Raw genomic sequence first — 144,179 nt, 5'->3', positions numbered from 1 at the left:
GAGTAAATAGATTAGCGAGTGTGCTAGGCAGCTCAGTATTAAACACGGTGGTTCGTGTGCAATCTATTTTTCGCGGGTTTTAGGGACATCATGTCCTAACAAGCTACGTAGCTTATGCCCCTTTGTGTTTACAGAACATTTTATTCCTTCACTACCAAAACAGAATATTAGACAGAACTTGGTGCTGCCCTTTTTGTTTTTATCACCAAGAGCGTATGAGCGGCTAGAATCCAAGCTAACACTAGTCTTGTTTTGTTTTTGAGTAGATGTGGTGTTTTGTTTTAGGCTACATCTACACTCAGATGATGAATCCAGGATTTTTGTCGTAATCTTTTTCAAGTGTGCAAACAGCATAAGCTCAAACAGCATAACCTCAAGAGAGCATGGTTAGGCCTCTTTTAAGTACGCCTGAGCTAACTAGCTGCCGCTAGGGGCGTCTAGATGTCTTTGTGAGCTAATATGAGCTAACTGAAAAGGCTTGACTAAACTTCTTTTGTTCTTTTAAGCAGGAAATTCTTCCTGCAGCCCGTTTAAAGTTGTCCTCCAGCTCCATGGAGCTGTGTGTGTCTGTGTGTCCAGTATGAATGAATGCGCGTGTGGGCCGGCCCTGTGTGTGTGAAATTTGTTTATTTCGTTATATGTGTTTGTTTCCATTTTTTGTTTCAAGTCCTTCTTTGTTTTCTTGGGTCAAAAGTTTTCACACCTTTTGCTATCTTATCTCACTGCCTTTGTTCTAGCAGCACTGTATTCTATAACCAACCCCCCAGCTTCTCCCCCATGGACACAAAAGGAACTTCACTGGGGAGATATGAACCTAAGAGGAGTGATAATGGGAAACCATTGTTGATTTCAACCATTTTCTTTCTTTCATTTGAGGGACATCTTTTGGGTTTAACATGTTAAGACATATTTTTTTTTTTTATTATTTTTGCTTGTATGCCAATGGGAAATGTTTGCTACATGTTTACGCCTTGTTTGATGTGGGCAAATGTTCAATTGAATGGATTCATACCCACAACTTGAGTTTCTTTCTGTTTGAAATTACCTTTTATTTGTTTTTAGTTTGTATTTTTTTGTTATAGTTAAGAAACTATAAAAAGGGGGAGATAGATGGTATTGACTTGAAATACCATCTAAGTTTACTGGTTTTATTGTTCAAATGGTCATTTTTACATGCCTACTGTTTTGTTTTACTGACCCTCACTTCTAATGCAAAATCTCTTTAAAAGACATGCAGGGGTACCCTACCCACGTGAGTCTGTGGATTATTTTTCTTTTAAACATCTAAACTTAACCAAAGTTTATTTATTTTCTTTATATTGGCCTTTTGCCAATATATGCAAATGTGTAGTCTCTGTTTGGAGATAAATAGCCCTGCTATGTTAGAAGACCCATACTGTAGGTGTGACTGTCTCCAATTGAGAAACTGAATACATTAGCATACTGTTGTTGACTTGTGAATCTGCATTCACGAGACACTGTTTGACTCTGTTTACACTCATGCTAATGTCTCTCCCAAGTTGTTGTGAAACCACTCTCCAGAATCTCTTTCATGCCAGAAGGGACAAAGGGAGGTGTGACATGCCTTTGTCTTCGACTACCACTACGCAAACATCTCAAGAAGATCCTTTCAAGATGGCGAATGGCTCCACCAACCAGGCTCAGCTACCACGCCAGAGCAGCAGCCGTGGAGACCAGGCCATGCCACTGGACGAGATTGATGGACCAGACAACTCTGCCCTGGGCTCAGGTACAGCCAGCAGCAGCGGTCGGGGCTAGGCCATGTCATGAGACGAAACTGGACGAGGCTCAGGAACCACAGGTCCAACGGAACCAGTGGCAGAAGCAACTGCCATGACTCTGGAAGCAACAAAACTGGACTGACTGAAAGCAACGAAAGGGGGTGCCGAAAGCAGCCTCGCACTCCGCATCATCAAAGACACTCATGGCCCATTGTTCATGGACTGTTTGGACTGACACAAGGGTGCACGCCGAACGCGGCCTGCCATGCACACCCTTTGCACTCGCATACACTTACACTGAAACAATGCAGACACATTCAAGTTTCATAAGAGGACCCTTCTTCAACGGAAGAGTAACGCAAGAAGGGATGTATGCTGAACGCTGCTTTCCTTGCTCACGCACACACTTACATTGATTATGGACTGATTATGGACTTTATAAAAAAAAAAAAAAAAAAATTTGTAAAATTGTTCAAGAAGGCTCATGTTATGGAATCTTATTTTAAACTTCAAGTCATTCAGACTTGAAAAGGGGGAATTGATAGCAATAAAATGTATGGTTAAAATGGATAATAATTTAACCTCAAGACTACTTTTAGTTAGCCATGTAACCCATCTTGGTTTTAAACAAAGACCCCATCCCCTCCCCCAATGGAATGCTAATGTGCTGGTTTAAGGCCTATCACTTACACAAGACAAAGGATGCTACCTTGATATAATGTATCCATGTATCATGAAATGTAAATGTATTCATGTCTGGTATCATTTTGATAGTCTCATTACAAGGATTGTAATGATGTGATTGTGAGAATGTTTGGAACATTCTATAAGTGATATTTCTGATATATAAGATATCTCTCCTCATGCTATTCTGACAAGAATGCATAGGTGTGAAGTGGGTGTGAGTAGGTGTGTCTGATACCAACTGTAGAACCAATCAAGTGGGCTTGTTCTTGGCGCCACTTTGTTCTTTGTTTAAACCATTTAAAAGTAACTAAACTGCAATGTTTGTGAGATCAGATTTTCTAGACTTGGACTAAGGATGTAGAGCGGAAGAGAGTAGTTGGCTTCAGGCCAACCTAGGCCTGGCCTGGGCTAGGCCTACATAGACCTTTTTTGTACTCTCTCTGCTTGTAACAGAATAAACCTGATTCCTGAGTTTTTCCTGAAGTTCGCCAGTCTAAGATTAATATTAAGTAATTAGTCACCTACAATTACTTTCACACTCAAGACTGGACATTCCTTTTTCCAATGACCCAATTCAAAACAATAATTGCACTGACTGTCAGCTTCACTTTCCTGTGTTCGGTTACGTGGCGCAGGATAGGATTTCCCTGGAGAACCTGTATTAAAACGGACAGGGCGATGTTCTCTGCGATTATCGTAACGTGGAGAGAAGTCCACGCATCAACACATAGCCATCAGCGAGGACAGCAGCCTCGGCAGCAGTCTTCACTTGATGTTCGTTTAGATACGTAGCAATCCGTTCGGGCAAAATGTACTTAAACTGTTCCAAAATAACTAAATCGCACAAGTCATTAAAGGAATCAATCCCCTCCGCTGTGCGCCAGCGAAGAAAAAAGCTACTAAGCTCTCTGGCCACTTCAGCATGGGTTTGCTTTTCAGACTTTCTCCAATTGCGAAAGCGTTGTCTATATGCCTCAGGAATTAGTTCATAGCATTTTAACACAGCCTCTTTTACTGATTTGTAACTCTTTCTTTCTACAAAAGGCAGTGCCACAAATGCCTCTTGTGCGCGACCAACTAAAACCGTTTGTAACAGCAAAGTTTTGTCCTCATCGCTCCAATTCTGGTCGGCAGCAACATTTTCAAACAAAGAGAAAAATATGTCCGGATCACGTTCGTTGAATTTTGGAAGAAACTTTATCATATTTGCTAAACCAGATTGTGGGGTGGAATTTCCACCGGTTTTACCTTCGGCCACCAGCTTAAGCCTGGTGCGCTCAAGTTCACGAGCCTGCTCCTGTTCATACTCCAAACGCTTCAGTTTTTCCATTTCAAACAAACGATCTTTTTCTCTTTCGCTAGACTCCATTCTCATGCGTTCTAACTCTTGGTCTAACTCCCATTTCTTTTGCTCCCTCTCTTGTTCCATTTCCAGTTTCTTTTGCTCAAATTCAAATTTTTTTTGATCCAATTGCATCTGCAAAAGTATTTTTTGTTGCTCATAGGTCAATTCATTACTTTTGGCCGAGGAACTTGGAACAGACGGGTCTGTTGGAAATGTCGTTGGTGGGGTAAGCTCTGCCGGAGTACCCCCAGGCAACACCTGATTTTCTTTCAAACGATCACAAATAAAATCTATTAATTGATCTTTCTTTGCTGCTTTTGGCAGTGTCAGTTCAATCCCATAATGATCTGCAACATTCACTAATTGCTCTTTTGTTAGCGCCACTAACAAACTCTCTGAAGGAGCAGCCAAAAAGTCCTCCAACGCGCTCATTATACAGTCTATTCAATAAACGATCAACAATATGTACACTATCAAAATCAAACTAAATATAGGCATTCCAGTTACTCTTACCCAACCACATACAAACAATTTTGCAAAGTGAAAAAACAGTTCAAGCAGTAGAGCAAACAAATCACGGAGCTCTCCCCCTAAACATTTTCCCCCCAACTATACAAACCTATCTTCACACTGAGTCCAAGAATCAGGATAATTTACTCACCGATACCGACAGAGACGTACTGCCCCGACCAAAGCCAATTCAGCCGGTTCTCTACGGCGGTGCCCTGGTCCAGACTCCAGTGACAACACAACCTAAATCCCAGCGCGGAAGCGCTCTAGCACGGGGATAACGATAGCTCCACAAGATTAGTCGCCCCACTACATAAACAGCAATCGCACCTTACAAACAAAGTGGCTGCACTAAATGCTCCAATCTACAAAGTAATGCTACCCAATTAACCTCAAATCCAAAGTTAAACCAAAAAGATCAGCGCAGATCTCCCCAAAACAAAGCATTCGGCGAAAAGCCGGTAGGCCTCAAACTACACTGGTTTCATTCACAAAATCACGCCGATGACGTAGCTACACACCGCACTACGCTGCCATAGCCGACAGTGGGAATCAAAGTAGACTATACGCACCACTATTCGGGATCAAAATGTATCGGATCGAGCCCCCATATGTCAGGACCACTTGGCTCAAAGTAGAGCTGACATAGGGGAGACCACACTGAACTTAATGTTTAAATATGATGTTGGTTTATTAACGAATAATTTGTCCGAAGTCAGTAAGTGGTAAGCAAACCAAAAGTGTCGTGCATATCAGTATGATGTAAGTGTAAAGCAAAAAGGTGAACGGGCAAGGAGCGACGACCACAGCCAGCCTCTCGTCGTCAGGCCAAGGTAGCAGAAAGAGAGAGCGAGCCGACTGCAAGGCGGTGATTTTAAAGACCCGCTCATCGGCCCACCAATTAGCGCGGCACGGCCCACAGCAACAGCTCCACCTAAAGGCGACAGAACAGCAGCAGTAGGAAATGCAGGCCAGATTACCCACACAGGGCCAAGTCAGGGAGAGGCACACCCAGCACGGCATAGCCGGGCGTGACACGGCGCTTCTGTGACGTCACATTGTCTCGCTACAGGTCGGGTGCGTCGAGTATGTGGCACACTTAAGGCAGATGCAGCAGTCATGCTGTGTACTGACTCCAGGTTCTGGGAATGGGCCATTGGTGGTGATAACAAAGGTGATGATGACGGTGATGGTTTTGAGGCTGATGACATGGGCCATTAGGGGTCGTGGGCATGATGGCGTGGGCAGTGCCCAGATGGCAAAGCTGGGTAGAGCTCTCCACCGGGCGTCACGGCGCAGTCTCCCAGCAGATGTGTAATTAGTCCCAGAGCCAGACATTTGGTCAAGTTGCTCTGGAGAGAGACCTGTTGCAGATGGTCCGTGTGTGTGGAGAGAGAAGTTAATTAGCCTCCACGCTTTGAAGCTGAAAATGCCACCAACAGCCCACTAGTTTCTCTCTCGCTGTGGGCTGTGGCCACACTGTGTGTGTGTGTGTGTGTGTGTGTGTGCCTGTATAGAAAGATGCTCCACCACTCTTATCACAGAACGTGAGAGTGTGTGTGTGTGTGTGTGTGTGTGTGTGTGTGTGTGTGTGTGTGTTGGCGAGAGAGTGTGAGTATGTGTGTGTGTGTAAGTATCCACGAGAGACTGTGTGAATGAGAGAGGGGCTTCTCAGACAGCGCCTTTCTCAAAGTGCTAGAGCGTTTTTTCCAAAAAAAACAAAAAAAACGTATTGATTTCCTTTGGCTCCTGCCAAGGCCGCTGCTGTGGTGGGCTTGTTTTGGGCTGGTGTGCTGAGAGTGCTACAGACAGTGATGTATGTGGAAGAGCCCCGCCGCGCTCGCTAGAGACCAATACGCCACATTTATTAAAAACTTGTAAAAGAAAGTGGCAGTGGAGTTGCAGAAGCAATTTCTTTTTTTTTTTTTTTCTGTTACTCTGCCCTGCCTCTCTCAACACTGCCTCCATTTTACCTCTAATGCACTTAGAAAAATCTGGCAGGAGCCGCTGCGTTCCTTAATTGCCACACATACACACACATACACACACACACACACACAGAGAGAGAGAGCGAGGGAGGGAAAGAGAGAGAGATAACCTCACATTTTGTAGCTTGCAGCTCCTCATGCTGTTTTTACTATGTAACAAATTTATCTCTTTTTCTCTTTATCTCTCTGCCTCTCTCTTTCATCCACCCTCTGTCTCTCTCTCTCTCTCCTCTCCCATGGCCAGCTGGTGTTGTGGCGGGGCAGTCTGTTGGTTGTAACTCAGGACCAAGGACATGTTCTATTAACTGCACTGGGGCATGAAATGCCGTGAAGCAGACATCATCCAAATCTTTGGCCAGAACAGCTCAGTGTCCTGCTGATGTTCTGGAATATGTTCAAGAATGTTCCAGAAGGCTCTAATGACATTAGCCAGACCCCTGAATCTAGCCAGTCCTGTGTTCGCTGCAGGTATTGTCTGAGTGGTCCAATGCGAAATACAGTATGTTACCGACCAATCGGCATGCTTAGAGGAGTAAGGTAAGGTAAGGTATATATTTATATAGTGCATTTTTATTGCACAGAGTGCAACCCAAAGCGCCCAATGTGCAATGACATAGAGGATACCCTGGTGAAATCGGAGAGTGGTTTAGGGCATTGAGTGTGGAGAAGGTCAATTAGCACATTAAGAGAGATGACAGTGGTGTCAAGTCAGATAGAGGGGAATAAACAGATAAGAGGAAATACAGAAAGGTGGAGAGAGGTATAAAGGGGATGGGGAAAGAGGCAATAACAGGAAGTATATCACACCAAGTAGTTCCTTTTAGCAGACACAGTATCAGAGCCCTAGGGGTTATATTGGTAGGTGTTTATTTCTATATATCATATGGTTATGGTTATTGGATTTGACAGATGCTTTTGTCCAAAGCGACATACAAATCCAAAACAATATAATATTTAAATTTAACAGGGAACAGATTAAAATGTTGGTCAGACTATAATAAGGAGAATAGCAATAATACACATAATAAATATATTATTAATAATAAATGTCAATTCCAGCAATAGCCTAATGAAATAAACTATGAAAATTAGGGAAAAAAGCAATAATAAACAATAATGTTCATTCAATCAATAATATAAAAACAATAACATGGTAAGACTACATTAAGGAGAATATCAATAATAAACAATAATGTCAAATTAATCAACAGCCTAATAGAAATAAAACATTATACAAACCATAACGCATAAGAAGTGCTTAAAGAACTAAGTGCATGTTGAACAGATATGCCTTTAGACCCCTCTTAAACAACCCACAACTATCATAGGAATGAAGAGCACTAGGCAACTCATTCCACCAACATGGAACCACTGAAGAAAAGAGTCTTGAATTAGACCTAGTCTAGTCTAAGCCTAGCCTGACTGGTCGACACAACAGACGCTCATCAGAAGACCACAGTGGGCGGTTGGAGATGTACGTCTTGATTATTGAATTAAAATAACAAGGAGCAGATCCAGTCAGTGTCCTATAGGCCAAAGTGAGAGATTTAAATTTAATTCCTGCTACTAGGGAGGCAATGGAGAGTAACTAGGAGAATACATGTGTCCTCTTTGGCTGATTGAAGACCAGGCGTGCTCCAGCATTCTGAATCAGCTGTAATGATCTTATTACACAAGCAGGTAAGCCAGCTAATAGTGAATTACAATAGTCCATGGTCTGAACAAGAAGTTGTGTGGAATCTTGTGTCAGAAGGTCTGATCTTCCTAATGTTGTAAAGCATAAACCGACATGATTTTGCAATAGAAGCTACATGCTCAGAGAAGTTAAGTCGGTCATCAATTACAACGCCAAAGTTACGTGCCGATCTAGTTGGTCAGTGAAGTTGAGTCAAGCTGGATATTAATCTGTTGGGGAATAGCTGTTTTACACTGTACTGTAGCTGGAAACACCAAAAGCTCAGTTTTTGAGAGATTAAGCTGAAGGTGCCGATCTTTCATCCAGGCTGAAATATCCTTAAGGCATGCAGAAATCCGGTGGGAAACGCTAGAGTCATCATATCCACCTTCTTATAGCTTCATGGTAACATCAATGGCCTTCACATTTCTAGTTCAGTGCTGGCTGTTTGGCTTGATAATAAGTAGAATTATAATGGTTATCCCCTCTCCCAAAAACAGATAGGACCCATGAGTAAACCCACTTTGGCATTAATTTGAATAGGGGAAGGGATTAGCCTTAGGATAGAAACGACATTAAACATTTTCACCATAAAAACACTGGCTTTTTCCACATAATTGATTGGAGAGGAACATGCTTAATGTAAGATAATATCCATACTCCTATTTAGGTTTTTATTTTTTGGTGTAGTTTATGACAAGAAAGTTCCTGAGAGACTTCACGATCATTGATCAATGTTTTCAATACAATATGTCACGTTATAGCCTACTCTTTTACGTTAAGCATTGAAAGCTGACTCCAAGCAGACTGTACATCTATATTCACAGTTTTCATCATTTCTTACTAATAAGCTGTGTTTTCTGTTACGTGAAGCACAGGACAAAAAGGCAAAAAAATGCCACAAAATGAGGGCACTCTACCTATGTCTAGACAGAAGGTTTGAAAATCGGACTGTCCAGCCAAAATTCTGATGAATGGTCACCCTGGGCAGCATCTAACGTGAGCAGAATCAGTTTTATAAAAAGGAAGTTTTACAATTTCCTTTTGTCTGAGGGAATGATTTGAAGTGTGTTGCCAAGACTTTTTGCCAAGAAGGTTTCTCTGAAGAAAGAGAAACGACAGCTCCGATCTGGCTTTGACCAGGCTCTGATCTGGCCCAGATCCCAAGCCAGGAGCTCTACATGCCAACAGCAAGGAGTTTGAGAGAACCTGGACTGGATCCAGAACATGCGGTATGTCCACCCCCATTCTCTCGGCTGTCACTCTTCTCCAAAGATGAGGAAAGCAGTGAGTCAGAGTGACAGGGGGCCTTTTATCAGATGTTCTGCAGAGCCAACATATGGACCAGCTTGTTCAGTGAAAAGTGAAGTCAGAGATCTGTGGGTATGGATGTGCTTTTATCTCTCTCTGTGTGTGTGTGTGTGTGAAGGAGTGCATGCAGTATTTATGAATGGGTGTGTGGTTATGTGTGTATGTCTGGGTGTGTATGTTTGTGTGTGTCCACATATCTCTTTGTGTGTGTGTGTGTTCTGTGTATAACTCTGTAAGTGTGCACATGTGTGTGAGAATTTGGAAATGTGTGTATTAAAGGCAGTATCATATCCAAGTGTGTTTGGGGAGCTTGTTTATGTTTGTGTGCGTATGTGAGTGTGTTTATGAGTGAGAGTGTGCACGCAAATTTGTCTGTGTGTGTATCATGGGCTTGTGTGTGTGTCTGTGTGTATCTGTATTTGGAGTTATGTGTGAGTGTGTGTGCGTCTCTTGTGGTTCTGTCAGATGGTGGGGGTGCCTCCTCTCCTTCCCCTCGGAATCCGCCTGGCAGCACGCTAATCTGAGTATATATGGTTGCCATGGGCAACAGAGGGGAGGCAGACCGCTAATATGCATAGAGTGTACTGGCAGCCACCCAGTCAACCTGCGTTTGAGAGAGGGCAGAGAAGGAGTCAGAACCAGGAGAGCCATGACAAAAACAACAACAACAACAATGTTACAGTTAATCGGTGCTTTTGATGGTGTGACTGCTAAATAATGAACATTTTGCTATATTAGTGTTCAATGGTGCGGTGTTTAAGGTTTGTTTTAATACTCCTGATGAGATAGTCAAGGTATATTGTCTTGCATTGTGGAAACCTGTGAGCTGAAAAAAGGAAATTTATTTTAATAGAACCAGAGACTGTTCTATACTGTTACAACCATTCATCTGTGGTAAAAAAAAAAAAGCATGCACTGTGTAGAATCTGAAAGACTGTGTTGTCCCGGAGATTCAGATGCAATAAATTACCAAAATAATTTCATGTTTCAGGATGTGATGTGTGGTGGTGGTGGGTTATCATGACAGTGACTCACAACCCCCCCTCCCCAATCCCCCAAGCCCTGTCCCCCTTACTTCATGGTGTCTGTGTGGGAGAGTGATAACGATGCCCACGGTCAAGCTGACGGGTGGCTGAGCACGCCCTCCAAAACACTCTCACTGGTCCCTGGCCACCAACATACACAAACAAACAGACACACACACACACACACACATACACAGTGGAAATAAACTTGCTTTGATACCAGAGAGAAGCTTTTTTGACAGAAGACTAATTTCTCTTCATCTGGGTGTATTTCCTTTGAGGAAATAATGAGTGTAGAGAGGTTGGTCAGGGTCAGAGTGAAGGAGAGAGATGGAGAGAGAGAGGGAGAGACAGAAAGAGAGACTGACAGAAAAAAAGTCCACAGAAAGCACACATCTTGAGGAGCTTTATGCAGAAGATGACACATGAGTATCCTCATGGTTGTGTGTGTGTGTGGGGGGGGGGGGGTATGTGGATTGTGTGTGGGTGTGTGTGTATGTGAGGTGGACGGTGAGGGGTATATGGGGTGTGTGTGTGTGTGGTGGTGGTGCTGGTGTGTGGGTTGTGTGTGTACACATGAACAGTACGTGTATGCTCCTGTTTGCTTGTGTGTGTGCGTGGTTGCATGTGCGTGTTTCTGAAATTTAGCAGAAGTCTGGCATTGTCCCTTCATATGACAAACTCTCTCTCTCTCTCTTTCTCCCTCCCTCTCTCTCATACTTCATGCTCTTGCTATCATAGCTTGACTTTTCACATCCAAACAACCAAATACATATTGAATGTTCATCTATTTCTCATGAACAGGACTTATTACCGCCTGGAACATGAAAAATTATAATACAAATATTAAATAGATACATGCATGCATACGTTGGCGTTTCTGTGTTATTGGGTGTGTAATTGTGTGAGTGTGTGTGTGGATTCACCCCCAACCACCTACAATGCCCCAGGACAATCCAGACTCATAAGTCTCCTCAAAGTAAGAGATGATATGATATTTATCCTTATGAAATAAATCTGAGATGAACAATTTAGGTGTGAACACACCACAAATTCATAACGGTTCTCTCCCAATGCATTTACAGATTTCTGTGGTATAACATTCTTTCAGATAGATAGATAGATAGATACTTCCCAAGGGGAAATTCAGGGAATTCAACTTATTATGCATGGCTCTGAAGAGACTCCAGAGAACTCGTCTAATTCAAGGTTTCCTGGCAGAGCCTGTCATGCGTGTAGAGCGTAATTCACCTGTAGCACCTTTGCCATGAGCACAATATCTGCAGATGGATGAGTGGCTAAGCAGAATCCTCATTGTCATGCAGCGCCCCCTACTGATTTCAGGCTACAGTACATCACCGTTACCGGAGTGTAGAAGCGCTACAATAAAACCCTATAGGGGTGACTCTTATATCAGTATTTATGACAAATGTGAATTTTTGTCATTACAGTTAACGACAGAAATGTGTATGCCAGTTACATGGCTGCTAAGATTAATGTGAGAATATGTCTCATTTGCAAACGTTTCACTTGACAGCCTAGATCATCTATGTTGTTCTTTGTCAGTCATAGAAAGAGTAGTGTTCTTCACTTGTGTTATAGTTCCACCTGCTGGTTGGCCGATTTACTGCTGACCATGACCTAGTTTGTCAAAAAATGGTCTTGACTTTGTTTCAGTTTAGAGGTCTTGATTACAACTTTGGTTTTGTACATGGCTATACAATGGCAGATAGCCCTACTATAGGCCTATAGTGGCTCCCTCTCATATGCAGTAATATAAATCAATGAAAAAATCTATGCAAATGAATTGTTCCAGTCTTTTCAACAGCATGTAATAACAAACCAATGTTATAGCCTAGCTCAAACCTAGCTCAAAGTAATATTTGAAGCTACACGCACATTTAATGAAATGAATCTATCCCTAAAAACACTAGAAGTGTACATATATGTGTATTTATAAGTGGTCTCTTGTGTGTATAATTTTATATTTAAATTGTTGTTCTTCTTATTTTTAATATTAGTGAGTCAATGGAGGACCAACAAAGTAAAAAAAAACATATCTTATGGTGCAACACTGTGTTTTCACTGTAATTATAAAAATAAATTACCCATGACGCTGGACATAAGCCTACAACTGCATTAAAGTGCAGAAGTTCTAGTTCTCTAGTAATTTATGCAGTTGCATCATCCTTTACTCACTTTCCCACATGTATACTCCACCATAACTACAGCATACAATTTCAAGAAAATTGTTCATGATTACATACATTATAAAATGTTTTTTTTTCCTGTGGCGCACAGACTGGCTTAGAACAACTGATGACAATGGATTTATTTGATGTTAAAGGTTAGACACAAAAAATGACCGCAGTGTAGATTAAGCTATCGCTCATGAATGCGGAAGTAATTGTTTTTAAATAGAGGCGGTCTTGTGCGTCTCCACGTTACACGATTGGCCAAAGTCATCCCAACACCGAGAACGCGCACAGATCTGAGCTGAAAGCCTAGTTTGACAAATATATCACATAACTGCTATCGTAGTATCACTTAACGTATACCCCTGAGTCAAGGCTTTGTCAAGCCTCGATATGTCTACATAGCCTAGATATGTCTAACGTGCTTCGTAGTATACCCCACTGGTTATGTTCTTGGTTAACCCGAGGTTTCCGTTAACCACACCCTTTATAAGTACCACCCCTCCACTAACAATTTCTCCCGAGACATGTCGGCGTACCTGGATGATCCATACGACATTGGAGCGCAAATCGTGAGGGTCTCTCTTCGCAGGGCAAGGGGTTTTAGAGACCGCCAGAAAATATATATAGCCTACCCGGACGATATTCTCTATGAAGATGTAGATTGTCAGCCGAGGGAATTCGTTATCTTTGTCAGATGATCTAGGAAGACGTCTCATAGCAGTGTTCAACTTTGTCCTAGCCCTCCTAAAGTCCACTACCATCTCTTTGGTCTTGGCCACATTTAAGAGTAGGTGGTTATTTCCACACCAGGCCACAAAGCTGTTCACCAGTTCTCTATACTTAGTATCCTCCCCATCCTTCACACACCCTACAACTGCAGTCATCAGAGTATTTCTGCAGATGACAGGCTGCAGAGTTGTACTGAAAGTCTGAGGTGTATAATGTGAAGAGGAAAGGAGAGAGTACAGTCCCCTGCGGTGCTCCTGTGCTGCTAACCACCTTCTCTGACACACATCCTCCCATCCGTACAAACTGTGGTCTTTCCGTCAGATAATCAACAATCCATGATGATATGGATGTCTCCACCACCTGCATCCTTTGTAGCTTCTCTCTTAGCAAAACAGGTCGTATGGTGTTGAAGGCACTGACTTAGGGCTGTCCCAATGTGAAATTGTGAAGTGCACGAGGGCTCACTCTCATCCTTCCATAAGTCAGCATCTATGCACTTTAGCCAAGAGAATTATTAACAAATCATAATGTTGTGATGTGAAACACACAGTTATCCAAAGGGTGGCTACACATGTTTGGTGTTGTCAATTTAACAATATGTCACAGGTGATGTCCCATTCCTATTATTAGCATGTTGAACCCTTACAGCCTCTCAAACCCAATCATTTTTCAATGGATATCAGTTAAGTCTTTGAGGGTTCAGGGCTTAGACCTGAGGGGGGACATAGAAATTCAGCCATTAACCCTTCTATTATGTTTTTTGGCCATATCACATACTGTATATTAACATAGGCTAAGTAAAACAGCGATGTTTCAAAGCTGAGGTTCATCAGAATCCTGATTTGCCCGCTTGACAATGGGAGAGATGGAACTAACGACTGGCCTTTGGCCATAGCAACCGTCATTTTAGCGCTAGTAATGGCAGTTTGCCCTGCAAGGTGAGAAATGAGTTGTGGTGGAAAGAAGACAGTCGAGCAACGAGTACGAATGAACAGGTATGATAAGGGATCAGATTCCAAAAATAATTCCGTGGAAATGCATGGATTCCAGTTGCTTCCAGTAGCAGCTCGACTTATTGTGAATAAATTCAAGATGGCGGTGAATGGTAAACTTCCTAAAGGTACTGTCTGTACTTAAACAGGCAACGTGCACCAGGAGATACATACTTTTTAACATCCTGTGGGGGGCATTTCTAAAAAAAAAATCCAAATCAAGTTATGATTGATCAAAAGTCCTGTCTGTTATCAGTCTCTAGGTCACATGACTTGGTTCAGAATACTCTTCAGGCATAGGCACTAGTGATGAAGATGTGGATAATCAGGTAGAATTGAGAGATAGAACTAGAGACTGTAAATAGTTCTGCTGAGGAGGAGGAGGAAGAAGAGGCGATGGAACAAATGTCTAAAAAAGCTAAGGAATTTAGGTGACTGCTTAAATTGAGGGACATTTGGCCATATTTACTGAAGTGATCAGGCCAACCAGCTTAACAATGAGCAGTCCCTTATAGAACTCAACAGTCACCACTACCTCCCGTCAGGTAGGCTACTGGATGCAAGTTCCCCATTAATTTCTCCATTTGATGTCTAAAAAAATCTGTGGTGCTATGGTGTGAATCGTGATCGTGCAACATTTACTTTTTTGTGCAAAACAAAAACTAAACAAAAAAAAAACATTATATTATACATACGTATACATTTAATTTCCAATCGAAGGATCTACATGATCAGCTATTGCGAGTAATGCATTTTCCAATGTTTACCAACCTAATGATAGTTTAACTTACACTTATTTTTGAATGTAAGACAAGATGACTTACTCCACAGTTTACATTAAGCCACTTCTGCGAAAAAGTTTAAGCACCTGTCAACAGCAAAAGCCCGTAAATTCAGAACATCCGATGAGATGTCACCTCCATACTATATAGTAGAATTTGATAAAAAATAATATGAAATCCATTTTAAAAATAGTATTTATGACATAAATGATCAAGGAAAGCAAGAGTTTATCAGTTATATGTATCAAATGAGAAATGGAAAAGTTCACCATTTTGATTATTTTTATACCTTAATAGGGCAATGTATCCCAGGAGATACAACTCATAAAATCCAAAATATTTCAAAAATGAGTGTGGAAATGTTTTACTTACTGTAGGTGCAAATAAGACAGAATGTAACATAAAATGATTTTTTACTACTATTTTTTCACTCTTGCCTGTTTAAGGGATAAATCGTCTTGTAAATAAACTACCAGTGCTTTTTCAAAGTTCTCAATGTCTCGTTTTAAATGTCAGGGCCCTCGGAAGTCTACCAATGAAGTGTGGAGCTACTTTGAACCTCGTAAATGTTGTAAAACAGTGATTTATTTGCATGGCTAGGCCGATGCCTGAGGCACCTACTTTGAAAACCTGTTGGGCTGGGTGGAACTGTGGCCATTAATGGGTTCCCAGGTTGTCAATCAGTCAGGCAATCAGTTATTCTTATTATTACACTCATCTTTAACAGAATAATTACAACTCCTCTCCTCTGAAACCCTCCCTCTCTGTGTTCCAGCTTCTCTCCTCCTGGCCCAACAGCAAGCCAACCTTACACATATGCACACACACACACACACACACACTCACACACATACATCCTCACACACTCACTACCCCTTACCCCCCCACCCACACCCCCATCCCAACACCACCTCATTCACACTCTCAGAGCTACCATCCGCACCCCCCCCAGCCCCCCTTCTTGTCATTCCGGTCATCAATTTCATCCCTGATAATCATATCTGTAATCATCCTGGACGCAAATCATCCTTAGCCTTTCTGTTATTAATGTTATGTGTGTTAATAAGCCATGTCAATGTGATGTCTTGTTAAGTTACAGTATGTGTTTGTGTAATGTACATCTGTTTGTCCGATGTAGTTTTCTTGTGCATGTCGTTGTAGTGTTGCATTTTCTGTAATGTCAATGGTGTTTGCAATAAAAAAAAAAAAAGAAAACCTGTTGGTAGTATCGGCTAACTAGCGCCAGATTTCGGAGTGCAGAGGACAAGCCGAGATGAGCTATGAGACAAAAGTTCACTCGGTATCATGTTTCAACACACTTTAGGTCAATATCACACCGAACTTCTCCTTTAACGTGGATGATTGATTCGCGAAACCATCTGAAACAAATGATGTACAAGTCCATGTTCCCATCCCTGATTTGTTGTGCTCGTATCACAATGGCCATGTAGCCTGGCGGGCCATCATTGACATGTATAGTCTGGAATCGAATCATTCACCTGCTTAATCCAAGGGGCGGGCAGAGAATTGTCTTTCAAACTGCCTAGGCATGCAATAGGCCAGCGCTACGACCATATCCGTATCCGGTCGGCAAAACGGCAAATACATCCTTCTTCGAAAGGAATGACTTAAGTGCATTGTGTTGCTCAACTTTCAAAGAAAAGCACAAGTCCAACTCTTCCAAAGTTGACGGCAACGCCGATTCAAACAACCGCTCTTCATTCGCCATAGCCACCTTCCTTGTTGTTCACTGTCGCAGGACTGTCGTTATCCTGTTAAGCCCGCCTTAAGACTCTCTAACAAAATACAGCGCTGTGATTGGATGACGTCCACGGCGTCAGCCAATAGAAATCCCTATGGTTTGGTACTAGACGTACAGGCTGAGCAAATTAATTTGCCGCCGCTAGGGTGCGTCTAGATTTCTAGGCTAAGTAATTGGTGCTTTTACGATACCTTCTTATATGTGATTTCTGCAACAATGGTAGGCTGGCTGGTTGGTTAAATAAATAGACACATACGGAAAACACAATTTATGTGCTACAATGCAGGCCTGTTAACTGTATGACAATAGTGGTTTATTTAAACTACATCATAACAATTTATTTCGTCAGTCATCATGCTCATTTTAATGAGTAAGAATTAAAGGTACTAGTGCAGTGCCCATTCAAACTATTCCTGTAGCCCAATTACATGCCTGCAGGTAGGCCTGCTTTAAAAAATAGGATGATAGGGAAAAACATAACTCCAGGTAAGCATTCAGTAATGAATACAGATAATATAATAATTGAATAAATGTGAAGTGAGCAGAATTTAAGCATGGCTATATGTGATTTCTGCAACAATGGTAGGCTGGCTGGTTGGTTAAATAAATAGACACATACGGAAAACACAATTTATGTGCTACAATGCAGGCCTGTTAACTGTATGACAATAGTGGTTTATTTAAACTACATCATAACAATTTATTTCGTCAGTCATCATGCTCATTTTAATGAGTAAGAATTAAAGGTACTAGTGCCATTATTATGTACTATTCCTGTAGCCCAATTACATGCCTGCAGGTAGGCCTGCTTTAAAAAATAGGATGATAGGGAAAAACATAATTCCAGGTAAGCATTCAGTAATGAATACAGATAATATAATAATTGAATAAAAGTGAGCAGAACTTAAGCATGGCTACATGTGACATTTTTTACAAATCAAAATGACATAATCCTAACCCCTGTTTTGAGTCAAGGCTATATGCTTAGCCTATTGAATAACTTGATAGAGAAAACAAACCATTTTGTGGAATGATGCATCATCATATGAAATTTGCAACAGTGTGACTCAAAAACAGTCTCTGGTGGCCTATAAGTGACATCACACTCTGTCTGCCACTCGTTGCTTGTCGCTGGTTATGCTTTGTATGTGTGGCATAGACCTCTCCAGAATAAGTCCCGCCTCCGTAACTTCCGTATCCATCCAACTTCCGGTCGTCAAATGTCTATGGGAAATAACATGGCGTTTTGAAAGATCGTACCTGTCAAACTCTGTAGGTGACAAAGTAGAAAAAGCTGGTGGGCCGATTGGCCTACACACTTTTGCCATCTAGTTTCCACTGGATTTTTTGATTGTCGGTGCCGTTTAAGTAGTAAACGATTATTAATGCTAGTTCTGATGTACGCAGGCGGAGGAAGGCGTTAGATTTTGCTCACAGCCAACCAGTCACAACCTAACGTGATGGTAATTTTCACGTGTGATTCATGCGTGGTTTCAGTGGTCTATCAACATGACTTAACTTTGGTTTGACTGTGCGAGTTTGTTGGCTGTTATTGAGATATTTGAAAAAGAAAGAAATTGCCGACAAAGACACTAAAGACATGACGAGATGAGATTTTTTTTCATGAATAAAAGATAATGATAAGCAGACTAGGAATCAGAGGCTGAATCGTATTGAGTCGATAGCTTTATTTTGCATGACATTGATCAGAACAGTAACGTTTTCAGAATGTATTAACAACCTATCAAACATGATGATTTCACGCAGGGTTAGTGCCACCTCCGTAGACAGGCTCTGGTGTCACGAACTCCATTTCGGTGAAGACAAACTATGAAACATTGCCGTTGCTATGCAACCTTGACTGGGGGAGTCGCGGCGTCTGAAGTGTGTGCGTTAGCTTAGTGCTTCTTACTGATATATTTTTACTTTAACAGCACCGACAATCAAAAAACCCAGTGGAAACTAGATGGCAGAAGGCCAATCGGCCCACCATTTTTTTCTACTTTCTACAGATGTTTTACCGGTATGATATATTGAAACGCCATGTTATTTCCCATAGACAATCGACGCCCGGAAGTTGGATGGATACGGAAGTTACGGAGGCGGGACTTATTCTGGAGAGGTCTATTCTGAGACGCTCTTTAATTCTGGACCATTATCGCTCGTTTCAATTTAGGACCTTGCAGTTTGCAGGAATTGTCGTTTGCTTATTCAAAGTCTAAAGACAGTCCAAAGTAGCCTGGGCTATTCGAAGTGTCAGTTTATTGCACATCATTGTTTACGTTATTTTGAAGAGCCACTGCATACCTGTGTGTGTTGGTGTGTTGTTGCAAAATCCGCGAAGTCATTTCATGCAAGCAAACCGCATACAGGGGGTCTTGCACTCGCTTAACTTTTTACCCGTGTAACCTACACTGATCCACTTCTGCTAAAGCCCTAGCCTGACGAGAAAACCCACATCAAAATGTAGGGTCTGGGCACTCACCGTTTGCAGTGCTCAGTCCGAGGGGCGGGATAATCGGTTGTCTTTCAAATTCCATCTGCACGCAATAGCACAGCGAGTCCCATGCGTTTTCCTACCAGCAGAGCTAGTTGGCTAGCTATTCAAACTTTTGCCAACTTAAAACAAGCTTAACTCGTGTCACACTGTTGGCCAACAGCAACATCCATCTTCTTTGTTTTCAAGTAGCAGGGAATTCAAGCCAAACCGTTGCAACTCTGCCATCAATCATTATGTTAATCCCGCCTAACGACTCTATACACGATTTGATTGGCCTGATAGAAGTTTAATTTTTCGAGCTCACAAGCCAATGGAGAGTTGCTAGACTAGCCCTGGAAGCAAATGTAATTTGCTGCCGCTAGGGTGCGTCTAGATTTCTAGGATACCAAAGCCCTGCTTCTATCCTCACTGGTAGCTTACAGTACAGTGCTGTGTGGGAGGGGGAGTGGCTAGCGGCGAAAGCCAATGTGTGCTTCTTTTATCGATATATTTAACAATATCTTTTGCATTTCTTATTCAAACAACGTCAAATTTGGCACTGCACTTACTCATGCCCGTAGAAATCAGTCTGACAAACTGTCAGCGAGATATGCGTGCCACAGACATTAGGACAGACACACAGACGCTTCTTGCTTTATAGATAGATGCTGTATTTATTGCAAACAAAATTCCACGATATCTCCCGCGATGTCTCCCACGAGTCACGTCAGGCAGACTGCAGCCGGTCTGTCCGGGATAAACTGCCATCTGTTGTAGCTCCTCCCAGCTAGCCTCTGAAGTTCACGTTGACGTAGAAAGTCAGACGCAGTTCATCTCGAACGAGCCTATAGTCTCCCGCGATATCTAAAGGTCATGTGACATAGTGACCATAGTAAGTTCCTGTCTGGCTGGATGAAGTCGAACAGTATTTCTAACCAGTATGCATTTCGTTTAACCCAGAATGCATCATATCAAGTCAGATCTACACAGTGCTACATGAAGTCGAATGTGCCAACGCCAAATGAACACCGATGGTCACTTGTCGAAGGTGTGTGTGTCAAATACAGTTTTTTACAACTGTTCAAAGTTGTAAAAACTTTGAAAAAGTTGTAGAAACACATTTCAAAACTCTACCCACAAAACCCACAATTGGTCACACAAAATTCAAAATGCCTCAAATCTCCAGCAAAATGACACAACATTCAAAATGTCATAAACACATCTCTAAAGCAAACATTCGCCTCACATTATAAACACTTTTGTCATAATATGACATTTTGGATACATCATGTACACACTGTTGCTCAAAACCTAAAGCTCTTCTGTCTTTTTATAACCTTCTATGTATATTTCTATACAAGAGTGAAGGTCATCTAGAGAGAAGTTGAAATACACAGTAAACATGTAAGCAACATTGAAACCAAAAATAGTGATTTTCCCCAAATAATTTGCTGTTGTGAATACAGTATTTTATAGCAAACAAAAAAAAAGGAATCAAAAGACAAAGACCACCAGTTTTGAAAAAGCTTTTTCCAAAGACAGAAATGACTGACTACTATCAAATTACTTAGCTTTTTCCTAAGAAAATATATTACTGTACATGTGTGTGTTTTGGGGGGGGGGGGGCAGTTGGGCAAGTAGGCCTATAGACTCTATCAACTGCAGAAACAAACATGTGTGTTCCTAAGGCATTTCCGGAGGCACAGAAAACAACATTACCTAATGGTAAATTGGGGACAAAGAAAGACAAGTTTTACGTAAAGTCGACCTTTTATAGAACATTGCGTAAAGTCCAATTCATTTTCATTTCAAAGTATCTGCATTGTTATGAACATTTCAACCGTAAATCCTCTAGGAACAGATTGAGAGGGTCTATCCTATATATAGAGTATATCTATTCATAGGCCTATACTAAGGTATGGGTATTCAGTAAAGTAATGAATGTTTGTACATTGAGGACTGAGTGTGAATAAGTGGCGGATAAGTGTGGCATTTTGATAGGTTGTGTTTGAAAACCAAAATCAAGTTACTTCCTGTTAGATTTTTGTGTGTTAGGTAGAAACGTGTGTGTTGTGTTTTGCAAAATGTGTTTTACGAAATTGAAAACTGAGTCAAACGGTGAGAATTAGTAAATGGTTTTGCAGATTTGGTGTGGGGTTATTGTGTTGGGAAGACCTGTTTAGAAAATTGTTTGACAAGCAGAAATTTAGTTTGTAAGCAATTGAAAAAAACTGTAATGTGGCACATCATGGAAGACGTTTCAAAATGTTAGTTCCACGTGAGTTGGCCACGCTTGTAAACAAAACCATGGTTCCGTGATAACCAGCTTCCGCGAGGGAGAGTAAAGCTCATCCCAAAGCTGAGTGCGGTATTATAATCCTAAGCACTAATCAAGGGAACTTAATTTAGCTGCAAGGGTGCTTCCCACCCGAGTTCACTTGGTAATCGAGGGGGAGTGGGTAGGGATTAGTTTCAGAAAGGGTAAAATGGAAATATTTTGTTTGTGTAACATGGTAACAAAATACCATTTTGAGAAGAAATAACATTTTTTTGAATGTAAAGTTTCATTTTGCAGGAGAATTGAGGGGTTTTGCCCATTGTGTGTGTGTGTTTTGATTTGTGTGTAGAGTTCTGAGAGAATGAGGCATGCTTTCAGACAATGTGTGTAAACAATCGAGAAAAACGAACTCAAAGACTGGTTGCAGTTCACTATCTGGCCAGAGTTTAACATTGTTTTAGATGGGGCTTCTGTCAGCGCAGATCCATAGTCATGATGATGACAAGAGTGTGGAGGAGCAGGGGCATAGCACAAGATCCTGGGCCCATGCATAAGCAGTCCTGATGGGCCCCCATGTTCCTCAGGTAAAATAAAATATATTCCAGACTTTTCAAGGGCCCCTCTTGGGCCCCTATCAGTAGTGGTTTTACCCCCAGTCCAACACCCCTGAGGAGGACTGAGGAGAGGCTATAGCTAACCTGAATTGTCCAATTATCATTGCTCAACCCAATCTATTTGTATTAATATTTTGTTTTTTTACCTATATGTATTACTATAGCATGGATATTTATTTTATTATTCCTTAAGGTGTTCAATTTCAACTTTTTGCAAATACATTGTGTTGCACAAAATGTTTTTAAAAATATGTTTTCCATTTTTTATTTTCCATATGTTTTTTTATTAATTGTTTACACACAAAACATTTGTGTGTAGAGTTCTGAGAGTATGAGGCATGCTTTCAGACAATGTGTGTAAACAATCGAGAAAAACGAACTCAAAGACTGGTTGCAGTTCACTATCTGGCCAGAGTTTAACATTGTTTTAGATGGGGCTTCTGTCAGCGCAGATCCATAGTCATGATGATGACAAAAGTGTGGAGGAGCAGGGGCATAGCACAAGATCCTGGGCCCATGCATAAGCAGCCCTGATGGGCCCCCATGTTCCTCAGGTAAAATAAAATATATTCCAGACTTTTCAAGGGCCCCTCTTGGGCCCCTATCAGTAGTGGTTTTACCCCCAGTCCAACACCCCTGAGGAGGACTGAGGAGAGGCTATAGCTAACCTGAATTGTCCAATTATCATTGCTCAACCCAATCTATTTGTATTAATATTTTGTTTTTTTACCTATATGTATTACTATTGCATGGATATTTATTTTATTATTCCTTAAGGTGTTCAATTTCAACTTTTTGGAAATACATTGTGTTGCACAAAATGTTTTTAAAAATATGTTTTCCATTTTTTATTTTCCATATGTTTTTTTATTAATTGTTTACACACAAAGTTTGGTACTTGAGACACAATGACCACAACATGTAACTGCACCAAGCCCCTGAACCAATTCTGCTAAACTACAAGCACAATTCCTGCTTTACACTCAAATTGCTGTTCTAAAACACACTTTTTTCACAACACTACAAACAATTCTTTGCATTTGGCACAATTTTCATGAAGAATTTTTTTTGTTTTCACAAGGAACACACTGCCATTCAAATTCTAAAGTTAATTGCCCTACTATGCACACGGACTCATCACATGGGCAAACACCTGTCACTCAGTTTTACAATTAGTAATCAGGGGCCGTATTCAACGGGCAACCTGTAGAGAGAGTCACGAGTTTTAAATACCTTGGTGTCCACATTACTGAAGACTTAACATGGACTGTTAACACTCAATATGTTCTGAAGAAGTCCAGACAACGACTCTACTTCCTTCGTCAGCTAAGGAAATTCAAAGTTTCTACATCCATCATGAAGGCCTTCTACACTTCAGCAGTTGAGAGTGTTCTAACTGGTAGCATCATCACCTGGTATGGGAACTCCACAGTTAGAGATTGTAGTACTCTGCAGAGAGTAGTGCGCTCAGCTGAACTCAACTCCCTGCTCTACAAGATATCTATTCCAGAAGAGTACTCCTAAGAGCCCAAAAGATTCTGAAGGACTCTTCTCATCCTAACAATGGATTATTCCTACCGCTGAAATCAAGAAGACGCCTATGTAGTCACAAAGCCAGAACTAAGAGACTCAGGAGAAGTTTTTATCCCCAGGCCATCCGAACTCTGAACTCACACTATACTGACTTTGCACACATTCACTCCTCAGCACTCTCAAAACATTTCCCAACTCTGAACTCACACTATACTGACTTTGCACTCATTCACTCCTCAGCACTCATGACCCCCCCCTCCCCACACACACACACACCTACAAGACTTTTAGCACTTTTACATCCCTCTCCCTATGCTACAGACCTTTTATTAGAGTGCATGAAAATGCAATCTACTGTTATCCGATTTCTTCTTATTAGAGTGCATGAAAATGCACTCTACTGTTATCCGAATTCTTCTTATTAGAGTGCATGAAAATGCACTCTATTGTTATCCGAATTATTCTTATTAGAGTGCATGAAAATGCACTCTACTGTTCTTCCTAGGCTTCTTCTTCTTATTACAGTGCATGAAAATGCACTGTACTGTTCTTCCTAGGCTTCTTCTTATTATTATTATTATTACAGTGCATGAAAATGCACTGTACTGTTCTTCCTAGGCTTTTTATTATAGTGCATGAAAATGCACTATACTGTTCTTCCTAGGATTCTTATTACAGTGCATGAAAATGCACTGTACTGTTCTTCCTAGGCTTCTTCTTCTTATTACAGTGCATGAAAATGCACTGTACTGTTATTCCAAGGCATTTTATTACAGTGCATGAAAATGCACTGTACTGTTCTTCCTAGGCTTCTTCTTATTATAGTGCATGTTAGCATGCTAGTTAGCATTTTTAGCAAAACTGCTAAAAATTATTAGCTAAGTTAGCTAAGTCACATAGTTAGCTTTGTTAGCATGCTAGCATGTTAGCATGCTAATTAGCATTTTTAACAAAACTGCTAAAAATGATTAGCTAAGTTAGCTAAGTCACATGGTTAGCATAGTTACCATGCTAGCATGTTAACATGCTAGTTAGCATAGTTAGCATAACTGTTAAAAATGATTAGCGAAGTTAGCTAAGTCACATGGTTAACATAATTAGCATGTTAGCATGCTAATTAACATAGTTATCATAAATAATAAAAATTATTAGCTAGGTTAGCTAAGTCATATGGTTAGCATAGTTAACATTTTAACATTGTTAGCATGCTAGTTAGCATAGTTACTTGGTTAATATTATTATCTTTGTTAACATAGTTAGCATAACTGCTAGCAAACATTGGAGCCATTCCAACTGTTAGTTATCGTCAACTATCTGCCTGAATAATTTAACCATTTCAATTATCAACCTATTTAACTGTTCAGTCATTCCAACTATAGTAAACCTTATCTACCAAGCAAATAATTTAACCATATGAACTCATCATATTTTTGCATTTTCATGCACTGTATTTCCTTCAGGAAATGCTTTTCTAGTTCTTATTCTTCTTCTAACGCACTTAATGCAGCTTCAACCATTTAACGTAGAAACTTCATTCAAACTATGTTACGTAGGTCTTACTTAGGACATGGGTGCTATGTATTTTTCAGCTTTGTAAGTTTTATACTTTTTAAACTATTAATTAAAAACTAATCAAAATTTCCCCATTGACTTAACATTATGATTATGACATCACAATACGGCCGTTAAGCAATTAGAATCCTATGGCAGGTGTTCGGGCCACCTGCATCAACTGCCAGTCTCAGGCTTTAAGCATACAAACTGGCCCTATTAAGACTACCAGTGTTGGGTGTAACGCGTTACAAAAGTAATGTAATTACTGTAATATATTGCTGTTTGCGGTAACGTGGTAATGTAAGGCATTACAAAAAAAAATTGGGTAATAGTTTACTCGGTACAAACTTCAGTAACGCGCGTTACAATGCATTTAACCCGAAATTAAGTGGTGTTTTGTTTTGATACATATTCGCAAACACCATGGAGAACAACAGAGGAGAAAAAATCAGCGCAAAATAGTAGAACGTTATCTCCTGATATTGGTTGAATATGACTGCTGCAGCAGACTCGCAGGCGGACTCTATTTGCGGGATGGACATAAGCCTACGCTCATTATTTTCAGCTTGTCAGAGACAAGGCTATGAAGAACATAATAGTTAGTGCACTTTGTGTGCGAAACCAAAAGATCTCTCTATGCCTCGCGAAATAGCACAAGTAAATTAATGAAACATCTAAAGTAGTGCCACGCTAATCTTTTTGATTCTTGATAAAACACAAACTATGCTGTTGTGCATGTCAGCTTTGTGCTGTGATCTTGAATTGAAGAGAATAACGGGATAGAAATGCAGAAAAAGATTGTGTAGCCTGGCAGTGCCACCGCTCCCACCACGCGCATCACGCACTTTGCATTGGGCACCAAAGGACAGAGGGGGCACCCAAATGTAACCAATGAATAGTAGCTTTATTGCAAACTGCGTTTCACTCTTCATCAATAACGTTTACAATGTCAAAATGCACTAACACGATGTTACATGCAAGTTTGATACCTTTTGGGTTCTCTCAATCACCACCTAGTACTAGAATTGGTGGGTCTTCAATCATTCGTTTTCCAAGCATTTAGGCTACATGAAGCACATGATATGCTGAGTCGACTGAAACACATTCCATTCAGATAGCTAGGTGGATACCAGGCTCATAATTCACTTGTATTCGCAAAACGAAATGTGAAGCAACATGTCATTGCATACTTCCATTTCCAAAGCAATGAAGGTTGCTTCAAACAACTTAACATTGTGCATATTATTGTTAATATTGTGCTATCAATGTAACTCAAACAAATAAGGCTTGTAAACAAGAGCTGGCAAAAGGGCATTATGACAACGTAAAGATCAATGCTCTTAAAGTGACAGTGCACCATTTATAGGTAAAACATAATTTCTTCAGAGATTAATGTTTAAAAACACACAGGTGTTTGAGTGTTTGAGTGATCATTTAAATGTCACTCACTCAAAGCCACTCACTTAGGGCACCGAAATGGCCAGCAGGCCACCATCTTGACATGTCTTTATTAAAGGAACCGTATGTAAAAAATGTATTTCAATTAATCATAAAATTGCCCTGATATGTCACTAGACATTAAGATATCATGTTCATTTCAAATACTTATATCACTGACAACAGTAGTCTGGCCAGGATATTGTCATTTAAAAAGTGAAGTTGCAGCCCTCAACTGATGTTGATGTTGTCATGTTGTGTTTTGGCCTAATGCGCCACCCTCCACCTTTCTACTAATCACAAAGTCAGTAGTGTTTCGTCATCCGGTTGCCAACTCTGCCAGTCAGAGGGGAGGGGAAGGGGATACACCGCTCTACAGTAATTTGAAAGTGATTGTAGTACCAGTTTTGGCCACAATCTTACATACGGTTCCTTTAAGCTTTGATTTACAATATAGTAGGCTCTCTATTGATTTTAATGAGTAGGCCTAGGCCTTAAAGTTACAGTATTTCTATCACAACTTAGCAGACTTTGACCTTTTGTCGGTTTTTAACAAAATTCTGACTATGATTGTTCCTTGTATTGCATCATGAGCACTGCGCCTATTGCATTCTACTGTTGTTAGCCTTAAGCCTAGCTCACTCATTATGCTAAACCACATCTCCCTCCATTGGAAGAGCAAGCTGCATTGAGCGTAATAAACTGCATTTAGAATGGCAAATCCATATTTCTAGATATTTTGGTGAAAGTAACTTAAAAGTAATGCAATAGTAGTGTAATGCCTTACAATTATATTATAATGTAACAAATTACTTTTAAAAGACAGTAATAAGTAATACATAATACATTATGACTTTGAAGTAACTTGCCCAACACTGAAGACTACACATCCTGTTCAACTGCTTCCTCTGCCAAAAACTGTTTCAAAATAAAAGTCCTCACTACAATATTTCACTGTTAAACAATTTAACCCTTAAAACTACTGAACTTTTTAACTGTTTAGCCATTGTAACTGTTACTTGTCATCAACTATGACTCCTACCCACTGTAGCTAGTTAGCATGGTTAGCATAGTTAGCATGCTAGCATGTTAGCATGCTAGTTAGCATTTTTAGCAAAATTGCTAAAAATGATTAGCTAAGTTAGCTAAGTCACATGGTTAGCATAGTTAGCATGTTAGCATGATAGTTAGCATTTTTAGCAAAACTGCTAATAATGATTAGCTAAGTTAACTAAGAAACGTGGTTAGCATAGTTAGCATGCTAGTTAACATAGTTAGCATAACTGTTAAAAATGATTAGCTAAGTTAGCTAAGTCACGTGGTTAGCATAATTAGCATGTTAACATGCTAGTTAGCATAACTAATATAAAAATGATTAGCTAGGTTAGCTAAGTCATATGGTTAGCATAGTTAACATTTTAACATTGTTAGCATGCTAGTTAGCATAGTTACTTGGTTAGCATTATTATCTTTGTTAACATAGTTAGCATAACTACTAGCAAACATTGGAGCCATTCCAACTGTTAGTTATCGTCAACTATCTGCCTAAAAATTTAACCATTTCAATTATCAACCTATTTAACTGTTCAGTCATTCCAACTATAGTAAACCTTATCTACCAAGCAAATAATTTAACCATATGAACTCATCATATTTTTGCATTTTCATGCACTGTATTTCCTTCAGGAAATGCTTTTTACAGTGCATGAAAATGCACTGTACTGTTCTTCCTAGGCATTTTATTACAGTGCATGAAAATGCACTGTACTGTTATTCCAAGGCATTTTATTATTACAGTGCATGAAAATGCACTGTACTGTTCTTCCTAGGCTTCTTCTTCTTATTCTTATTAGTCCATGTCTTCTAACGCAGTTAATGCAGCTTCAACCGTTTAACGTAGAAACTTCATTCAAAGATTGACGCGTAGGTCTTAATTAGGACATGTGGGCTTTGTATTTTTCAACTTTGTAACTTTTATACTTTTTAAACTATTAATTAAAAACTATCAAAATGTTCCCATTGACTTAACATTGCCCTTTATGACATCACAGCAATTAGAATCTTATGGCAGGTGTTCAGGCCAGCTGGCCCAACTGCCATTCTCAGGCTTTAAGCATACAAACTGGCCCTATTAAGACTACACATCCTGTTCAACTGCTTCCTCTGCCAAAAACTGTTTCAAAATAAAAGTCCTCACTACAATATTTCACTGCTAAACAATTTAACCCTTTAAACTACTGAACTTTTTAACTGTTCAGCCATTGTAACTGTTACTTGTCATCAACTATGACTCCTACTCACTGTAGCTAGTTAGCTAAGTTAGCTAAGTAACTTGTTTAGCATAGTTAGCATGCTAGCATGTTAGCATGCTAGTTAGCATGCTAGTTAGCATTTTTAGCAAAACTGCTAAAAACGATTAGCTAAGTTAGCTAAGTCACATGGTTAGAATAGTTAGTATGTTAGCATGCTAGCATGTTAGCATGCTAGTTAGCATTTTTTAGCAAAACTGCTAAAAATGATTAGCTAAGTTAGCTAAGTAACATGGTTAACATAGTTAGCATGCTAGCATGTTAACATGCTAGTTAGCATTTTTAACAAAACTGCTAAAAATGATTAGCTAAGTTAGCTAAGTAACATGGTTGGCATAGTTAGCATGCTAACATGCTAGTTAGCATTTTTAACAAAACTGCTAAAAATGATTAGCTAAGTCACATGGTTAGCATAGTTAGCATGTTAGTTAGCATAGTTAGCATAACTACTAAACATTTTAACATTAGCTAAGTTAAGTAACTTGGTTAACATTATTATCTTTGATAACATAGTTGGCATAACTGCTAGCAAACATTAGAGCCATTCCAACTGTCAGTTATCGTCAATTATCTACCTAAATAATTTAACCATTTAAATGATCCACCTATGTAACCGTTCAATCATTCCAACTATATTAAACCTTATCTACCAAGTAAATCATTTAACTATATAAACTATCCACTTATTTAACTGTTCAGTCATTCCAACTATATTAAACCTCATCTACCTAGCAACCAATATAGTTTGTTTTTACTCTGTATGATATTTTACATAATATTTTTTGCATATTCATGTACTGTATTTCCTTCAGGAAATGCTTTTCTAGTTATTATTCTTCTTCTAACGCACTTAATGCAGCTTCAACCGTTTAACGTAGAAACTTCATTCAAACTATGTTACGTAGGTCTTACTTAGGACATGTGAGCTTTGTATTTTTCAACTTTGTAACTTTTATACTTTTTAAACTATTAATTAAAAACTAATCAAAATTTCCCCATTGACTTAACATTATGATCATGACATCACAATACGGCCGTTAAGCAATTAGAATCCTATGGCAGGTGTTCGGGCCACCTGTTTCAACTGCCAGTCTCAGGCTTTAAGCATACAAACTGGCACTATTAAGACTACACATCCTGTTCAACTGCTTCCTCTGCCAAAAACTGTTTTAAAAATAAAAGTCCTCACTACAATATTTCACTGTTAAACAATTTAACCCTTTAAACTACTGAACTTTTTAACTGTTCAGCCATTGTAACTGTTACTTGTCATCAACTATGACTCCTACCCACTGTAGCTAGTTAGCTAAGTTAGCTAAGTAACTTGGTTAGCATAGTTAGCATGTTAGCATGCTAGTTAGCATGTTAGTTAGCATTTTTAGCAAAACTGCTAAAAACGATTAGCTAAGTTAGCTAAGTCACATGGTTAGCATAGTTAACATGCTAGCATGTTAGCATGCTAATTAGCATTTTTAGCAAAACTGCTAAAAATGATTAGCTAAGTTAACTAAGTCACATGGTTAGCATAGTTAGCATGCTAGCATGTTAACATGCTAGTTAGCATTTTTAGCAAAACTGCTAAAAATGATTAGCTAGGTTAGCTAAGTCACTTGGTTAACATAGTTAGCATGTTAGCATTGCTAACATGCTAGTTAGCATAACTACTAAAAATGAAAACATTAGCTAATTTAACTAAGTTAAGTATTATCCACCTATTTAACCGTTCAATCATTCCAACTATATTAAACCTTATCTACCAAGCAAATCATTTAACTGTATAAACTATCCACCTATTTAACTGTTCAGTCATTCCAACTATATTAAACCTCATCTACCTAGCAACCAATATAGTTTCTTTTTACTCTGTATGAAATTTTACATCATATTTTTTGCATTTTCATGCACTGTATTTCCTTCAGGAAATGCTTTTCTAGTTCTTATTATTCCATGTCTTCTAACGCAGTTAATGCAGCTTCAACCGTTTAACGTAGAAACTTCATTCAAACATTGACGCGTAGGTCTTAATTAGGACATGTGGGCTTTGTATTTTTCAACTTTGTAACTTTTATACTTTTTAAACTATTAATTAAAAACTATCAAAATTTTCCCATTGACTTAACATTGCCCTTTATGACATCACAGCAATTAGAATCTTATGGCAGGTGTTCAGGCCAGCTGGCCCAACTGCCATTCTCAGGCTTTAAGCATACAAACTGGCCCTATTAAGACTACACATCCTGTTCAACTGCTTCCTCTGCCAAAAACTGTTTCAAAATAAAAGTCCTCACTACAATATTTCACTGTTAAGGCGAGACACTACAGGTGAATAGGGTAAAATTTTAAAATAATAGACATCACCATGAAACTTCCTCAGTTGATTACTTACACAAGTATGAACAAAAAATGTATTAGAAGTTTTTGAAATTCAAATGTCTAATTATGCAAATTAGGCATTATCTCATTAAATATGCGCAAATTTGCATATATTTTCGGTAGATAGATCTGAACATATGATAAAGCCAGGTACAAAATATTTTTTTCATTTTGTTTGCATACAAGATAAAAATAAAATTACAGAGGGATTTCAGGATATCTGCTTACATTACCTAGGAAATCAGAATATACTGTCCATAGCCTTAAAAAACCGATTTTCGGCATATATTTTTGATTAAAATGTCACATAAATCAGGCCAGGAATGATTTATTAACAAATCCCTCTGTAAATATCTTCAGAACACTGCTAAGTGTATATCTGGAAAGTTTGGTGTACATAGGTGCTACATAGGCTGAGATGTTTCTACTGGAAAATGAGAAAAACTCAATTTGAGAAAACAGCCTTGGAACACAGCCAAGAGATTCCGTTCTCAGCCTAGACTCGCCTTTGAACTTTCACGATTGGTTGCGGTTACAAAGGAAGTGTCCATATTTGGATAGCACAACGTCATGCAGGAAAAACAGAGCTTTCCAACGGTACTACACATGTTATGTTTTGTAGCACAGTCGCGGTAGAGCATGAACGTTAGAAGACTAACTTTTGGTGAATTTAGGAGAAATATACAGGCGCGAGTAGACAAGATGTAATGAAATAAACACCTAAATGTGTAAATCGGACTTTGTTGTTGTAGTAGTGTGAAAGAATACATGCTAAGGTAGCAAATTGTTCAGCTGCTAAAAATGATTAGCTAAGTTAGCTAAGTCACATGGTTAGCATAGTTAGCATGTTAGCATGCTAGTTAGCATTTTTAGCAAAACTGCTAAAAATGATTAGCTAAGTTAGCTAAGTCACATGGTTAGCATAGTTAGCATGCTAACATGTTAGTTAGCATTTTTTATAAAACTGCTAAAAATGATTAGCTAAGTTAGCTAAGTAACATGGTTAGCATAGTTAGCATGCTAACTAGCATTTTTTTCAAAACTGCTAAAAATGATTAGCTAAGTTAGCTAAGTAACATGGTTAGCATAGTTAGCATGCTAGCATGTTAGCATGCTAGTTAGCATTTTTTATAAAACTGCTAAAAATGATTAGCTAAGTTAGCTAAGTAACATGGTTAGCATAGTTAGCATGCTAACTAGCATTTTTTACAAAACTGCTAAAAATGATTAGCTAAGTTAGCTAAGTAACATGGTTAGCATAGTTAGCACAGTTAGCATGCTAGCATGTTAACATGGTAGTTAGCATTTTTTTCAAAACTGCTAAAAATGATTAGCTAAGTTAGCTAAGTAACATGGTTAACATAGTTAGCATGCTAGCATGTTAGCATGCTAGTTAACATAGTTAACAAAACTGCTAAAAATGATTAGCTAGGTTAGCTAAGTCACATGGTTAACATAGTTAGCATGTTAGCATTGCTAACATGCTAGTTAGCATAACTACTAAAAATGAAAACATTAGCTAAGTTAACTAAGTTAAGTATTATCCACCTATTTAACCGTTCAATCATTCCAACTATATTAAAGTTTACGTTTTTCTTCTTCTAACGCAGTTAATGCAGCTTCAACCGTTTAACGTAGAAACTTCATTCAAACTGCGTTGCGTAGGTCTTACTTATGACATGTGGGCTTTGTATTTTTCATCTTTGTAACTTTTATACTTTTTAAACTATTAATTAAAAACTACTCAAAATTTCCCCATAGACTTAACATGGGCTGATGACATCACAATGGACTAATTAACTTGATTTGCACCTGTATCTTCTTCCAGCTGCTCATCTAGGCCCCATCAAAGAATCAGTTCAACTGATTGCACCTGTATCAACTGCTTTCTACTGAACTACACCAACTCTCTCTGTCTCTCCATTCTACAAGGATATAAGACACATTTCATCCAACTTTCTATCCATTCATCCTCTTCAAACCATTCACTCATCCACCCATTAAACTATCCATCAACATCCATTAAACAATCTGCCTATCAACATCCATTCAACTTTCTGTCTATCAACATCCATTACACTATCTACATTTAACTTTTAAACTATATACTCTGTCTCAGGCTTTAAGCATACAATATGGCTCTATTAAGACTGCCGTTAAGCAATTAGAATCCTATGGCAGGTGTTCGGGCCAGCTGCATCAACTGCCAGTCTCAGGCTTTAAGCATACAAACTGGCCCTATTAAGACTACACATCCTGTCCAACTGCTTCCTCTGCCAAAAACTGTTTCAAAATAAAAGTCCTCACTACAATATTTCACTGCTAAACAATTTAACCCTTTAAACTACTGAACTTTTTAACTGTTCAGCCATTGTAACTGTTACTTGTCATCAACTATTGACTCCTACCCACTGTAGCTAGTTAGCATGGTTAGCATAGTTAGCATGCTAACATGTTAGCATGCTAGTTAGCATTTTTAGCAAAACTGCTAAAAATGATTAGCTAAGTTAGCTAAGTCACATGGTTAGCATAGTTAGCATGCTAGCATGTAAGCATGCTAGTTAGCATTTTTAGCAAAACTGCTAAAAATGATTAGCTAAGTTAGCTAAGTCACATGGTTAGCATATTAGCATGCTAGCATGTTAGCATGCTAGTTAACATTTTTAGCAAAACTGTTAAAAATGATTAGCTAAGTTAGCTAAGTAAAATGGTTAGCATAGTTAGCATGCTAGCATGTTAACATGCTAGTTAGCATAGTTAGCAAAACTGCTAAAAATGATTAGCTAGGTTACCTAAGTCACATGGTTAACATAGTTAACATAACTACTAAAAATGAAAACATTAGCTAAGTTAACTAAGTTAAGTATTCACCTATTTAACCGTTCAATCATTCCAACTATATTAAACCTTATCTACCAAGCAAATCATTTAACCATATAAACTATCCACCTATTTAACTGTTCAGTCACTCCAACTATATTAAACCTCATCTACCTAGCAACCAATATAGTTTGTTTTTACTCTGTATGATATTTTACATCATATTTTTTGCATTATCATGCACTATATTTCCTTCAGGAAATGCTTTTCTAGTTACAGTGCATGAAAATGCACTGTACTGTTCTTCCTAGGCTTCTTCTTATTATAGTGCATGAAAATGCACTATACTGTTCTTCCTAGGCTTCTTTTTACAGTGCATGAAAATGCACTGTACTGTTCTTCCTAGGCTTCTGATTCTTATTACAGTGCATGAAAATGCACTGTACTGTTCTTCCTAGGCTTCTTATTACAGTGCATGAAAATGCACTGTACTGTTATTCCAAGGCATTTTATTATAGTGCATGAAAATGCACTATACTGTTCTTCCTAGGCTTCTTATTACAGTGCATGAAAATGCACTGTACTGTTCTTCCTAGGCTTCTTCTTATTATAGTGCATGAAAATGCACTATACTGTTATTCCAAGGCTTCTTCTTATTACAGTGCATGAAAATGCACTGTACTGTTCTTCCTAGGCTTCTTATTCTTCTTCTTCTAACGCACTTAATGCAGCTTCAACCGTTTAACGTAGAAACTTCATTCAAACTATGTTACGTAGGTCTTACTTAGGACATGGGTGCTTTGTATTTTTCAGCTTTGTAACTTTTATACTTTTTAAACTATTAATTAAAAACTGTTCAAAATTTCCCCATAGACTTAACATGGACTGATGACATCACAATAGAGCCGTTAAGCAATTAGAATCCTATGGCAGGTGTTCTGGCCAGCTGCATCAACTGCCAGTCTCAGGCTTTAAGCATACAAACTGGCCCTATTAAGACTACACATCCTGTTCAACTGCTTCCTCTGCCAAAAACTGTTTCAAAATAAAAGTCCTCACTACAATATTTCACTGTTAAACAATTTAACCCTTTAAACTACTGAACTTTTTAACTGTTTAGCCATTGTAACTGTTACTTGTCATCAACTATGACTCCTACCCACTGTAGCTAGTTAGCATGGTTAACATAGTTAGCATGCTAGCATGTTAGCATGCTAGTTAGCATTTTTAGCAAAACTGCTAAAAATGATTAGCTAAGTTAGCTAAGTCACATGGTTAGCATAGTTAGCATGCTAGCATGTTAGCATGCTAGTTAGCATTTTTTGCAAAATTGCTAAAAATGATTAGCTAGGTTAGCTAAGTCACATGGTTAGCATAGTTAGCATGCTAACATGTTAGCATGCTAGTTAGCATTTTTGATAAAACTGCTAAAAATGATTAGCTAAGTTAGCTAAGTCACATGGTTAGCATAGTTAGCATGCTAGCATGTTAGCATGCTAGTTAGCATTTTTTGCAAAACTACTAAAAATGATTAGCTAAGTTAGCTAAGTCACATGGTTAGCATAGTTAGCATGCTAGCATGTTAGCATGCTAGTTAGCATGCTAGTTAGCATTTTTAGTAAAACTGTTAAAAATGATTAGCTAAGTTAGCTAAGTCACATGGTTAGCATAGTTAGCATGCTAACATGCTAGCATGTTAGCATGCTAGTTAGCATTTTTTGCAAAACTGCTAAAAATGATTAGCTAAGTTAGCTAAGTCACATGGTTAGCATAGTTAGCATGCTAGCATGCTAGTTAGCATTTTTTATAAAACTGCTAAAATGATTAGCTAAGTTAGCTAAGTCACATGGTTAACATGCTAGCATGTTAGCATGCTAATTAGCATAGTTATCATAACTAATAAAAATGATTAGCTAGGTTAGCTAAGTCATATGGTTAGCATAGTTAACATTTTAACATTGTTAGCATGCTAGTTAGCATAGTAACTTGGTTAGCATTATTATCTTTGTTAACATAGTTAACATAACTACTAGCAAACATTGGAGCCATTCCAACTGTTAGTTATCATCAACTATCTGCCTAAATAATTTAACCATTTCAATTATCAACCTATTTAACTGTTTAGTCATTCCAACTATATTAAACCTTATCTACCAAGCAAATAATTTAACCATATGAACTCATCATATTTTTGCATTTTCATGCACTGTATTTTCTTCAGGAAATGCTTTTCTAGTTATTATTCTTCTTCTAACGCTTTTTCTGCGTCTAATGCGGCTTCAACCATTTAACGTAGAAACTTCATTCAAACTGCGTTACGTAGGTCTTACTTAGGACAGGTGTGGAATGTATTTTTCATATTTGTAATTTTTATACTTTTTGAACTATTAATTAAAAACTACTGAAAATTTCCCCATAGACTTAACATTGCCGATTATGGCATCACAATAGGGCACTTGGAATCCTATGCCAAGTGTTCCGGCCAGAGCCATATGGTTCCGGCCACCTCCAGCAACTGTCTGTCTCAGGCTTTAAGCATACAATCTGGCTCTCTTAAGACTACAGATCCTGTTCAACCGTTTCCTCTGCCCACAACTGTTTCAAAATAAGTCTCCACTACAATAATTCCCTATTCAATATTTTAACCATTTAAACTATCAAACTATTTAACTGTTCAACTATTCCAACTGTCAGTTATCATCAACTATGCCTCTAGCCTACAGTACTATATTAAACCACCACCTACCTAGCAACCAATTTAGCAACCATTGAAATTAAGCATCTATGTCAGTTTCCATAGCAACCAACATGATTATACTAGCAAACCACTGTAGTAACTCCTTTATTTCTGATAGTAGCCACCATGGACACCCTAGCAACAACCTAGCAACGACTTCAAGTACCCTAGCAACAGCCTAGCAACCACATTCACAGTTAAAACCTAGCAACCAGCATAGCAACCACCATACTACTCTACTACTGTAGCAACTGTCAGTCGTCATCAACTACAACTCCCGCCAACTGTTCCCTCTGTCCTCAACTTCAACTTCAAAATAAGTCCTCAATACAATAATTCCCTATTAAATAATTTAACCATTTAAACTATCCAACTTTTTAAATGTTCAACTATTCCAACTGTTTTAAATGTTCAACTATTCCAACTGTCATCAACTACAACTCCCCACCAAACTTTTTTCTCTATCTGACCTCCATCTTTTTACTTGGATTAGATTTTAAACAATATTCAACAATATTTTATTCAGCAGCCATTTTTCATTTTCATGCACTCGTAATTCCCAGGAATTACATTCTCTAGTTTATTTTCTTATTTCATCACACGTCAAAACACACACACACACACTTTCTCCAACTTTTGCACATTTACCAACTTTTTATTTATTATTTTTGATTTCTCCTCCATCTACCCATGTCCTTGAATGCCTAGCCTTTCTGCCACACCCACCCCCCACCCCACCCCCATCCCCAACACACACACTTACATCATCACTGTCATCACCTCACATACATACAGCACACTGCTTGCTACAGTAAGCCTCCTCTACATACTTGCTGCACACTGCCCTTCCCTCCCTACATACACAGCACATTGTCTTCAGGATCTTCTTCAACACACATCTTCTACATACTTACAGCACACTGCCCCCACCTACCCACACACACACTACACACACACACACACAGTCACTGCTCCACTCCCCAACCCCCCCCCCCAATACACAGCACATTGTCTCATGAGGAAGCTTCTCCAACACACATATTGCACACTGCCCTCTCCCCACATACACAGCACACTATCCCATCTCCCCTGTCATCCCCACAACACACACACACCAAGACCCCTAGCAGTTGGGTTAGCCCCTTGAGCCGTGGATCTGCCCAAGGTTTCTTCCTTGGTAAGGGAGTTTTTCCTTGCCCCTGTTGCTCTTGGGTGCTCCTTGTTGGTGCCCCCCCCCCCAATCCCAATCCTCCCCCACCTTTCTTATGCAGTCCTTGCCACTTAATCTACTAACCCCCTCTTCTACTGCGCTTTTTACCCCCCCCCCCCCCATAAATGCACAAATAGGCTGACACCAGACATAATTTCACTGCATTTCTTACTTTCAGTAACTATATGCATGTGACAATAAACTTCCTTGTATCTTGTATCTTGTATTCACAAAGCCTTTTATCTTACCACTAGGAGTACTCCTAAATCGCACTAAAAGATTTTAGCTAGGAGTTTTCTCTTAAAAGTTATTAACAAAGCCTTTCAGACTTACTCTTTGTAAGGAAAAATGATAACTCCTAAACTAAGAGTGAGTCTTCTTTGCTATGGATGACGTCATTACTCATGCACGAGCTTGACTGAAGTGGCCACCTTGATTGGCTGATGATTGTAACGCGAGAATGATTGACCTCTCCAGAATAAGTCCCGCCTCCGTAACATCCGTATCCATCCAACTTCCGGGCGTGGATTGTCTATGGAAAATAACATGGCGTTTCGAAATATCATACCGGTAAAACATCTGTAGGTAGCGAAGTTGCAAAAGCTGGTGGGCAGATTGGCCTACACACTTCTGCCATATAGTTTCCACTGGATTTTTTGATTGTCGGTGCCGTTTAAGTAGTATACTATAGACTATACTACTTAAACAGCACCGAAAATCTAAAAATCCAGTGGAAACTAGATGGCAGAAGTGTGTAGGACAATCTGCCCAGCAGCTTTTTCTACTTTGTCACCTACAGAGTTTGACAGGTACGATCTTTCAAAACGCCATGTTATTTCCCATAGACAATCCACGCCCGGAAGTTGGATGGATACGGAAGTTAGGAGGCGGGATATATTCTGGAGAGGTCTATTCCAAACACCTCCCTTACGATGATGAGCGACAGGTGACAGGTCTGAGAATGCGTGTGCTACACAAGTAGTGCGAAGGACGGAAGATGATGAATAACTGAATAAAAAGGCCTAGCCTAAATCAATAAAGAGTAAGGCAAAACAAATAGCCTAGTAGTTGCAGCCTAATGAAACATATGGATTGATGCAGTGTTTGCAACATTATTAAATTAATCTGTCACCATAAGCCTATGCCTACGTTTGCAAAAAGGAGAACATTTTAATTTGATTCACAATGAGATGTATTTACAAGTTGAGAATGAGTAGTTTTGGTTGTTGGTGGCGTTATTGCATCCCTTAGTTATGCCTACAATGCAAAAATATTCCCTCGCGATTGGAAGCTCCTGTAGCCGCATAGGATTTCAAAACATTGCGACGCGAAATGCCACAAAAAGCTGTTTGTGAATAGGTCTTAGTGAGTTAGGAGTCCTCGACTTCTTTTAAGCTGTCCCAGACTTAGATGCTACTTTTAGGTCTAAAATGCTTCATGAATTACTTTTAGTGAAAAAAATTAGGAGTCCTACCCAGATAGCAATTTCCTTTGGGCCGGATCCGCATAAAAGCCTTTAGATCCGCCTGTAGCGGACTTACGGTATCTGGCTGTGGGCCAGGTCTACTCCTGATACAGGTTTCAGCTCTGCTAGCAATGCTGTTTTGTCACCAGTTTACAGATTTGTCCCAGGTCCGATTTCCGCAACTCAACTGGAAGTCAGGAAATAAGTTTAAAATACAAAACACTGATTTGGCCCAAACCTGTGATACGGATATGAGCCGAAGGACCATTTTTTCACAGCAAACCCAGGTGGTAATGATATTAATTAAGGTGCTGATTCTGCTAAATTGACTGTCCTTTCCCTACTTCATTGTCAACTGGCTGCTAAAGAAAAAAAAAGGTATTTTGGAATGGCACAAATTTAGAAACCATGGGGGTGCACTATGTTCCCATGGCCACTTCATTTCTACAGTAAGGCTGGAAAAGAAGATATAGTTGGCTCAATGTTGATCATATGCCCGTTTCATTATTTTTATTATTACCTAGCAGTGGTAAAAGTAGTCAATTGTTGTTTGTGTCAGATCAAACAGTGCTATGAGACAACCCCATATTCTTGCCACGCATGCAGAAGTCCAAGCAGTAACGTTAATCAAGGATCTTTGGTTTGCGCACTATCAATCTTTTGACATGATTTGCCAGCCTGGGGTTGGACTAGGACACTGCCCAACTTTTCAAGGTAGGCTATCTGCTTTTTATCTCTGTTGGTTTATTCAGAGACAACAACAAGCAGCCGAGCGATTGATAACTTTACTGTAAGTTTATACTATTATTTTCCAGCAATATAGGCTACTAGCTTAGCTTTAGCAAAACAGCCATCACAATAACTAGCCTATTTTGGAAAAAACGGTGATAACGCTAACAGGATCACTGATAAAAAAACGAGTGTAATTGTGACTTAGCCTATTTTCAAAAAGGAATAAATGGCTAATGTTTATTTTGTGTTGTTTCAGATTGACCATGGAGATGACTGAGGAAGACAGCCTGAATATTGATGGGAACAGTGGAATTAACACAACTTAAACTTTGTCTGGGATTGCACTTCTACAGCCAGGTTGTTGAATAAAAAAAATAATAAGACACTTATTTGTAAAGTTTTTTTTTACCCCCCATTGTGTTTGTAGCCTAGCTTATGTTTATTAGTTGAGCTGTTGGGAAAACGTTACGAACTTTAGCCTGGGTGAACCTATAACGAACCTGTTAGCAAATGTGTAGCAAACAGATTTTTCAGGATAATTAATTACCAATCACATTTCACATGTCAAACAAAGCCAGCTGATATCTGATAAACGGGTCCGTACCACACACAATAAGCGGACCCGTATTGCATATGATAAGCAGATCTGGAACACGTCAGTAACACAGACTATCATACGGAACTGGGCCAGTCTTAGCCCTTATTGGAACCAGATCCGTCAAACGGATCCAGACCAGTTTTGGACCGATGTGCGTTTGGACGCCGGATCAGGTCCATTATGCAGATCCGTGCCGGACGTTGTGGTAGGTGTGGCCCAGTTCCGTCCCAGTGTATGTTTGCTATCTGGGTAAAGTTAGGAGTGACACGCCCATTATTTTTAGGAGTTGCTCCTAAATTCGGCACTTAGGAGCTACTTTTAGCTTTAAAATTATTTGTGAATACGAGCTTTAGCATAATGCTTGTGATGTGGATGAGGTGCTGTGGTCAGACCGAAACCGAAAAGAGGATGCAGCAGTATATTTTATTTTTACTGTAACTGTATACAGTAAATTCTTCTGTTGTTTTGTATGTAGACCAATGTATGTGCAACTTTATGTTGGTTGGGATGTACTGTACATTGTACACTGTAAAAAAATTTTTGGGGGGGAAATAAAATATATTTATTTCAGTGTATTTGTGTGTCCTATAAAAACAATATTCTCAAATATTTTACAACACACTTATGTATGTAGGGGAGAGTGGGGTGAGTTGTGCCAGTTTTTACTTAAAGTGACTTTAAAGGGAGGCCATGATAGTAATGCTTCCAAATACAATATGAACATATATTTCAGGATATGGTGCATCTCTGGGAACAATCACTTTCAATCTGAAATATAGTATTTAAGAGATATAGCTTTCTGAAAAAAAGTGGTCTTGTGGCACAACTTGTGCCTTTGAAGAGAATGCATTGGGGTAAATTGTGCCATCGATTATTGAAGTAAAACAGTACATTTTGATCTCAGACACTGTAATGCTTTATAAAAGCTAGACAAATTCAATACAAAACTAGATGTACTACAAAATATGACCGCCGCCCAGTCCAGCACATTTTTTCCACAAAAATAAATCACGCTGAAACTGTCTCACTAAATTGCATTAGCCACACTCAATTCTCACTGGTATCTGCTAGACAACAAGTACCAAAACATAATTAGTTCATAGATTCCACATGTAAAATTCATTTTATACAACCCCACCCCCATCTTGCCTGTTCATAATTCTGAGAAATTCTTGAATTGTGTGCATGTGTGCGTGTACACGTTTATGTTTATGTGTGTGGGTGTGTGTGTGTGTGTGTGTGTGTGTGCGTGCTTGTGTGTTTGCCTGCGTATGTGTGTTTGTGCATGTGCATGCATGCATACATATGTCTACTGTGTGAGTATGTCGGGGGCGGGGAGGATGTGTATGTGTAGTGTGGGGACTGATTATGATATGGAGACCAATGTTATATGAACTGTTGCAGTTATGGACATTATTGCTATATGGACTGTTGCAGTTATGGACATTATGGACTCTTAGACGAGCAATGACAGTGTTGTTTGTGTGGTAGGATGCTTGTGCACTGATTCTTTTCCCTGCCCCGAAGCCTGCGTGGTGCTCTAGACGATTTCGTAATTCACATGTCCATGTAGCTCACGATGGTGTTGGAATTCCAGGCGGGTGCTGCCGGACGACGAGACGGAGCCTGATCCGGAGGAGAGCCGCAGTCGAGTGACAACGAGTAGATCAAAAGGGACGGTGATATTCCAAACTCTGTATCGTTGTGCGAGTGAGCGTTGCTGACACTGCTGGCTGGAGTGGTCTAACTGCCTGTGTTTTGTTGACAGTTTCAGCCGGGACTGAGTACTGCTTCCGCTTCCGTGGTGGAGGACTCCACTGGCGTGCTGACGTGAACATCACGCCGCCGTGACGTCATCGTCAAGAACTAGGCTCACTGCCGATCCGGTAGTGGACTACATTTCCCAGAGGGCCCGGTGAGACTGATACCAATCCCCTTGGAACAGTGATTTATTGTTTTTTATTTTCCTTTTGGCCGGGAAGATCCCGGCCAACGGACAATCATTTTCTTCTATTCTTTTTTGTGTTTGTGAATGTTGTGTCTTATGTGCTGGTGGGCTGCAGTAACTGGGCAGTGGGTGGAGTTGTAGTGGGCAGCGGTTAAGGGCCTTTTTTTAGTGTGTGGGCGTGACGTCACAAATCATTACTGTGTGCATTACTGTGTGTTGTGTCCATGGATTGTGAAATTATAATAGGTGGTGATTCGTGCTGATGACTTTTGAAGTGCCTTATGGTTCCGAGATGGGATTGACTACACGTGTGGTTTAGAGTGGCCAACCCTGAACACGTCCGCCCCTATAAGTTTTACCCTCCTGTCTAGAGTGGTGACCCATGTGTTATTACATGTTAATAAAATCTGTATTTTTACCAAAAATAACGTAATCCCGTGTTGTGGTGTGTGTAACTGGGATCTGTTGGTACTTAAGGCTACTGGCCCTTGGCTGGTGACATCTTTCTTGGCGTAGTCGGCAGGATCCCAGTACACACCTACAATATGGATGAAGCCCCGGCTAGGGAGGGGGCCGGTACGGTTAATGCGGTTTTAATGCCTTGGTTTATGGGTGGCCCGTGGATACCTAAATTTAGTGGGAAAGGGGGGGTTGCTACATATGGGGAGTGGCAGGCCCAAATCGAGGCTTTCCTGCGTGCTCAAGGATTAAGCGGGCAACAAAAATTGGACTTCATCCTTAGTGCCCTTGAAGGTGAGGCCAAACAGGAAGTACTGCTTGCAGAGCCAGATCAACGTGACACGGATACGAACCTCTTCGCCCTACTGAAGACCCTTTATGGGAAAGCTGAGTCAGTTGCTCAACTGCGAGCAAAGTTTTTCCAGTGCCGCCAAGGGGCAGATGAAGGGGTGGGGGCCTTTGTGCTGCGTCTCCGCGAACTGCACCATCGATGGCATGCTGTGGACCCTGCACCCGTGGGGGGGGACGATGAAATGCTCCGGGCCCAGTTTTCGATGGGATTAAAGCCAGGTCTTGTGCAGCAGGAGTTACAACGTCAACTCCGCCGTCTGCCCGGCCTGACCTTCGCAGGGACCTGTACTGAGGCGAAGGCATTAGAAAAGGAGTTACATCAAGAGGAGGCGCACGTATGCAGGACCCAAATGGCCCAGCCGGCACCAACAGCCACAGCAACAGATCCGACCTGGCAACAATGGAAAGACTCTTTAAAGTCCGAGTTGCAACAGGAGCTCAAGGAGCAAGTCTCAGCACTGAGCAAAAATCTACTGGAGGAGTTCAAGAACCTCCAACTCCAAGGCTCCCAGGGTGAGGTTATCCAGCGGACCCGTGATGCCCCAGCCACTGCCTCGTCCTCCAGACCTCGGCATACCCGCCCTGCTGGTGAGCCTCGGTCCTTCCAGTGGGATGCTCAAGGCCGACCCATATGTCGAGACTGCGGAGAGTCTGGACACGTTCAGCGCTTTTGCCCCCGTCGTCGTCAGAATTTTTAGAACCCTCGGTTGCCTTGGGGCGAGCTACCGGGGAGGGGGCACAAGAGTCCCAGGCTAAAGAGCCCTTTATGGTGGGTGATTGTCCACAGGTGGAGGTTGGTGTGCAGGGTAGGAAGATCCCATGTATTTTAGATACTGGGTCTCAGGTTAGTCTTTTCAGTCACTCCTTTTTTCGTAAGCATTTTGGGGATAGTGTTTTGCGGGGGGCGGAGGAAGTCCCATGGCTCACTTTGAGGGCCGCTAATGGACTCGCCATTCCCTACATTGGGTATATCGTACTGGACTTTGAGGTTGGGGGGGTTAGTCTGCCAGATAAAGGGGTGGTTATTGTCCAGGATTCCTGCCTTGGAGCTGAATGTGGAATCCTTGGAATGAATGTTATTTCTGACTGTTGGGCACAGGTTTTCCAGGGAAGCCACCCAGGGGAGACAGCCTTCAGGTCGACCACCACCTGGAAGGCTGGAGAGGCTTGGGGGAAGGCCTTTGCAGTTTGCAGGAAGACCTTGGTGCAGGGGCCCATTGTACAGATGGAGGGAGTTGCCAAGTTGGAGCGTCAGAATCCGGTCATCCTGCCCCCAGAGACTGAGATGGTGGTCTGGACCCGCGTGCCCCAGGGAGCTGGCCAGGCTGACTGCTGGGTGATGATTGAAGACCTGGATGATTGGAGCCGTGAGTGGAGAGTGGCAAGGACCCTGACCTGGATGCGCGAAGGTAGGGTTGCTCTCCGCCTGTGTAACCCTAACCCATTTCCCGTTCAAGTTCCTCAGGGCCCCCCCCTTGCTGCCGTCACCCAGGTGGGGACTGAAGATGTGAGGAGCCAAACCGAGCTGGTCTTTACCCATCCAGAGCCAGCTGTGGTAGAGGTGTCTGTTCAGTCCGTGAGCAGCGAGTGCATGGAGGACCACCCGGCGTTGGGCCTGAAAGGGGACGGTCTGACCAAGGAGGAACAAGGCCAACTCACATCACTGCTGCAGAAGTGGTCTTCAGTGTTTGCTGCACACGAGGACGATTTTGGCCGAACCAGCGTTGTCCAACACCGGATACCTACTGGCGACGCACCCCCTATCCGGCAGAGACACCGGCCTGTTCCACCCATGTTGTACGCAGAACTGCGGGGGTTGCTACGAGGGATGCTGGAGAACGGGGTGGTGAGGGAGAGCTCCAGTCCTTGGGCTGCCCCTGTGGTCTTGGTCAGGAAGAAAGATGGGTCCTGGCGCTTCTGCGTCGATTACCGGAAGCTGAATCAGGTAACCCACAAAGACGCTTTTCCCCTGCCGCGGATCGAAGAGTCCCTGACTACACTGAAAAAGGCGGCTTTCTATTCTTCCCTGGACTTGGCGTGTGGCTATTGGCAGGTCGAAGTGGATCCTGGGGACCAAGAAAAGACGGCCTTTGTAACACCTCTAGGACTGTACCAATTTGAGAGGATGCCTTTCGACCTATGCAACGCCCCCGCCACGTTCCAGCGGTTGATGCAGTGGTGCCTTGGCGACCAGGTAGACGACTTTTTGCTAATTTACCTGGACGATGTCATAGTCGTTTCCCATCCTTTACTGCTCATCTGACCCATCTTGAACAGGTTTTCCAGCGCCTCCAGACTCATGGCCTGAAGCTCCAGCCACAGAAGTGCCGGCTCTTCCAGAGAGAAGTGCGCTACTTGGGGCATGTAGTCAGCCAACATGGGGTGGCCACCGACCCTGAGAAGACGGCAGCGGTGAGGGACTGGCCTGTACCAAATACTGTGAAGCAGGTTCGCTCTTTCCTTGGTTTCGCAGGCTACTACCGCCGCTTTATTCCTGGTTTTTCCAAGATTGCCACCCCCTTACATCGGCTGTTGGAGGGAACTGCTGGGGCCAAGAACTCCCCGATTCAGTGGTCAGAGGCCTGTCAGGCTGCATTCGATCAGTTAAAACAAGCCCTACTGGAGGCCCCAGTCCTGGCGTACGCAGACTTCGGCCTCCCCTTCAGGGTGTATGTGGACGCCAGCCTGGAGGGACTGGGCGCTGTATTGTCGCAGGTCCAAGAGGGGCATGAAAGGGTGGTCGCCTACGCGAGCCGCAGTCTCCATCCAGCAGAACGTAATGACAGGAATTACAGCTCGTTCAAGCTGGAGTTGCTGGGGCTCAAGTGGGCGATCACTGAAAAGTTCAAGGACTACCTCTGGGGGGTCGAGGTGGAAATTTTCACCGACAACAACCCTCTGGTCCACCTGGACACAGCAAATTTGGGGGCCACTGAACAACGATGGGCCGCCCAATTGGCAAATTTTAAGTACAAGATCAAGTACCGCCCAGGTAGCCGGAATGGGAATGCGGATGCCCTGTCGCGGCTCCCCAGTGGGTTGGGTGTCGGTTCTGTCCAAACTGTCCTACCCTCAGGGCCAGGCCAACATGATGCCGGGCCTGAGTCAGGAGCCACTCGGGTGGAAGAGGCCCCACTGAATTATTGGCTGCAGGTCCAGCAAGCTGACCCGGATCTTCAGCAGCTGGGAGCCTGGAAGCAGCGGAATGCCCAACCCACCGATGCAATGCAGAGCCCTAAGTTACGGAGATGGCAGAGAGGCAGACATGGGACCAAAACCGATACAATCGAAGGGCAACAGCCACCACCTTACTCGTGGGGGAGCGGGTCTTGGTCCGCAACTTCCACCGGCGGGCTCGGGGAAAGCTAGAGCCGAGGTGGGTCCCCTCTCCATTCGTGGTGGTGGCACAGGTGCGGCCGGATCAACCTGTCTACAGTGTCCGGCCAGAAGGCAGAGAGGGTCCCATCCGTACCTTACACAGGAACAACCTGCGGCCCTGCCCTCCAGGTCTACAGGAGGCCCTTCCTCCAATGGCCAGGGGGCCTCGGACAGACACAAATGGCCCTGGTCCTGGGTTACCACTTCGGTGGCAACTGCAGCAGGTCCCACCCCCTATGCCTCAGGAGGATTTGGAGCCTGCTACCCCCTTGTTAGCAGGACAGGTGGACCCTGAGCTAGAGCAGGTAGGAGGGGTGGGGCAAGGGGTGGTGGATGACGGGGGTGTAGTACCCATGGTTAGACGATCCCAAAGACCTAATTTGGGGGTACCCCCAACCCACTACCAGGTATGACGGGTCGGGACGACCGTCCATTTAGCCGGGGGGGATTATGTCGGGGGCGGGGAGGATGTGTATGTGTAGTGTGGGGACTGATTATGATATGGAGACCAATGTTATATGAACTGTTGCAGTTATGGACATTATTGCTATATGGACTGTTGCAGTTATGGACATTATGGACTCTTAGACGAGCAATGACAGTGTTGTTTGTGTGGTAGGATGCTTGTGCACTGATTCTTTTCCCTGCCCCGAAGCCTGCGTGGTGCTCTACACGATTTCCCACACCCGTCAGCCTTGATAGGCAATCATCTGGCTACCGTGCTGGTTGGCTGGTGTGGTGATTGTAGCTCGGATAAGAGGCAGTGAGCGGCGGGACTGTGGGAGACCTGCTGCCTGCTTACCGCTGTTGGCTGGCTGGCCGCTGCCTGTGCCGACCGCTGCCTGCTGACCGCGACTGCCGACGAGGATGCTGAGCTGCTGTGGGGTATCTACGCTGGACGATCGCCACAGTAAAGGGAAGAGCTATTTGTATTCTTTTGTTAATTCACATGTCCATGTAGCTCACGATGGTGTTGGAATTCCAGGCGGGTGCTGCCGGACGACGAGACGGAGCCTGATCCGGAGGAGAGCCGCAGTCGAGTGACAACGCTAACTTGGAGTAGATCAAAAGGGACGGTGATATTCCAAACTCTGCATCGTTGTGCGAGTGAGCGTTGCTGACACTGCTGGCTGGAGTGGTCTAACTGCCTGTGTTTTGTTGACAGTTTCAGCCGGGACTGAGTACTGCTTCCGCTTCCGTGGTGGAGGACTCCACTGGCGTGCGTACGTGAACATCGCGCCGCCGTGACATCATCGTCAAGAACTAGGCTCACTGCCGATCCGGTGGTGGTGATTCGTGCTGATGACTTTTGAAGTGCCTTATGGTTCCGAGATGGGATTGACTACACGTGTGGTTTAGAGTGGCCAACCCTGAACACGTCCGCCCCTATAAGTTTTACCCTCCTGTCTAGAGTGGCGACCCATGTGTTATTACATGTTAATAAAATCTGTATTTTTACCAAATAACGTAATCCCGTGTTGTGGTGTGTGTAACTGGGATCTGTTGGTACTTAAGGCTGGTGACAAGTATGTGTCATACGTATGATTACTGTGAATGTATGTGTGTGCGTGTGTATATGTTTATGCACATGTGTGCACATGAAATGGGTTAACATGACCCCTGGAGGCAAACACAGAAAACTGTGTCTGCCCTACCCTCCTTTCGGGGGGTGCAGTCCAGCGGGGGGGCTACAGATCAAAACGAAAAACAATGGTTCCATGCTATCCATATGGGGTTACATGCCCACCAAGTTTCGTCTACCCGGTCTTTCAGTGTCCCGGGAATCATTGACGGAAATTTGGACATGCGAAAAAGAAAAAAAAAAAAGAAAAAGAAAAAAAAAAATCTGACTAAACCTATATGACTGCCGCGCCGGTCATAATTACTCATTTAAGGTTTATTTAAAGTTATTTTACAACATCAAAGGCCAATTTTCTACAAGCCTATTGCGCCACACGAGCACATCAAAGGTCATTTTCCATTGTCACACCAGTTTCATCCATGTTGTAGATCTTGTGTGGAGGGAAGTCATACCTGAAATGAGATTAAAGTTTTGTTGATCAGAGAAGTTTACAGCAGATTTAGGTGGTTGAATGTGGTTGTGTAGATGTCAACTCTGCCACTGCTACTACCTAGATGATGTTCCCCCTCTCCTTCCCAGGCTTCCTGGTTCTGGAACAAAAAAAGGCCTAAGTCATTATGATGAATGGAGAAGTGTTTTCTATTCATCATAGTGTTTTACATTGAGCATGTCATTGTTCAAGTGGTTCTTATAAATGTCTGTTCATATGATGTTTGTGTGTGCCATTTGAAAACAAAATACCATTTTGAAAAGAAATAACATTGTTTTAAATGTAAAGTTTCATTTTGCAGGAGATTTGAGGGGTTTTGCCCATTGTGTGTGTGTTTTTTGATTTGTGTGTAGAGTTCTGAGAGTACGAGGCATGCTTTCAGAAAATGTGTGTAAACAATCGAGAAAAACTAAATATGTATCCATTCCTGGAAAAAAAAAGTTGTTCTGAAGAATGTGTCAATTTGTCCCATATAGGGACATAATTGTGTATATTAATTATTAATTCATATTGATGTAAATAACTTTCTTCCAAGACAGAATTGCTCAATATGCTTTTCTTCAAAGATTTTGATTGCTTCAGATACACTGTATATTTCTACTCCTTAAAACAGTGATTTGGATGTTCAATCATTTCATAATATTAATAAAAGTACTGTAAACAACACAGTGCAAAGACAAGCACAGAAAAGAGCAGTGTTTTTATTTGTTAAAAATGAGTCTGCCTTTTATAGAATGTTAATTGCACAAATATGCAATACATTTAAATTTAATGGCCTAGATATTGAACATTTAGTTTTGGCCCGCTGCCCTCCACCCCGATTCGTTTTTGGCCCTTGACGGGGAAGAACTTGGGTAACCCTGAGATCGGCCCTAGTTGAACAGGTTATGATGATTATGTAGATAAAAATCCCATATTTAATTTTCTACATCAAAATATTGTAGGCCACTCAAACTGTAGATTCGCCTACCTCCTCACTGTAGCCTAGGCTATTATAGGCTAGGCCTACTCTGTAGGTTCTCAACTTTGAATTGATTTTGGTTATTTGTAGCTGGGAGGGCTCATTCACCGTGAGAATTTTTATGAACTCTGAAACTGATTTAAGTGACTCAAAAGACTCAAAGGATCCGTATCTGGTTAGTAAGTGAACCAAGAGATCATCATGAATCCGTAAAGATCGAGTTTACCAAGTCTAGAGTTATCCGAACTCTCACGGCTCTGTCAACATGGGTTTTGTGGTCCCTCTAGTGGTAGACTACTGTCATACATCCTCTTATGGCTTAGATGTCCACACGATGTCACTAGCGCTACGCCTACTCACCCTTGCGTGGTGCTGTGGTTTCAGATTATGCAAATAAAAGTCAAATGGATCAGTTTATCCAAATTGAGGTCCTAGAAAGCTGTTCCTTTAACTCATGCAAATAGGCAATTTGAATTTCACTTAAGTTCAGAAAATGTCGATTTACATATCATACGGTGTTTTAAGTTTTTTTAGAAAAAAGTAAATAATAATAATAATAATAATAAAAATAAGTTTAACGCAGACATAAAGTATTTGGCAGGGAGAAGAGCGATAATCTTTTCCATTTTCTAAATCCTCGGGCAGTTTAGGCTGCTGCATTTCTCCCTATTGCAGTATGCAGGCGTGAAGGTATCCTGGATATATTCTCCAACCCTTTGGAGTTGCCATCTTGCAAATTCCCTTTCCCTGAAGGAGCCCAAGCAGGCATGGGACACCCAAAGTGTAGTTGGTGTGTGTTTTTCAGGTATAATTAGCTCACTGAACAACATTGCTCTTCCACTAGAATATTATTGACACGCCCAGACTGCGAAGCGGAGTTTGACCGAAGTGCTAGCCAGTGCTGTCGACCAAACATGACAGTTCTTGGAATCCGCCTCTAGACCGACCCCAATTCCCGCCTCTTTCGCTGCCATTAGCCAGCGTTTCACCCAAGCCCTGCACAAAATCCATTCTTTCCCTCCTGTCACTCACCGCAGTTGCCTAGTATCGTACATACATCATACTAGACTGTGTTATACTGTTTTCCACAGGAGGAAGAGACACCGTCATCTGCAAAAAAGTGGCAGAAACCATTCTAAAACCTAAAGCCCATTTGGCATTTCACGCATTTTAGATAGTAGCACGTATGTCAGCATCGCCGCCTTATTTGCGCTGCAGTGACATAAGAGGGCTTATTGTAAAATAAGGCCGCATTTTTGCGAATGGACATTTTTATTTGTATCGAATCCGTTAACGACTCGGTAAATGTGTGAACTGTGCCTTTTATCAAGACACCAGTCAGACATATTCTGTCCATTTTGTTGCTAAGGAGCAGAGGCTTTTCTTGGTTTGAGAGGTTGTAGACAGCGCGGAAAAGGTAGTCACGGATGTCGCGACAGTCCAGTTTGTCCCGTTGCCACCGGGACCCGTGTTGGTGAGCGCTCAAGACTGAAAGCCGTGGATCTGGGGGAGTGTCAGTGAAACGAACGAGAGGAAAGCCTGCCCTGGATTTCAATCATTTGCGAGATAAGGCCCGAACGCAGAGAGAAGGGACAGGGCCTCCTCCTTCGCCTCCTCCGCTTCGACGCTACCCCCTCATTCCCTGTTTCCTCCGTGATTTGCTAGGATTCGCACGCGGGTGAAGTTGGATACATTTCGGTGAGGACTTACTTGAGAGCGAGGCCCCCTGGACCCCCTCCCCCACTCCCTTGCAACCCCCTCAATCAATCTACTTTCCCAAATTTCGTGTGAGGATTGGGATTCCACAACCACCCAAGGTCCGTGTGGTTTAGTCCCGTCGAAGCCGGGCTCTCCAAACCAGGGGGATGACTTTAGAATCTATGATGGCTTGCTGCCTGAGTGAAGAGGCGAAGGAGTCGAAACGAATCAACGCAGAGATCGATAAGCAGCTTCGCCGAGACAAGCGAGACGCCAGGAGGGAATTGAAATTACTTCTTCTGGGTACGGTGTCATTTTGCTATATAAAAACTGTCTGTGTTTGTGTTGGTGGATCCTGTCGACCGTGGTTATATAGCTAGTTAGCGTAGCCACATAGAATCTAGGAGGCTAACATTTTAGTGGGAGTGTTAGCTTAAAAGCTAAAAGCTAGTTCACTTGCTAGTCTGCTAGCGAAACATCTGTAATGTAGATTGATAGCCAGCTGGCTAGGTGCAAGCTAACTTAGCTAGCTTGCTTTTTATGGTCCTGACAAGCTAGCCTAGCGGTAGCTAACTACTTCATTTCAGTCGGCCGAAATGGAGGGCCTCAACCTTTAGCGGAGAACACTCGCGTAAATCTGCAATGAGCCAATTAACATAATAGACTGTTGATTGATTTTTTGCCTTTCGCAGTATGTGTGGATATTGTTACAGTGTTTCTTTTTGACCAATTAGTTTTTGAAATTATGTCATGAATCTTGCTGTCTAATGACTTTTAAGCCATCAGTTTGTCTACAGCTAGCTCTTTGGCTATGCGATGTAGAAGACGGTGCTTGCAGTGGTTGTAAATCAGTTGGACCCATTTTTGAGGGCCGCAGATAATGATCTAACGAGATTACTTGTCCACAACGAACTGCCCCTCTTGTCACGGCAGATGGCTCACTGTGCCAGCTTTCTCGTGCGTGGGCTGTTTAACGTTAACGTTATAAAAAAGGGTTAACTTGCTCAAACCATAAACATGCCTATTAACAACGCTTAACGTCAACGCTGCTTGATGCGTTTCATGTTTTTGACACGCTATTTTAATCTTAATTTTCAGTACGTTTGCCCGCAATATGCCTAAACTATAACATGATTAGTCGTTATCGCCAAGGAAGTAACGTTAACCCTAGTCGTGTGTCGTTAACGTTAAATTGAATACATTGGTCATCTCTTATGTTTTAGTCCACCATGAAACACGGAATCTTAACAGGTAAAACTAGGCCAGATACTTCTGCCAAATTCCAATTTACTGCTTCTTTGGAGATGATATGGCAAGGGGCCGGAGCATGGACTGTAGCTTCTGGACGTTACATCATCGGCTGACTTCGTCTGTCATTGGTGGTTTGCCTAATTTATTCTTACTTTCGAAGAGGCTGATCAGTGAATGAAAACGATTCCGGCTTTTGGAACTGATGTATGTTAACCCAATAATCTTCTTAAGTGCTGCAATTGAGTCTTTTGGTGTTAAGTTTATGCATAATGTACCAGGCAATCTCGCTGAACAGTCCAGATTTTAAGACCCACTCACTCCGTCACCCAAAACAGGCACTTTAAAATTGAATGTGCCCAATGGTTGAAAATAACCATCTCTCCCCACTCTTAGTTGGCACTGGAAGACTGATAATGTAGGTCAACACAGTCAGTTAGTTTCTTTGTTCTGGATGGAGTTGTCTCCAGAGGCCCAAGTCAAATGGGAACCAGGGAAGAACTGGTGCCTCAGCCTAGGGTACAGAGTCTTAAAGGGGCTGGGAAGGTTGAAGGCACTGTGGATCCTCACAGTGCCTACACACACACACACACACACACACACATACAGGCTATACAGTGCTGATGCGTATGTGGGTTTGCCCACTTGAGTATCAGAGCTGAACAGCTTTTCCAATAATTTCCTATCAGTCACTAGCTCTGCACCGCAAAACACAGGCTGGCAGATAACTAACTCTTGCTCTTGTGCACATACAGACACACACACAAATGCACACAGACATACTCACACTGGGGGAAAAAGGGGGAGAAAAGATTAAACTCCAGGAGGATGTTGACTTTTCTCCAGACTAATTTTAAAACTGTCAGCATATGAACCCTGTGCACTGTCTTTACACTTCCTACAAACTCAAGCAGGGGACCAACGGCTTCTAACCTTACCACTCCTATACCCCACCCTCCCACTCCCAAACACATGCCTACAGTTTTATCTCTCACTCAAGACTTTTTGGTACTAGCTCTTTGTCTGAGAACAGACATTTAGGTCGTTCGCTGTTTAACAGCCTCGAGGGAGGAGGAGGGGAGGCGGTTTGCGGGGTTAGGAGGGCCAGTTGGCATCAGAGAATGCCCTAATGCTCCCCATCAGGCCTTACACACCCACTGGCTGACCAGGTCTGTGTGTGTGTGTGTGTCTAAGTGTGACCTATTTAAAAACTAGAACCTCTGAACCTACCAACAGAACAGTGTAGCAACAGAACTACCCGCACAGAGAGCATTAGTGGGCAAAGGTAACAGTCACTGAGTTACTGTGTGAGTGTGTGTTTTCATTTGTTCATTTTGTTCTTTCATTTCCTCCACAATCCAACTCCCACGCCCCCATATTGCATCCCCCCTCTACTGCCTCGTCCTCCCATGTCTCTGGAAAATCAGGGTGAAAGTGTTGCTCCCTTATCCTGTTACTGGTGGATTATAAACAAATTAAAGAGTGTCTGGATAAGACTTGGGATTAGCCCTGGTCTTAGCTGGCTATGAGTTAGGCAGGGTAGCAGCTCAGGGCCCAGGTACAGCTACAGCCAGTGTCCAGCAATCCAGTGTCCTGTCCATGTGCCCCTTCTCATCCTGTAGGCTTGCATGTGTTCATCTGTTTGTTTACTCATTTGCACTTGAACAAATATCGATGGTTCCTCTAACCATGTTCTTGCGTGTACCTTCTGCTGGGCAGCTGTGCCAGGCTAGGTTGTGCATAGATGAGGGACTTAGGCTACCGTCTCTCTATCATGCGCGCACACACACTCAAAGAAACCCACCCACACACCTGTTGTACTCAGTGCTTTTTTTCTTGCTGCGAGGTGTGTATGCAAACTCCCTGTTTCTAATGGGCACATTTTAAGGAGTATTATTTTGAAACAGGAAGTCAGAGTGACACTTGGGACTTCCTTGTGGAGAACTTAGCTTAGCCTGACTTAACCAGAGTCTGAATGGATATCAAAGGGCTGGATGTCTATGTAAATTTGCATCCACTGTGCATTTAAGGTTTGTTAATGACGCGGGAACCCCCTAACCTATCAGGACCCTGTCAGGCCTTGGATAGTGTGTTTGGTATAATATGTATGATGTATGGCATGTTTTTTTTTTATATATTGAGCACTGCACTATACAGGTTTGTTGATGTGATAGGTGGTAGAGTGAGACACACACCCTTCTTTAGACTCTTCTTTTCACTCTTCTTTAGACTCTTCTTCAGACTCCTCTTTAGACTCTTCTTTTCACTCTTTCTTTATGTCAGAAATGGACTTTACAATTAGATAAACAAAATGTACCAAGCCATGAAGGTTTAGGAAGTAAAGAAGCTTTTAGTAAAGCTGAAGCCTGCACACGTTACCATTAACAGTTTGTGTTAGGCCTTGGTGTTTATAATGAAATTGTTATATTGGCAGTAACACCATGTAGTACTGGAGTTGTTTGAACCGTGGGGTTGGGGTGATCTTCCCTCACAGCCATTTTGGTTTGAGATACTGCTGCTGTTGATGCTCTGTGGTTGGTGGGTGCAGAATCTCCTCTCGTTCAACCATGCTGAGGAACCTATGTATGGCATGCCAATTGCTGTTGTCGTTGGCATGGTGGGCACACATGGTATTCACCCCCCACCTTCCTCCATACTCTTTATAACCTGTAAAGCAACTCCATACTTGCCCCACAGCACCCCTGATCCCGTAAAAACAGCCCTGTTGTCCTTCCTTCCTTCCTTTTTTATACCCTAGCTGCCTTTTTCTGGACTCCTTAAGCCCTCAGCAATGTTACTCTGTGCTCCCTGAAGCATAATGTTGCAAGGCCCACTTAAAAAAAAAAAATAACTCCACCATGTCTCACCTCCCTCTGTTTTCTCTTATTTCCTTGGAGCCTGATCTGAACAAACCCAAAAGCTGTTTGATTGCCAAAGGCAGTGATTTCGACACACCTGTTTCCTTCTCAACGTTGTTAATCCATGCATCCTTCAGTGGAAGTAGCTTAAGTAGTGGTGTTAGGCAGCACACTGAGCATACTTTGTACAGTGCAACACCTCACAAATGATGGACTTATTTGAATTTCCCTCCGTGTCTCTGTCTCCTTATAGCCTAGGCCTACATCAGGGTAATATGACTTCCCAAACTCATTAGCTAGCCTGCAGGGCAGCACAGTGCTACATTTCGTTTCCCCATGAGCGTTTTTTTTCTCCCTTCATTGCACAGAGAATTGAAATCAAAGGCACCCACGTAAAAAAAAAACCTTGCTATTCTGATAAGGCAATGGCTGTGGTTTTCATTTTGAGTCAGAAAACAACCAGCAACCACAAGGAACTTCCTTGAACTGAACAAACTCTCACACCTCTTCACATTGACAATAATCCAATAAGTTCTATATTGTTGCTTGGTCTCTGCAGTATACTGTACCTATTAGCATGTAATTCTGTGCTTCGCCCAGATCAATAAGATGTTGCATCTTATGTCTAATGCACTGGGGTGCAGGGCTGATCCCATTTACAGAGATGCCTAAACGTGTATTCAGCAGCTGGTTCTTGGAGGCATCTGCGCTATGCCTGGACTGGGTCTGGGTCAGGGACACTTCTGTCTGAAACATCAGATGCTAAGCCTCTGCTACTACAATCTGTGAGTTGGTCTGCTTCTGTCCTCTTACGGATGTGGTATTTCGTTCTCCTATGCCGCCACTTTATATTATGTGTTCTGCCTAAAACCACAATTTGCCAGACCTGCTAATCGGTTTGGCACTTACCATAACCCACTGTGGTCCTCCCTCCGAGCCCTCCCTTTGGCCAGCACAGACCAGACCAATCACAAGCACTCATGAGAATGGCTGATATCCTAAGGTGGGGATCACATTAGCCAGTGGCAAGCGGCAGGTTTCCTATTGTTCTCTATGGTTCGGCAGCGGAACGGTGGCAACGCTGGTGTAGCGTTGAACAAGCTGAGCGTTGAACTTGGTTCAACGTTCAAAGCGCAACGTGAGCGACAAACCGTTTGTGTTGCTTAGGAACGAGATAAAACTTATGGTCTGAGCGTTGCGTTACGTTTGCCACTGCCGCTTGCCGCTGGCTGATGTGATCCTCGCCTAAAGACCATATACCTGCCTGGAAGCACCTTAGAGAGGGTTATTTAATGAACCTGAGTGGCTTTTGTAGTATTAGTGGTAATGTGTCCCATTAACAATAGCTGACTATGCTCCTTATAACCTTGATACCCTTGATAGCCACAGTATGCCAGGTGATTGCTCCTATCAGCTTAAAAGTCTACTTAAGGTGTGTAAATGCTGAAGGACTGGACCAGACAGTGTTCTCACTGGAGAAGAATGAAACCGTGCTCTTCTTGATCCCTACTGAAGTCTCCTTCAGCCAGATTCAGCAATCGTAACGGATGGTTTTGGGTGTTCTGGATGCTTGACTTTGATGGACACTCTACGTTTCTTCCAGTGGCCGTACCCCCCCCCCCCCCCCCCAAACATCTTTGCAAGTAACATTTCTGACCTTTGGTGTCAGTTATGCCACTCTAAATGCTTCACTGCCCCCCAACTCCTACATCACCACCATGATGTTTCTTCCCACTGGTGTCAATGCTCCACTGCACCTCGAGCCCTTACCTCTGCCTTCCCACGACCACCAACACCTCCCCAACCACTGTGCTGTGGTGAACTCCCTGGCCCACTGCGCCATATGAGGCCAGGGCCACAGAACAGGGGCTAGTCTTGGCAGGCAAACCCCCGTGTTGCCTGTACTTGGTCAAAACAGCACACCTCTGCAATTTTCCGAGAGGCGGGACCGTTCTGGGTGGTGGTGGTAGTGGGGGGTTGTACATAGGCAGTGTATTAAGGAGAGCAAGGGTAAAAGAAGGAGGGTTGGATTAGAGTCTGCACATCCCCCATACCCTCAACACACACACACACTCCAACTGTCTATCTAACAATTGGTACCCATCAGTGGGCACATGACAGATTAGCACCATGTACAGGCCGTGAGCCAACACAGGTTTTCCTGCTTCAATCAGATTTTGTCCCGCCTCTACCTCCCGCCACAATTTTTCAGTACTTGTGTTCATGAAAAACATTGTCTCCTAAATAGCCTTGAAGTGATTTGACGATTGATATTTACATGATTTTAACATCACTTTTTATTTGTCTTCTCAGATAAAAAGCATAGGTTGAGTGCCTCTTTCCATAACACCCCCTTCACCTCTCCCCTCCCTTCCCCCCTCCACTTTGCTGAAGGCAGGAGGGATGCATAGGAGGAGGAGAGAACATGCTAGAAGTGACCTCCCCAACCGTTCCTCCTCCCTGCACCAGTTTACCATAAGTAGGCTACATCTGACACAATATGCGGACTGGCGCCTCCTCAGCTGAGACTGCTGGTCCAGTCCCACTAGAACACTTGGATAGAAGAAGATGAAGAGAGTTACCAGAACAGGGAAGGGAGGAGTGAAAGATGGAGGGGGGGATTTAAGAGAGAAGTGAAAAGGAGAAGGGAGAAGTGTGAGGCTCTTTAGTCATGTGGCTTCTGAAACAGGATGGAGTTAGATGGGCCCGCCCAGGTGAAGAGGGCACGAGATAGGCCTGGACAGCAGCTTACACTGGACCTTGGCTCGATCAGAACCACATCCACATCCATCTCCAAATCTGATCCTTTTGGGAAGGGTTCTGTGCAGGTTCAACCCTAGTTAAGGGTGCAGACTAGACTTAGATTGGCTTCATCTTCCCCAATCACCCACAACCACCAAGTATAGTATGTGCTCAGTGGTGAAGGAAACTTATTTAGGCCTCTTGTCCTGACAGTCACTGTAAGTTCGGGGAACTATGAGTTTCACTCTCACAAACACACAAACCAATTTGCACTTTCAGTTTCACTTATGTTTTTTTTTTTGTCTTGTATGCATGCTTGTGTGCTGCAAACATTGCCACACAGACACACACACACTCATACAGCTAAGCAAATACAAAAACTTCCAGGTATTTTCCAAAGGCTCCTTCTTGTCAGATGGTCTGTGTGCTTTGATCTCTTTCTGCCTGCCATACATTAATCTTATTCCCTAGCTGTCTCCTATCCTTCCTCCATCTTTTGTCCTCTCATTTCCCATTTCTTCATTCCTTTGTCTATCTATCTGTTACTCCCTCTGTCTATCTGTCACTATTTCATCTCGTACTGCTGCTCACTCCCTCTTCCCATGCAGCCACCTGTCAGGGGTGTGTGTGTGTGTGTGTGTGTGTGTGTGTGTGTGTGTGTGTGTGTGTGTGTGTGTGTGTGTGTGTGTGAGATTGTTCGGATATGTGTGTTTGTGCATTAGAGATGGAGGTATTACTGATTTAGCAGAGCACCACGATATAATCCATAATGCCTGTCATATTGTCTTGTTTATTAAGTATTTACAAAAGCCATTGTTGTTGTGTGATTGTGTGTGTGTGTGTTGTAAAAACTGTCCACTCCAACCAAATGATCCAGCTTGAGCTGGAGTTGGCCAAAGCTTCACAGGAGTGCACAATGCTGCAGGAAAATCATGTAACACGTAGTTGCCAAAGTAGTTCTCTTCATTTTAGCCAATGCAGAAGCCAGTGATGCCACTTTTGGCCTTTTCACACTTCCGAGTGGACCTGAAACTCAATTAGAAAGACTTCTGTTGACACATTTCTATGGAGCAAATACAATGAAATAGCCTAGCCTATAAGGGACCTTACCAGTGTGACAGTGGTTCGTTGGTAAGTTGCATCGGTGTGGTTATGACATTGAGCATTTTGGCCACTGCAATTGTGTTATGATGTGATTGGGCTCCCTGTTGGCTGCGGTTCTGATGGCAACTAGTGCTGAACCGGTGGTGAGATCCGGCCTGGTTCGAGCCCATATGTGGCCCGGGGCAGCTCGATGTCTGGGGGCATGGAGTCCGTGCCGCACGAGTGGTTTGCCAGTGTGGAAGAGTTTTCGCTCAGCTCAGGCTGGTCTGTTCCCATCCGTTTTGATCAAATAAGGCAATGTGGTCATGACTGTGCTCTTGTGACGAGCTGCTTTGACAACTACACACACACACACACATAAACTTTTATCTTTCCTCCCCTTTTTTGTGGCAGCCATGGGAGGATATCATTCTCTGCCTGCCTATCCAGTGCCAGCCAGAAACACACACACACACACACACACACACACACACATTGCCATACATACTCGTTCACACACACACAGTTTTTTTATTAGCTGAGGCACCCAGGGCGCCCTGTTCTAGCACAAGAGTCCAGTAGGGTCATGACCTCAGGCAGACAGTGGTTCTATTAATACAGGAGGTGAGGCCCTGCAGGAATCAGCTGTGTGTGTGTGACGGAATGAGCGCAGCGGGAACGTTAATTGAGTACGTCTCTCAGGTGATGCTTATGCAAGCCCACAGGGAGCGCCATCGCTCCTGTTCTCACCTGGGACAGGAGGGCAGGAGAGGAGAGCAGCCCAGGTGAAAGAACGAGAGAGACACACACCACACATCTTTCTTCATTTTCTTATTGCTGATATGAGTCCTACCAATAAAAGTAATTTATAGTTTATTCACATGAAACCTTTAGTATTCTGACTATATTCATCTGATGTGCTTAACAATAACTTTGGAAATGCTAAATCCAAACTATTAAAGCAAGTATAAGAAAGACCAGTCCCTGATGGGGTGGGGCATGGAGAGCATCTATGCCATTGGAGGAAGAAAGGCAAGATGGAGCAAAGATGAGAGGAACGTGAGTGGGGTGGAGGAGGTGAGGAGATGTGGATGTGGGATTAGGATTAGGGATCTTAAAAAATGGAGCCCAACAGTGAAGGGGAGACACAGGAAGTGCTGACACTACAGGAGGAAGGGAGGACAGCTTGGCAGAGGACCAGAAATGGAGTTGAGGAGAGAGAGAGACTGACCCAGGGATAACGAAGAGAGTGAATGAGACCAGAGATGGTTGATAAAGTGAGATGAGAATGTAAAGGAACCATATGCAAGATTGTGGCCAAAACTGGTACTGCAATCAATTTCAAATTACTATAGAGCGGTGTATCCCCTCTTCCTCCCCCCTGACTCGAGGTTCCAACCCGGATGCCGAAACACTACTGACTTTGTGATTAGTAGATAGGTGGAGGGTGGCGCATCAGGCCAAAACACAACATGACATGACAAAACACAACATCAACATCAGTTGAGGGCTGCAACTTCACTTTTTAATGACAATATCCTGGCCAGACTACTGTTGTCAGTGATATAAGTATTTGAAATTAACATGATTTCTTAATGTCTAGTGACATATCAGGGCTATTTTATGATTAATTGAAATACATTTCTTACATACGGTTCCTTTAATTATTTATCCCGTGTCCAAAATAGTGTTTCATTGGCATCATACACAAGCAATGACGATAAAACGGTACACAAAATGATATTTATCTTGCTTATTCAGAGAAAGTTTATGTTTTGACGTTATGGACACACCTTTAGGAGTCTGGAAATAGTGTCATTTCGTTCTATTGGCGAATCCCTTTATCGTGGTAACTACCGACATTTTGACGAGACATTGGCAAACGCAAGAGACAAGGAGCTGGAGGGGGAAGGCCTACATGCGGGAACAGAGAGAGAGGGCAGGTAAGGATGGGAGGAACTGAAAAGGAGAGTGGCCTCCCTTGTGGGGTGGGTTAGCGCTTACGGCAAGTTGCCTTGAGCCAAGCTCTGGTCTCTGAGTGGGTGGCTGCAGCAAGAGATATGTGGATGAGCTGTGACAGCCATGTTGGCTCTTCAGCTGATACTGGCCGCCATGTTGGCTCTCCATTTGATGCTGGTAGCCAAGTTGGCTGTACAGTTCATACTAACCATCATGGACCTTTTCCAAACCGAGACCCTATTCACACCTACTGTTACAGAGTGAAGAGTGAACTCCATTTTGTAGTGACACTCATGAAGGGGTAGGGTTACCTGCATATTTCAAACCAAAAATAAACAAACAATTGTCTAAAACAAGCCTCCACACTGGCACTGTCTCCATATCTTAATTAAACAAACTATTAATTAGACTATTTTGCACTCTCTCTCACTAAAATCTGATAGGGCAACAAAATATGATCCCACGTGACCCTAGAGACATTTGTTAAAGTGGTGCGGCTCCTTTGAGTGCCTAGTGAGCGTTAGCAAGTGTGTGCTTCTCAGCAAGAGAGGAAAAGAGAGAAGATGCTGCTGCTGCACAGCCTGTCTACTAATTGCTGCCAAAGCAGAGTTAGTGAAGGATGTGCATTGTTTAAATTATTGGCCATTGAATAAAGCGGTTATTTCTCGCACAACATGTCTTGCATTTACCTGTTGCTAATGACCTACTGTTGAAGGGAATTGGGTGCTGACTTTGGTCTTAGAGGATATAATGATCTGACTAACGAGCAGAGGCAGGAAAGGGTAATATTTCTCAGTAAAAATGGCAAAATGTGAGCTAACAAAACACTATGCAAATTAGATTTATCTACTGAAATAAAAACTCCACAGAGTTTGTTTTGTAGGCTACATATCCCTAACTAGCGCGAAGTGCAGCGCTACACCAACACACCAGCCACACACCAGCAACTACACTCAACTAAGTGTATAGTTTAGGTAAGCTATAGTTTAAACGGAGAACCATTTGGGCGAGGGTAATAGCTGCGTAGGATGTTTGTTTTTGAAGTGCAAGACTGAAACAAGAGTCGCAAGTAAGCTATGTGAAAGCATTGGAGCAGCTAAGCTACTATGAGTTAGGTGAAAGGGTGTAATTAAGTGGTGTGGGTGGGTGAATTTTTACGAGCACGAGTAAATGGGCCCAGTATCGGCCTGAATCCAGTATCGGTATCAGGCCATCCCTACTTAAAGGTATATTATGCCTACTATTTGGGTATTTTTGGCGAAAATACATTTTTTATTTTACTCTGCCGTTTTAAATAGCCTAAGTCTTACTTCTTGTGGCTTGTACACAATGAAAATGCTTTTGTGGAGGCGAAGGATTAACAACAGACAAAAACTATCTCCAAAGAGCTACATCTACTGACAAGGTAACGTTTCATGATCCTCGCGAGATGTCTTCGGGTTGACTATTCTTGAAGTTGTATGGCTGGTTCTCTCGTTAGCAACTCGCTACGGATATGCTATATGGCTATGCTAGGGGAACGATTCCACAAAAGTTTGTTTACCATCAGATTGGATTTGTGAAGGTGAAAATCTTGCATAGTGTACCTTTAAGTTATGCTGCTGACATCAGTTTCACTTTTATGATGTTAATTACGCTTCAGTTAACAAATACTGCCATGTGGCCTGAAAAACAGCAGGTTGGGTTATGGTGCTGCATGGACACGTACAAACTTGCACATGCTCGTTAATTGAGCATCGATGTATACTCTCTTACAGCATTTTCTTTTGTGATAGTTGTGGATGAGTACCTTTATTTTATCAGATGGTAGAGATGCCCATTCTTCTTGACTAAATGCCTCCAGGTCCTGTAAATTCTTGGGTGGTCTTGCATGGACTGCAAGTTTGAGATCTCCTCACAGTGGCTAAATGATACTGAGGTCAGGAGGCTGTGATGGCCACTCCAGAACCTTCATTTTTACCGCTGTAGCCACAGACGGTTCGACTTGGCCTTATGCGTCAGATCATTTTCATTTTGAGAAAGTCCAAATGTGTCCCATGCGGATGTTTTGGGCAGATGAGGGCAAGTTATCCTCCAATACCAATACTCCAACATGCTGCATTTACCTTCCCTGTGCCTTTATAGCCCACATACCCCCAAAACATCAGAGATCCACATCCATGGGATGGTGAACTTTTCATCATAGGCTTTGTTGGTTCCTTTCTAAACATAATGTTTATGGTTGTGACCATGAAGTAATTTTTTGGTGTCATCTCATCACTCCAAATTACTTTTGAGTTCTGAGACTTGTCTAAATGCTGTTTGCCATATTGTCAGTGTGCTGTTTTGTGGCATGGATGCAGTAATGGTACCGGACTGTGCAGCTCATTTTTGCTGAAGTGCCTCCTTATTCTGGATTTTGACAGTCACACCACTTTCTTGCAGTGAAGCTTGTATTTCAGCAGAAGTAGCTTCAGGGTTTTGCTTCTTTGGTTCCAGACCAATTTTCTTTGCAGTTGAGTTGTAACAGTGCTGACCAGCATTTTCCAATCTTTGGATATATTTTTCTATTCTTGATTTATACAGTTCAATTGCCTTTTCCCCCCGCAGATCTTTTGATATCTCTTTTGCTTTCCCCATGGTTCATTAGCCAGCAAAGTTAGAGGGTGAAATGAGGTCTCAAAAGAGCTAATAAACTTATTGACCATATACATGCACTAATTACAATCAAACATGTCATATGTGGGAAAACATACCTTTAATAGCAGATTAAACCTGGGCATGTCAACTTGTGTATATATATTATCAGGCCAAACTTTTAAGGGTTTGTAGACCTTTTGATCAGGGCCATTTGTGTGACTTTAGTTATCACTGTTAGTTGAAACAGTAAACTTAAACTTATGTAAAAGTAATCTTATGAGCACAACTGTACCTGTCTAGGTAGGTGGTTCCATGGTACAAGAGATTCTTGACTCAAGACAGAAGCGTTAGTCATCTTTAAGAGGGTTTGTTTCTTTTTCACATTCTGAAGTCTCTAGTTATCTCTGCCTTCCCCCTTCTCTGCCTGTTTCTAGCCTTTTATCACTCCATCTTGAGGTTCTCTCTCTACCTCCTTCTCTGTCCCATTCACACACAACACACACACACACACTCACGTCCACACATGCATACACACTTTTTTGTTCTCCTTGATGAAGTGCCTGAAGGTGTCTGAATGACCTGAGTTGGACTGCGGCTCCCCTTGTGGCCATAAAAATAGATCAGGTGCCATTCTGCTGCGTTACAAAAGAGATGAATTTCTTTTTCTCCCCCCTCTGTGTCTCAACCCCCATCATTCTCTCTCTCTCTTTCTTTATCTTTCGCTCACTCTCTCCGTACTTTGCTTGTCTATCCCACTATCTTCCTATCCCTGTCTCAGTCTCTCAGCCCAACTTGATTGTTGAAGGATTGTTGTTGCCAAATAAAAGCACTGCATAGAACACAGTGGGCTAAATTGCTATTAAATCCGCTTAGCATCGTGACCATGCTGCGCAAATTTGTTCAAAACTGCAGCATTAAAGTTAAGGTAAACTCTGCTAAGGTCTTATCACAACATAGTTTAGTCTCCTCAATGTACTAAGTTAAGTTACAGTATGCAATCAAGCAGTATTTCAAAGCTAACGTTAGAATACTTTTTGGATGTCAAGTTTAGCATGCTTACTTGCAGCTGCTTGTATTCGTTACTCAGGCTCATTTTATTGACTCTGAATGTTTGCAAAATCCCGATGTAAATGGAAAAGTGTTTTCCAAGACTCAAAAGTGCTTGTCCAAAGGAGAAGTATGAACCGTTATTTGAACTAACTACGTTATGAATTGCATCCACACATCAGCAGCCTTTTATCTGTGTTAATGTTAATTGCAAGGATTCCCACACAAACGTCTTAAAATGACAGGCGCTCAATTAGACATACACTACTGAACTTTATTGAATGCTACCTCTGACTAAGAATGCATTACTTTGCACTTGTATAGTCTTTTATTTTATAATCTCTCAATAAACATATATTGCAATGTTAAAGAATTCATGTTTTTTCATTCATATATGTAAATAAACATGTATAAGTTGCTATTAGTGAATTAATTGGGAGATAATCGAATCGAAATCGAATCGGATTGAAAAAATGAATCGTTAGATTAATCGATGCATCGAAAAAATAATCGTTTATCCCAGCCCTACTTTGTTTACTTGGAGCCTCCACAGCCATCTTGGTATCGTAAATTTGTTTGGAACTCACTATTTACTCGCAACACCATTGTGTTTTCATTTGATTCCAAAACACTTTTGTTACGAGTTAATATGATATTATTGATCCTATAAGCCAACGATTCAGTTCAATACTCCACCAAAAAAAGCCATCCTCTGTCATTAGCTAGACACATTTTAGAGTTTAACATGTTCCGGTGGAAGTGGCATTTCTGTCATTTTTTAAATGAAACTTGCCTATTTGAAATATTCCGTAGGCTACTGTTCCTTATTAACAGTGACAACACTGTAACCGTTGACTGATCAAGCTTTCTTTAGGCTATTTAAATGCCCTAACTGTAGTAAATGCTATATGCATAATTCACCATTAACTAAATTGGTGTGGTTCTTTACGGAGTTGTCTACTAAATGCAGTGTTGTTGTACAGTGTGCATGTATTTGTGGTGGTGGGGGAGGGGTGTTGAGCAAACATTCTGTGTCGGAGTCAATAAAATGAATAGCCTATAGTTACTGTATACTTGCTTTGCACGAGAAGTCGATATTGACAAGTAACTGTAACGTTATAGTGTGCAAACCTCGACAACCGAACAGTATTCTAACGTTAGCGTAGGGATACTGTTTCTTATATGCTTGCATATAACTTAATTAGAGAGAGAAAGGGGAGATGAAATGAAAGGATCTCATCTCATTTAAATAGTCAACATAGAAAATCATAGTGTGGTGGTCAATGTTGATACTGTGGTGGGCCATCACAAATAAGTCATTTCAAATCATTTCGCATTCATTACTCACAGTTGTGGTATAAGTATATTTGTTGAGTGATCACTATCTACAGTATCCCTTTAAATTCCTAGGACTTTAAACTCCATGCTGTTTTTGTTGATGGACATCGCCGTTTTTGATTTCAGTTTTCCTACCATTTTAATAAATGGCACACACACTTGCATGGTCAAAGTGAGGAATTATCTGCACTCGTTTTCTTGCCATTAGATAAACATTTAAAAACAAATGCCGGCATGTTGCCATGTTAATTATGTTGATGGCCTTTTAAAATGGCAAACTAATATTTGCGCAGATCTAACTTCGTTTCTGAAAGGCTCATTCGGAGGAATAATTTTATCATTGTATTCTTTTGAAAACTCTGGCTTTGCGTTTTAATATGGACATTGAATCCGCAAACATGTAAAAACGATAATGTAGAAACCCATGCTCCCTTCCTGATTGGACCTTGTCAGTCTGATGTTTCTTGACTCCCCATAACTCACTTCGACTTACACTACTAGCCTACCAGTGGTGAAAGCAGCATGGAGCCTTTTTCTCTTTGGCATAATCTGTAGTGCAGTGAAATACTGTATTTTACAAAGCTGACAATTGCGTGATGTGATTTGTGCAAATGCTCATGTGGTCTGCGCTTCAGGTGTCCATCCCTACAGCCTAGATTCAGAAATTGCAAATGTGCGTGTGGACGGAGAACATACTTAAAACGAAACAATGTTTTAAAACAAAACAAAATGGTGTGGAAGTAGCCTCCAACTCTCTCCATTCCCACCTCCCACAACTCTCTGCATCTCTCTCTCTCTCTCTGTCCCTCCCTCTCTTCCCTTCCCTGCTTTCTCCTCATCTGCACCTCCTCTCTCTGCAGTAAGCATCATCTCATCCCAGCAGCACTCCATGTTTGTGTAAAAAGGTAAATGGACTGCAAAACTTACATGTTTTTCTCTTCCAAGTACTCGGAGCCTAACAATGAATACCTCTCATTATCCCACACACAAACACTGACTTCTGTCACGTGTAGTGCTGCCCATTGTGTGTGTGTGTGTGTGGTGTGTGCATTGATAAATTAGAGGGTTAAATAGATGAATTAATTTAAAAAGTAGTGATCTGTTTTCTTGACACAGTGCACAGAATGAATGGTATGAAGGAGGGGCTTGATGAAGTCTTACAGTTGACACTCTTTTAGTCTAAAAACGTGGTGCATAGCTCAAGGGAACGTGCACTAGGCTGAGAAACTAGGCTATGCACCAGTCACATTTCTGGATACACCATTTCCTGTTTGTAGGTTAGTTTTGCATCGCCGGTCTGCACATCCAAAAGACATACATCAGAACTGAGTTTGCCGGTCTTGTTGGGCTTACTAACGACATTTAAGTCTAATCCAGACCCAGGAACCTGGGCCTGGTCCAAACTGACATCCGATCCAGTTACCACTGTCATCTGAATTGTGGAAATGAGCACAGTCAGAAATGTGTCACACCACATGTCCTGGAAGTTGAAGAGGAACAGCCTGGTCTGGGACCTGCACTGCAGCGCTGTCTATCTTCGTCATGATAGAATTGTAGGTTGCACAGCACTACCTCAGATGGCCCTACATGGCTCCTCCCATCTATCCCATAATCTACCCCCCCCCCCCTTTCCCAGTCACTCTTTTTCTTTCCATCATTTCACTTGCACCCTCTTCTCCATAGTAGTGTCTTCATCTGTACCCCTTCTTCCCCTTCTCCTCTCTCTTGCACACTCTTCCCCCTCTTTGTCTCACATGCGCGCTCTCTCTCTCTCTCTTTCTTTCTCTCTCTTTCTCTCTCTTTCTCTGTCTCTCTGTAACAGTGTATCCTTGACACATTTTAAAGCCTTAACTCTATCCTCCAGAGTGCACCAACCACCAACGGATCTTGAGAGTGAGGGAGGGGGGATGGCATACTCAAACAGTCATCCACATTGTACACACACACACACACGCACGCGCACATACTTACACTTGCTCTCTTACTCTGACATGGTGCTCAGTGAAACTCGCCCGCTGAAGATGCCCTCCATTTTGAGTGAGTGAGTGGTGGTGGTGGTGGTGGGGGGGGGGGGTGGCGGCAGAGAGATGGTGGTGTGGAGGGGAAGTGAGAAAAGCTGTGACTAGAGGAGAGGAGGATCTACAAGGTGCAGAGAGATCCTCCTGTGATGGCCAGATGAGCGTCAGCAGGAGAGGATGGAGAACCACAAGGCAAATGAGAGGATAGAAAAGTGATGCAGGCAGATGAAGAGAACAGAAAAGTGAAGAGAACAAGAGCGATGCAGTGATGCATCCTCTTGGTCCTATCAGCTACAGCTCTTATCTGCAGCTTCCACCCACACCTTCTCACACTCACACTCGACACACACACACACACTCACAAAGACACACTCACACTGAGATGTGAACATACTCGCACACTGACATCCGTGCACAGATTCACACAGCCATGCACATGCTCTCTCTTTCCCTCTCCATCCCCCTTTTCCCTCACTGCCTCACTCACACATCTAACATGTCCGGCTTTCATGATAATCTACTCACACCTGCCCTGTTCTAAAGATGGTCCAATGTTGAACACGTACTGTAAGACAGCGGTCCCCAACCACCGGGCCCGGTACCGGGCCGCAGGACATTCCTAACCGGGCCGAAGCCTACGACATGAGTTTTAAAAAAATGCATGCAAACTAAACTCAATTTAATTTGCAATAATGTCACGTTTTTACATGGCATAGGCCTATATGCAGTTGTTTGATTGCACGCATGTTTGCATTTTGCAAGGTCTATTTTCTTACGTCTGTCTGTCCTGCCTTCAACACTTTTACATATTGCCTTCAGCGCTGCGCAGCCTCAGGTCAGCTCACTTCACTTGATCAGTTCTTGGCGAACGGTAGTGTCACACGAAGTTAGCTAAACTGCTAGAATGAGCAACAAAAAACAAGCATCTTTAGCAGGTCACTGGCCAGAGTGTTTGAGTTGCGAGAGCCGCTGCAGAGATTTCTTACAGAAAAAAAGTCACAGCTGCACATTTTAGTGATGAGGACTGGGTGTCAAAACTCGCTTACCTGTAGGGTTGGTTACCGAAACACGGTTCTAATATGGCACCGGTGCCGACACAAACGGTAGTAACTGCATCGAATAACAACATGGATTTCGGTGCCTCATTTCGGTGCTTAAATAGCGTCATTAATTTATTTATTATTAATTTATTATTAGCGTTTTTAAGTTATTTTTTTTATAGGAGGCATGACTGCATGTCATGCGCCATCTCTAACGTCTTGCTCTGATAGTAACACATCCAGATACAGTTAGCTGACATATGATAAACACTGGATGTATAAACCAGAGGGGTGCACCACACAGGCGAGTGGACAGTGTTTGACAGCTTGCGTGAGCCCAAGTAGCTTACTTTAAAGCGATATCGCAAGCTCCTGTCAAAATCTAGCAGTGGGCCTAACTACACACAAGCAAAAGGCTATGAAACAACATCAACAGTAGGCTAGCCTATACGTTACACAATATCCTTGCTAATGCGCTGACATTTGCTGACATTTATTTGAAATGTTATCAGCAAAGTTGTAAGGTGACAACTTTATTTCACGGTGTGTTAAACAACATAATGGCATGATATTAATCTTTCATGTGCATGAGGCCCATAGCATCACAATGAATATGAAGATCATGTTAAAAGTTAGCTGGCAAAAACATAAATATGTAGGTTACATACCTGATGTCACTGAGCTGTCAAAGAGGCTACGAAACCATCTCCGTACGTTATCGCTAATTAAACTCAGCGGACTGGTGCATAGCCATAGTTGCTGTTAAAATGCCTACTAGCCTAGCGCTGGGAATCTAAACACTTCAACACCAACATGTAGACTAACATGTTCAAAACTACTGCGTGTTATGGGTTAAGACGTGACTATTTCTTGAAGCATTTGGGAACACACTGAATTAACTGGAAAGTAGAGTCCCTGTTAGATTAGCTTGCTTGCGTCGTTGTCCATGGCCTGGCAGTTTTATGGCAAGCGGTTTTAACATTTAACGTTATGGCAAACCGCCTACACTGGGTAAACTTGAAAGCAGAGCTTACTATTGTGTGTGCATGCATGGCAAGCTGTTTTAACATTTAAATATATTATTAATGAGATATTGATAGTAAATTGAATATAACAGTTCAATTTCATGTTCAAATTTGTCTTATCAATAAAAAAAAAGCAATTCATGCTTTAGACCATTTTAATTTAAAACATTTTAAAAACAAAGTACCGGTTCAGGCACCGTTTCGACACCGGCACCGTTTTAAAAGTATCGATTTAGCACCGGTATCGGATAAAACCCAAACGATACCCAACCCTACTTACCTGTGTGACATATTCGGGTTGCTTAATGACCTCAACCTGTCACTCCAGGGGAGAATGACGACTGTCTTTAAACTGGCAGATAAAGTCGCTGCAAGCCAAGCTTGATTTGTGGGGACGACGAGTGGACCGTATTTGATATGTTCCAAACAGTAGTGGGGGTTTTGGGAGAGACTGAGGCAGGGCCCTTTCTCTCGCAGCTGGTGCGCGATCACCTTGTTGCGCTTTCAAATGAGTTTGAACGTTAGCCTACTTCCCATCCTCCAAAGATCCACGGCAAACCAATGAGTGGGTCCGCAACCCATTTGTCAATATCCCGAATAGTCCTAACTTGTCAGCGCAAGAGGAAGAGCAGTTGACGGTGGTCTTAAGAGTGTGTATAAGGAAACCTCTCTGGCGGGTTTTTGGATCAAAACCAAAGCAGAATATCCCGAGATAGCCGTAAAAGCGCTGAAAACGTTTCCCACCACGTATCTATGCGAGGCCGGGTTTTCGGCAATGACTGCAACTAAGACAAAATTGCGCAATCGACTGGACATTTCAAACCAGGGCTCCAGAGTGCGACCAATTTGGTCGCATATGCGACCTAATTTTTCAAAAGTGCGACTAAAATAAATCGGAGGTCGCACCGGTGCGATCAGCTATTCGAGAGAGGAAAACGTGTCCGCATTGAAACTCTACCTTTGGTTCAATAACAGACACATATTTGGCCAATATCGTGGTTTAAACAAATCACAGATAGTGAAGGGCGGGACCTCCCCTCTGATTGGCCGTGGCCCAGTGCCTGTGTGTAAATTTGAAACTGCGTGTGCTGCAGAGAGAGAGAGAGAGAGGTCAGAGACCCGTCGGATAAACAGTGTGGATGTAGTTGCATTACAGTGTGGTCACATAGGCCGAGATAAATGTCCCTCTCCTCACTGCCTTTCGGCGGCTGGCAGCAGCAAACCGATCAGACGAGCCCGAGATGATGATCAAGTTTATCGTTGCCTACGATAGATAGGCCTAGTGAAACTCCCCTTCACCAAGTTCAGTCCGAAATAATTATTCATCAGAAAAATAGTTTGAACGTAAACCCGACGTATACAGGAATGCCACTTGTGCCAAATTTATAGGAGTCATTGTAGATGAAAAGACGTCTTAAAATTGCGAACAATGCATACAAGGCCTTCCCGAACGACAGAGATACAGATATCGCCGAAAAGGAGTGCGTCATTGACCGCAGTTACATGCAGGGAGTAACCCGGTTTTCAACAGCAATATTCGTTTTGCGCACGAGTTGTGTAAACTCATTCTGATGGCATCAATCAGTTTAATCCGGTATTTGGCGCAAACCGAATATCACTGCTACATATAAAGCCCGAATATTCCCTGCATGCATAACTGTGGTCATTGTGTACGGTGAATTGAATGGACTCATTTAGATCGAGCATGGCAAGTCATTGCAATAGCCTATAATAATAGGCCTACCATTTCGTTACTGCATTAACCATAGTGATGTTCTTATTGAAAATTTAAAAATACTAAAATTAAAAAGTAAATTGCATTGTGGGGCTGTCAAATGATTATTGCAATCATCATTGCAAAATCACATAAAAATCCCCCAGGCTACTTGGAACATCTCTTTAAATTGTGCTCAAATACATTTCTATGGAAGATGCTAGCATGGCGAGCTGGTTTAGCCAAGGCCTAAAGATCATGAAGGATAGTATGTAAGACATTGAGCTATAGATTTGAAGCCCTTAAAAGACGTGCACTGTTAATTTACTCACTGTTTTTACACACATTTTTATTTAATTCATCTTGAGATGTTTTAAGTTTACATTTCAGCTCAGTGAAGCACTTAAAGTACCAACACTTCATTAAGTTACTTTTCTTGTAGAATTGTAAATCATAAGTCATAGGACAACTTATATAGGACAGTAATTAAAAAATAGGAAAAAAGTGAACCTGCTGCAGTGTTAAATGCGATGTGGTTGAAAATTTGGGTGCACCTAACTTTTGTGCTGGTGCACCTAAGAAAAAAAGTTAGGCGCACCAGTGCAACCAGTGCAAAAAGTTAGTCTGGAGCCCTGTCAAACACACTGAGGGTGTCACTGTCTTCCATCACCCCCAGATGGAAGCTTCTTGTTGCAGGGAAACAAGCAGGGCTCCCACCGATTATATTAGTAATGCACGTTTAGTTCCCATGTTTTGTTCCCATATTTTGTTAAGCATGTTCACACTTATAGATGTAGCTTCAAGTTGTTCAATATTCATAGTTCATATTGTTCAATTTTCACTTCTTCAAGTTCACGTTTTTGACAAGAGATCGTTACCTTCACTGTTCATACATAACTGGAGCTAGTTCTTTTCAAGTAATGCATGCACAACACATATGGAACATGGAACCCCCCCCCCCCCCCCCCCCCCCCCCCGCCGGTCCGTGAAAAAAAAAATAGGAATCAAACCGGTCCATGGTACATAAAAGGTTGGGGACCCTTGCTGTAAGACATCTTGATGGGTGACATTAATATGTGTTTTGGGTGTTGCAAGGACCTGTATCACTATGTGCTCATCAAATTTGTTTATGAGTAGAGAGAACTGTGAGTTTTTAATGCAAAAAACACCCATTTTACTCTCGTTACAACTCAAAACTCTGGGTGTGGTGACGCCATGCTGGTCTACCTCCGTGTATTCACCTGTGGTTTATCTTGCAATGGTGTCTCCTGACTGCAGACACACACTCACACACACACACATCTACACCCCAAAATATAACTTCTAGAAATAAACACTGGCAAACTAAAACAACTTCCCAAAACATCCAGTCAAATTGAGCCCCATCCCAAACAGAACTCTGCTGTCAACAGAGCTGCTGACACCAATTGACCTCTCCAGAATAAGTCCCGCCTCCGTAACTTCCGTATCCATCCAACTTCCGGGCGTGGATTGTCTATGAGAAATAACATGGCGTTTCGAAATATCATACAGGTAAAACATCTGTAGGTAGCGAAGTTGAAAAAGCTGGTGGGCAGATTGGCCTATACACTTCTGCCATATAGTTTCCACTGGATTTTTTGATTGTCGGTGCCGTTTAAGTAGTATACTATAGACTATACTACTTAAACGGCACCGAAAATCAAAAAATCCAGTGGAAACTAGATCGCAGAAGTGTGTAGGCCAATCTGCCCAGCAGCTTTTTCTACTTTGTCACCTACAGAGTTTGACAGGTACGATCTTTCAAAACGCCATGTTATTTCCCATAGACAATCCACGCCCGGAAGTTGGATGGATACGGAAGTTAGGAGGCGGGATATATTCTGGAGAGGTCTATGGCAGTGTAATGGGGTCACCATGGTGACACTTTGTTTTTGTCTGCTTCAGCAGGTTCTGAAGCCCCGCCCCCTGCTGTTCTGCCCCACCTCTAGCAGGTGCGCTCCTCATGGAGTGCACACTACTTCCCCCTCAGTCCTCACTAGATGCCTTTCAGGTGCTCACTCCATAGGTCTAAAAGTCACATGGCTCAAGACCTTCAGCGATAACCACATAGCTTCTACAGTCAGTCTTGGATACATGACATAAGCAGTCATTGCTCAAGATGCAAAGACTCCATGTTGGCACCATTGCTTTGTACTGAATCAGAGAAATCACAATGCACATGTATTCACTGGACAGGTCAGAGCGTGGATGGCTGTGCATGTTTGTGCATAGCTTAGCAGCCGGACCAAGTGGAGTGCCCACCAACTTAAATTAGAACTGCTCACAGTCTTCACATGGCCTAGAATTCTTTGTGACCGCAGGCTGGTGGGCCTGTGTGTGGCTGTCTGTCTGTCCGCTGTGCTCTGCTATCTAGATATCTTTAGACAGATGAGCCTATATAGCTGCACTGTGAGGCTCAGACACTGTTTTTTTTTTTTACTTTATTCCCATTCTCAGCCGCCATTCACACAGTTTTCCAATGCTTGCTGCTACGCCAAGCTCTATTTTACAAACAATACAAATCAGCCTGGTATTTAAAGTACAGTAGCTATACAGCCAGAGGGGTGTTAACTGTAGGAGACAAATGTTTTCAAAGCCGCAGCAGGCTTAAGGGCTTTGACTGGCCACTGTCTAGGATAAAGTGACTAAAGCTGCTGGAGGATTAAACGGTTTTCTTCCCGGTAGGTTAAACCTGTTTAAGCTAACTCATGTTAAACTCATTGAAAGCCCTTAACCACTGCATTGCTTACATTAGACTGAAACTAGCGCTACTCCAGCTATTACCACAAATTTTGTCATAGTTCGGCAAACAGTGCTTATGTCACTCCAGGCTTGCTGCAATGTTTGGCCAGTTGTCGCACAAACACAATCATAGGTCAAAATACTGTGAGGCTTGGCGATATGTAGTTCTGAGGTTCTAAGGTTTTGTATATTAGATAGTGAGTGGGTTAGTTTTAGATTAAACTTCATAATTAAGGTAACTGCTTTAACTCTACCAGGTAGGCTATTGTCTCACATTAGAGTTAGTATCTCTTGGCACATACTGTAGCCAAAAAGTGAACATGTACTAGAGTTCTCAACGGGTCGGATCGGCCCGACAAACCCGATGGGACCCGTGGGTTCGGGTCGAAAATATAAGCAAATGACTCGGGTCGGTTCGGACCTCATGCTTAATCTTTTCCGCTCAGTGAAAAAAAAAAAAACATCTCTTACAATAATCATCGCTGCTGCTGTTCACCGTAAAGAAAGTCTGGCTGCTGCGTGCATCATGTAGAGGGGCGGGGGCGACCTGACGCCGCTTCGTGCACACCTTTAGCCTGGAGAAGAAGATGGAATTGGTAAAAAGTAAACTTGCAGCAGGTGAATTCACCGTCGCTACTACAGGAGTGGGAAAATCAGAGGTCTAGAAAGTGTTTGAAGTGGTGCTGGATTCTGATGGAAATTCTACAGGTTATGTCCAATGCTCAAAATGCAAGGTGCTGATGGAATATGTGACCCTGCAAGGCGAAACCAGTCGCTTTGGTAAAATTTACAAAATTAAGTTATTGTGCTCACAACGGCCATAAACTAAGCTTTCCAACGATATGTATATTGAGGGTATTGCAACAAGTATCGCTAAGATAACCGCATCCAAAGTTGCCATGGTTCATCCGTCACGATACGCCAGCAGAGGAGAAAATCACCGCTTTAAGTAAATTGTCACGCTAACGTGTTGAATCTTCACCTAAATAAAGTCAGTGTTTAACAGTCAAAACGTATGTTTTAGGTCGGGCCACGGGCCGGGTTCGGGCAGGTAATTCATGTTGATGTGTCGGGTTACATCGGCTCCGGGCTTTAAAAGCCACGGGTCGGGTCGGGTTGTAATTTTCAGGCCCGTTGAGAACTCTAACATGTACATCACTTTGGGCTGTGTCCGGTATGGGTCTCAAGATTCCAGGTGTTCCACAGGTCATGCTGTTACAGTGAGAGTGAGACGTGTGGACAGACACATGCACACACACACACGCGCACACACACGCACACACACGCGCACACACACACACACACACATACACACACATCCTGGCTGGGTGTGTAGGTAGGTCAGTGGCAGGTACCACACTGTGCCTGGGTCTTGCCCAGCCTGAGGGCCACTATGGGGCTCCGCACCGACACAGTTAGTTGCCATCTGATTTTGCGTAGCGCCTCAAGGCCCTTCCCAGATCGATCTGGCTTCCTCTCTTTCTTTTTTTCTTTCAGTTAGTGTGTGTGTGTGTGTGTGTGTGTGTGTGTGTGTTTGTTTTTTATATGTGAATTCGTTGGTGTGTGTGTTTGTCTTAGCCAGGCATTCAGCCATTTCCGTGTGCATCTGTGGCTGTGCACACCTCAGTATCTCTGTATTGGCAGTTCCCTCTGGTAGAGTGAGTGTGTTTGTATGTGTGTCTTGAGGCACCTCCAGTGAGCTCCTGGGCTCTTATGTAAGCATGTAGCCCACACACCGGGCTGTGCCTGTAGCTTTGCAGACCTCTTCAAGATGGATGCGCTTTGATAGAACAGAAAGAAAGAGGGGAGAAGTGGATATCTGAGCGGGGGGAAAAGAAAGGCAGAGATGAGAGAGTGCCAGAGAACAATGGAGAGAGAGAGAGAGAGGGAAAGAGAGAGCAAACAGAGATTCTTATTTAAATATATAACCGTTCTCTCTGAGATGAGACGGACGGAGCCATCTCTCTCCCTCTCACAACCCTCCCTCCCTCTCTCTCGTGTGTGTGTGTATGTGGAGTGTTCTCGGCAGCTGGTAAAAATAGCCATGGCGCAGAGGGGAAGAGCGCTCTCTCCACGCGTTTCAGGGCAAATTAAAAGTCCTCTCGCGCCGACGCAGTCAACCCCTGCGCTGCCGCGGTGACCTGCTTCGCATTGGTTAGCCTAATGAACTTGTGTGTACTGTGTGTACTGTGTACTGTGTGTGTGTGTGTGTGTGTGTGTGTGTGGTGACGGCAAAGCCACATGTTCACAGAAAGCAGAAAACGGAAGAGCAAAAAGGGGGCTTCTGTTTGTATTGCCATGTTTTGTTTGTCTGACCTCATTTATGTTGTCACGTCCAGGTTAATAATCCCAAAATGGCCAAGGCAGAGTGTGTGTGCAGCTTTTATAAATGATACAGTCTCAGTTCCATATCCTTTCCAAATCATTAAAGACTTAACTTTGCCTCTTTTTAATGTGTTTTTAATGACTCATTGACAATTAGATTTCTCCTTGAGTTGGCCACTTAAATAGCCTATATCCTAGATGTTCAATATGCAGTATCATGCAGATCCGACTTGGGTTGAGCTGGTCAGGACTTCTCTGATAGTCAGTAAGTAAATATGGACTCATATGCCACCTAAACGCCCCCTCACCTCAAGATTCCGCTGAGAAGATAAATGTGTAAATCTGTGTGAATCTGCAACCTAGATAGTGCTTATTAATAATTTAATGTGCATGTGAGGCTGTACACACCTGTATGGTTGCAGTTTTATGTGCGTGTGTGTGTCTTGAGGCATCCCCAGTGTGCTCCTGTAAAGACTCGAGAATTCATCAGGCTAGTCAGTGTATGGCACTCCATAAGGCAGGGGTGAGCAAACTTTTTTGGCTCAAGGGCCACATTAGGTTTTGAATATTGGCTGGCGGGTGTACCAACCCCACCCCACCCCAAAAATAAATGAATAAATAATCTAAATGATTAATGAATGACAAAGAAGCTTAATGTTTTTTTAGAATATTAATTTAATAAGAAATACTGCTAATTTGATGCTATTTAACTCATCTATAAATGGTGCTAGCCTAGAAATCTAGACGCACCCTAGTGGCAGCAAATGTAATTTGCAGCCAGGGTCGTCTAGCAACTCTCTGTTGTCTTGCGAGCTGGAAAAACCAAACTCTGGTCAGGCCAATCACATCGTGTATAGAGTCGGTGGGCGGCTTAACACAGAGTTGCGACGGTTCAGCGTGAATTTCCTGCTACTTGAAAACAGAGAAGATGGCTGCTGCTGGCGAACAGCGGTCTTTCGAATCTGCTTTGGGCACTGAAGTCATTCCTAAAAAAGAAAGATTGGTTGTAGCACTATCGTATTGCGTGCAAAGGGAATTTGAATAACAACCGTTTATCCCACCCCTCGGATTGAGCCCTGCCAATGGCGTGAATGCTCAGACGCGTTCCCAATTAAATTGAGTAGCATAATGTTCAAGTTAGATCTGCTGCAATGGAGATAGAGAGAGGACACAAAAAGTATCATCCTAATGTATCATTTTTGACATTGACATTGTAAACATTCTCTAAGAAGAGTGAAAAGCAGTTTGCAGTAAAGCTAACTGAATGTCATCCATCACAGGAAAAAAATTGCGAGCAGCCTATGATAACATACTTAAATGCTTGGCAGGCTGTAGTTTGCCCACCTCTGCCATAAGCTCTTCTTAGTTAAGTGACGAGCCTAGCTGTGCAGTACTGTATAGGAATCGGCAGAATTAATAGTAAAACCTATTCTCATTCCAGGTGTGTGCAGACATGATAGATGTAGGCCAGGAGAGTTTGTTTCATACCCATAGTTAAAACCCTTATTGTTTGGTCTTGGACCTTTAAGGAAACTCTCGCCAATACCTTTGGTTCCAGTGCAGGAAAAAAGGCTCCATGAGTGCCAAAGTCATACAGCTGAGGCTGTGGTTTTCTGCTCCTCTTGTCTGGGGATAGGCGATATAGACTATAGATCACAATATTTCATGGTATTTTTTGTGAGAATGGTACATATAACAACATGGAAATGGTACCTTGGTTGACCTCGCCATCGCTATCTCAGATTTCTCACAAATGATATTACAGTTTGTAGGTCATGACATTTTAGTAGCCATACACTTAGTCTGAACATGGACAGGCAGATCGGGACTTTGTGTATGACCCAAGTACCCCATGTGCATTTTGGACAAGCGTTTACACACATCTGAGGTGTCAAATTCTGTTGATGTAAATGCAGAGTAGTAACACAGGGAAAAATAAATGTGTATTATCAGTGTATAACTCAAGGTATACGTTCCATCCGTACCCATATATTGTATATTACTGTGTACAGCACATACATAGAGCACCTGTATACAGTTCATGCACAAATAAATGCAAACAATACACATTCATACACACTTAATACATGCATATATTGTTTTCCAAGTAATTTCAGTGGAACTGTAATTGGGTTATTGCTATTTGATTTATCTTCACTCAATCAAAACAGTATTACCTGAAATACACAATTAAATAACATGACTTATTAATGATTTCCCAAATGTATTTATAGTGTTTTGGAAAGGAGGTCTTCATATATATATATATATATATATATATATATATATATATATATATATATATATATATATATATATATATATATATGTGTATATGTATATGTATATGTGTGTAGTATGTGAGTTTGTGCCAAATTGTCCCCCATTCTTTCAGGTGTATCATTTAACTTGCGTGCTTCTCTGCTAGGAGTCCCTGTTGTGTTAGCGGTCTGCTTAATGTGGTCAGCTGTACATGACTGCAGCTATTTGCATGTGGTCTGAACGCAGCCTGACGGGTGAACTTATTGCCTCACTCCCTATCATGCACCACCAGTGGATTTGCATGGGGTTCAAATCTGAGCTTGCTGGCATTGTGTAGAAGTCTCACTGACAAAGATACACACAGACACACAGAGGAAGAGAAACCAAGGCCTCTCAGCTGTGAACTAAGCCCAAGAACCCTTCCGTTATTTGAAGAAAGAAAAAAAAAAAGATGGCTATCAGCTTTATCTAAATCTGATCTAAAGCTTTAGCCAAATCTCACCAGATTCCATCTTTAATCCAGATATTAAACCAGATCTTGTTCCTGATCCCAAACCTGGTACTGATCTGAATCTAAAATGTAAGTCACAACATTCTTAGCTCTTGTCTGTAGCAGCACAAGTCTCTGGATGAGCCGAGTTGGCTTTGTACTGAAGAAAGGTCCTTTGTGGGGTTTGTGCCTCAGAGTTCTGATCCTACCACAAATTTGCACGTTCTGCTTTAACCTATCTGGCTTTATCTTTAACACAGATTAAGGTGAGCATGGTTAGCTTTATGCTGTCTGGAAATGGTCTTGGCAGAGGTTAGAATGAGAGCTATGGTTAGCTTTATGCAAGGGTGTTTGAGTGGATCAGTGCAACACTTGGTGTTGCTCAGGATTTTATTCCAATATCTCTCTCTCTCTCTCTCTCTCTCTGCTTTTTCCATTTTATTTATTTATTTTTTGTGAAATAGGACGGTCTCTACGGCAACAGCATAGATTTGAAACGCCTCCTCCCACACGCCGTGGTTTCTGTGAGTGTGCTCAGTTCCTGTGGCCTCCTTTCCCGCATGTGCTAGGCAGGGCAGGCGTGTGTGTGTGTGTGTGTGTTGGCACCATATATGCAGAGGTGAGTGTGTTCACCATTTATGCAGAAGCGTGTGTGTGTGTGCATGCACCATATAGCCTATGCAGAGGCCTTTGTGTCTGTCAGTGTGTGTGAGCACCATGCGTGCAGAGACTTGTCTCTGTGTGAGCACTATATTGAGATTTGTGTGTGGGGGTGCGTGTTCATGTGTGTGTGTCTGCATGCTACACATATTTGTGGTTGTCCCTGTATATAGGAAAGGCAGCACAAACAAGTGTGTGTGACTGTGTGTGACTGTGTGTGACTGTGTGTCCATACCACGTTCATTCTTGCCTATGTCGGTCACAGAACACTTCTAACTGGCAGTCAATTGCGTACTCTGCCATTATTGACTGACTGATAATGGAGTAAAATCTGCCAAATGGGATGAAATAGGTACTGTGGAGGCTTAATCATGACTCCTCTGGTGTACAATTGGCTAAATGTAAAAATGTTAGGGCTGGAACGATACACCAACCTTACGATTCGGTTTGTATCACGATTTTTGTTTTGTTTTTTGTTGGGGGGGGGGGGGGTAGACATTTTATTAAATAATATTTCAATAGCCTACCTTAGAATGCCAGAGTATTACAATATAATATATAATATAATATATCTGTATTATTTTATATGCCGATATAAAAAGAGAGAATACTGAATGTAGGCCTACTATTTATTTAATTAAAAAAAAAATCCCTCACGGGATCAAAAGAGTATACAGTGATGGCCAAAAGTGTTGGCACCCATGCTAAAGTTGACTGAAAAGAGGAATATAAAATCATCTTTTGGAAATTGATCTTAATGCCTTAAGTGAAAAATGAGGAAATATCTAACCTTTAAGGACACCAATTTTCTTAGTGAATGAATAATGTATCATAAATAAATAAATGTTCTTCCTTAAAATACAGGGGTCATAAGTATTGACACCCCTATGTTAAATTCCCATAGAGACGGGCAGATTTTTATTTTTAAAGGCCAGTTATTTCATGCATCCAGAATACTGTGCATCCTGATAAAGTTACCTTGGCCTTTGGAATTAAAATAGCCCCACATCATCACATACCCTGCACTATACCTAGAGATTGGCATGGGTGTTATTTCAGTTAGCCTATTAGCTGGTTTGATTTGCATTGAGCTCAATGAGCATCAAACCAGCTAATAGGCTAACTGAAATAACACATATACAGCATGCTAATGATGCTAAGCGGATTTAATAGTAATTTAGCTAGTCGTCTTCTATGCGTCCTTGCTTTCACGATTATGAATGTTTTATTTGGATTGTGTTGGCAGAATCACGCGTGTCCATTGAACGAACGAGGGAGGGAGGGAGGGAGAGCGAGAGAGTGGAGCAAGGAGAGGGGGGTTACTTCTATACTGTTTGGTAAAGTTGAACACAGTCAACAATGAAAGCAACAAGATGTATGAAATTATTTATTTATTTATTTTTGGACGTAGGCTACCGGTAAGTAAAGCGGGAGATGTGTGTTGCATGCGGTCATAACCTGCAAAGCACTGCATGAAATACTAGAAAGGGTGTGTTGCGGTTCTGCCTTTTCACACCGCGACACAGGTTCGTGGATATGAGTGTCGCGATTTCAGTTTTGAATCGCATATCGTTACAGCCCTAATGTCTGTAAATGTGCATTATTAGGTGCGTTATGAGTGTCCGTCAGCCAATTCCCCAAGTTTTGTCAACGTACTGTATACCCATGTAGTGCTCAGGGGATACCCAATTAGTTAAAAAAAAAATTGCCACTACCCACAGCAAAAGTGTTACCAGAGTCCTTATAGGCAAGTCTCCCCACTCAGCGGCCATCTTGGTAACGTGCTTCAGGCAGTTATTGGGAAGCTATTTTCTTATTCAAATGAATGAGGAGGCATACGTAAGGGAGGTCGTGCTGACATAATAGAATATCAGACGAATTTGTGTTTAAATCTAAAATACACTGTATTAATATCTCTCCCCAAATCACTGAAATAAGGCTAAAAACGAGGTTGGCTACTTACATCATAGGATGTGTGGGCTGGATGTGTGCAGACAATTGGCATATTGGCGTAACGAAGTAACTTCATACATTTCTATGAAGAATTATTTTTGTGCTGTGTCTCCTACGTAGTGCAATACCAGGCACGGAGCAATGTCCGAGACTCCGTTCTCTGTATTCTATTCTAAGTCCCTCTTACATCAAAATGAGGTGCAGCCTTTATCTTAAAGGAAAATTCCGGTATTTAGCACTTTGAGTCCCTTTTTTGGTTTGTTTTGGATGAACTAGAGTGGTGGACACCGAAATTTTGACGATTGGTCCTGTCTCGACTTTTCTGACTCGTTTTGAATCGCCTTTGACTAGTCAGAGTGGCTGCCTACAGGCATGCTCAAACATGTCCTAAAATAACCCTTAACGTTCGTTTTCAAAACTGTGCAACTCACCGAGCTCAATATTTGAGCCTGAAGCATAGACGGTGGCGCAGTAATATCAACGTGCAATGAGTCTTCCAACAGAAATCAATGGGATTTTACAAAATGCGAAATAAAACACGACAGAAACTGTATTTCGCTACACTACTTGTTTTGGAACATTAACGAACACCACTAACCACTCGGTTCATCCAAAACAAACCAGAAAAGGGACTCAAAGTGCTAAATACCGGAATTTTCCTTTAAGGTAAAGGAACTACATGGGGTTGCTTTAAAGATGGCGGGAGCAGGTGTGAGCCTCCACAAATTGCTCAGCCTTACACTGAGCCTTCAGAGGGGACCACATTGCTGGCTGTCTATATTTTTAGGGGCAGCCATGGCCTACTGGTTAGGACGTTGGACTTGTAACCGGGGGGTTGCCGGTTTGAATCCCGACCAGTAGGAACGGCTGAAGTGCCCTTGAGCAATGCACCTAACCCCTCACTGCTCCCCGAGCGCCGCTGTAGCAGGCAGCTCACTGCGTCGGGATTAGTGTGTGCTTCACCTCACTGTGTGCTGAGTGTGTTTCACTAATTCACGGATTGGGATAAATGCAGAGACCAAATTTCCCTCACGGGATCAAAAGAGTATTTATACTTATACGTTACGTATATGTACTTATACTGCTGGTTTGCTTGCTTTCTCATTTCCTTTCTTTTTTTTTCTGTCTTGTTTGCTTGATTTCTGGTTTTACTTTCATTCTTTTTCAAATTATTGTTATTATTTTTTTTCATGCTTTCTTTCTTACTTCCTGTCTCTGCTCTCTGTGCCCTCCTGTCTTTCCTGAAATGTGTCTGGTGGTGAGTGGCACCCTCCTCCTCCCTCTGTCGCCACAGCAGACCTGATCAAAGTTAACTGCTGCCTGGGCACACAGCTGTCACTATACACAGTCTGTGTCATGTCGTCCTGTGAACAAACACACACACACACACACACACACACAGTTGACGCTATTGTGAAAGCTAAGCAGAACCAAACCCTGAGCCAGCGTTCAGGAAAAAATTGAAGTGGAAGTTCCCTCATCCCTTGGCTGAGGCACTCAAGCTCAGCTCAGCTGTTGACGCTCAGCTGTTCTCACTAGGCAGCCACCGCTAAGGCCGCTGGGAAGGTGGAGGACCACAGCCAGTGCGAGATGAGGGAGAGCTGCTATGGAGCAAAGACTGTGAGAGGGGGATTGTGGGACCACAGGCAGCTATGTGGAGCAGGCCGAGTTTTGGTTGGCTGTCTTCAAGGCGGGCAGGCTGGCGTTGCCCCTGGTGACGTCTGCTCGCACGGAACACTCTGGAAATGCTAGTCAGCGAGTTGGCAGATAAAGGCAACGTGGAGAAAAAAAAACGGGCAGCCCAGGCGCGTGTGCAGTTCATCTTCCGTTGGTTTTGAGCCTGCACAGTTGTGCACTGTGGCTCTAAAGACAACGGCAGCTGATCAGCAATCAGTTTTTGTGCTTATTTTCTTTTCTTCGTCAGTGGGTGAATGATGCTCTCGAGACATAAAATAAACACACTGGTGATGACACAGAAATACTAGTAAGTGTGTGTGTGTGTGTTACATTGTGCGTAGATGAAGAAGAGAGCCGTTGCCAGCCAAGCATTAAAAGAACTATAAAAAGGTGCCCTTCTGTTTCTAGGTCAGTCCAGAAAAGTGAGAGAGAGAATATCAGAGAATAGAAGGAGGGGAGGGAGAGGAGAAAAGTTCTGAATATCCTAAATTCTTGTCTGGAGGGGGGGTGGTGGCTTGTGAGGGAGGTGTTAAGGAGTGATTAAGGAGTGGGGCAAGATGAAACAGAGAGAGAGAGCGGGACAGCAGCAGAGGCAATGAAGAGAGACCGTGTTTGTATGTGTTTTTGCGCACTCGTGTGATTCTGTGTCTTATACACATACTATATACTTATATACATACTTATACTATATTTCTGTCTTTTTTAGTTTTTCTTTTTGTTTGGTTCTTTGCGTGCGTGTCTGTGTTGATATATACTTGTGTTTTGTATCTCTGTTTTTTTTTTGTTTGTTTGTGAGAGAACGAGACAGAGGGGGTTGGGAGTGAAGAGGCTGATCTTGTGACAGGGTCACGAGAAATAGATGAGACATTTAAATAATTCTGCTCCAACCAGAGACATACACACACAGGGCCCTGCCCTGGCTCTTGTGCGTGCGTGCGTGTGTGTGTGTGTGTGTGTGTGTGTGTGTGTGTGTGTGTGTGTGTGTGTGTGTGTGCGTGCGTGTGTGTGTGTGCGTGCGTGTGTGTGCGCGCGTGCTCAGCCCGCCTTAACCTTGAGGCAGTTGGGCCCAGCTCTAGCACCCCCCTCACCCCTTAATGCCCCCCTGATCCCAATGCCCTGGGCTGTAGTACTAGTGCCCTCTGCGTTATGCCTGCTGTTGCTCCTCAGTGCCCCCGCCCCCCTTTTTTATTGCTCCTGGCTGTGGCACTAGAGAGTGTGTATCGAGAAGGATGATCGAGCAAGAGGTAGAGTACCGGTAGTTTGGATTAGTGTGTGTGTGTTTGTGTTATGACCTGCATGTGTGTGTGTTTTATTTATGGTGATGATGAGTATAATTTGGGGGCACTTGATGTTTGGCATGAATCGCTGTGCGTGTATGTGTGTGTGTGGGAGGAGTTGACTAAATGACCTGTGATCTGTTGTCTATGCGTTGGAAAGTGAGATTAAGTGTGTGTGTGTGTGTGTGTGTGTGTGTGTGTGTGTGTGTGTGTGTGTGTGTGTGTGTGTGTGTGTGTGTGTGATGAGTATCTGGGTGTGTCTGTGGATCAGGTCAGAGTTGCTCCTCTCTGTTTGCCCTCCTCTATAAAGCACACAGGGGGAGGGCTGGAGGCGTCGCCATGGCAATGCAAACACTGCTACTTTGAACCTTGAATACAGGTGCCTTTTCTCTCTCTTTTCCTTCTGCTGCTCTGCAAATATTTGTGTTCACTCATTCTTTTTCTGTGCCAGATTATTTCACTGGTCTGTGTGTGTGGATCAGGAGTCAGGCCACAGTAACAAAGGAACATGGCGCACACACACACACACAGCCTCACACAAGGACTGACAAGGAAGGACTGTCACCATGTGTTTCTGTCCCCACAGAAACACACGGTGACACATCAAAACATAACCGCACACCAGAATGTGCAGGAACAGTGTAGAAAACACCAGCTCACTGCCTATTTCTCTCTCTCTCTCTCTCTCTCTCTCTCTCTCTCTCTCTCTCTCTCTCTCTCACTCGTTCACACACACACACACACAAACAGCTGACGAAAATACTTGAGCATAATGCCCTCAACTAATGCGGGGCAAAGATGAGCAGAAACCTAGAATCTCACTCTAAACTCTTAACTTGTGCTCCCTCAAAGCATTTCCCATCCTTCTACAGTAGCGCCACGCCTGGTCTTTTCCCCCCATGCTCAGCCCTACCCTCACACTCACTCTGCCACATAGAAGGCACCTGCATCTATAGCATGCAGGCCCACTTGTCCAGCCTGCTTCTCCCCCCCTGTAAATATATTGTAAAGAATATTTTCATTGATTTAAACATATTTGCTTTATTAAAGGCACCCTTAACAAGATTTGCTTTTGGGGTACCGCTCTGGTTCAGAAGCTAGCATTGTCAGACATAGAACACACTCTGGTATCTCCTCGTTACTCACCATTGTACTGGTGAAGCTGCTATGCTAGCAGTGCTGAAGTTATGCTAGCAGTGCTGAAGCTTGCTTGGAGCCCTCCATGTTATGCTAGCAGTGCTGAAGCTTGCTGGGAGCCCTCCATGTTATGCTAGCAGTGCTGAAGCTTGCTGGGAGCCCTCCATGTTAGGCTAGCAGTGCTCATTTGCAATAGCCCCGCCCCCCAAACTGTGATACGCCCCCATTTTGGGAACCACTGCTCTGAACTCAGCAGGCCTCCTGAGACACAGCAGAGGAGCAGCACTTAACTGGCCAATCCAAAGGCCTTCTGAGAAGATGGCTGTCTACTGGTCACCAAGACCACACACTTCCTGTCTGACAAGAAGTGATGTGATGGGAGCAAGAGATAGATGGGAGGGACAGGAGGAGAGAGAAGTGACTTCTTTCCAATGGTACTGCATCATTTACACCAATAGGGAGCTTTATGTAACGTATGTGTTACATAAAGTGTGTGTGTGTGTGTTTTAGAGGTGCAGAGAAAGTGTAGCAAAGGATTCTAAGATACATTTTTTGAGATGCATGAATACAGAGACCAGGAGACATCTTTAGTCTGTGTGTGCGCTGCTGAGGCCAATGTATGTGTGTTAGTTATGTGGGTTTCGGCTGTGGATAAATCATGTGTCTGTGTTCCGGCTGTGGGTTAGATATATGTCTGTGTGTGTGTGTGTGTGTGTGTGGGGTGGTGCCGTAGATGACTGATTATGAACCTTGTGGTTAACCGTGGTGCGTTGAAGGCAGTTTCAGTTTCTGCTGCAGCACAGATTGCCTCGGCTCTGTCAGTCCTTCTGCTCAGCCACTCTCTTTTCATTTCTGTCTTTTTCCTTTCCTCTCCATCCTTCTCTTCCTCGCTCATGTGCTCTGTCCATCTCTCTTGCTCTGTGTGTTTTGGCTAACAAAAATATGTGTGTGTGCATAAGCTGACGCAAAACCTGTGTTCATTCATGTGGGTGTATGCGTGAACTGCTGCAAACTGTGTGTGTGTGTGTTTTTGACACATGTGACATCATCATGCATGTGTGTTGTTTGTTTAATGTGATTGTTGCCGTGGTAGCAACACAAAGGCGGCTGTGAGGAGACGTCCAGGCCGTGTCCAGGTCCCGACAAGCAACGTGTGTGTGTGTGTGTGTGTGTGTGTGTGTGTGTGTGTGTGTGTGTGTGTGTGTGTGTGTGTGTGTGTGTGTGTGTGTGTGTGTGTGTGTGTGTGTGTGTGTGTGTGTGTCTGCGTGAGTGTGTGTGACCCAGACTGTGTGTGTACATGTGTCAATAGGTAAATGTGTTTGGAGAGCGTATGTACATGTGTCAGTAGGGAAGCAAGTGTGTGTGTCTATGTATGGCTTCACACAATCCTCATAACACACACACACACACACATACATACATATACAACCCTCTGGCTGATGGAAACTCTTGTTGATGCGGGTCCAGTGCTGGTCAAGCTTGGATTGGGTTCCTGTCTTGGTTCTAGTCCGGGATGGCCTGGCCCCTTCTCACACGTTGTCAGCTATGGGTCTCTGATAGAGAGAAAACTCATTTTAAACCCTGTTTGCTTTACAGAGCCAAACTAATGCTGCCCAAGTGTGTGTTTTTTAGATAACATTTAGACTTTTATATATGTGTGAGCATATAGGGGCAGTCTCATTGTCACATGTAAGACAACTACACAGTGTCATCCTATGCGTTGGAAATTAACTAGCCTACCTGTTGCTTTTAAAAATAGTGATGGGAGAACTTGGTGTACAGTAGGCGTGTTCTCACACTCAGTTGACATTTAGCAATGTTCAGACTCGTTCAACAGCATGTAATGCTTATCATGTCTCATTTGTGCGAGCTAACAATGCACTAGGCTAGTGATTGTGATTCATGTTGGTTATGTACATTTGGTTAGAGTACATCTAGGTAGGTACTCCAGATCCTATGCCGATTTCCTTATTCCCTATTAAAGGGTTTCTGTTGCACCTTTACAATCACCTAGGCCTGCAATATTGACATTAACCTCTCCAGACTTAGTCCTGTAAACAGTTCACATAACCTTAACATCCTGTACTGTCCATAGGTTTCTTGGTAATACAATTTCTAAAACTGATAGTTCCGGTCCTTGATTGTGATTGGCTGAATTGTGTTTGATGGCGTTGTAAAATCCAGCATAAACATACACCTTGACCGCATTTCGTTCTATATTACTGCGCTACCATAACTTGATACAAAAGTTAAAGTAGCTGCGTCTTGACGTTACTTGGCAACCATTCAGATAGAGGAAATATATTTCTTGGTGGAAAAATGATTATCTAGGAATAACTCGTTATATTTCTAGTTGCTGTGCCTTTACTGTATGAAACTTTGCCAGGTATTTATACTAACAGTTTTAGAAAAGCAATAAGCCAATCGAGTCCATAGGTTACACTGATTCTACAACAGCTAAGGGGGGTTTTAGGCAGTCTGCTACCGCGTCGTGCCTAACAACACCCCTTGTAGACGCTGTTGTAGAATCAGTGTAACCTACGTCCTCTCGGGGCTTATTGCTTAAATACACATTCAATATGCAGTCCTTCTCTTTGTGTCTGTCTGTCTGTCTCATGCACACATACCCCCCTCCCTATTTGATCCTGTTTGTAAATGTTAGTTAGCCTCGCTGAGACCAGACGGATTCTCAAAACGGAATCGGTGTGGGGTTCCTTTGTTCACTTCTGAAGGGGATCAAATAAAAACCGACTCTTTTCAAAAGTACAACAAAAACATCATTCTTGGTAGGTTAAAATGTGTTTAAGGCAATTGTTTACTCAATTCCAAAGAAGACACTATCGCCATCTGGTCAGCCGATGGTTGTGTTCAACAGTGCTCCTAACCGTACTCCTCTGCCGTAGAAAGTTCGTCCCATGCCGGATAAGCAGTTGTAAATTGGTTTCTGGGTTTTTGGTGATTCGGAAATGGGATTGAATGGGAAGGCCAGATGAATCTGCAGAGCAAATTCAAATGTGCCCACAGATTCATCCAAATATTGGCCAGCGTTGTTGACAACCAGTAACGGCTCCTACACACAGTTGCGTGCGTTGCAGTGCTGGAGACGCATCCCATTCACTTTACATGGGCTCACGTCATCCGTTGCCAAACTGAATTGTGGGTCTCGTTGCGTCGCGTTTCTCCCGTCGCTCGCGTTGAGAAGTTCAGCTGTTGCTGCACCGTCAGACGGCACCCACCAATCAAGCCAATCGACGGACGGCACCAACCAATCAAATTACGGTTATACTTCAAGTAATTTGCATAGCTACCGTCGGGAACACCCACTGACATGCATTGACGGAACGCAACAGTGTGTAGGAGCCGTAAGGGATTCCATATCTTACTGTATGTATGTCAGAATAGTTATGGGTGTGTCCAGTTGTCACTAATAAACAAGTTAATTAAAGGTGAGTCCTAATCTCTCAACCAACCATTACATACCACATTCTCTGAGGCCATCCTTAAAAATATTTTTGTTTGCAGTAACAGCCAAAAAAAATAAAAAATGGGTCGGTAGGTAGGTCAATATTTTTTTTTTCAAGATTCAAAGTAAAAAAAAAAGTACAATTTAGGTCATGGTGATTACGTAGGAATGAATTTACACAAATGTGCATATCGTGACGTAACTGACTGGGTCTTCAACCCGTGCCTTCAGGCGCACCATTGCAAATCTCATTCTGATGCAGGTTATATAGACCAGCCTTTCTCAAACTTCTTTGACCTGAGGCCCGGTCATGGCAGACTTTGGGGTCATAGGGCTCATCTACATGTACCCAGAAAGAAGGCTACTAGCTCTTGGCCACGTTATATTGAAATTTGACTATACAATACTCAATGCTATACAGTGTTTTATACAGTCTCTGCTCTGTTTCTAAGGAAGTTCCAAAAAACAACGTTGTTCTATTAAGTTTCGTTAAATAAATAAATAGCCTTCCAACAGGTTGAAGCGGAGCTTTGATACCAACGTTATCAACTAGTTTCAGTTTCTCTCACGCAGACGCGCATTGAATGAGTGCTCACCACTTAATTGTAGGGCTCCATGTTTAATGACATCGATAGCAGAAACGTTTGTTTTCTTTTTTCGTCGATCCGCGGTTTCTTGATCAACTGCGCAGCAAATTATCAGATGAAGCACCGGGCCTAATTTCACTCCACGACTCCGCGGACCAGCAGTCACCATGTTGCGGACCCATATGTTGAGAAATGCTGAATAGACCACAACCAATTTCAATACTCCGACACGGTCACCGTTAGACTAGGGGGGAGAAGGGTTGAGAAAAGATCTGGCCACAGTTCTTCCAGAACTTCGTGCCAAGTAAAAGCGTTATCAGTTTGTGTGAATGAAACGAAGCGTAGACCATAGTGTGACATGCGTAAAACTAATGGTGTAGAGATGACGCCACGGGGTTTTATTTAAGTGAGCCACGTTTGCATGTAGGCAATTTATATTCACAATACTTGGGCCTACTAAAAGAGATATTATTTCATTGCATTTCTATTGGTTGTTTAGAGTGAAAAAAACAATCGGTCGGTATTAACGCAAGTTTACAACCGGCAAGTCGGTCAGACTAAAAGGGGAAAAAAATAAATATTTGGGTCGGTTCTAAATTGACAGGGTCGGTCGGGTTACGGCAAACGAAAATATTTTTAAGGATGGCCTGAATTTGGAGGAACCCCAGGAAAACACTGCAGAACTTAGTTGTTAGTTAGTTATAACACATCAGAAGAGTGGAACTAGTCCAAGAAAAAGAACACTCTGGGATAGTGGAACTAGCACATGATCGCTTAAGAACAGCGGAAGTAGCACACTTCAGAAATCAGTATGACCTGACATGTGGCCTCTTTTTTTGATCCCAGACCTCATCAAGTGACCTACTCTACTAACTTCAGATACTGACTGAGTGCTTGACTTCTAGCCTAGCAGTCATACTGAAGGTGTTGAGGTCTTAACCCTTCAATCACAAGTATCTAGTTAGGAAGTTGCTAACTTCTATGTTCTAACACCAGGTCAGGACCCTATCATTAGTTAATTTTCGATTTCTAACGAGAGTAACCCATGGTTAAAACAAAGGCAGTTATTTTGTTTTTTAACAACACCAGGTCAGAATATTTTAATTTACGAAATTAAGTTTGTTTTAACCGTGGGTTACTCTCGTTGGAAATTGAAAATACATGTCATTGTTTCATATTGCAATCAATGTAGCCATTGGATGTGTACAAAAGTGCCTCATCTGCTCCTCTGTGCTCCTGTCATTGCTTGAAGCCCACCCCATATTGGTTAAGTTGTTGTGATTTGGCCGGCTGGAAATCAGTTTCAATGGGAGAGTGTCTAGATGGATATGCCAGGACGAACGCAATGAGCTCTCAGATTTGTCTGGTTCCAGGAATAGAAGAAATGTGTTTAAATTCCTTAGGGACCTCTGATTGTGATTCAGTAATGAACTCAGGCAACCATTTTAAATGGTAGAGTACTGAAGTGTGATGTTCCGTTTTCATGACCGCAGAATCACTTAAACAAACTTTCAAAGTAGTGTTGAAAGTAGACATGTTGCATCATTTCTAGCTAATAAAAATAAATATAGCCATTTAAACGTGTTTTACCTGCTAGGCAGCAGCTTAGCCACATAACAAAATTCCAGTGGATATTTCACATCTCCCAAAGACTGGTGGCTGTTAAGAGTGATGTTTTTTGCCAAGAAAATAAAGCCAAAACACGTCTGTGAATTTAAGAATTTTAACCGCATGCTGTGAAGTTACATGCAGGTCTCTTTTACGGAGGAAACCCATGCTAAAATAAAACTCTGTAGTCACGAATTTGATTGTGTTGGTATGAATATATGTTGTATATGATTCCTACAGTGTAAAAAAAATATATTAGCGTCTTAGAAACGTTGTAGAATTATTGAAATAGATTAAGAAAGCCACCGCTATGGTGATTGATTTGTTTAGATCCAGTGATATCGCTGCCTTGACAACACTACGTCATGGCTTCGATACTCTATTTACATTAGATTTACATTATAATTCTGGAATTACGTTATAATTCTGGAACTCTGGAAGGTATTTTGTGTAGTTGTTTAACTGAACTTGTGTATATATGTGTGTCTCCAGGCACAGGCGAGAGCGGCAAGAGCACCTTCATCAAGCAGATGCGCATCATCCATGGCGCAGGCTACACTGATGAGGACAAGCGCGGCTTCACCAAGCTGGTATACCAGAACATCTTCACCTCCATGCAGGCCATGATCCGCGCCACCGAGAATCTCAAGATCGGGTACAAGTACGACCAGAACAAGGTGAGAACCTAAACACAGAACCTAGAACCAGGGCTGGACCCAAATGGCACCACTTGGGTAGCTCTTACATTACATTACTCAGGTTCTTGGCTCTAGGTGTAGCACTGGGAGGCACATGAATAGATTGTCAGTTCGTGATGAACTGTATCCTCACAATTCCCAGCTAATTGTAATATGGAGTGCATAATTCATCAGTGGGTATTTCTGTTGCGTTTGACCTCGGGCAAACTCTAGTTCAGACTTCTGACCCCAACCATGATTAGTCTTAAATGGCCGTGTGTGTGTGTGTGTGTGTGTGTGTGTGTGTGTGTGTGTGTGTGTGTGTGTGTGTGTGTGTGTGTGTGTGTGTGTGCGTGTGTGCGTGTGTGCGTGTGTGTGCGTGCGCGTAGTCCAACGCCATGCTGGTGAAGGAGGTGGACATAGAGAAGGTGTCGTCGTTTGAGCCACCCTACGTCAGCGCCGTGAAGATGCTGTGGGCCGATCCCGGCATCCAGGAGGCCTATGACCGCCGCCGAGAGTACCAGCTCTCCGACTCCACCAAATAGTGAGTACACACACACACACACACAAGGATGAGATGAGTAGTGTGTGAGAGAATGTGGAGTTGAGGAGTGGATTATGAGGAGCTGAGTGAGAAAAGAAATCAGTCAATGTGATCATGTGCAAATGTGTGTGAGCAAGAAAGAAACAACAGGATGAATTAGACACTGACTCAGGCTTCGTGACCATGATGAGGTGAATGAACTGTTTGAACTGTCTGTTTTTAATGCATTTGTTAGCCTAACTGTTTCTGTTTAAATTTCCTTGCTGTTTGTGAGTGTGAGATGAAGGGAGGAAGGAAGATGAGTGAATGGATGGATAGGATAGGGGAGTAATAAGAAATGAATTACATTTCAGGACAAAAAGAAACCTACACAACTGAAAATTAATATACAAACATAGCACACTGCAAAAAATGAATTCTAACCAAGTGTTATTGATCTTATATTAAGATTAAAAAATCTATTTGGTATTGTTTTTAGTATGAAAAGACTTACCTAGCGCCCTCTCAAAAGATCATTTTGACTTACTTTAAGAAGACTTTAACTTATTTTAAGGAGTCTTATCAAGACAAATTTGCTCAACGCACTGGCAGACAAATTTGCTTGTTTTTAGGACAAATTTGCTTAACGCACTGGCAGACAAATTTGCTTGTTTTCAAGATGAGATGTCTTAAAATAAGTCTTTTTTTTTTTTTTTAGTTAAGTCAAATGATTTCACAAGAAAGTGCTAGGTAAGTCTCTTTATACTGAAAAAAATACCAACTAGTTTTTTTTATCTTGATATAAGATTAATAACACTTGGTTAGATTTTGTTAGATAAGCAGTTTTTGCAGTGCACACACGGGTGACGGGTGATGAGTAAGGAGCACCCTTTCTGAACTCAGTGTGGTGATGCAAACAGGAAACTGGCAGGAAGTCGCATCCATGTTTGGAGTGGCGCCTGATGGTGGGCTGTCCCCTGGGTCTGTGTCCCTCTGCTGACCGACGAACTTAACTAGCCTACCACAGAGGCCACCTGATTAAAACATACACACATACATGGATCAGAGAGATGTGCACTAAGAAGTTTTCCAAATAAATCCACTCTGTTCAATATTCAGACTGTTCTTCATCCTAATGTTGAAACAGACTTTACAGACTTAGACTATAGTAATAGATTACACACGCGCACACACACACTCTCACACTCTCACACTCTCACACTCCCTGACTTCCTATGTGATCATTCCCACTGCTGGAAGTGTCCTTCTGTGGAGCCTGACAGCAGCAGCAGAGCTCCGGCTAGAGAGGCGGCACTAACTGCAGCCCCCTGGTGGTGGCACACCAAACTGCACCCTCAGGCCCACAGAGCTAGGGAGACAGGATGGGGCAAGCGATCAGCCAGAGAAAACCACTGGCGCCACCTGCCTCTCTCTCTCTCTCTCTCTCTCTCTCTCTCTCTCTATCTATCCATCTATCCATCCATCCATCCATCCATCCATCCATCCATCCATCCATCCATCCATCCATCCATCCATCCATCCATCCATCCATCCATCCATCCATCCATCCATCCATCCATCTATCCATCTATCTCTCTCTCTCTCTCTCTCTCTCTCTCTCTCTGTCTCTGTCTCTCTCTCCTCCTCTTTTCTTCTCTCCTACCATTAATGAGGGCACATCCGCTGCTTTAAGAGGGCATTAAAGGAAACTGATGGTATTAGCAGGTCTTGTAGGAACCGCAGACCATCCCTATGGTTGGTGCCCAGCCCAGCCCACACACACACACTCATGCATATACTGTATACATCTACCACACACACACACACTGCTAGAGCGACAAGTCTTTTAAGGGCATTCTGCACGTCAGTTAATGTAGAACCAATCTAATCTCAAAGCAGCTCCACTCTGCAGAATATGGGACCAGGCGAGTGCTCAGAGCTTTCTGGAAACCCCAGTTATGTGGCGGACTTAACCACATGTGTGTGTTCTCTGGGAAGCCATCAGACTTGGAGTGCACCAGTTTAATGGCCATAAAATGTTAAAACATCCCCAACTCCTTAAACCCATAAAGCTGAAATTGAAGAAGGAACTGAAACACACACACACACACACACACATATGCATACACATTGTCCTGGTAAGTGGTTTGAATAAGTAAATATGACTGGGAAACTGGTCTCTGAGACTACACAGACACATGATTTCACCTCAGGCAAACACACCAGAGCAGGTTACACAACATCAGACAGGAGAACACACATACACATACACACACACTCACACACTCACAGGGTACTAGGTCACAATAGGGTATTATTAGGCTACCAGTTTCTACCGGATAGTGAAACAGAAGAACACAACAAAAGATAGTGGACAGACACACACTGCTAGGTTTTAGAGGAGAACATGGAACCAGGCTACAGTACGAGGAACCAGCACATGGCATGATGCTTAAGTAGTTGAATGTGAGGTGGTGAAAGTGTATGGCTGATCAACTTTATTTATTTCTGAATGCACAAATACACTTATTGTTTCTTTTTTTGTAGTTGTTTAGTGTGTGAATGTGCATTGTGTGTGTGTGTGTGTGTGTGTATAACATGCCTTTGACCCTCCAGCTACCTGACGGATCTGGACCGTGTGACCGCGTCCAGTTACGTGCCCACTCAGCAAGATGTGCTGCGTGTGCGCGTGCCCACAACGGGCATCATAGAGTATCCCTTCGACCTGGAGAATGTCATCTTCAGGTACTGGTACTGGGCAAGGCGCAGCACAATGCAGAGCAGAGCTGTGCTCCCTCTAGTGGTCTACGCAAGGAACAACTCCTCTACCGCTGTTGCTGCTGCCACCACTTATCTAAACAAGACACCCTCACTGAAGATCGCAGGCCATGCCAAAGCTCACACACACATCCCATTGGCTGTGCAACATTTACTCTCCTGAAATTAGTAGGGTTTTATGACCCATTAGATGTGATATATTTTGGATGAAGATACACAAATTGTGCCCTGATGGTAAGAGCGATAATGAGCTTTACATTTTTGGTCATAAAACTGAGTTGCTAATGGTTCTTTAGCCTCATGCTAACATCTCCAGTGTTGCTGCGGTAGTGGAATCTGAGTGAGCATGCCAACGGCTCAATAGCCTGCATGCTATACGTTTCTGAGAGCTTATCTACTTGATTTTGGAGCAGTTTGCAAAAGCTAAAGAACTGCTTGCTGACATTTGTGGAGTTTCGATGCTCCTGGAATCTGGCCCTGTATGCCAAAGACTGAAGACGCACAGTTAGCTGGTGATGCTAGTAGCAGCTCCACAGTCCTGTGTCGGTGTGTAGCTGAAAGGGCTGAAGGCCTGGCAGCCTCTTTCAGTGGGGGGTCCAGTGGGGTGCTGGGACTATAGTCTCAGGTCAGGGGTCGTAGGGACATGACCCTGTGTCCGTCTTCACCTCACACTTGGATCACACACTCACACACCAGCTCTGCCCTGACACAGAAGGAGCACAGGTGTGTGTGAGTGTGTGCACTCCAACATCTCTGTTCTTTACCTGGGATTTGACTGTTTCTGTGCTCTGTATTTCTCTCTCTCTCTCTGCCTGTCTCTGTATTTCTCTCTCTCTCTGCCTGTCTCTGTATTTCTCTCTCTCTCTGCCTGTCTCTGTATTTCTCTCTCTCTCTGCCTGTCTCTGTATTTCTCTCTCTCTCTCTCTGCCTGTCTCTGTATTTCTCTCTCTCTCTCTCTCTGCCTGTCTCTGGTTTTCCTCCTCTCTCTCTCTCCCTTTGTCTCTGTCTATCCCTGTCTTTTGGGTTCTTTCTGTTTCTCCTCTTCTCGCTCTCTCTTTTCCATCTCTCTTCCTGTCTTGGTCTTTCTGTCTGTCCCTTCTCTCTCTCTCCTCTCTCTCTCTCTCTCTCTCTCTCTCTCCTGTCTGCCTGTCTCTCTCTCTCTCTCTCTCTCCTGTCTGCCTGTCTCTCTCTCTCTCTCTCTCTCTCTCTCTCTCTCTCTCTCTCTCTCTCTCTCTATAGCTATCTAAGCGATCTGGATCGCATTGCCGAGCCCAACTACCTGCCCACACAGCAGGATGTGCTTAGGGTGCGCATCCCTACCACCGGCATCATAGAGTACCCATTCGACCTCCAGAGCATCATCTTCAGGTACACCATCTGCCAGGGCCGCCCCTGTGGGGCCGCCCCTGGACCTGCGCCGAACCAGCCCACGCTGTGTGCGCCTGTGTGTCTGTATCAGAGAGACTGCAGGATTGTCTCTGATGAAAGAGACAGATGCATTAAGACAAGGGTGTGTGTGTGTGTGTGTGTGTGTGTGTGTGTGTGTGTGTGTGTTTGTGTTTGTTTGCGCGAGTGTATGTGCGTGCTAGGGACCCGTGCCTCTCACAATTATTTTCTACCATGTGTTTGTGTGTGTCAGATGCGTAAATAGACTGTGTGTGTGCGCTCACATGCACAACAATTCAGTATTGTGCGTTATCTTCCTGAACACGAGGATGCATCTTGGAAAACTTTGGTGGAGAGTCGGTGGGAAGTTGGATCATGGACTTGGACTTAATTTGAGCCACAGTTGAGTTAGGTTTCAATACATGCTGAAAAGATGAATAAAGTACGTTGTGTAAATAATTGCAGTTGCAGTTATAGAGGATGTGGCTAATATTGCAAGACCAGGAAGTAAGAGTCCATCACGAGTCTGGGTATTGCTTGTGTGTGTTTGGAAGTGTCTGCAGGTTACTTACAGTATTTGCCTCTTGCCTCTGCCTTCAGACAGTTTGTGGTGAGATACACCTGTTGTCAAACCTGGTCATAGCACCAAGAGACTCATTAATCCATTGGCGGTATCTGTGTCTCTGTGTGTGTCTGTACATATGTGTTCTGGTAAGTGTTTCTGAGAGTATCAAAGATGGGCCTTTTTGGAAATCAGCCTCTACCTTTATCAAAGTCTGGGGCCTTTATATTTGATGCTTCCCCATCCGCCCAGACTCTGTGGCCCAGTTTCATATTGTCTGCCTGGTTCTCCTCTTGGCTTTACCCACATTAATGCTGCCGATGCAATGGCTGGTTGCCTCACTTGACGCGTTTTTCACCCTTTTCTACTCCGCTGTATTTGTGCAGCTTATCCATCCTCTTGCATTCATCCCTCTTTTTTGGACATTTTACAACTCCGTCGCCGTGCGGACTTTCGCCTCTTTCTCCATGTCTTCTCTCGCTCAGTTCCTCTTTTTTCTGTCGCTCCATCCCTTTATCCTCCCCACCCTATCCCTCTTCCTCCCTCTATCCCTCTCTCTCTCACCCTCTGTCTCTCTTTCCCTCCATTCCTTCCTTCCCTCCCTCTCTGCTGAGGTAGTGTAGCCTGCGGGGTGTGGCACGGCGGCCTACATTGAGGTTGGTGGCCATGTTTGTAAGTAGGGCGCATGTGTCTGGCGTCAGGCAGAAGGAGGTCGGCCGTGTGAAGGAGCTTTATTTTGGGCATCCGTTCCTGGAGGGCCTCGTTTGTCAAAGCCCCTGTCAGCCCCCCACCCTCCTTTCTCTCTCTCTCTCTCTCTCTCTCTCTCTCTCTCTCTCTCTCTCTGTGCGCCTGGCTGTACACACACAGGGACACCAGAGGGCGCCATGGAGTCCTCTCAACATCATCAACAACATCATGACCCCTCCTCTGCATACAGACACAAGGGGGTGCCATAGATAACAACACAGGGCATGGATGTGAAGAGCATCCTCTCTTCTCCAATGTGTCTTTCTCTCTTTTCTCTCAATCTCTCCCACACTTTTCTTGTTTTATTCCATAATATCTATTTTTCTCTTTGAGAGGCAGAGTGAATGGGAGTGGCCACATCTATTACTGTTTTGTCTGTGTCTGCCAATGGGACCGGTGTGTGTGTGTGTGTGTGTGTGTGTGTGTCTATAGATATGTGTGTCTGTGTCCGTACATCTGTGTGTGTGTGTGTGTGTGTGTGAACAAGGCTGTGGCCTTTTAATTGCCTCCAGGAGCTCTGGCCCGAGTTGAAACACACCTAAGCTGAGGAGGAAGGAGGGGATAGAGGGGAATGGAGGAAGGAGGGAAAGAAAAGAGAGATGCCAGAGAGATATGTGAACACCAGAGAGAGAGCGAGAAACTCAGGAGATGGATGTATGAAGGGGAGAGAGAATGATGAATGAAAGAAGAGAGATAGGAGGGGTGGATGTCACATGGAGGAGTCATGGATGGAGACCTTGTGACCGAAGAGGAGTAGAGAGCCAGTGGGGAATATTGGGTAAAATGAGAGGGATGCAAAACCATGGATAACAAAATGGATGCGATACAAAAAGGACATGACTGAGAGAGAGCACATAGGTGAAGAGAGATATGGAGGAAAGAGAGTTAAATAGTGAGCTCCTGGGCCTTGATTAACAGGGCAACCACAGAAGAGGTGCCGCTGTTTTTCTGGAATTCCCTCTGATTCTTAACTGTCTATCTGTGTTCTATCCATCTCTGTTTCTCTTTATATTCATGTCTATCTTTTATCTGTCCATCTCATTCTCGCTCTGTCTATCCATGTTTTGTTTATCTGTCTGTTTTTTTCTGTCTTTCTTTCTCTTGTTTCTCTCTCTCTCTCTCTTTGCCTCTCCCAGTTCTGTTTAATACCACTCCTCTGCCTTGTGTGTTTCTGCTATTAGCACTTAGGGGATGGCTTTTTGTGGGTTTGGAGTGTGGCTGGATCTTTTGGCCCTTCCCTCTAGCCGTAATGCATGGAGAGTGATTATGTTCATGAGTGGTGATAGGCACTGTGCACTTCCATCAGGTCACATGACACGTGTGTGTCATCTCTGTCATCCTCCTCGGTGATGCACCCTCGTGTCACTTGGGGCGTTGACTCCAGTCCTGGGTTCCCAACAGCAGAAGGGCGGAGATAATGAGATGAAGAGAAAGAGACATAGGGTGTCAAAAGATGTTTGACAGAAGTAATGAGAGAGAGAGAGAGAGAGAGAGAGAGAGAGAGAGAGAGAGAGAGAGAGAGAGAGAGAGATTTGGCAGAGAAAAAGCTTTACTCTCTCCCCTCTCCAGTGCAGCATTGGCCCGAGGCTGTTGGGAATCTGGATCTGTGTGTGTGGGAAGCCTGCTTGGTTTGGTTCGAGCTGTTTCTTGGTTACATCACCCTAAGAGCCCATTAGTGTTGAGAAGCAAGCAGCCCTGGACATCCGCCGAAGTTGAATTGTGACGTTTTCATCACACACTAAATTTACATGCGGGTCCTGACCATTGCTAGACTGTAGCTGCATTACTGCATACCATTACTGTTAATATTCAGTTTCACCTCTACATGCCAGCAGGTAGCATTGCCTCCATAATTTTAAGGAAAACAACCAAGGTAACCTACGGGTGATTTAGAGAACTGAATATAATGAAAATCCAAACAAGAAAAGCCTGTATTTGAAAAGAAAAAGATGAAGTGTATCAGATTCAGTCCTATTAATTTTCCCATAGAGGGTTTTCCATGTTTGGGCAGTAATTACATCAATCTGACGACACCACATTCATACTGGCAAAGGTTATTATAGGCCTTAAATGGTGAGCTGGTGCAGCTGCAAACTTCCTGAGACTTTTATTCTGAAGAGGTGACAAAGCGGTTTTCCTGAGTAAGGAACACCAGTAATGGGAGTCTGCTGCTGGTAGCACACACCTAAGAAGGGGAGAGAGAGAGAGAGAGAGAGAGAGAGAGAAAGAGAGAGAGAGAGAGCGATAAATGAGCGCATGTAGACCTAGTTCACTGCAGATTGCTAGGTGCAGATTCTGCTTCTCAATCCTAATGGATGTGGGTGTCAGTAAGGCAAGAATCTTACCTGTCTACTCTTTGGGAGATTTTTGGATCTGCCCATTGGAAAGTTTAATCATCCTCTTGTTTGACATTATGTACTATTGTTGTCTTTAGCTTAATATAAATGTTATTGTTATGTCCTTCCTGCATGTATGTGTATAGAATAGCAGAAGCTTTTTTTTTTTATGTTTAACTAACTTCAACCTTTGTTATTTGCCTACCTTTTGTAGGCATGTGAGTATAAACATAGTTAAGGCTTAGGTACGATATCTATCAAATCACAGAGAAAGTGTCCTTGCATTCTTGGCATGAACTGAAGTGCTTTTATGACTATGTTAGGCAGACTTCCTGAGATTGCTTAGTTAAACATTTATCCTGTATTTCTGAAGCAGCTAAAATTTTGTCAGCAATTAAACCAGAAAAGGGAAAAGCTACTTCTTTCCTCAGGTTAGCAGTAGCTTTAAAAATAGCTTTAGTTACCACTCTACCACCCTAATTTGTTTGATGGGCAAAGTCTTAGGTCAAACTAAAGCTAATTTAAAACCACCTTGGGCAAGACCTCATCCGCAAAACATTGATGAGTCAGATTTAAAACTACCACATGCCACATTGCAGCTGTAGTTAATGCACAATAACTTTGCTTGTTGATAGACTTTGCACTTTGCCAGCCATTTAAATTAGGGCCAAATGTGTTGTTTAATTAGGGCCACAGCTAACTATAATGTTTACATGGTTAAAAAAAAAAGATTGCTGTCCATCACTGAAATTTCAGGTTTCTGGCAAAAAAGGTCATATTTTCACCTGCAAATTAGGTTTCTGGCAAACAGTTGTGGGTAACTTTTGCCAGTGTTGCAGCAAATTTGCAGCAATGTCATATGCAAATTAGGTTTATCACCAGAAGTTCACTGGCGAACACATTTGCCACTAGTGGCAAACTTCTCATTGTTGCCAGAACTTTGCTGGAAGTTTGCCTCTAGCGGCCAACATTAGCAAACTTCTAGCAATATTTTCTAGTGAACTCATTTCTGTATCACAAATCACCCACAAGTTTGCTGCAAATCTGCTGCAAACATTTGATTTTTGTAAGGGTTTCTAAGGGCTATGTGCAAATTATTGTTCCACACATTTTAAATCAATTCACCTCAGCAGTATTTGAAATGCTGATTATATGCAGTCTCTTTAAAAGCATGAACACACATTTACCAATTCAAATGTTAGGGCGTTCAGTGCATGGGAAGGTTGCAAGGAAACCTTAGCTGCTTAATGATGTCGTAATGGAACAGTCCTAATGTAATGTAAATTTAGGGGCAAAGAGCAAAAATTAACTAAAGCTAAATCAAAAATTTGGCAAAATCTATAGCAACTACTTTTTTAAAATTTACCACCACAACTAAGATCCAAAGCACAGAGAAGAGTGAGTTGGCACTGTGCTCCCATATGCCATTGTATCACTTTAGTTCATATGCAAGAAGCGTTGCTCATTGCCAGACTTTGCACTTTGCCCATTAGTGAAATTAGGGCTCTAGGTGTGGCTGAAATTATCTCCAATAGTGAAGTGTTTCCTCTTCCTGCTCCCTCTCTCCCTTTTTTGCTTTCTTCTTTATCTCTCTCTCTCTCATTCTCCACTCCCCCCCCTCTCAGGATGGTGGATGTCGGAGGACAGCGTTCCGAGAGGCGGAAGTGGATCCACTGCTTTGAGAACGTCACGTCCATCATGTTTCTTGTGGCGTTGAGCGAGTACGATCAGGTCCTTGTGGAGTCCGATAACGAGGTACTGCTGGCTGAAACACTGTGCGGGTGCAAACAGTAACGCCCACCGACTTTTTCATGGGATACAAGGTTGTAAATAGAGTACAGTGTATGATTGCACAGTGCTGTTTTGATATTTAGTGTGTGTTGGTAATGGCTGCTGCTAGCTGTAACTTAACAGTTCTAGCTCAGTTTGGCAACCCAGGTCTGAACAAATCCACCTGAATTGAAGTCCTGAATAAGCATTGGCATTTGACGCTAAACTATTTGTAGTTGGACTAAGAGGGGTTGTAAGTCTTCAGTGGTCAGACATGATGTCAGCTTGTTTAGTGTGTTTGCTTTGTCCGCCTGTCCCCTGTCTGCCCTCTACTAACTAACCCTCTCTGTCTGTCTCCCGCAGAACCGTATGGAGGAGAGCAAGGCCTTGTTCCGGACCATCATCACATATCCTTGGTTCCAGAACTCCTCCGTCATTCTCTTCCTCAACAAGAAGGACCTTCTGGAGGAGAAAATCTCCTACTCCCACCTGGTGGACTATTTCCCTGAGTTTGACGGTCAGTGTCCAACAGTGGCGCCGTGTTTTTCTCTTGCCTTGTTTCTCTTCCCTGGGAGCGTGTTCCAAGTATGAGGTTTTGTGGCTAACCTGGGTACCTTTTTAACTGTGAAGAAATGGTAAACCTACAAGACAAACCCCATTGTTGTTGGTTTGCTAGGAGAATAAAGCCATACTAGTCACAGACATATCCCAGATTAGTTCACAATATTACCATGCCGTATATCAGTGTCTGCACTGCAAGCCCACTAGTTAGTTCATGCTGGAAATCCCTTGCAATGCAGTCTTTCTAACTCGGCATGAAGCCGTAGTGCTCTCTTATTTGGAGGGTTACCACTAAATCTGGATTTACTTACCAGGGTTTGTCACTAAACTACCTACTTGAAATACACCAAGGTCAGAATCATGTCCGACTGTCAACTAGCCTGTTTTTAGCCGATGCTTCCAAAATGCTAACACTGGTAGCAATAGGGCATTTCTCATGGTAAAAAGATCGCTAATTATGACCGCCGCGCAGCGAAGCGGCGGTCATATAGGTTTAATCAGATTTTTTTTTATTTATTTATTTATTTTCGCATGCCCAAATTTCCGTCAATGAGTCCCGGGACACTGAAAGACCGGGGTACACGAAACTTGGTGGGCATGTAACCCCACATGGATAGCATGGAACCATCGTTTTTCGTTTTGATCTGTAGCCCCCCCGCTGGACTGGACCCCCCGAAAGGAGGGTAGGGCAGACACAGTTTTCTGTGAATATCTCGAAAACCGTAGGGTTTAGGAGGACCATTTTTTTTTGGTATGTTGATCTCAAGAGGCCATGTCAACCCATTCAATAACCACTCATTTCATGTATAGCGCCACCTAGTTAAACACAAAAAAGTAAAAATGAGGTGTTGTAATCGCAGGTATCTGTGACCTAACATAGTCAAAACTGCACGAAATTGGAAGTGTAGGATCATTATGACACCCTCTGAATGCACGCCAATTCCGTTCATGGGGGGCCACACAATAAATTAATTTATGTTACTATACACCAACTGGCCTGTAGGTGGCCGGAGAAAGTTTTCTGTGAATATCTCGAGAACCGTAGGGCCTAGGAGGTCCACCTTTTTTATGTATGTTGGTCTTAAGGGGGCATGTCAACCCATCCCATTACCACTTATTTCATGTATAGCGCCACCTAGTTAAAAATTAAAAAGCAAAAAATGAGGTGTTTTCATCACAATATCTCTGGCTGACAAGGTCAAAAACTGCACGAAATGAAAAGTGTAGGATCATTATGACACCCTCCGAATGCATGCCAAGTTTTGTGTACTTTCGTTCATGGGGGGCCTTACAATAAAATAATTTATGTGTACATTTAGTGACGTACACCAACAAGGATTCCCGGGACACTGAAAGACCGGGGTACACAAAACTTGGTGGGCATGTACGCCCACATGGATAACATGGAACCGTCATTTTTCGTTTTGATCTGTAGCCCCCCCGCTGGACTGGACCCCCCAAAAGGAGGGTAGGGCAGACACAGTTCTCTGTGAATATCTTGAGAACTGTAGGGCCTAGGATGACCATTTTTTTCCGTATGTTTGCATCCAGGGGTCATGTTAACCCATTTCATGTGCACACATGTGCACAAACAGATACACACACACACACACATACATTCACAGTAATCATACGTATGACACATACTCACACAGTAGACATATACGCTTGCATGCACAGGCACATACGGAGGCACACACACAAGCACGCGCACACACACACACACACACACACACACACACACACACACACACACACACACACACACACACACACACATAACATAAACATAACACAAACAATCAAGAATTTCTCAGAATTATGAACAGGCAAGATGGAGGTGGGGTTGTATAAAATGAATTTTACATGTGAAATCTATGAACTAATAATGTTTTGGTACTTGTTGTCTAGCAGATACCAGTGAGAATTGAGTGTGGATAATGCAATTTAGTGAGACAGTTAGAATCATATAGGCCTTTCAGCGTGATTTCTTTTTGTGGAAAAAATGTGCTGGACTGGGCGGCGGTCGTATTTTGTACCGCTCTGCGGTACATCTAGTTTTAAACCATTTACGAGGCTCAAAGTAGCCTGACACTTATTTAGTAGTATAATGAGGGTCCTAACATATAAAACGAGACATTGACAACTTTGTAAATGTACAGATAGTTTATAACAAAGGACTGTATACAGACAATAACATTATACTACATTATGCAGAGATTCCCTCTAGGCAGCAGAATGCTCACCACCTAACATAATTTTTTCTTAGCAAGCATGTCAACATTTTCATGGAATAACCATAAAATGGTAGTTGAACTGATTGACTGTTCTCCCGTCCAATTGGCAGGCCCACAGCGGGATGCACAGGCGGCCCGGGAGTTCATCCTGAAGATGTTTGTGGACCTGAACCCCGACAGCGACAAGATCATCTACTCGCACTTCACCTGTGCGACCGACACCGAGAACATCCGCTTTGTCTTCGCCGCCGTTAAAGACACCATCCTGCAGCTCAACCTTAAAGAGTACAACCTGGTGTGAGCCACCTGTGGGGCCTCATACAGCACCCCCTAACACACACACACACACACACACACACACACACACACTCATACACACACACACACTCATACACACACACACACACACACTCATACACATGCGCGTACATACACAAACGTACACGCTAACACTAACACACACACTCACTCATATATATAGGTATATAAACAAACTACACACACATGGACACACACAAAACAGAAACACAAATACACATATACCTGAATATATTTGTGCACTTGAGTGTGTGTGCACACATGCATCCCATGCACATTCTTGTGTATGTGCATAAACACACACAAACACACGCCCGCATGCGCATAGACAGAAACGTACAGACAAATAGTGTAAAAGTTGATATGTGAATCCCACTCGCACACATAAACTGACACGTACCACTGTCTACTCCCTTTGAATCTTCCTGCCCTACCACAAGCCCCGTCCTTCATTTGTACACTTCATTATTTTTGCCAAAGCCACTCCTTCTGGTTGGCAGCTGTAGGGCCCTGAGAGTGTGTGTATGTGTGTGTGTGTGTGTGCGTGTGTGTGGGCAGGCGAACGAGCGTGCATGTGCACTCTAAACATCCTTGTAGGCTCGGACACTGGAAGAGGTCCAACCCTTTCCCCACCACACGCCTATCACCACCCTGACGACACTACTACTCTGACGACACTACTACCCTGACGACACTACTACCCTGATGACACTACTGCCCTGACTCCTGTCGCTGCACTTCCCTTTCATGTGAAACACACACACACGCACGCGCATAGCGCCCCCTCACCTAGCTGTAGGCACATCATGAGGAACCACAGCCAGGACTTTGATTGAAAGTTTGGCGCAGGCACTAACACACACACACACACACACAAACACACACATATAAGCACACACACACATACATACACACACATTCAGCATACACAAGTCTTCAGCTCACGTGGTGAATGTATCTACAGGTGTGAGCATTGCGAAGCAAAAACAAAAGAGACACAAAAAAAAAACAAGATTACAGCACCATATAAAGTAGAACACCTGGATGGCAAGATTACAGCACCATATAAAGTAGAACACCTGGATGGCAAGATTACAGCACCATATAAAGTAGAACATCTGGATGGCAACAAACTCCAGACTGAAATCAAATGACATCTTTATAAAACTGAGGAGAAGGGGGTGAAAGGGGACGAGTTTTCCAAAAACATAAACACCTGAAATCTCTGTAAATTCCTGAGAAACAAGAAAAACAACTATAATTACATTTTTAATAATAGTGACTATTGCTACTTGTACTTGCTATGAAATATAACGGCAGAATTTGAAGCAGTCTAAAGAAGTAAATGAAGATCAGACTTATTTAAATATTTGAATACATGTGCAAATTAAGCTTGATCAGAGAGTGAGACTGTGTGCTTGTGAGAGTGAGTGATTTATGTATGAAAACATGTATGTATGGGTGTGTGTGGAGTAAATGGACGCCATGAGTATCCCTTTGCGTAATGTTGCGTATGTTTTATGGTAGGCTGCATCGCTTCTCTGCCCTGCACCCATCCCACCTTCTCGACCCCTGACCCCTACCTACACCCCCTGGCCAGGTTGTTTGGCTCACGTGATTGGTTGGGCCGTAACTTGCCCTTGATAGCAACTGGCACAGGGTGCTATAGTCGTGCAAATGGACGTTCACACACACCCTCCTCCCTTCATAACTGTCCCACAATCCCCTGCTTCCATTTCTCCCTCCCTACCTGCAGAATTGTGTGATGGGGTGGCTTGCGAAGGCCCAGGTGCACAATGTTTTTAAACCAGTTTACTTTTGTTTGTTTTTCACAAGGAAGCGTCATCTATCTATCTATCTATCAGCTGACTCAAGTTTGACATGCCGAAGCAAAGGATGCTGGGATGCGGGATTGGGAGGGGTTTTAGGGGGTGGGGTCGCTTTGTGGGGGGGTTGGGGTTGAGCATTAATGTGCTGAAGTCTGATGAAGTGAATTGATTGTGTATATTTATATTTGTAAATACGTATACACATAAATGCTTATGTACAAAAAGTCTGTGGTACACTATCTTTGGCAAAAGAAAAAAAAATTATAATCCACTTTTTTCGTAACTGTGTACGGTTTTGTTGGGGGTTTTTAATTTCTTATGAATTACAATATTATCATTGATACTGTGATTCTGTCTGTTTCCGTTTTGCTACCACCATTAACGTGTCACGCAAGCTGTCGGGGCAGGACTCATGTGCACAGAAAGGTCACCAAAGGTCAGAGGTGAAAAGTGATATTGTCAACTCTGTGCTCATGACCACAACGCCCAGTCCAGATCTCTCCTGTTTTAGCTTTTCTCCTTATACCTACCATATAATGAAAGAATTGAAATATTTTCCTTTTTTGAAAGATAATTAAATAAATACATTTTATTTATCTAATTTATGGACCAGATTTGAAGGTGTTGATAATTTGACTGCTATTTGTTTTTTGTTTTTTTCCTCGCTCATATTTGAAGTGCTCCCCGCTAACAGGTCAAGGTGGAGACATGAGTCTATACTGCTGTACAAACGTCTGTTATGGAACTTTTTTTTTCCTTTAGTGTATTTGGGGATTTTTAAAAGAAAAAAATACTTTTTTGCCTCCAGACTTACTTGTTGCCATTTTATTACAATGTCCTACCATAAGATATATACTCTTCCCTGTTATATATATATTTTTTAATCAGTTTGAATTTTCTCATGGGTTTTTGATGCAACGCTTAATCCAACCATAGGAAACGTACCGTATGAAAAAAAAAGTAGACAGCTTTTTAAACAGTGATTAGTGACCTATTAGGTCCATATGCTTGCAACATGTTTTATTTCTTCTTCTCTGCTTCTTCTTCCTCTTCCTCTTCTTCTCCTTTCTCTTCTTCCTCCTCTTCTGTTGTTGTTGATGTTTTTTTGTTTTGTTTTGTTTCTGGTATTTCTAAATAACACTGCTTGTTTTCTTCATTGTGCAAGTAAGTAATGTGCAGATAGAACTTTCTAGCAATTTTGGCGTTTTAAGCTTTTATACTGATGACCTCGCATTCTCATTATTCATCAAGGGCTATCACTAAAAAAATATATTGAAAGGAAGGAAGATGAGATGAATTTTGCTAAATTAGACTAGATGCAGGAGGACAGACGAGACGAGCGGCACAGATGCCACTTGGTAAGATCTGCGTGAGTGAGTCCTCGAGAGCTCACAGTGGTGAACAGAACAGGACAGAACAACAGGCTCACTATTATTAAAACCACCTAGTGATGAATTACACCATTACTCAAGTATGTATGTATGAGAGATGACATTATTTTCTTTTTTTTTTCTTTTTTTTTCCTTTTTCTTTTTGCGGGACAGTATGGTAGATTGTGCTCTGGTTTCTGAATGTCTGCAGCCTGGCAGAACCGGAGAGAGGGTTGGGCTCTGATTTCTGTTGTATCGGCTCTGTGCTCCCGATCACACCACTCAGCCCAATGTGCATACCCCCCCCCCCCCTCCCCCCTGCAGAGACTAAAGCACTGGCCTGGTAGAATTTATAAAACATGACATGGGAAAGATGGTACAACTCGGCTATACACAGAAACACGCAAACATGGCTTCAGAGAAAATGTCCTTTTACCAAGTCCATACTGTGTTCTGTCCTAAAATACTCTTGGTGGACACAAGATTGAATGTCCTCATTTTTACTCTACTAAGGTTAATTATCAATGTGTACGTGTGGATCTTTTTCTTTCTTTCTTTCTTTCTTTCTTTCTTTCTTTCTTTCCTTCTTTTCTGTATTAGATATAACATTCCCCACTCACCGCCTTGTAACGACTAATCTCATCTGACAGTATTTCTTCTAAGAGCGTACAAAAAAAAAAAGTATACACATCAATGAGCGAACCCCTTGACTATGCTGAGGAGGAACCACATTTAAAAGTACACACTCCTCTGAGTGGTCACCCTCCCACAGAATAAGAAGGCAGCTAATGATGATGCACCCCATCCTACGTGGCCCAGGGCACTTTGTGAGGACTCCTCAGGGTTCCTTAACAGTGGACAAGAGCTAATGTTTTTTCAACAGTGTTAGACAAGTGGAGTTTGGGTGGTAATGCCAAGTCCATAGTTAGTAGGACTGCTCTGCATTTCTGCTGTTTTCCCCGTACCACTAGGGGGCAGCTATTCACGCTTGGGTTGGAGAGTGGAGGAGAGAACCAGAAGGCAGCCCATTTGGTTTGCTCTCTAGCTGAAGGTAGTTTAGTGGAGCACCATAGGCCTCATAGTTTGTGGAAATTCGATAGGTTGGGTGTGTTGGTTCATTTTCTTTTGTGTCGTTTTTGTTCAGTTGGTCTGTGTCAGCCACGGGACAGTATTTAAAAAGACTGTTGAGAGACATGGGACGACCCTGTTTTAGTCTGTGTGAGGGGTTTATGAGCATTCACTCTTGTTGCTCCAACTTGTAAAATACCCGGCTCTCAGTTTCATCCTCAAGTCTAATCAGGACAGCCGTCCTTACTTTTGCCATGACAATTATGTCTCGCTAACAATCAGAGCAAGGGTGCTGTACTTGCTTTTGCAGACAATTTGATGGTATCTGCCTTTTTATGGGGGTGTGGTACCTTGAGACAAGTCAGTATCGTGTTGGTTAAAATTCAAAAGATTATGTTTTTTCTTAATGCTTGCCAGTAACCCAACTAACATTACTCTTAATTCAGCATACCTCCTTTTTGCAGTCACAGAGGAGGGTGCAATTTTGGCAAGCTAACATCTTGTTCCCTAGGGTTGTCAGTCACAGTGTAGTTTCAGAAACGGGTGTATGTGATGCTCTGTGTCGCATGCGGATGGAGGAGCCATTTCAAGATGGTACTGAACCTTAAAGGCCAGTTTCACAGTGAAACCAGTGGTATTAATAATCAGTTGAGAGCTCCCTTGTCACCTGGTCTAGATAGTCTTTGTTTTATGTTGCCGTTTTGTATTTCAAGAGTTGCACATAGACATATCGGCTGCTCTTCTGCTGGTGGCTTTCATATTACATATGTTTTTTTTTTGTTTTTTTTTTGTTTTTACCAGGGCAGTTGGGCATGGCAGTTTCAGGCACCAGTAAAAGGGAGCGTGAAAGCTGGAGGGGGGATTTAGTTGAGTCGTTCCACTGTTAAACACTTGGAATAGACCTGGCGATGACGCCCCTATCGGCGTTTTGTCTCGCCTTTTGTACCCTGCAGTGGTCAGGATGAAACAGGCCAAGCCAGTGCTTCACTATATCCCCCTCAAACCTAGAACCTGCCCAGGTGATTTTCTTGCGCTCTGCTGGGTGAACAGAAAGAAAGAAAGCCCAGTTCATTAAGGCTCTCGGGCTGAAATGTAGATTCACAAAATGGAGTCCATAGCTCATTGCAACAGGTTTACCAATGAGCAGCTTTGTTATTAGGTGAGCAAAAATGCTTTGGGTTTGTCTGCTTTGATTAACAGGAATGCACAGCAAGGCATTTCTGGCTGAAGGCCTACTTTTCTGCTGTTTTTATTTTTATTATTATTATTATTTCTTGTATTTAACATGACATTACATGAACACTAAGGCATTTAGGACCACTCCAATCTCTTTTTTTCCCTTCCTCTTTTGATTGCATTTCTCTCTTCCTTTCCTGCTTTTCAAATCAAACAGGACAATTTTTAGTGGTGTATAAAATACTTTTGTTCACCATTTTATTTTGTAAGTATTCCAAATGTAAATGATGTAAGATACTGAGTGTGCCAACCCCCATGTTGTGGAGAGAGCTTCTCCATACAAGTGCCAATGTTGTCCAAATGGCGAGCGGACCTTCGCAACGTGCGCTCCCCCTTTTTAAAAGCGAAACACGAAACAAGTGATAAACAAAAAAGTATATAAATATAAATATATATATATATATAACTTCATTCTGTGTCGAAGGTTTAAGAAAGAAACTGCTGTTTTCTTTTCTCTTGCTCTTTTTTTGTAAACAAATAACGAGTGATTTTCAGATGCATGTGCTCTCTGTGGTAGTGGGCGGGGCTAAAGGATTGCCCTTCCTGAATGGGGACATATTATTGGTTATTGATGTACAACATTCTCGCCATATGTTTGTTTTTTTGTTTTGTTTGGTTTTTTTCCCTTTCATTTCTTTCTTTTTGTATTTTGTTTTAATTTCAACCACTGTTGCCTGAACCTCATTCAAACATGAAAATGATTTTCATAGCCGCCTTCTAAAAAAACAAAAATAAAAAAAGAATAAAAGTATCTGTTTTAAATTTAAATAAATTTGTTCCTATACTTTGCTTCTTGTCTTGCTCTTTATTGTGTATTATAAGTGGACTAATTTAATAATTTTGAGTGGACTAATTTAAGTTGCCAATCTAAAATGAATGTTGATCAGTGAAGTGAAGGGGTGGGGCGGGTGGGGGTACTCTTGCTGACAGATCTAGATGTATACTTGACACTAGATGTATACTATAAACATTGATTTAAATATCTTCTGTAATTCAGGGGTGCTTTGACTTCATCATTCCTGAGTGCGATAAGGATGCCAGGTTGGATGAGGGTCTAGAGGGTTTTCTGTTCAGACATTCTATATTCATATATAACTGTATGTAACCAGTTCATGACCGTATATGCACATAATGTGTAATATGACACCCATATCTAATACCGTGAAACACTGTCTGATGCAATCTTGCCAAAATTAAGGGCATTAGGGCATCCTACTATCCAACTCCTATTATGAAAAGATATGCAAATCAACCATCTCTTTTTGTCACCACAACTGCAAGTTTCAGTTTCAGGGAGAAAAGATGCTGTCCTGTAGCCTGGTTTCACCAGACACACTCACTTTGTGAAGTAAGTCTGGGTACTTTCCTTTGGGAAAGCATCATAATTGGTGTAGACTTTGTGTTAACTTCGAAATGGTCCAGCTTAACTAATCATGTTGATCAGGGATTCCTGATGTTACTAACTACTTTGCCTTCGCCTTTACAAACTGGTAACAAACCATTTTGGCAGTTTGAAAAAAATGTATTGATCTTTGCTGCAAAAATTCACACATTCTTCCAATTATGTCTATATTATATATATTATGTCTACAGGCATTGCTACTACTGTTGACCACAGCCACTTTCGATTTTGAAATTAACGTCATCCCCTCTTGTCGCTGATTGGCCTGCCATCCTGGTGGCTGAGGGTAAGTAAAGAGAGAGAAGTGATACTAGTATCTCAGTGAGATGAAAATGAGTGGAGATGCCAGGTGGGTGGGGCCATGCTAACTGTACTGTGCTGCCGTAAACTCAATAAACACACTGGCTAAATGAAAGTTGTCCAGTGTGTCACCAGCCTGAAGGCACAGACAAGTGAAATTGTGTATCTTCATTTTGTTTGGGCCAGGTGAGGCCCCAGCACAAATAGAGTAAACCTTTAGGAGAGTGCAACTTATAGAAATTTTGATCTAGTAAAATAACAACTTTTAAACATATTTCACACAGTTGTATATATGGATAAAAACTCTGGAGACTGGAGTAATTACAACAGCACATTTGCACCAAGTTCAACCATATTTATTTAACTCTGGTTAGACTTCTGGTTAGAGCTCTGTGGTGATGTGTTTTTTTAATTTAATTGTGTAACTGTCAGTTCATACACGTGTGTGGGGGTGTCATCATCTTGCTTCATCTTGCATCAGTCGGACCAGCATCACTGTTGTTTGTCATAATGTCATTAGAACAGAAAGAATTCTGTTTCTGTCTGTGTCCTTAGGAGGTCACTATTTCACCCCCAGAGATGAGGTCCCACCCTCAGATATCACAGACAAGCCATTATTGAGCAGGTAAAATTCAGCATTGTTTGAAGGTTTGACAGCATATACAGCCCCATACATTACATTTATACCATTTATATGTATACCATGTAATTAGCTGTTGTGGGAGTGGTGCTTGCACACTGCCCAAACAAAAGCCAACAAACACCAACGGTTGGGTCAGTGTGCATTGTCAATCTGTTGGTCTTTGTTAGATGGAGTTGTCAGTTTGACTTTCTTTGACATATCCAAATAAAAACTGATTCTTTTCAATTACTGTTTGGGTAGAACAGAGCCCCCAAAGGGGCATGCACAAAAAATATATTTTATACATTTCTGGTGCACACCAGAAAGGTGCATGAGAAACTGTCACCAGAAACGGACAGAAAAAAAGTATTGCCCATGTCCTCGACAGTATCTCGTAAGTGTTTCTGGTGCACACACAAACAACCTGCAACCAACAAATGCCAACTTAAAAATTTCGCAGCATTTTCTGGACAATATGAAAGCACCTTTAAATACAACACTAATTGCATCTGGGATTTAAGCAATGTAGTATTCTGTTTTAATTGAAGAGAGACAGAAGTCTGTTTAAGATCATAGCCTGACTGATTCACTTGATTCACTTGCCACATTCCGAAGTACTGCCAAACCATCAAAACATTGCTGAAATGGAGACTCTATGGGCTTCTCCCTTGACTGTATTTTTGTTGTGGTTGCCACCGGGCTCAGTGCAAAATACCTATGATTTACATGCAGTGGTCCCCAAACTACGGCCCGCCAACTCATTTTAGGTGGCCCCCCAAAACATGTTCGTGGTATATATTTATGTGGTCGGATAGAGAGTCCAGAATGAATTTCATCAAGCCAGTACCTTTCCGGAAATGTTGTCATCTTTGCTGCCATCTTTAGGGGAAAGTCCGTAGGAGTCAATTGCCAAGTGTGCTCTGGAAATTCACAATTTCGTCGCTGTTTAAAAAAAAAAAAAAACAGTCCAGTATTTCTTTTGAAATTGAAATGAAGTTGTATGGACTGGACTATGTTTTTTTTTTTTGTTTTTTTTTTTTAAACGGCGAAGAAATTGTGAACTTTCCCCTAAAGATGGCAGCAAAGATGACAACATTTCATCAAGCCAGTACCTTTCCGGAAACCCTCTACTAACTACCACGTAAGTGTAATGTTGTTTGGAACTGTAGAAGAGGTGTAAAAATAGCGTTTTGTAGCGGCGAAATAATATGCCCTTCTCACTTCCAAACTCTCATAGTTTGATAACTTTAAATTATTTGTAGGATATTGCTTGTTCACAACTTGAGTCTTTTTATTAGTATTATTTCATTTGAGCTACATTTTACACTGATATGGCATGGTGGCAACATAAACACAGCTAGCAATGGTATTAAATTGCAGTAGCCTGTGATTAAATGTAATGGAATATTCAACTAAGGTAGACTGCTGTTGTTCACAGCACTAAGCTATTTATGGTTGATATACTCCGAGTCTCTGGCCCTCTCTTAGAGCCAGGCATAGTGCGCTGGCCCTCTCTTAGAGCCAGGCATAGTGAGCTGGCCCTCGGAAGAAAAAGTTTGGGGACCACTGTTTTACAGCGTGCCGCGGTCAAAGTTCAACATGGCCACTTGCGCTGCGCTTTACTCAGTGAAGTGGCAGACTATTTCTTGCGCACACAAGCCATTGCACATAATGTGTTTTATAGCGCAGCGCTCCCGGATGAGGTGAAGTCATATTTTGTGACTGACGTGTATATTTTATCTAAAATAATTGATTCTTCATACATTAGTATGTTAGCGGTGGGGGAGATCCACTGATATTAAATTGTGAATGGCTGGCAGGCTACTCATCAGAACGTCATTTTTCCTAACCTGACTCTCGCCAGATGAATTTCGTTCCGCCTAGCTCCACTCATCCATCTGGGATCGCTCCATTGGAGAGGTGTTTCAGAAGGCTTGGCCTTATCAAAAATCCTTGCATATGATTGGATAAGCCATTTGTCTGTCATCTGTATTGACGTGACCAACAAAAGCCTTCAGAGCCGTTCTCTGATGTTCTTTTAACGAAAAAATATTGGTTAGATGAAATAGCAGCATCAATGTTGACGCTTGCTTTCTCGATGCGAGCCGCCATTGTTGTCTGAATCAAAACAGTCTCACAGACGCTTCTCCGCTACGTCACATCTATGAAACTCCCGCCCTGCATCCTGATTGGCTCTACCATAAAATCCGGTGCCGAAATCACTCCCAACAGAAGCGATCCCAGATGCATGTGAGTGGAGCTAGGCGGAACGAAATTCATCTGGCGAGAGTCAGGTTACATTTTTCCTGCCAATGTGTCAAAATTCTGATTTTGTGATGTAACCACTACATCTCAAAAGTGGTGGCCAGTGTTGTAGTCAAGTCACTATGCCTCGAGTCCGAGTCCAGGTTTGAGTCCTCAGTGTTCAAGTCCGAGTCAAGTCCAAGTCATTAAAAAAAAATTCCAAGTCAAGTCCGAGTCGAGTCCACTACTCATCCGAGTCGAGTCACTATTGATCCACGTCGAGTCCCTATTGATCAAGTCGAGTCCAAGTCCAGCACTAAAGTAAGCATAGCCTACATGTCGTTCCATTTTTTTCCATTGCAGATGAAATCCTTAAAAGCAAAACGGACAATCTTCTGTCTCCAAGCAGGGGTGCCATCACTTGTGTGAAAGTAGTATTGCCAAATTTCTTGCCAAACCCAATGTGTTGTATTTATTATATCGGAGAGAATACCATACCATAGCTATACCATAGCCTATAGGCCTACTCATAATAAATGAGCAATCCACATCCCAATCACACAGGCCATTAAGTCACATTATGCTGTTACTGACTGCTGACAATTGTATACGCAGTGTTGTAGACATGGGCGTAGATTTAGGGTGGGACGCTAAGGACTAGTCCTAATCAAAATTTTAAGATGACAAAATTGTCCCCACCAATACTTTAGCGAACTTATTTGTACTGCTGATCATTCCGACAGCCAGCACGACAAAACAAGAAACGTCAGGGTTATCTGACACGCAGGCTACACATAGAGAATGCCAATGCACAGGCTACTTTGCAGTGGCAGTCAAGCGAGCAGGTGTGTCAACGACAACGGTAAGTTACGAGGGTTGTCTGCCAATACCCCATAAAAGGCCAAAGTAAAACATTTTGATATTCCCTTTGCCCTTCAGCATGTACATGTTTGCCCCTTTTTGTGGTTTGTAGATCAGCTATGCCACCCAAGAAGAAGAAAGGGGACATACAAAGCTTTTTCATTATACAGTCTAAGTAGGCAAACTAGCCATGCAAACTGGCGACTAGTGACCAGGCTTTCAAATTCGGATTTTAGCCTACTGTGTAAAATAACATTAGCTGTTAGGATTACCCAGGATATTGTCACAGCTAAACCTAGCTTCTGCAATCTTTCAACCAAAGTTAGGAGTCATGTTGAATATGGGTGTGCCGTACGGAGAGTCGCATAGGCTATAGCACAGAAAAGAAGCCACTAGGCTGCCAATCTTGCAGTATATTTGTGAATGTAGCCTGCACAATGTAAAGAAATAAAAGATAAACTAAGTGCATTTCCATAGAAATTAAAAAAACATTGCGAGACACCAGATATGTCTTCTATGATCTCATCCCATAAAGCTTTTCTTTGACTTGTTAGTTTTTTGAACATTTATTTAATCTAATGACATAGCAAACATGATTAATTGAATCCACATATCCTTGCACTTGCGAAAACTATTTTTCACTAGCCTTAACAATGAGGTCGCAAAAACAATGACTTCAGACTTGACTTGCGACTCCACTCAAAAGACTTCAGACTCGGACGCTTCGAGACTCCTGAACAAGCTGTATTTCATGCAAGTATTGCTTTTTTAAATCTAAATGTATTCATGTATTTCTATTTTATTGCAATATACAGAATACTTTGGAAAACGTAGCCTATAACGAGCGGCATGGCCCCTTTGCCATAATGTGCAACGTAACGCATGTGCGCACACTCAAAAATGCATTGACCATGGCGACAAGAAGTCCTCCCGGAGTTGTGCCTTTTATCATTACTTTCGGTTACAATAACTTCGTGCACAGAGGAAATAAGCGAACAGCTACATGCAAGGTGTGTGGCAACAACGTCTGATTTCATCTCCAAACGCACCCATATAGGTCAGTCACTTAGGCCTAGCATGTATCGTCACAGGTGACAAGCTAACCATCGCAAAGTGTTGTGCAAATGCTAGGAACAGGCAGGGATGAGCAAAAATACATCAGAATGTATTTCATAATAAAATACCTAATAGGCCTACCCTCATTTTTAATGTATCGAAATAAAATACTGTATTTAGAAAATACTCAAAATACTTTTTTCAAGGAAGTATGAAAGCACTGCAAAAAAGCTTTTTTTTTTTTATCCCAAACATTGAGCCTATAAACCATACAGTAAAAAAACAATACAATTTGGCCCCTGTCATGCCATTTTGGATATACCGTATTCAAGTTCATGTAGTGTGATCAGAATAAAGAATAATTCAAGAATTTACATTTCCATTTAGTCATCTAGCTGATGCTTATCCAAAACGACTGACAGAGCTTTCAATTTGGCAGCCGTGGCCTACTGGTTAGCGCTTCGGGCTTGTAAACGGAGGGTTGCCGATTCGAACCCCGACCCCTCATTGCTACCCGAGTGCTGCTGTTGTTGCAGGCAGCTCACTGCGCCGGGATTAGTGTGTGCTTCACCTCACTGTGCTGAGTGTTTCACTAATTCACGGATTGGGATAAATGCAGAGATTATATTTTCTTAAATGCAGAGATTAAAATATACTTATACTTACAATTAACCACATTATAATCAATAGGCCAAAATCATAATTGTGTATCTGTGCCGAATTTCGTAATTCAAGTCCAGTGTAGAACTGAATAAGAAAATCATCGTATATCTTGAACTTCCAGTATGTGAGAAACTTGACTTGCCTTAATATCTCCAACCTCAAGTATGCAGCTAATAAGGAAATAGAATTGTTATTTATTTAAACAAGGTGAACTTCTCCCCACTGTGGAATGCAGAAAAGGATGCTACAAGGAAGGGAATTCAAACACACTCAACACCTTACCATCTATTGATGTCATTGTGGTTTATTGAGATATCTGACATTTTTTCTGTTAATTGGCTTGGATACAAAAGGACATTGTTGCCTTTGTCGGTGTCCTTATGTGAACTTGCACAGGTAACCTTGCTCATCTTTACTTGCGTATGACTTCACACCAGTGCTTCTGGGCAGCCGTGGCCTACTGGTTAGCGCTTTGGACTTGTGACCGGAGGGTTGCCGGTTCGAACCCCTATCAGTAGGCATGGCTGAAGTGCCCTTGAACAAGGCACCTAACCCCTCACTGCTCCCTGAGCGCCGCTGTTGTTGCAGGCAGCTCACTGTGCCGTGATTAGTGGGTACTTCACTGTTTGCTGAGTGTGTTTCACTAATTCACAGATTGGGATAAATGCAGAGACCAAATTTCCCTCACGGGATCAAAAGAGTATTTATACTTATACTTATACTTCAGACCAGAGCTGGTGCTTCAGCAAAGGCCGTCACTGAAAAGCTGTGAATGTCGTTGAACACAGCTGTTCTCACATTAGCTGATTGCGATAAACATTAACCATTGTTGCCTAATTACCAATTATTCATTACACCTGTGTGTAGTATATCTACTTTTTTTAGTGTTTTTCACATATAGTATTTTGCAGTATTTTTAAAATACAAAAATAAAGTATTTTGATACAAAATACAGAGCCATTTCCTTCAACCCAATAAAATAAAAATGACAAAATACTATTTTGTATTTGAAATACATATTACTATTTAAAAACTACTTAAAAAGTTTTGAAGATTAGGATAGCCTATTTTAATAATGGTATTAAATTGTGTAAAGCCAACACCGATACACAGGTCAGTTTGTTGTCCACTCCAAATCATTTTCCATAAGCCAATGCTATAAAAAGTACATTATGACAATGCACCTTACTTAATCAGTCTTATTCAAATGATGTTAAAGAACAATAATAAATACTTCAAATATTGTATTCACATATTTTATCTTATACTGATGGCCAAACTATATTTCTTTCTGATATCCACTCTAAGTACTTGGCTGTAAGTAACATGGTTCTGAATTAAGAAATTAACCCTTAGAACCCTAGACTGTTTTAAGGGCTTTTCCACTACCTTTATAAGCATTTATCCTGGTCAGTGCCATTTACACATGCTATATTTTTTTCAGAACAGTCTAGGCTACCCAGATCTGCTACCAATTCATATTAATACTTGCATTGATTTAATTTTGATTTTTAAATAATACAAAGACAAAAAGCGTATTATACCATTCTTATTTTGAAATGTATCTCTGTCAGCTGGACATGACTTTCATGTATGTGTAGGGCAGACTGTCCTGAATCTGGCAATATAAGAACCATGGTGGAGGGGGGCTTTGGGGCTGAGCAATTTACAGACATGTGGTGTGCGCCTTACAGAAATAAATGCCATTTTTTTATTTAGTAATGAAAAATGCCCTTTCTGCGCTCCATATCTGTGACACGAACTGATCTGACCTGACTGAACCCGAGTTTGCGTGTTCTGTGTGTACACTAATAATAATGATGATTTTAAAACAACTTTTTACTGCATTGTCATGAACAAAGTCAAAAAGGTGTTTCTTTGCTGGGATCTCAAAACCGCATTATGAACATACTTTGCCATAGAGAAACACATGATAGCGTTGGATTATGAACATGCCTACATAAAAACACATAAAAACGTGGGGTAAGTGGAGCTATATGAAGTTATTATTTTGATGTCATTTCGTCTGTTTTATAACCCAGAAGGATGTACTTGGTATCAAATGATAGCTCTGTATCTCCTCTTTCATCTGACATGCATGGCATATCTATCCGATCACGGGTTCGTGAGTAGGGCCTAATTCAAACGAGAGTTGGTTTTTGTAGGCTACATGATGTTATTTTGCAGTCACATTGTCTGTTTTTATAGCCTAGAAGCATCGATATACTTGGTACCAATAGATAGCCCTGTGTCTCCTCTTTCTTCTGATATGCTTGCCATATCTATGCGATCACGGGTTCGCGAGTAATTCAAACGAGAGTAATGGGTGCGCAGGTAAACTATAAATATGAATCAATTTGATTTAATTTCATGATTTTTTTTTCATACTTGATCGCACAGGCAAGAGTTTAGTCTCTTTGGAAAGCCCCACTTCTGCTCTGTCACGCAATTAAAGTTTCATCTCGCTGCGATAAACATTTCTGGAGCAATGTAACAAAGAACTCAGGCAAAGCAGCCTCAGCCTGACCAGCTGGCAAGAACCACAGGCTGTCAGCAAATTATGTTTTTTATAAAGTAGCCTAGCCTAGGCCCTATTAGCCTACTTTTATTGGAGCCATGATATGTGCCTAATATGCTTGCATTTCACCCGAATTTTATCGAAATATTTTTGTAACAGTGTTACCGCGGGCATCCGATTATTTCTGATCAGCCCCACACGTCAATGTCAGAGCCTACGGACAGCCCAACGCAGCTCACTTGGCTATGCTTCGTGACACATTCTAACATCTTATTAGCAATAATGTTCCAACTCATCATCAACTCACCTGTTGTTACTGAGGTTAAGTAGTAGTCTAGGCTACTATCAAGTGTTTATAACAGATGACTTGAATTGTCCCGCTGCTGCTGCTGCAGCACTAGGCCTACTCACGATTTGATCACAACCGTGGGCTACACTTCCTGACTGGGCCAATGGTCGTAGATAGAGTGCAGTAATTGGTTCAGTCCCTGCTTTGCAAAGTGTTGGCAAGTGCCGTCGAAAATGGCAGCAATTATTTTTTCTTTTTTACTTTTCACTGAACGGAGCTGGGGGGGCCAGCAGGGTGGCCAAGCTTTGACCAGTGGTGGCCGTGGCCCCCCCTGGCCACCACGTAGCTCCGCCCCTGCCTACATTGACACTACATGGACACTCTACTAGGCAATGTAATGTTATGCTTCTATATGTTATGACACCAAAATTAAGAAGTATGCTATATCTTGATCGGGAAAACGTTTAGTTTATTTTTCATTCATCCGATAATAGCCTGCTGCAAATTAACAGACAGAAGCACGGCAGGGCACGCCCCGAATGAAAATGAATGAATGGAACCTCGCTTCTCGCGTCAGGGAAAACACTGTTCACCAAGTCACGATGATCAGCTATCCAGCAGCAGTGTGTGTTGTTTAGCCTAGGCTGAGTGTAATCTTAGGTAATGTTATGTCATGTATGAGAACTAATATTGCCTGGCAATAGCCTACTACATTGAAATAGCGGCGGCCATATCTCAGGCATTTTGGTGTTAAAGTTAACGTTAGTTTGCTTTGCATGTGAACATGATGTGACTTGCGATGTAGCCTACCCTACGACACGAAGCAGTAGGCTAGCCTAACATTCCCTTGAACTAAATCTAGTATTACGAATAATTTAGATATTAAAATCATATAGCAAATTATAGCCTAATGACATACTACAATTAGCCTTATGATATTACAAAAAAAAGTCGAGTCCTCGACGAGTCATCGCGAGTGCGAATGCACGAGTCCGAGTCCAAGTTCGAGTCATCAGTGCTCAAGTCCAAGTCAAGTCACGAGTCTCTAAATTTAGCTAATGACTCGGACTCGAGTACTACAACACTGGTGGTGGCTACCCAAAACGAGAAAGTTGCTAGGTCGGATGGTTCCGTCAAAAACTGTTAAGGGTGCCTTTAAAAAAAGAATTGAAAGGGTCACCATGATCTAACCTGATCAACAAATATAGGCCTACACAGTGCATTCTGGGCAGAGGCTATGCATTAACAATGTCAGAGACTTAATTTCCCTGACATATGTTAGTGTGTATGACAGTTTGAAGCCATTATTTTAAGGTAGGCCTAAAAGAACTTCATTGGGTTGCTTAACCCACATTCTAGCTTTCAATAGATTCGGTGGTTAAATTTGTAGCCTACACTCAACAAGTTCAGTTGTGACTTTTTGAGATTATATATCTCTGATAGCCTAGTAGCCTCTAGTAGCCTAGGCTAGGCTATGACATGGAACTGGCAGGTCAGCATAAGTCCCTTTCCCACCAAGTAGTTACAGGAACGTAGTTATAGGAACAGTCCACTTCTAAATCTGTTCTACTAACTACTCTCCCCCAAAACCGGCTTTTCATTTGCATTGGCACTGGCCAAGTGGCCATAGGAACTGGTAGGAGGGCGAAATGATCAAGGACAGGGCAAATTAAACTGGAACGACGAAGAAAGTTTAACTAGCTTTAACATTAGCAAACTTTAGTGTTTGTTTCTCCACTCGCTCAGAGAGGGACTACAATGAGGGACTACAAAGAGATTGTGCAACACTAGCAACCTACGGGACTGTACCTATGTTCCCCACTTTGTATGGGACCGGGGAACATAGGACCCTTTTTTTGAAAAAAGGTCCTATGTTCCCCAGTCTGCTATTTTTTTCCACCATCAGTGCCAAATTCCACCGTAAATAGGCTACAGGCCGTTTGACGCGCATATCCAAATAGGCCTAGAGGAGAGATTAGGCTGTACGTTTTGTTTGTCTTTTATTTTTGTCACGTTTGGACAGTTTAAATGTCTCCCGTGTTGTTTGTTAACAAAATCAACATTTTCCATACATAAATGTGGCCCAATTCATGTTTAATTACCACAACCACCAATTCGATGCATGCCTATTGGCTTAGAAATCCTCATTTACATCTACATAGCGCAGGGGCGACTCTCCATGTACGTGCGCCATTTTAAAATAACGGTGGCCAGCAAGGGACATATGCAAAATACAGCTCAGTCTTTGCCGTCTGCATGCATAGAAAAAACATTAGCTTGGATTAATCGGATGAATTTCCCTACATTCAGCAATATAAGTTACGAACCCATTTTCTACAAGCCACATGCCTTCCTAACATTCCGACATTGAAATTGTATTTTTCAACTAAATAAGAGAAAAATAACTTCGTTCAGTCACTGTCTCACTTGATTTCTAGTCTCTAGACCAGGGGTCTCAAACTCATGAGCTGGGGGCCACTTCTGCCAACGTCATCTGATTGGAGGGCCACGTCAGAGAATAATACAAAAAGCAACGGCTATTTCTGAAAATGCAATGGGGTTTTTTTTCAAATACTACACAAAACTGCAAACAGAAAGTGCAAGTCTTTTTTATCTCTGTTTAGACACCTGTGCTAGCAACCTTAGCTTATAAATAAAATAATGATAGAATAAATATTAATACAAATTACTAACTCATTAACTCATTTAAACCTGCATTACTAAACATTATTAACTCATTTAAACCTGCATTACTAAACATTATTAACTTATTTAAACCTGCATGGCAAACTTTAGGCGCCAGGGTTAAGAAAACAACACCATTGGATTTTGACATCAAAATTTCAAAAGGTTTGAATTGAAAGTGGTCAGAGATAAAGTCCTACTGTAAATATACAAATCTTTGAGTATAAACAAATGTTTATGAAGGGGGTAAATGTGCCCATCTAATTTGCCACTGGATGGCAAGCACCTCAAATTATGCACCTTTCAGTAAATACTGGATGTTGCACATATTTGAGCAGGTTTACGTTCTTTTTTGTCATATTACCCATATAACAAATTAACAGGAAAACAGTAGGCCTAAGATGTAAACAATAGTAAATAATTACTAGCCTATAACCACAAACCGTTGTTATAGGCCTACAATAAAGTAGCCTGGTCAAATTAGTTCCTATCTTGGGTGACTTTGTAGTTCTTCAGAGCCCTATTTTTACTACTCCTGCTCTCTGTACCACGTCCATTACAGACACTATCACGATTACCACTGCCACCTCCAGCTATGTTGGGCAGAGGGTCGAAATAAGCATGGCATGCTTAGTGGACACCGTCATATACACGCAAAGATGCACCTCCATTCACAGACGCACCGTGACTATCATTGTCAATAGTCGATCATAATAAAAGGCAGATATTCTCCTTCAGAATCAGAATAGGTGAATAACATAGCCTACCCAAAACTTCATCACACGTCAACATTTTTTCAATATTCGGTGTCGGCCTATTTCTGCTTCAATTTATGCAAAATTATGGCTTGCATTGCTTCCGCGTCATTACAAACAAATGCACGTCTTCGTGTTTCTCGCGTAGTATTTCCTGAAAATTTTGTGCGGCAAATTTGGGCTTGAATCGAAGCTCTAGATGTCTAGCAACTAGTGGAGGAGAGTACAAATGGGATTTGCCACTGTACTTGGATCTATCGTCTATTTTAAAGGGACACCAGGCAACGTTTTTGTGTTAATTACTCATCTTCGAAAGTCGTACATGGTTAAATGACTCGTTACAGGGCGAATGAAGACTCTCTCGCCCGCCCCTACTGCCTGTAGGAAAAATATCCTGCTTGCAAATTCAGTGTATCCTACCCGCCGACCGAAGCAGGCAGGCTAACGAAACAGTAGAGATTGTTGCAAACGTGTGTATAGAAGCAGCGAAAACCCTTGACAGAAGACGCAAAGAAAAGGAAAAGTGCTTCAGACCGAGTGAGGGGGAGTTTTGTAGAGAAAAGGCATTAGGCTTGCCTGGTGTCCCTTTAACCAGTGTTGTTGTTTGTTGCAATTAAAAAATACTCTCAAGGGCTGAATTAGCTACATTATTATTTTGACATTAGGTCGCAGGCCAGAATTGGACCGGGCACGGGCCGGAATTGCCCCGCGGGCCATGAGTTTGAGACCCCTGCTCTAGACCCAGAGACAGTTGATAAACTAACTTAACATAGTTTTGCTAGAATTAGTAGACTTCCACAAAGTTGCTAAACGTGTGTTATTTCAGGTTAGTTTGCAACAATATACAAGTTTAATCAAAGTCCTTAGCTGCTACCTAGCTGGTGAACATAACTAGCCGTTCCCGTTCACTTTCCGTTTACTGTGCTAACGTTAGCTAGCTAGCAAGCTCGGTTAACAGGCAAAATGAAACTATTTGTTTTGTGTCCAAAAGAGTGTTTCATTGGCATCACACACAAGCAATGGCAATAAAATAGTACACAAAATTATATTCATATTTTGCTATTGCTTATTCAGAGAAAAATGTATGTTTTGACTTGCCTAGGAGTCCGGAACTAGTGCCAATTTTTGATATGCGACGGCTACCGTAGTTCTAAACGAGGCAGCGCTTGAGAGGTTGGTTGCAATATAACACCTAACCACTAGATCAGAGTAATTCTTACACAGGGGGGCTTTAAATAAACTAAACTAAACAAACAATAAATACTGATAATAAATACACACACTAAATACGGATAATAAATAAATAATAATAATAATAATAATAATAAATTAACAATAAATAAATACTAATAATAAATAAACTAACTATCTAAATCTCAAACTAAATAATAAAGTGTGTGTGGGGGGGGGGGGGGATCGGTGACCTATAACTCAATTGTCATAAGCCCTAGCTACCTTATTACCAAGGGGACGGGACAATGGCAAAGCTAATGACTGGAGACCGAGGAGGAAATGTGTTGGCTCTGGACAACTTCAGATACCACAGGCACCGCACCAACCAAGAACATATTAGATGGAGATGCTGGAGAGTGAACTGCAGGGCAGTACTGCGGACCAATAGCCTATAAATCTAGATGCGCCCCTAGCGGCAGCAAATTACATTTGCTGCCAGGGCTTAGACTAGCAACTCTCCGTTGGCTTGTGAGCTCCAGAAATGGAAACTCAATCAGGCCAATGAAATTGTGTATAGAGTCGTTAGGTGGGCTTAAAGGAACACGCCACCCAAAATCAGTAGTGATATATGTTCTTACCGTAACTTTCACGAGTTGAGTCGTACCTCTCCCGCGTCGGTAGGTGCACTCAAACGCTCTGTCGCGCGGCGCGAATGTGTTAGCATGTTGCTATGCTAGCGGGCTCTGCCGTGGCCGTAGAGAGAGGCACATAGCAGTATTCAAACACCTCCACGTTTTACCTACTTAAATACAGTTGCACGAGTAGTTGATGAAAAATGTTAGGGCACACAACATGAAACATGACGATTTTCCAAGCGAATAAACATGAGAACTACAATGTGTGGCGCAATAGCACTTGGGAGTACTTCGACCTAGCGGTAATATTATTAACACCTAATTGTAGATCGATCCTATCCACCACAGAGTTTAAAATCCATGCTGGATCGACCCTCAGCCTCTCCCTCCCCTCTGAGCGAGAGAGGCACACACACTAGAGATGCGCTGATGGGCTATTATTTCAACCATAACTGCATAGCAAAACTTATCATCCATCAGCCATCCATCAGCACCAAAGTCTGTTGACCAATTTTCAAAACGGCACCTGCCCACCATCCGCTGGTTGTTTTAATGTAGGCTATATGGGTGATGCAGCGCTGCTGACGTGAGGCTAGAAAGCCCTTGCCTGTTCTAGAAAGACTGATCTAATGCAGCAAATATATTAAAAGGCAAAAGTCGTACATTGGCTAGGCCTATCCCCAGAATATCAGCAGCAAACTCAGTCTCTGTCGCGCAAAACAGTCTCCAAATAAAACGCACATCGGCCTGTTGCCTATTCTGCCAGCTTGTGACAATATATCGTCCAAAATGCTTGATTGCATTGCATTTTCCACATTTTTAGCTACATTTTCATGTACCACATCAGCATTTTTGTTCAGTGAATCTTTTGTAAATTGCTTTACAATTACCGTCGGGCCTATAGGCCTATTGCCTGGCTTGCCTCAGCTTCGGTCACGTCCTTTTACAATTTTATCATTGTAATAAAAAACGCAATTTGCCACATAATTTCAGCATGCTCCTGGCCTACTAATTAATGCCTATTGTACTTTATTTTTTGCAAAAAGAAAGAAATCCTTGATAAAATAACAAGTCATTCACATTATAGGCTACTTTACACACTGTTATGTCAGGTTGACTGACAAGCCTGTTCTGAAGACTCCCATTCATTTTGACTGCACGAGCGCGTCTTTTTCAGACAGACATCGCAATTCATTTTATAGCCTAGCAGGCCATCGGACAAATATGACGCCTCGATATTAAAGAAACTCCGACTCCATTCATTCTGAAAGTCCACCGCTCAACAATGCAACGTGCATGTTCACATTTTTAGTAACAACCGCCAAACTTGCTTGCTTGCCTTACACATCTAAGTTTTCCGACTATTTTTCTTACCTTCTTTTTCCGCTGTGGATGTTAGTGAGTTTGTAGAAGTTTTAGCTCTTATGTTCTGAACATCTCGCACTGCCATCGCCCGATGTCATTTCTTAGTCATATCACTCTCTGTCTCTCTTTTAAATGCCTATTCCCTGAATGGTAGGCTACAATTATGTGTTTTATATATAGGCTAATATCTAAACAAAATAACCCAGGCAGTCTCATCTAGGATATAACACAGGTTGAAGTTGGTTCTATTTAGGGAGGTGAACATCTGTAGATGACTCAGAAATGACATCGGAAGACAAGGAGTGAATATGGCAAGAGGCAAGCCGAAGTCTGCTGACAAGGGCCGACGGTAATTGTAAAGCAATTTACAAAAGATTCACTGAACAAAAATGCTGATGTGGTACATGAAAATGTAGCTAAAAATGTGGAGAATGCAATGCAATCAAGCATTTTGGACGATATATTGTCACAAGCTGGCAGAATAGGCAACAGGCCGATGTGCGTTTTATTTGGAGACTGTTTTGCGCGACAGAGACTGAGTTTGCTGCTGATATTCTGGGGATAGGCCTAGCCAATGTACGACTTTTGCCTTTTAATATATTTGCTGCATTAGATCAGTCTTTCTAGAACAGGCAAGGGCTTTCTAGCCTCACGTCAGCAGCGCTGCATCACCCATATAGCCTACATTAAAACAACCAGCGGATGGTGGGCAGGTGCCGTTTTGAAAATTGGTCAACAAACTTTGGTGCTGATGGATGGCTGATGGATGATAAGTTTTGCTATGCAGTTATGGTTGAAATAATAGCCCATCAGCGCATCTCTAGTGTGTGTGCCTCTCTCGCTCAGAGGGGAGGGAGAGGCTGAGGGTCGATCCAGCATGGATTCTAAACTCTGTGGTGGATAGGATCTACAATTAGGTGTTAATAATATTACCACGCTAGGTCGAAGTACTCCCAAGTGCTATTGCGCCACACATTGTAGTTCTCATGTTTATTCGCTTGGAAAATCGTCACGTTTCATGTTGTGTGCCCTAACATTTTTCATCAACTACTCGTGCAACTGTATTTAAGTAGGTAAAACGTGGAGGTGTTTGAATACTGTTATGTGCCTCTCTCTACGGCCACGGCAGAGCCCGCTAGCATAGCAACATGCTAACACATTCACGCCGCGCGACAGAGCGTTTGAGTGCACCTACCGACGCGGGAGAGGTACGACTCAACTCGTGAAAGTTACGGTAAGAACATATATCACTACTGATTTTGGGTGGCGTGTTCCTTTAACATAATGATTCATGGCAGAGTTGCAACGGTTTGGCTTGAATTCCCTGCTACTTGAAAACAAATGAGATGGATGTTGGCGAACAGTGTGACACGATTTAAGCTTTTATTAAGTTGGCAAACGTTTGAACTAGCCAACTAGCTCCGCTGGTGGGAAACACATGGGACTCATAGCGCTGCCGCTATCCTATTGCGTGCAGAGGGAATTTGAAAGACAACTGATTATCCCGCCCCTCGGACTGAGCACTGCGAACGGTGAGTGCCCAGACCCTACATTTTAATGTGGGTCTGGCTCGTCAGGCTAGCGGACCAACATCTTTGATGTTGAGGAAGAGGGTCCTAACATCATTGTGCACGAGGTCGGTGAACATGTGCATCCCCCTGACAGAGTAAGGGTGCACAATGCAGATTTCCGCCAAGCGGTAACTAGAGAAGGGTACCCACAGTACCCATCAGAAGGGTCTACAATGCCCGGCGGGTAGCTCTGCAGCGGCAACATCCACTCCAGGGTGGAGGAGACAGTGAACCACCACAAGGCTTCCTGTCAGTTATGGCCAGAGCACGCGCGGCTGTGATGCCTCCCATCCCAGCTACCATTGAGGACGTAAGGATTGAAGGTGCATGTTGGTTCTAATAACTCAAATTATTTATTTTTCAACATATTCAAAAATAGCAACACTAATACACAAAAACAAACAAAAATAGCACAAACAATGCACAGTCAAATTAAATACTCACTTACTTTGCCTCACAACAGGATAGTCTACCACGCACAGAACATTTTACAATCAAAGAGGGACGTGGTGGGGGAGTGTGTGCGCATGTAAGTCTCTTTCTCTCTTGCCTGCGCTTGCAGTGCAACACGAATGAGACAATGAGAATGGTACAGTTCAGTTTCTCACAGTGGGGAACATAGAACCCTTTTACAAAAAAGGGTCCTATGTTCCCCGGTATGTATTGCGACCGGGGAACATAGGACCCTTTTGGGGGGAAACAGGGAGGACCCTTTTTCCCTGCTCGGGGAACATAGGACCCGGGGAACATAGAGATGACCCCCAACCTACATCTATCCTCTGCCAAATACAGTTGCATTTTCAGCTCTGAACTAAACCGTGGGACGCACTTATGTTTAATTCCTCGGTCGGGAATGAAACAGGCATGATGGACGAATGAAGCCAGCAGTTTAAGCCATAAACTTCCCACAACTTCAATATTTTACAACAAATTATGAATGTCACTTTCAAAATGTTTTATTTTACATAGATTGCTGTTGGGCTCTACGTCTTGAGTCTGATAACAACTCTTTCTACTGTCATTCTGAAGCGTATCTCGGGGTTATGGAAATATCATGCATATGGATGGTTCTGCTATTTGTATAGAGTGAGTGTTCCCATTTTTTTCATGTTTGTACCGTGCAAAATGTTATTTCACTATGTTTATACATGGGTTAGGCCACTGCACATCCAAAGAAGTGCCCTTTACGACCCATAGCCTGTCAATCTCCATATTGTAACAAACTGCTCAGTTGTCTCAGAATGGTTTTTATTGGTCTCACACCAAAACACACGAACACATAATGCGGCCCAGACCCGGCCCTTATGCCCCAGCACTACACATCTGCTTCAGGTTGCATTCCATCACACACCAGCTAAACCTGGTTGTGCACACTCTAGCTCGGTGGTCCCCAAACTACGGCCCGCCACTTCATTTTAGGGGGCCCCCCAAAACATGTCCATGGTATATAGGATCCGGCCCGCACGGGAGTACGACATCGTCAAACTATAACCTCCGTAATTTCCCCCATTCATTCTCTATAGCGGGTCTTAACAGTACACATGTAATACTCTTTTTGTCCACTGGTGGTTGTTTTGGCGCTGTTTCGCGTTTGCCATCGAAAACGGAATGAAATGTATGGTAGGCCTACTGTACCTGCAAACAATGTAAGAGGCCTCTGCTGACTGCATCAGTGCTCAAAGTATTCTAAAAGTTTATCAATTAATTGTTAATAACTAACTAACTAACTTCTATTCAAGTCATAATTCTGGAACTTTCTGGTATAATTATTTATATTTTTTATGCACTCGTTCAAATATTCATACAGAGTTCACAAAGTTCTCATCAGGTGAGTGAAAGTTAAAATGGTGGTCATTTCAGATGTTTCTGCCACCACTTCATAAAACTCATAGTTTGAGAACTTTAAATTTGTAGGATATTGCTTGTTCACAACTTGAGCTGTGTATGCAAAGTTCAGAGTTCAAAATATACTTTTGGGACTCCCTGCTTATAGTTTTGAGAATGCTATTATTAGTATTATTTCATTTGAGCTACATTTTACACTGATATGGCAAGATGGCAATATAAACACATATAACAATGGTATTAAATTGCAATAGCCTATAGATTAAATGTAATGGATTATTCAACTAAGGTAGACTGCCTTTGTTCACAGCGCTAAGCAATTTATGGTTACTGATATACTCCGAGTCTCTGGCCCTCTCTTAGAGCCAGGCATAGTGAGCTGGCCCTCGGAAGAAAAAGTTTGGGGACCACTGCTTTAGCTAACTGGGAATACAAACACGACTGTAAGATGATGCAGTGACATAACCAACATTACACATAATCAACATTAACATTCCTGCACGCTTTGCACAGCATTATGGAAGTTCAGTCATGAACCAGCTGGGCTCAGTTCACTACACACTACACAGCCCCCCGAGACTTAGTCCATGTCCCCTTGACTCAAGTCTTACCCTACGTCAGTCCATGAGCGTGGCTGGGACGCGACGCTGGCGTTGTGGGCGCCCCGCTGTCGCTGCGGTGACTTCCGGGGAAGGCTGCACGGTGACCGGTGTTAGAGCCACATCTCCATTGTCACCAAGTTCCACAGATTCAGTGTCCAAGTCTCCACGACCCTCAGCTGAGGCCAGGGGTCGATACGGGGCAAAAAGCTCGCTTTTGACGTATTCCAGCTTCACTCATAACTTGCCGGGCCAACTCGTGTACTCCTTTCAGTCTCTCGCATAGCTGCTTGTAGTATTCCAGCCCTGGCTTACCTCCAATCTCCGCTTCCGGAGGCGAACCGAACACCGAAGTCCACCGACGTGCGTAGCTCTCGCCCGAACATCAGAGCTGCCGGTGTGCATTTCGTTGACTCTTGCACCGCTGTGCGATATGCCCAGAGTACCAGGGGCAAGTCCCAGTCCTTTTGTCGGCGGTCGGCCAATATGGCCAGCTGCACTGCTAGCGTCCGATTAAACCGTTCCACTAGCCCGTCGCTTTGTGGATGCAGAGGTGTCGTTCTCGTTTTCCGGATTCCCATGCGCTGGCAAACCTCAGCAAACACCTCCGCCTCGAAATTCCGCCCTTGGTCGCTGTGGAGTTCTTCCGGTGCCCCGAACCGGCAGAACATCTCAGTGACCAGTCTGTCTGCTGTCGTCTGGGCGCTCTGATCTGGCACTGCATACGCCTCCGGCCACTTGGCTGGCCAAGGCTACCATGGCTACGAGCACGTAGCGATTTCCTCGCTCTGTGACTGGCAGTGGGCCCATGATATCGGCGGCTACCTGCTCCATGGGAGCTCCGACAGCGTATTGCTGCAGTGGTGCGTGCGAGCGTCGCGTGGGGCCCTTCTTCGCTGTGCAGGCGTCACAGCAGTGAACATGCAGTTCAACGTCCAGCCTGCATCCCGGCCAATAGAAGTGGCTTCTCAGCCGACGAAGAGTCTTTGCAATGTTGAAATGAGCCGCCCCCACTGCCCCATGTACCTTTTCCAGTACACAGGCTCGTAATCCAGCAGGAACCAGCAACTGGAAAATGTCAGATTGTCTATCGGGAGCTCGCCAGTGTCTATACAACAGTCCTTGACGTGCTACTATTCCCGGCCACTGTGAATAAATCACTTTGGTCTCTGGATCGAGTGCTGATACGTCAGTCCATGGCGGTCGCTGACCGGCTTCGATCCATGACCACACTCGGCCGAGTGTGGCGTCCTCCGATTGCGCCTTCCGGATCTCCTCCCTTGACCTTACGTCCACCGGCGACTGCGAGTCCGTGGCCCCCGGCTGCTGCTCTGCAGTGCTGCGTTGGGCTGCGGTGCGTTGTCTCCGGTCTCTCGATCACTGTAGCTGGCAATGGAAGGTGGTGAGACGACCTCGGGGTGCTGCTGGCGAGCGTTGACTCTCTCGCTAGCGTGAAGCTGGTGAGCGGTGGCTCTCTTGTTGGCGTGGCGCTGGCGAGCGTTGAGTCTCACGCTGGCGTGCTGCTGGCGAGCGTTGGCCCCCTACTGGCGTGCTGTTGGCGAGCGTTCACCCTGGCCAGTGTTGAAAACAGCAACTCTCTCTCTCTCTGCCAGCGGTGATGCAGCCTGTAGCCGACGAGCGGGCTCTGGTTGGGCCGCAGCCAGGCTCCTCTCCTCCCTCCGGTGGCAGTGCTGGCACTGGTCTGCTGCACACGAACGCCTGGACAGGGCGTCCACGTTGCCGTGAAGGCGACCCGCCCGGTGTCGAATCTCCATGTCATAGTCCTGGAGCGCCTCCAGCCAGCAAGCCAGCTGGCCTTCTGGTTCTTTGAAGTTCAGCAGCCAGGTGAGCGACCACCACAGTCAACAGTTCTCTGCGGGTCACGCAGTAATTCTTCTCCGCTCGGTCCAGTGAGCGGCTGAAGTATGCGACCACCTGCTTGCCTGCTTGTGAGAGGACGGCACCGACGCCCACGTCGCTGGCGTCGGTGTCCAGGATAAACGGCAGTCGAGGGTCAGGGAAAGCGAGCACCGGGGCCTCGCATAGCACCCTCCGCAGCCGCCGGAATGCCGCGTTGCACTCTCATGTCCACTAAAAAAAACTGGACTTTGTGCGTCAATCGATGCAGCGGGCTGGCGACTGTAGCAAAGTCCTGAATGAAGCACCGGTAATATGACGCCAGGCCCAGGAAGCTCCGCAGCTCAGCACCGTCGCCTGGAACATGCCAACGTCTCACCGTCTCCACCTTAGCTGGGTCGGTGGCCACTCCGGCAGCCCCCACGGCATGGCCCAGGAACCCGGTTTGCCTCCGGAACAGTTTGAGCCCAGCACCCCGTATGGCGTCGAACAACTTCTCCAGATTTCCCATTGCACCGGTGAAGTCTGTTGCATGACACAGGATGTCGTCCAGGTAAACCACGCAGCATGTTCGTGGAATGCCCGCCAGGACACGCTCCATCAGCCGCTCGAAGTTCGCTGGCCCGTTGCATAGGCCGAACGGAAGTACCCGGAACTGCCACAGCCCTTGCCCGATGGTGAACGCTGTCTTCGCCCGAGCTTCCGGGGCTAGCTCAATCTGCCAGTAGCCGCTGCGCAAGTCCAGCGAGCTAAACCAGCAGGAGCCGGCAATGCTGTCCAGTGCATCGTCAATGCGGGGGAGGGAGTAAAAGTCTTTCCGGGTTACCTGGTTGAGGCGCCTGTAGTCAACACAAAACCGCCACGAGCCGTCCTTCTTCCGGACGAGTAAAGCTGGCGAAGCCCAGGGACTTTTCTTCAGCTGCTTGTCGTTTGGCGGTAAGCGGTGAGGTTGAAGTCAGATGGGCCGGGCATTTCCGGTGTCGATATCGTGTTGGACCAGGCTCGTTTGGGTGCAGTCCTCATCTCTTGCGGCGAAGATGTCGGTGTACGCTGCTAGTAGCCTCCGCACCTGGCTACCCTGTGCTTCACTCAGCCCCTCACAGCTACGAGTGCAGAGTTAATTTACGGCTTGCCTTGTCTCTACAGAGGGCCGCGCTCTCTGAGCGGAGAGTGGTGTTTGCTCAACCCGCTCTCTTGGCTCCTCCCTGGTGGGCGTGAGCTGAGCAGTGGCGGACTCAGCAAGCGGACCTGGATGAGACCTGTTGTTTTCGCGGGCTTGTGTGGGGAGGGGCGGAGTCTTGGATGACGAGCACTCTTTGCGAGTTCGCTTTCTACGGGCTTGTGTAGAGCGAGTTGGAGAGTTCTTCGTCGCGCCAGCTCTCCGCACTTCATGCTCTGTTTTCCCCGCCGTGTGCAACACTACGCTGCTCGTCCCCAAGTGTAGTGTGAACCGGGAAATGTCCACCACAGCCCCCCATTCTCTAGCACGTCCAGGCCGAGAATGCACTCATCCTGAATACTAGCCAACCAAAGCCGACGGCTCGCAGTCTCACCGTTGATGCACACACACACACCACTTTTTGCGAGTTCCGCTCGCTCTCCGGCAACTGTTGTGATGCGCGTTTTTGTCTCTTCCCAGCCTCTGGGTCTGGCTACCAGCGTGCCGGGTAAGAGGCCGGGGCATACAAGCGAGATGGTGGAGCCAGTATCAATCAAGGCGTGACACCGAGTCCCGTCTAGCGTGCAGTCCACCTACAGTCCTCTGGTTTGGCCGAGCCGGCCCAGCCGTATGCAATCCATAGCCCCTCCCGCCGTGCCACCTTCTTCTAGTAACTGGGGTGCGAGTGTGAGGGGTGCCGGGGCTGGGCAGTACCACGCGATGTGTCCCGGCTCGCCACACCGGTGGCATCCGTCTCCGCTGGTCGGCCTCTTCCACTCGCATAGGCGGCGTTGTGGTGGCTGTGCCGTGGTCTGCCACGTCACCTACAGTTCCTCCCCGTCTTCCTCCATCGATGTCTAGCGTACGCAATGCCTCGACTCCGTTGTGCTGAAGATGTTTTCCACCCGTTCGGCTTCCGCGAGGGCCGCGGACAGCGAGCTGGGGGCGCTCAGGCGAAGGTGCTCTTTCAGCCGCTCTGGGTAGATGCCTCGCACGAACGCTTCCAGTGCTATCTCTTCATGTAGACTCTGGCTGTACTTTGGGTAGCCCGGCCGGGCATACAGCTGCAGGTCGGCCGCGAACTTGCCCAGTTGTTCTTCCCCCTCCAGAACCAACGCCACCTGTACTCCCGTTCTCTCCGCCGACCAGCCAGTCAGCTCGGCTGCCAGCCGGACCTGTACCAGGTCGCCATTGTAGTGGGGCGCCCTTCTGCAGCCGCTGTCGCACCGGGGACCGGCCGGTTTCCATCGATCCCGTGTGGAGCGGGTTCCAGTGGCGGGATGCTGCCATCAGCCCGGTTCGTCTCCTCCTGTGGCCGGGGGCGGGCTTCTTCGTTACGGTCACGCTGCAGGCTGGCTCCGTCTGCTGGGCCCAGCAGGTGGCCATGGGTAAGCGTGCTGTCGAAGTCTTGGCAGGAAACTCATCATCGCCGGGGCATTGGTTGTAGCTTTCTCCTCCCGTCCAGTAGGGGTCGACATCCCACTTCTGACACCAATGTAACAACCTGCTCAGTTGTTTCAGAATGGTTTTTATTGGTCTCACACCAAAACACACGAACACATAATGCGGCCCAGACCCGGCCCTTATGCCCCAGCACTACACATCTGCTCCAGGTTGCATTCCATCACACACCAGCTAAACCTGGTTCTGCACACTCTAACTAACTGGGAACACAAACACAACTGTAAGATGATGCAGTGACATAATCAACATTACACATAATCAACATTAACATTCCTGCACGCTTTGCACAGCATTATGGGAGTTCAGTCATGAACCAGCTAGGCTCAGTTCACTACATATGTTAACATGGCAAAACTTGATTTCTACTTTTCCATGTCCCAGCCCCTTAAATTATAGATGAATTAGAGATCAGATAATAGATGAATAGAGATCAGATAATAGAGGGCAAATGAAACTAAAACGCCAGTATACGGACAGTATTTCCGTATATTTTGCTTACACAGACAGCACGGATGAAAGAGTTATGGGAACTGCGGTCAGAAGAATTTAATAATTCCCAAATTGGTCCTGTCGGAACACGAGAAAAAAAGGGTTCTAGGAACCTTATGTTCTAGGAACTGCAAAAATCCCTCCGGTGGGAAAGGGGCTATAGTTGATCTGTTGACTGCAGATTTATAGCATGTCTCAGGCAGAGAAAAGCTGTTGCTCTCAAACACTGTTCACTTTATCAACAGAATCGGTGTAGTGATGAAGTAATAAATTGACAGATATATGGAAGGTTTGCAAAGTGATTTCATGCTCCCACAAGAGTATTTTTAGAATACAGTATTTTATTTTTTATAAGTTGTAGTTTATATTGATACACTTGAAATGAGGGTATTTGATATTTTATTTTAAAATACATTTTGATGTATTTCTGCCCATCTGGTACCGTGTTATACTGATCATTTATTTTACTGTCTATGATCATGACCCCTGAAGAGGGCAAGCAAAGGAAACACAGTTCCGCTTACATTCCGGTGGGGGCACATTAAACAGCAACACTTCCGCAAACTGTAATTTTATACATTTGACATCTAAAATGGGCCTTCCGAGCGCCACCTCAATCCCACATCACATGGGGCGCTCGTTCCTCGATGGCTCGTACATTTTGTAGCTAGAGAAGCGGAAAGAGATGGTTGTTCCACTCCAGCAGCACAAGCCTCTATGTGACTACTAGATGCAGATTGCAACCGGACGCCAGGGAGAAGAGACTGATTCAACAAAGGATTTTCAAAAGGCCTTAAAACAAGATCTGTATTTCGACTAAGACACGTTTGGGTCAAACCTGCCTCTAAATAGACTGAAACCAGTTTGCTAGTGATATAACCTTAGCCACATCGCTTGCTAACTTGGTGACTGTTCACAAAGCTAGCTAGCAAGCCAAATGGATGCTACGAATGACTAACTTAGCATCCGCGAGCTAGTTCTTGGACGATTTCCTGTGTTATTGTTCAGTTTTCCATTTATACAGAACTGAGCTCTGAAATCTGAGATCGTGACATTTCTTGCAGTTGGCTGAAAATATCAAGGTTATCCTACCAATTTGGCCAACCTGAGCCCTTTTTCTACGTGTTGTTAACAACGAACGTTAGCTAAGTATTAATCGTAGCCGAAGCAAAAGGCGCAGATATTTCCATTGTGGAGGCACTGTTGGGCATATCTTTTATTAGTTTCAAGGAAGAATAACGTTAACCTATATACGAACTCTAGTCGCTGCAAACCGGACTTGCAGATAAAGGACATTTTGGATCACCTCGCTAAATCTGCCCGACGTTAAAGAAAAGGACTGCATCCTCAGGCTAATTTGATTTACTTTGCAAAGGAGTAGCCATACCGCTAGAAACTGACATGATGTTTCCACAATCCAGACACTCGGTAAGTAAATAATATTGTAACGTTAGTTTGCAATTATTCAACTGTGTGCCAAATGGAGTTGTGTTGTTAAATTTCTTCCCAATATTGCGCTCTCTAGGTAGGTTTATCAGCTAGGTTGCGGGCTGCCTAAATCTAAGCCAGATGTAGCATTTAGGTGCTTTGTCAATTGAATGGTTGTGTGCAATCTGCCAGGAAACTGTTTGTTGCAAATAATGTTAACCCCTAACGTTATTTGTTTAACAGACATGCGTGTGGTTTAATTTGTAATATCTCACGTATTTATCGACGTACCTATTACACAGTTTAAAGCAATCTGATAGCTTGCTAGCCGCCTCAAAGGCCATGGACCTGGATTTGCACTGCTGTATTTGAGGGAAAATCGCCACCTTTGATTTGCTAACGTTAGCTAGGTAGCATGAGCAAATGCTTTATGCGCTAGCTTGTTACATCGAATCGTTTTAGGTGTTCTGTCTGTAAGTTCACAATTTATCTTATGTTAGATTCGATTTGATTACAGTGTTTGCTTTCTTTTTGCTAATGTTAACGTGCAACGTTGTCTAACGTTAACACGTTACACTCGAAGACTGAAATTGGTTGGGACAATAAAAAATATGGGACCAATATATTGCAGCTTCTTTTACCAGGTTTCGTTGTCAAGCGTTGGGGGTTCTTGTCATGCACAGCTTTGGACAGACAGCTGTAAGATAACGTTACCAGTTATAATATAGTTATAATATCCCCTACCACTACGTAATTATGTCCCAAACTTAATCACGCGTATGAAACAAAACATTGACATCTCGCTTATTATTAATGCCCACCCTCGTTTTTCTTTTGGTGTGAATGGTTGGTCGGGCCAATATTTGGGTTCTGGAAGACTTGCGGTCGCGATTCTTCCCTCTGTTTTGGCACAGCCTCCAGGATCAAAGGCATTTTAATAGGCACCTCGCACGGATGGCTCTGTGCACGCTACGGGTATTTCGTGTCTAACGAGTCTCCAGGCAGTACACCGATTCATGGTGTTGACAGAGGACCACATCAAGACTGCTCTGCCAGCGCGCGGAACGGTAGCCACAACACAAATAACGTGGGCACCGCGAGTCGGCAAGCAGGTGGGGGGGCCATGTATGTTGTCCCGAGAGAGATGGGGGAGGGGGACACGGGTTAATGAGTCCACTAATTGATGAATTCCCCAAACTAACACAATGGACGTGGACGAGGCATGAGTGCTCAGCTGTTTATGAGAGGGCCGCCTCGGTGAGAGGGGAAGAGGCCCTGGCGCTGCGGGTGTTCACAGAAAACAGGCGGATCGGTTCGGCACGCATCCCTTGGGGGTGTTGTGTATTACTAAACACCCAGGTGCATGTAATTGTTCATTGAGTATCGCTCTTGTTTATAGGCCACATTTCCTAAATGATTACAAGCAGTCTTCAGGATGCAGTGATTTTTTTATGACGTACACACATGGCAGTATACGTTCATGTTAAATGTCGAAACTGATCATTTTTGATCAATCATTATACACAAATCTACAGAGAGAGTGTATAATGTGGCTGGCTAGAAAGTAAAAAAATACATGTCATAATGTTTGGTGTCTGTGCCACAACACACACGTGGTGTTTCAACTATGCATAAGTTGTTTGCTATTCACATGCTAAACAATCTCCTAACTCTGTGGCTGTTTCAAGAATTTCATGTGCAGTTGGCAGAAATTCATTTGGGAGAAGTATTCATATGATGTACTGCTCTTGAGCCTTGAGTGGCTCTGGTGGTGTGCCTACACACAAACTGCGTCACATACGTACGTCACCGCCCATTTGGAGGTGCAAACAATCGGATTTTTGGTTCCTTACTATATGATCTCAATGGCAATGCAGCATTTGTTTGCACCTCCAAAAGCATGGCGTACCTGGTTACCTCCCCAAAACGCCCTTAAACGCCCACGAATACCCGTATGTTTGTGTGAAAGAATTTTTTTGCACTGTCTGTAAGCAAAGCACTCGTTAAAACATCCAGGCTGTGTCTCAATCCGCCTACTTGTGCACTTCAAAATACTTAAAGTATATAGTGCAGACAATACTAACCATCGAAAAGTGGACACCACGCAAGTAAGCGCTCAGTTTACACTAGCAGTGTACTGAGGGAAGTATGTGGTTTGAGACAGCCTCATTCACCACAATGCACAACATGACAATTCACTAGTCTAGTGCACTGATTGTGTGGATGTATGTGGATGAACACTGGATGAGTCTGTGTAACAAACACATGGACCAATTAACAGTTAGTAGGTCTAGTTAGATGTCCTCCATACAGCTAACATCGGTGGGGTATACTACGAAGCACGTTAGACATATCTAGACTATGTAGATATATCGAGGCTTCACAAAGCCTTGACTCAGGGGTATACGTTAAGTAATACTACGATAGCAGTTATGTGATCTATTTGTCAAACTAGGCTTTCAGCTCAGATCTGTGCGCCTTCTCGGTGTTGGGATGACGTTGGCCTATCGTGAAACGTGGAGACGCACAAGACCGCCTCTATTTAAAAACAATGACTTCCGCATTCATGAGCGATAGCTTAATCTACACTGCGGTCATTTTTTGTGTCTAACCTATAACATCAAATAAATCAATTGTCATCAGTTGTTGTATGGTATGCACGTCCATAGTGGGATATTTGCACGCACAGCACTATTAAAGCGCATTCGAGATCCAAAATGTTAGTAGAGGCAGAGCTTCACCTGTAAGATATATGACCGAATCCTACACGTGAGAACTTTGTTTTTAAGACAATTGATTGGTCAGTGGGCGGTAGATTACACGATTTGAGCTATAACTTAGCACATAACCTCCTCCCGACCAGGTTTGGTTGACAGCATAAGATACCATGGTGATATAGCGACACTAAAACAGATCCACTTTCGTGTCACAGAATACCCTGGCTTTGAGCGCAACATACCTCGCTAACCCACTAATCGAGATTCGTAGTATATCCCACAGATCCCTCAGTGGAGTAGAATAGTCTAAACATGCTCTGTGTGTGTGCTGGCCAGCCATCTGCAGGTCTTCACTCCGCAGCAATATTACTCTTGGTCAGATATGATGCGCAGCATTTAACTTGGATGTGGATTGCAGTCAATTTTGGTAGAGTGAAGTGTATTGGAGAATTCTAGAAATGCAAAGGGGAGAGTATTTCTCATTTAGGATGGATGAATGGTAGTTTGGGGGGGGGTGGGGGGGGCTTAACCAGCCAAGATTTTGGACATTTCAACGTGTTCTCCCTCCATGTATGTGTGTCAGAGTGTCTGTCTTGTAGAAGGGACCAGACTGAGCTTTAGAATCCTTGATGAGGCAGTAACATACTCTCATTTATATTATCAGTTTGTCCAGTTGATCAGAGCTTAAAACATTAAGGGTGATTTTCAAAGAGCAGTTTTCTTTGCTTGTCTTGTTATTTAGTCCTGATGTTAGTATGCAACTGTTGCAATTGGCAAATCGATATCATCACATCACCGTCTGAAAATGCTCAGGCTGTCTGGAAGACAAACCCATACACCTGTTAAGAAAGTTGTGAACAGAGATCAAGAGGCCTTGGTCTTTCCCTCATCTGTGGAGCAGTGACATCTAGAATGTGTGTGTGTGTGTGTGTCAGAGCATAGGTGAGCTAGGCCATATCATTACAGCACAAAGCTGCTCAGAGAAATATCACATATATCTCCACTCACTACCACAACCTACAAGTGTGTGTGGTTCTCTTTCTCTGTCTCTCACTGTGTGTGTGTGTGCCTGCCTGCCTGCGTTTAAAAGACAGACTCCCTCAGGAATTTAAAATTTTTTGTTTGTTCTCTCTTCTGTTTCCTCCCCTTTCTCTCTATCTTCCCTCCTATTGCTCTCTCTCTCTCTCTCACCCCCCATGCCTCTCTTCCCCCTCTCCGAGGCGACTATGGCTGTAATCCAATTGCACAGCCTTATGCTGCTTGTTGGAGTCCTTAGAGCCTGTGCAGCAGATTAACTCCAGGGATTAACAGCCCCCGGTGCTGAGAGGCAGCACCCTAAGCTGCTCTACCGTGACCCCCCTCCCCTCCCGCTGACCCCCTTACACACACACACACACACACACACACACCACCACCACCACCACCACCACCACCACCCAACACACACTCGCAGTTGCACATACTTATTATGAAGAGCTACCACCATTACAATAATCATTCAGGGATGTAAGGCAAGCTAGGAGAAAATGTTAATAGCTATTTTTGCTACCTGTTATGCACACTATTTTGTAACAGTTTGGGTCTAGTGTACCATGAATAAATATCCAGGCAAAAGGTTGCTGATGTTTGACTTTGAGCAAACAAATCACAACATCAGAGCAGATTCCACAGCCACAGATTTCCAATTATCGAGCCAGGGCTGTGTATGGACCGGAGTTCCTTCAGTGCCCAAACAGAACGTACCACCAGAGGGCCGTGAGGAGCACTGAGCTATGTGGAATTCTGTGCGATTAAAGTTGTCTTTAACGCAACCTCATTGCAGTCTTCCATTGACTTGCATTCTAGGTCTATTTAGTTCAGTGCCACACATGGCTCAAAGCTAGCTGTTTTGAATGCTATCATCAATGGATATCTAGACAACATAGAGGATGGGTGTTTTTCAATTTTTTTTAATGCTGATGCTATTTGCAGGTAATTTTTTTACATTTTAAACTAAAACAAGCTACACATGATGGCACCTTCAAAGTAGGTATCGTAACACCCCCAATTATCACCACTTTTGTTCGGAAATTCTAAAACAACGATGTTTTTTAACACTTGCTAAATGAACCTTACATTTTTCAGTAGCCATAGGTGTGTAGATTTGAACAAAATCTGGTTTGGTTCTTAACGGGAGCATTTACTGCCTGAAATATCCGATTTTGTTTACCACTCTCGGAGTTATAGTGCTGGCCTGATGGGTCGCCTATTTACGCCGTTTCAACGGCACATGAACGGTTAGACCGAGAATTCTCGTCATGAAATAAAAATTCCACTGGAGCTCCAAGCGGATGTGTACACGCAGCCTTACAACACGGTTTACAGCTCTTCGAGTCACTGTAAAATGTCATTTTTGGTACATAGCTAATTTAGCAGGGCTGTACGTTAACTTTTTTTGCA

General features: G+C 42.9%; 2 protein-coding genes across 9 annotated transcripts in view; both read left to right on the top strand.

The window, feature by feature from the left end:
- The first annotated feature begins 51,140 nt into the window (after positions 1-51,140).
- Positions 51,141-112,832, top strand: LOC143134582 (guanine nucleotide-binding protein G(q) subunit alpha). Of its 2 annotated transcripts, none has more exons than XM_076295076.1 (7): positions 51,141-52,055; positions 93,138-93,322; positions 93,712-93,866; positions 97,863-97,991; positions 103,280-103,409; positions 103,788-103,941; positions 106,333-112,832. In XM_076295076.1, the coding sequence occupies exons 1-7, from the start codon at positions 51,920-51,922 to the stop codon at positions 106,521-106,523; spliced, it is 1,080 nt and encodes a 359-aa protein (XP_076151191.1). In that variant the 5' UTR covers positions 51,141-51,919; the 3' UTR covers positions 106,524-112,832. The 2 variants fall into 2 exon arrangements, with proteins under 2 accessions (XP_076151191.1, XP_076151192.1); XM_076295077.1 differs by lacking the exon at positions 97,863-97,991 and adding an exon at positions 96,462-96,590.
- A 25,383-nt stretch (positions 112,833-138,215) lies between these two features.
- The window catches only part of LOC143134581 (TLE family member 5-like), a 27,330-nt gene continuing 21,366 nt past the window's right edge, over positions 138,216-144,179 (top strand). For 4 of the 7 annotated variants that reach the window (XM_076295073.1, XM_076295070.1, XM_076295069.1 and 1 more), the window contains exon 1: positions 138,216-139,023. In XM_076295073.1, coding sequence (XP_076151188.1) covers positions 138,997-139,023 — 27 coding nt within the window. In that variant the 5' untranslated portion in view covers positions 138,216-138,996. The remainder of the gene's footprint in view (positions 139,024-144,179) is intronic. The other 3 variants (XM_076295075.1, XM_076295071.1, XM_076295074.1) reach the window with 2 other exon arrangements.

The sequence above is a fragment of the Alosa pseudoharengus genome, unplaced genomic scaffold (assembly GCF_046254945.1).
Source record: "Alosa pseudoharengus isolate Yale_2024_CS ecotype anadromous, Long Island Sound unplaced genomic scaffold, YU_APseudo_1.1 YU_APseudo_1.1_scf_2, whole genome shotgun sequence".
Lineage (NCBI taxonomy): Eukaryota > Metazoa > Chordata > Actinopteri > Clupeiformes > Clupeidae > Alosa > Alosa pseudoharengus.
Note: the sequence above shows the minus strand (reverse complement) of the source record. Positions and strands in the feature narration are given on the sequence as shown.

Excerpts from the sequence above, each read along its gene's own strand:
- LOC143134582 (XM_076295076.1), top strand. The coding sequence starts at position 51,920 with ATGACTTTAGAATCTATGATGGCTTGCTGCCTGAGTGAAGAGGCGAAG. Across the intron at positions 93,323-93,711 it reads ACAAGTACGACCAGAACAAG|TCCAACGCCATGCTGGTGAA; the intron begins GTGAGAACCTAA and ends GCGTGCGCGTAG. Across the intron at positions 103,942-106,332 it reads CTATTTCCCTGAGTTTGACG|GCCCACAGCGGGATGCACAG; the intron begins GTCAGTGTCCAA and ends TCCAATTGGCAG.